Genomic DNA, 144,179 nt, shown 5'->3' on the forward strand with positions numbered 1-144,179 from the left:
GATTGATGATATTATACTATGGTTTAAGATAAATGTGAACATGGTTTACGTTAACACTTTTTAATGTCTCACTTTACATAGTTTACTGTTACACTTATGTGTGTTGTGGGGCTTAGCCCTGCGGTCACATACACACCGGGCTCATTTTTATAAGTATCTTATTTTTAACAATTCATACTTACCTAAAAATTTGATTTCTCTCCAGATGGTTGGACTAATGATTGACAAGCAATAAACGTTTTATGTACAAAAAGTATAGAATTGTAAGTTTTGTACTTTTATCATTTACGCATCTTAAATTTGTATACAAACGAATTTGATGTTGTTTTCTATTCATTAATCAAAAACAAATCAAAACACGATTCAAAAGGTCTAACATTTCAAAAGTTGTCATTTTTTTGCCCATAAAATTTACTATTTTTGAATTGCTCTTATTATGAATAAAAACCCTTATAGCTTTAAAACTTTTAACACTATCAACTAAAATTCTATCTCCTTTATTTGATTATAATAAATTTCATTAAAAAGTGTATTTAACAAGTGTTCAGCTTTCCCTTAGATAGTGAAGTAAAAAGTGTACTATATCACGTCAAAACAGTAATTGTTATTCATGCAAATTGCTTGCAACTTCTGAACTTCTAATTCTAACTACTAATTGACTCGTGCATAGTCTCATTTGATTAAACATTAAAAAAAAATACGTAGGAAGCAATGTCTTAATTGGTTAGATAACAATATTAAATAAGTACAGATGTGCACTTTTTGTGCATAGAACTCTTATAACTCCTAAACTATCAGTTCGATTATCCCGGGATCGATCTCATTTAATTTGATATTAAAAAATATGTTGGTTTAGATTCATTTGTCTGTTTCGAAAAAAATCGTCTTTCCCTTTTAATCACTCCTATTTCCCTGAAAGTAAGGGGAATCATGCAAAGAAGAGTAGGTAATTTTTCAAGTATTATTTATGAAAACAAATTAAGCAGTTTTCAAAAAAAAAATACCTTGGCTTTTAATTTTTCCAAGAAATACTTTTTTTTTGCTATAATTACTGAACTTTAGTATTACATTACACAAGTTAAAACACAGTTTGGTGTCTGTTGTTTTTATAAAATTTCTGATTTCAAAGTTGTAAACAGTTTTCCTTTAAAAGCTGTACCTCTTGAGATACAGCGTACTTAATCTGCAATATCTCAGTTTTACAAATAGAGTTATGTTTGCTGTTATCAATTTTAAAATGTATTATGAGAACACATATCGAATGGATTTCAAATCAGAGAAACACTTCTTTCCCTATAAACTCAAAGTCTTCGGAATTCAGAATCTTAGTGAGGAGATTCAAAGTTGATATGCTAAAACTCTAAAATTAGAATAATAACTTGAAATAATTTCATCACCTTTTCAAACAATTGAAACTCTTAAAAACTCTTGAGCTTGAATGATAAATAAGAATAAATAATAGCAACTGTTGAGGAGAATTTGCACAAAGACTATAGGATTGGAATGAAAAGGAAAAATAGCTTTTGCATTTGTTTGAACAGATTCACCTGATCTACGTTAGAAATCTAATAATGTTTAAAAAAGTCTTGAAAGTTTTTAAATATTATATTTTTCTGTGTGAGTGGCATTTTATTAACCTTCAGAATTATTTATTGCGGCCATAAAAAATTTTATAAATTAACTATAACTTAACTATTTAAATTAAAAATTAAATTTACTAAATTAACTATTTTTTTAATGATGCCTTTCATAATTAATTAGATTAAAAAAGAGCCTGTTTATATTTTTTAAACGAATTTTGGAACTTTCAGTTGTGTGTATGCATCCATTCAACTACCCTTGTATACCTTTTTTTGTGAAAAATTGTTCAGTATTTTTTATTCTTTTCCAGTAAACAAATTATTTTTTCTTGAAAATAGTTTTAAAAAAAATGCTGGCAAATTTTTTTCTTAAAGGAAAACAGTTTTTGCGGAAACAGTACTTCTTTCTTACTTGCTTTAAATTAAACGATAAACTTATATCGCTTTTATGTTCATTTTTAAAAAAATAAACTCGTGCAATTTTTAAAGTTTTCCACGCAATGTTATTTTTTAAAAAAAAAAATATTTGCTAATTGGTTCGTAAGAAAGAGAGTTGAGCATTTTCAACACTGTGATTAAGTATATTTTCTACTTTATCCTTACAAATAATTCAGTTTGTAAGATTTATTTTAGAAATTTAAAGAATCTCCCTGCAGTAATGATGGTTAAAAAAATAGATTTTAGAACGTTTCTTCCTTCTTTTTTTTTAAACAAGAAAAAGAAAAAACTGAAAATAAATAGATAAATAAATTTTAAAAAAAGCACCCTGTCTTAATGCGAAAACTTTCAGGTCTATTTTTTAAATATAAAATTTAAATATATTCTATTTAGAATCATTAGGGTGCCTTGTATCTTGTGTGATTATTCCTCTAATATCAAGAGTTTGGAGGAATTATAACACGTCTTTCTCGAGGAAATTATGAGGTTTATCAGAAAACCATTACCTGGATGTATCTTATATGATCGATCCTTTCCTTAATCACCCAAATCTCGTATATTTCAGCAATAAAGTTGCAATGTATAGAAAATGACGAAATGACGAAACGTTGCTCTTGCTTAATTCTTGAAAACTTTCTCAGTACTTTAAATTTTTTTTATTAGTGAACATAAGTAAATTTTCTATCACTTTAATCACAAATTGCATTTATTTCAACTTAATATAGAAGTATATTGATTTCTCGCTTATGACTATAGGACGTATCTGAACTCCATTTACAAACTTCTTGCAAACTTTTTAAAATTAAACTTTTAACTCTAAACTTTAAAACTTAATTGTAACCGGTGTTGAACGGCCAATCCAATCTGCGAGTTTACGATCACGGAATCATTAAATCCGTACCCTTTTTGTTTAATTTTTTTATAACCGTCGTTGAACTGCCGATCCAATTTTAGAGGTTTACGATTATTAATGTTCAACTCCGTAGCCTTGTCATTTTGAACAGAAGACAAGGGAACTCGTGGATCGAGTATTGGGAGAAATTTTGCCTTCGTAGAGGACTTTTTTTGATGGACCTAATCCGCATTTGCGTTACATGTAGAGGAAAACCACGAGAACGTCCCACAGCTAGCCTGACGGCAAGGCGACTCTAACCTATGATCCGTCTACCACTGAGAATATTTCACGTTAGCACTGTGGTCATTTCAAGCCGGAAGAGGAATTCGTATCGACTGGTATTCGAACCCGGTTCGCCTCATTGGATTTTGAGCCCAACGCAGAAGACCTGGAACAAGCATTTGGGGCAAGTAACCTTTGTGGCGAGCATCTGATTGATTTAACTCGCATGTGCGTTACGTGGACTTTAAAACCAAATAAACATCCCACGGTCAGCTCGGCCCCTTTGATCCATGTACTACTGATATGTTACGTCAGCATTGGGATCGATGCGAGCCGGGAGCGGCATTCGTATTGAGCAGCCATCACTGGGAATCGAACTAGTGACACCTCATTGGAAGGCGATCCATCTACCCCATGAATCACCACCGATACCATTTATAAACTTGGAGGTAAGGTAGGCAACATCTTTAGGGTTGAGAATTGTACGTAGCAAACATTGGTCACAAATGTCATCGTAAGCAGTTAATTCCGAATACGGACAGGCTGTTCATGCGCATTTAAATAAGTTGTTTTATTTATTTAAAATAGCTCGATTTTATATTTTTCAACATCTATTATAAGAAATGGCATTTTGGATAGACCAGAAAATACTTGTAGTAGCATAATTTTGTGATTGGGTCGAAAGTTTTTGGCGGACTCGGCAGATAAGTCGCCAAATCACTAAATATTCATGAAGCAGCTATTTTCACAACAATTAAAGTTGCCTCACATTTCCTTACACTTTTGGCTATCGGTTTTATAATATCCTATAATTTACTCAGTGTCTCAAATTATTATTTTATAAGAAAATTCGTTATTAAATATTCTTTAATCTTTACTTTTGTTCATGTATAAGTAATGAAAAATTAAAGTAATGTCAAAGTAGTTCATTTAAAAAAATGAAGTGGTATTCCGATTTGTAGCGAAAGTTGAATTTTTTCTTTATCACGTTGTTTCCTCTTAATTTGCTTTATCGAATTCGAATTGTTTCTTTATCATGAATCGTTCCATTTAACTGCTTTATCGAATTATTACTTAATTGTCTTATCGAACAACCTGGCGGACACGATAACGGAGTTGTAAAATCACAGTATTACGAGTTTGTGATTTATCAACGAATTTGTTTCCTATCTTTTTTAACATAATTGTAAAAAAGCATAAATTTAAAAATTTAGATAAATAAAATATTGGCCATAGCCGTTTTATAATTGGGATGCTCTCCTAGCGGCGAGTGATGACACTATTGTCGTTATGCAAATCACAATTCGTATAATGAAATTTGCCTTCCTTGCTATACTTCATTGCAAGTTATAAATGATAGATAAATGTAATATAAATATTAAATGTAATATATAATAAATAAAATAAACGTAATATGTGAAAAATAAAATAAATAAAATAAATGTAATATATAATAAATAAAATAAATATAATGTGTAATAAATGAAATAAATGTAATATGTAATATAAATGCTTTTAAAAGTTAAACACGTGAAGCAGAAATTTAATTTGTGCTATCTTTTGTGATATAAATTATAGAATTACTGAGAAAGGTTATAGTTTCGTAGTCTCATTGGACTCCTAGACTTGGCGCTATATTTCAATAAATAAGGAGCACATTCAATCTTGAGAAAGAAACAACTATATGACGCTGCAAAGTGCACCGAATTTGATTGCACCAATAAAAATGGTGCGTCTTACGCTGACATTTACTTAACAAATCGAACGATGAGATAAAGAATTTAAATTTTGTCTCGCTGCATAATAAAATCATCTGCAACAAACAAAATTTATAATTCTTTAATTCGTTTCTTTAAAAGTGAACAGAAAGAGTAGATATTTGTTAAGATTTTTAGATATCATTTTTATTAATTGTTAGTTGATTATTGTTAATTACTGTTATCATTATTAATAAGAAAATAAACATATAATAAACGGATATATATATATATATATATATATATATATGAGACCAATCCAAAAAGTAAGTTTCCCTATTTTTATTAAGAAAAGAACACACACTTTCAGGAACATATTCATTGGCAACAAGTACAGCAATGTTTCAGCTATTTCAACATATCCACCACCTGAATTGAGACACTTGTAAAAATAGGGAAAACTTACTTTCTGGATGCACCTCGTATATATATATATAAGCTAACATAAGCTAACAAATAGATCATATTTACATATTTTTTAATTATTGATTAGTCGTGGTAGGTTGAAATGTTTTCTTAAACGTCTAATTTGATTCATAGTATTGTGTAATTCAGTTTATGGAAGTAGGATGAAAATTACAAATTGGTTTTACAACGATGCTGCAGTAAATTTGCTCTTATGGTACAACGGGCTATGAAAGAAATTCATAGTGCATTACCCAGTTAATGTAAAAGTTTGTGGAAATTCCTAGATTTAATGAATTCGCCCACAAAAGGTTGAAGACCCTTATTTAAAATCTACAACGCCAAACAAAATTATTTAATTCTGCGTAGAAATCTCTTTAAAAAAATGAAGGAAAACTAACGTATTCTTTAGAAAAAAACATATACATGCAAACTCTTCTCCTTTTCGCTTTAATAAACTGCTTTTTTAAAACATTTTGTTGCAGTGATAAAATAAATGAGAGAAATCCATATCCTGAAGAAATGCTATATTTAAAAGAAAACATTTCTAAGAAAGTGAAGATTTCTTTTTTGAACGTCAAATAAAACATTTTCTTTTAACTAGAACTTATCACACAGTAAGGAATGTAAGTGGATAATATATATGAACTTAAATTTTCTTTTTGTTGAATTTTTCCAAACAAATTCATTTTCGTGAAGTTTTCCAAAAACACATTAGTGGTTAGATTCCTTTAGGGGATATAAACTTTTTACTGCACTCAAAGATGCATTTTGAAATGTATTTTGGAGGCAAAGATTCTTTGTATGCACTCCTAGAATATTCTTTGACACTGAATAAAAATGGTTCGTGCTACACTGATTAAAAAGAACATTTTTAGCATATCTCTAACTTGATTTGGTACGGTAAGTCGGAAGCAAGCGAAAATCGCCAGAAATTTAAACCACCGCCAACTGCTGTTTATTAACTTTTATTTTATCTATTTTTTTTTACCACGCATAAAAATTAAATGAAATAAAAATAATAAATTAAATAAAGATTTAAAATAAATGGTTGAAGTTCCTTATGCCCGGTAAATCGTAAATGTCCTCTTTTAAGATCTTTATTTGATAAATTCCCAAAAGGTGTGTTTTTTTTCTGACAATATGAACAAAAGCTACAGTAAAATTAATAAAATTAATTTTATTTTTATCTGAATGCAATTATGAAAATGTGGAGAAAATTTTAAAAAACACAAAGGGTAAACTAGGCAATAAAAATGATGCCAATTACAGTAACGGGACAATAAGTTGTTTTTTTATTCCAAATGCCTGTTTACGAAAATGAACAGAGCTTCAAATGTACCTTTTAACACTAAACATGCCAACACTTAATATATACCTATTTCTGCCATAGTCTGTTAAATGATCGGGCTTTATGTTTCTTGGTTGAATATATGAAATATGGATGTTAGGAAGGAATTAAAAACTAAAAAAACTTTATTATTTATTAAATAAAATTGCATAATGCCAATTTTTATGTATAGCAAGCACAAAGAATAAGAAATTTCAATTCCCCGCTCAACGCATTTTTTCGATTGTACATTTTTCGTTGGACATTCGAAAACAACGACTTCAATGCAATCGATATTTATTTTTCTGCTACAATCGAAATTTAAATGCGAGATTCGAATTTCGAGTGTTGTAACAAAATTGTCAGGAAATTACCGGAATTTTCAAAGTAAAGTGAAAAGATGATGGTTAATAATACATAACTGCGAAATAGAAATCGAAAAACAATTTCGATTTAAGATAAAGTAGATAGAAATAAAGAAAGTGTCTATTTAAATAAGCGATTCTAAGCGTGCGAATCGTAATAATATCGTACTAAAGATATCGGGAATTAAAACAATCGTGTTGAAATGCGCAACAATAACTGTCGAAAAGTCGTTTCAATGCGATTTACAAAGAAATCGGCAGAAATAAATAGTGTTTGAAAGTGATTATTCGAATTTAAAATTTCACGGATCGTAATAAAAAAAAATTTTGAATTTTTAAAAAAAAACATAGCCGTAAAAGCTATTAAAAACCACATAAATTATGATTGGAACGGCACAAATTGATCAATCAAAAAATTATTTTCCATTTTTGTCCATTTTTTCAAATAAATAAGCAATAACGATTTTAAAAAGGAAATAAAGATGTCTTCCATATTTTCCCCTTTTTCGTATAGGATTGTTCAATTAAACGACAGAAAAATGCCCCCCCCCCCCCTAAAAAAGTTTGTAGCGAAAGTGGGCTAACTTGTCATCTTTGTATTATCATGTTGCTAACTTGTCATATTGTATCTTTAATACTAATATTTTGACTGAAACTAGTGGATTATTGGAATAGTCGTAATAATGGATTTATCGTTATATACTGTTTTCGTTACATCGAGTTTTTATTGTATCAAAAATTAAATCCCGAACGCTTATTCCTACCTAAGTGTGACTTTTTTTTAAAAGTGTTTAACCATTTCATTGGAACTGATCATCTGCACACCAAGTTTGTCCTTAAGAATACAACAATTCTAACTTTCAGTTTATTTTAACAATAAGCTTATTCATTGTTTAAGTTTGTTATTCAAGTACAATTTTCTTTTTTCTATACCAACAATACTTTAATTTAATTGTTGCAAGATTAATAACGAAACATTTCATTGTTTTAGTCATTTCCATTTTGATAGTGGTGCGATCAACTTGTCCTTATTAAGCTCTTTTCAAAAAAAGCGTTTTAAATACCCACTGGCATTATGAAGTGGTTTAGAAAGATCTGCAAGTTCTTTTCCAAACTCAATTGCTGTCCAATGCAAAGCGTTGGACAGGGTGAACCTTGTTCACATGCAATTGAATTTTCTGAGCCAGACAGAATAATTATTCTGTATGGCCCAGAGAGATTGATTTAATCTCTCTGGATGTCCGGATAAGTAGCATCAGCATGTTCTGAGGGTTACGCTGTGTCCGGACCTTTTCTTGCAGTAGCTTTTTCTGTGATTTTTGGCTTTAAGACAATTAAAAATCAAAATATTGCTTGCATTTTACACGATTTTTGGCCGAAGGACAATTAAAAATCGAATCACTATCTGCTTTTTATACGGTTTTTGGCAGGACAATTAAAAACCGACCCTATCCGATGTGGCACCACCTTGTCGTGGTGGATAGGCTTTAAACAAAGAGTGCCACAACAGCTATAGTAGCTTGAAAATAAGAAGAGAATACTTATATCACAGTATATTAGACAAAATTGATAAGTTTATATTCTAACTTAATAATACTTCCAAATGAAAATTTATATATAATTTTGCTTCCCTTCTCTGCTTTAGAAGGCACATTACAAAGTAATTCGAACAAAATGGCAATCGGAAATTAGACATATCTGAATTATTTAAATGCAGCAGTGAGCAACACAACTGTTAATCATATCCAAAAAGCGGAGCATGTTGGCATCTTTGCTTACGAGTTTCGATAGACGACAAAGCTTTAATACATGAAAAGGGCCTGACATGAAGAAAAAAAATATTTTTAATAATTATCATTGATGAATTAATATGATTCTTAGAGATGTGTTACACATGCATATAAAGTTTTATAAAAGCAAGTTAAAATACCGAAGAAGTTTTAATTGTGTTTTTTTAATAACGATTAAATTTCGTTCAGTTCGTTTGTAAAATACAATTAATCAAAGGAACGATTAAAACAGGTTTCCTGCGGATTAGGAAAAACTGAGAAGACCTGAAATTGTCAGGGATTTTCGTTTTAACTCCAAAAATCTGTCGCCATTTTTTTTAAGTTGCCATTTTTTTCAAAAACCTGAGAAATTCCTGCATCATACCTGGAAAATAACCAGTCTTAAAATTGTAATTGTAACTGTAAATGGTTGGGAAACTAAAATCTAAAATTAACAGTTAAACTTCTGAAATGCATAGTCTTATTTTAACTTTTTAATGTAAACACTCATTTATTTGGTTATGCTGTCTTTTAGTTCTTAAACAGCGCATTAAGTTAAACTATTTTCTAAAATTTTATTTTTTTTTCTTTAAAATGTTTTGTTACCTGCTTTAAACATGTGTATTCTTTAAATTTAAAGAAATTTAAAGTTAAAAAATCATTTCCTTTTGGCGAAAAAACCCTTACAAATCAAATTCATTAATAATATTAACAGCAAATTAATTCACAGCTTGATTTTGACACAGTTTATGATTTGATTTATCATCCATTCATAGCTCCTTTGAAATAATTAGCATATATAAAGTTTTTTTTTAATGTTAGCATATGTTACACTAAACATTTTGGTAACAAATTCACCACAATACCATACGGTCATGTATGAGGCATACATTAAAATCACTCTTACTTAAACAATATGAGTTTATTTTGAGTGTCTTGATTTCTGACTGAACGATTTTAAATCTGAAAATACTTTTTGGCATTTTCTGGGGAAAATATTGAATGGATCTTTGAGAGAAGGAATAGAGGATTTATTATGAACTATTGATCTGCTCCCCCTGCTTGCTGACGCTCGCCAACCCCCGAAAATTGATACGCAATCTTATAAGGTTTTCTTCGCAAACCAAGCTCGCTTCGCTCGCTACTAACTTACGCACATTGCAAATGCACAAAATTCTAACAATTCAAAACAATCATTCAAATCCATATAACAACTTTTTTTTAAAAAAAAATTACATCTTTTCAGTAAATACTAAGTCATTAAAATAAATTTAAATTCAAATAAATGACATGTAATTCGTTGAACCTATTAGAAATGTGCTATAGTATAAAATCTTAAGATAAAATTTCTAAAACTGATATCTCTTTGAAAAGGTTAAAGTTTTGGCTATCATCAAGTCTATTAAAAATTGAAATAAGTGAATTGCAATGGAAAAACCTGCATAAACAAATAAATTCTAGTAAAACAAATAAATTCGTGATATAAATCAAAAATCGCCAAATAAATTCGTAATATATAAATTCGTGAAAAAAAGCGCTTTCGACAAAATACTAAAATAGAGATCTATCGATAAAGACTACTCACTTCTGCCTAGCTTATGCTCTCTCTGGTTTTTTCAGCTTCCGTTTTTAAAAGCGCTATATGTTGAGCCACCTCAGCTAGATTTGGCATGTGACATTTTTAGCGGCAATCATTGGCCGATTTTCTAGCGTTGCCATTCGGGGAGTTGTAATGATGCTTTTTTGTCGCCGTGTAAGAGACATATGTATATAGATTATAAAGCTAAGCAATACCAAATAAGACTATAAGTATAATAATGTTTAGAGTCCTTGGCCATATTAGACGCACTATAAGATTCTATCTGTAAAATCTTAATCAGGTGATACTATACAGCATTATTGTTTTACACGGTTTGCACTTGCTTCTGTTCGTGTATCAATTAGTAAACGTTATAATGCAATACGTTAAAGAAATAGTATATTAATGCACATCGGATGCATATAGGAAATCTCCTGTATAAAAACCCATTACATGTGCGTTTAAATATAAAAATATTTCGTATAAACTCTTGCAAAACATGTCATTATTGAAACACTACAGTGCGTCAAGTAATTTGGTCTAATTATAATGCTATAATATAATACCTGATATTATAAATATTCTATATTTATATAATATATCGTCTAATTTATCAAATCGTCGAATGTATATTATATATCGTCTCATTTAATCCATTGATACACGAACGTAAACAAGTGCAAACCGCTGTATAGAGTATCACCTAATAAAGCTGTATAGAGTATCACCTGATAATTAAGATTTTACATAGAATCCTTATTGTGCGAGTCTAATAATTTATCCAGTGAGTGTATAATGACAAAAGAGTATTATTGCAAAGAACGCAATACAATTGTACGGAATAAAATACTCCTTTTTTCTTTCTGAGTATTAAAAAAAACATGCAGCATTTTATTGCACAGTTACGTACAATCGAACGAAAATTAAAAATAAATTTCAGCATTATCAACTCAAACATAATGTAAACTAATGAAAAAATTGCTCAGGATATTAAAAACGACACATATGTTATACTAACATAATTATGAAAAGTTGCGCTATCAACTCATCTGTTTTTTGTTATAAATTTAATATTATCTGCATTACATAATAGACACTCTAGTGGTAGAATGTTTATCACTCTCGATAATTAGTTTCAGTTATTAATTTTGCGAACAAAAAGTTAAAAGCGTTATTTTTCTCGCCCTTATTGATGATGCACTCATTAACGATATTCAGTTAACTCAAAAAAAAAAATTCGAACCTGTTCAATCATGCTCCTTTGTTTCCGCCCCAACATTAATGGCAACGGGGAGGGAAATAATGATGCATTAAATCGTCGACTGTAATGTGTAGTATTTCAGAAATTATTAAAAGGAGAATTTTTTTTCCAGCTTTATTAATTGCTTTTCCGTCTTCTCAGATAAATCGCAAGTGGTAGATTTTCACTCTTATAAACATTCTAAACACAGTATTATTAATTTAAAAGTACTAATAATGAAATCAGTAGTTATTACATTTTTTTATTAGAAAATATTTCACTCAAAGAAATTTCCATAAAATTCGGAGTGTCGGACGTTGCTAATTACGACCGCTAATTTATTTTTGAGAAACGTTCTTGCCGGTCATTGCAACGATCTTCTTCAAAAATAGTAGCGATGACCCTTTAGAGACAGAGTGTTCGCCTCCCAATAAGGTGACCCAGGTTCGATAACATCGTCGGCAAGTTAATTTGAATTCTGCTCCTGCCTAGCACCAACCCCAATGCTGACATAAAATATCCTCAATTGTAGACGGATTATGAGTTTGAAATCCTTACCCTTTGGGTTAACCGCGGAATCCCTTTGGGTTCGTAGTTTTCTTCGTCATGTGACTCAAATGCGGGTTAATGTCCCCAAAATATCCCTCACGAAGGTTACTTTGTCCTATTTCTTGACCCAGCAGTTCCCTCATCTTCTGAATTGAGTTCAAGGCGACGGATTTGGGCCGGGATAGCCCGGTTGGTAGGACACTGGGCCCTTTGCCTTAAAGGTCATGGGTTTGGTCCCCGCCGACCGAAGACTCCCCGTGTAGTAAATGGCGACTGATGCACGTTAAATCTGTTAATCTGTTCCCAAAACAAATCATACTTCTGGGGGTACTGATCCATGAGTTTTTTTGTCTTCGGGTTTGGTACAAAATTACGAGGGCACGGAGTTAAACATTTAGTAGGTTAAATTTTGTTTATAACAAATAGTTACAAATTCAACAACTTTAGAAGTAATCCATTGACACGTTAAATGCCACGCTAATTTTACATGGCTTGCCGATCTGGCAAAAATTATTTTTGTGTGTTCTATATTGCATTAATTTCTTCAAACCATTTTAGTAACGATAATAATATTTAAAAAAATGCAATAAAAATTTACTCGAATTATGTGTTTCCAAAAATCTTGGCTTCGCCGGCTACCGATGACCCCCGTGCAGCTCCGAACAAACTCAGTGCCGGTCACCGGTGACCGCCATGGCATTCAACGTGTTAAAAAAATCAAGCCCTTGACAGTAAAATCTAAATTAACATTTTAAATCCTTTATAATCCCTTTTAATTTGTTATTTTTATAACGAAATCGAGTTTTGTTCAGAACAATCAGTCGCAGAACAATCCTAGGGGGGGGAGGGCGGCCACTTCCCGCCAACCCCCAGAAGTTCCTTTCAGATAGCTTTAGTCGCTTATTTCGTATTGATTTAATGTAGTCAAGTTTCGTAAGAATAGTGATATTTTGAAAAAAGTCCAAAAACATACGAAACACATTAATACAGTGAAACCTTTAATTTGTATGCATTTCGGTGCAATTTCTTCGCCAGTCATAAAAAAAAATTTTTATAACCAAAGTACTTATTGCCACAATTTAAATAGTATATATTACCACAATAAATTAAGAAACACTGGCAACAATAAGAGGTAAGATGCTTACAGATCTTTAGACTAGAATCGTATCTACATTTCTTTAGTAAAATATATTAATACCAAAGAAAAAGGTTGGAAAATGAAGAAGTATTAAAACCAAAATTTGATTAAAATGACAAGAACTGAGAAACGTAGCAGTAGATACTTTAAGTAGCATAAAAGTGGGTTATTTTGAGAAAAAAAACGCTTCTTTAATAGATATAAATTATTCAGTACTCGAAATGTTTCTACATGATGTTAAGGTCTGTAAATATCTCTGTTTAGCTTTCAATAATAGCTTATTCATTTGAAAAAGAAACTACAGAACACCAACAACTTCAAATATTGACTTAAAGAAAACGAATTTTCTCAACAGCAATTAAAACATTAGATATTAGGCTTATAACAATATTGCAAAATATGTTACAGCACTTTAGTAAGATATAACTGAGCTACGAAAATTTTGTTCATAACAAATAATAACAAATTCAACAACTTTTGAGACAATTAATCAAAAAAATCAAATCTTTTAACAGTAAAATCTGAATTAAGCATTTAAAATACTTAATAACCTTTTCGTAATATTTTTTATGATAGTAACATCTAGTTTTGCTTATAAGACAATGACAAAATTGTATTCAGGGGTCTATCCAGACATTTTGTAAAGGGTCCGGTTTCCGTGAAATTGTGAAAAAATTACTTACATTCTTTCAACCAGGATCCACTTTTATGAATTTGTGCAAATAGGGTCCGTTATAGCAAAAAAACTTCTTCAAGGAGTTTTTAAATTGTAAAGACGTACAAGATTATGCTCAACACTGTAAAATTATAATTAAAAAAATTAATTTTCAAAAATAAACAGCAATTGCAGCTACTAAATTAGCGATGCAACATACAAATATTTGGTATTTAGTCTTACTGCTGAACGCCGAATATTCATTTCGGGAAGAATCGTCTGCCGAAGACAAAACTTAATTCGTTTACATCCATCTTTCTTGTTTCCTGCCCTGGGAAGGGTTTATTCGATTAAAAAAAGCAATAATGAAGATAAACAAATTTGTGAAGGGTCCGATTAAAAGAAAAATCATTTTGTGAAGGGTCCGTTTTTAAGTTAAAATATTTTGTGAAGGGTTCGTTTTTATGAAAAGATATTTTGTGAAGGGTCCGTTAACGGACCCAAATTTCTTCTAAACAAACCCCTGGTGTTGAATATACTGTTTTGTAACTGGAACATGTGACAGCAATTCGATTGTTTGAATGTAATTTAAATAAAATGCATTTTCTTAACATGTGAAATCTAAAATTCATAATTTAAATAATAGCATATATAGTAATATTACAAATTTTAATAGAAGCAAATACAGCAATATTGCAAATTAAAATACTGCAGTTTAGTAAAATACATACCAACACAAAGCTACGCAAATGTTTTGAACACATGGCAATGAATTAAGCTACTTTCAAAATAACTAGCAGAAAAAATAGAACTTTTTTTATGGTAAAATCTAAATTAAACATTTAAAATATTTTATAACTACCTTTTAGAGGTTTATAATTTTTTTTAATTGCTTAAATAATGAAATTTTATGAATTTTTTTCATAAAACAATGACTAGTTTATATTGAATATACTGTTTTGTTATTATAGAAAAGAACAGAAATTCCCGTATTTTAATGCAATTTAAATAAAAAAAAAAATTTCTTAACAAACAATTAAAAAATCATAAATCAGATAGTAGCAAATAAATCAATATTGCAACTTACAATACGGCTCTTTAATTAAGTACATGCAAACACAAAGTTACTCAAATTTTGTTTAACAAATAGCCACAATTTAAACAATTTAATTATTACTTTCGAAATAATTCATAGAACAGATAGAACTTTTTAAAAGTGAAATGAACTTTTTAATAATAAATAGTGAAATCTAAATTAAGCATTTAAACTATTTTGTAACTCGATTTTAGAAGTTTATTCTTTTTATTTCATTCACTTAAAAATAAAATCAAGTTTTGTTCATAAATCGTATTGAATGTACGGTTTTGTAATTAAAACAAGTAACAGAAATTCCAGTATTTGAAAATAATTTAGATAAAATTTATTTTCTTAACAAACAATTTAAAAATCATAAATTAGTAGCAAATGTACACTAAAATACGGCACTTTAATAAAATACAAACAGGCACAGGACTACAGAAATATCACATCACATCTAGTAACAAATTTAATTGTTGGAGCATTGTTTGTTTATTGAACAAATAAAACCTTTTAACGATGAAATTTTAATGAAATATTTAAAACACTTCACATATCTAATTAAAATGTCATCGTCTAATCGTTTCGCGTTTTAAAAGTTGAACATTTTTATTTAAATGCTTTGATTTTAGAATCACGTTTTGTTTACCAAATAATGACAAAGGAGATATGATTATTCATTATAAGTTAGTTACTTTATTGATTTTGTTTATTTTTTACCAAAAGACAACAATTTATTTTAAAATGTCAAATAACTTATTAATTCGGGAATAAAATATATGTTACCTAATTAAATTACAACGTGAATCAAATTACTCAGTAGAAGAAGTGGGGAATTCTTAGAAAAAAGTTAACTAATGTCTAATAAAATAAAGATGTTCTTTCACAGTTTAGTAGGTTAAAAATTATGAAAACTTTACTTTAATAAAAGTGCTTTTAGAATAATTTTTGAAAAGTATTTCTTAACTTTAAATTTAATATTTTTAATAATAAACATTGACTGCAATTAAACATAGTAAATATTGTTTTTTAAAACTAAGAGTAGGAATTTAAAAAAAAAAATTATTTTCAAGGAACCAAAAAGGGCTAAAAATGATTTCATTTTGTTCATCCATACCTGATTTAACTCGGGATAATCAGGGGAGCGATTAATTTAAAATTTAAGAATTCTAGCTAGTCGGTCAATGACTTGTTGGCGATAAATTCCTTTTGGCTAAAAAATTACTGAAAATTGCATTGTCATGAGATAGATTTTCAATGGAAATTTGAGCATTATAGTTTGTCGGTAAGTGGTAATTACTTTTTTGATGATAAACCCACTAGTGGCTTTTACTTCATTTTACAGCACTTTAAAAATACAATAAAAATGGACGATTTTAATATATTTATAATGTATTTGAATTTTTCAAAAAAAATAAAAGTCATATACTTCTGAATTCGTCACACCATTAAATCCTCTTGCCATAAAGAATTTTACTTTTTAATGAAAATTAATGATTTTAACAATTTTTAAATGAGTATTAATTTATTTTTTTAATTAAAAGTTGACAGATTAACATACTAATTACAGCACATAACAATTATTTAAGAATTATTTAAATGATTGCTAAAATCTCTTAACTTCACTTTACGAGATTTTCTATACCTCAAATTTCAAAACTGAAACCAATCGATTTTGCTATAAGAAGACTTCCCCGCATGCTCAAAATAAAAAGTTCACCGATAGCATGTTTCACTATACAACCGATTCCCAATTTATTTTGGCTATTGAACCCTAAATGATCAACCCTAGTTTGGCGAAACCCCGACTTAATAAAGTAAATTTGTAATTGTGAACATACATTAACCAAAGAAAATATTCATTATTTCGAAATTGTGAAAAATCTAATTTTTACGTTTATATTAATGTCAAGTCTTAAATGTATGCCAGAAAGTGAAATTCAAGAAACAGCATTGTAGTGTGTCTACCACTACAAATTCCAATTCACTAATATATAAGATATGCTAACTCGATTCTATAAATAGGTATCTCTTCATAGATGAAGGTTGACATAGTCGATAACCCCACATGGGTGACCCGGACGTGATGTGAACACGCCTACCTTGACAGACTCCTACTCCCTTAACTCCCACTTCAATATGAACACGTCTATGTAAACTGTAACACCCACTTCGATCTGAACACACCTAATTCGGTGGATGATCCCCATTGAACAGTTGACTTGCTACTTGTGACTGCGACCTTATCCACCTCTTCGCACTGTAGCTACTCAGTCTCGATCACACAAAGCGTACAACATATACACTCGACTGCTAATGGCAACACAGGTGCGACCACGACCGTGAACTCAATACAGCCCTCGCGATCAACACTCAAAAGTACGGTGATCTTAATGCAACTCTTCCAGCTTTTCACAAAACAGCAATGAATCCACTAGTAGGATCCACTCATCGATTTCTATCACAGTTATAATTCTGTTGGGGGAGTACTGTAGTGTGTCTACCACAACAAAAATACGATTCCAATTCACTAGTATATAGGACATGTTAAATCGATTCTAAGGTGGGGTACCTTTTTATAGATGAAGGTTGGCATTGTTGAAGTGATTCTCCCCACATTGGTGACCCGGAAGTTCAAAATGTAGAGAAAACATGAAAAAAATTACAGAACAATGAGAAAAGGGAAAAAGAAAGATTATAATGATAAAAATAATGAAAACCAAAATAAAAAAATGATGAAAAACCAAAATAATAAAAAAATAAATAAGAAACAAAAACAAAAATAATAAAAATAATAAATAAAAAACCAAAACAAAAATAATAAAAAACCAAAACCAAAGACAAGAAAATAAAATAAAAGGAAGAAAAATAAATAAATAAAAATCCGGAAAATAAAAGATATAATATATTCATCAGCTCTCATTTCGTTTTATGTTTCATTCTGTTTTTTCCCTACATTTTATTTTCTGTTTTTACGTGATGCTTTTACTTAATGTGTTCTATTTTATCTGTTGTACATTTTTTTGTAAAACTTATTTTGAATGCCCAAAACACACTATTATATTGATATATTTTGCTTTGACTATATTGATACAATATTAGAAAGCACTCTTTTTTACGGATATAATCGTGTGAGCTGATGAAACATATCTTTTACTTTCCGGATTTTTATAAATTTTTTTCCTCCTTTTATTTTATTTTTTTTCCATCCGGATTTTTATTATTATTATTTCTCTTTTTCACTTTTCTCATTGTTCTGTAATTTTTTCCATGTTTTTTCTACATTTTGAACTTTTGAACTACATTTTAAACATAGAAGGCGTAACCCCTCCAAACATACAATAAAACTACACCACTGCTGTTTTATACCTTCATTTTAAATCCCACGCATTGAGTGGAAAAATTTTAGAGAATAGATTTCAAAACTTGTTACAAGATAAAAATACTGAGATCATCCATAAAAGATGTCAGTCTATTACTATATTTACTAATAGTCTTTGTTTGTTCTTGAAGTTGTAAATAGTTAGAAGCCTTTTTTTATTTACTATTGTTCTGGTTACTCAATGGAGTGGATTAAGAGAGTGTGTTATTTATCACAGCTAAATGACACGAAAGCATTTATCACGAAACGGTGGCTCAGCCAATGTAAACAAATATATACTTTTTTTGAGGAAACGCTTTTTTTCTTAATCTTTTGACTCATAAGAAGAAAAAAAATTTCGATTGTTTTATGGTAAGAATTTTTTAATAAAATGTAGTTGGTATATAAAAAGTATATTTTTAATAAAAAAAGAAAAAATATCTACACAAAAGTAGTATTTGTGTGAAAATGTTTTTCCATGAAAATTCAAATTTATCTCGATAAGGGCAACTGTTTAGGGACATTAAAAAATATCGAAATTTAATTCCAATGCTTCGTTTTCTGTTCCTATGTTGGGAAAGCTACCGTAGTTTTACATCGATTAAAATATCATATTTTTATTTGACACTAAGTTAAATATAGTTACTAAATCAGTTCTTTTTTCTAATGAAATGCTTGAATTCTGTTTTATCTGAAACACGAACAGCAAATTCAACATCTTCGGGGAAATGCTTTGTTTTGAATATTACTTTTTTCCTACCATCGTTAACTTAATTACATTATTAACATAATAACCTGATATTGGCAACTGAGAACAGTGTATTAGTATCATCACGTGGAAAGTGATGCAAACCCTGATACATGCGTCGTTTAATCACCGGGGGGGGGGGTGGCAGGCGTTGAATCGATAGTCGATAGTATTCGGATGCTGTTTTTACGATCCATTTAATAAAATAAATGTCTGATTCAGCCGTATCTGATCCGTGTAACTGACATGATGTTCCAATTTTTAACAGTAAAAAATAATCTTTCATTTAGAAATGCCAGAAGTCTCACAAGGCCCACGCTGTGAAGCGGACCTGAGAGCGAAAACATTGATCATTATATATATATATATATATATATATATATATATATATATATACCGTTTAACGAGGACCAATGCATGCCGCACATCCTCGGTCCCTACGTAGACTGATCCAATTGGTCACCCACCCGCACATGACCGCAGCCAGTGATGCTTGACTTCGGTGATCTGCTGGGAACCGTGTCTTAACGATCAGTCCGTCCACTGCGGGACATATGCCTATATATATATATATATATATATATATATATATATACGAGGGTTGAAAATTAAATAGTGGCAACTTAACCTTGAAAATCACAAAAGGGCGCGCATGCGTAAATAGGGTTTGGGTGCGGTGAGGTGGGGCTGTTGTCGATGTGTAGAGGGGTAGTTGTTGCGTGGCGTTAAAGTGAGGAGTTTCGTTTCCATCGCTCTAAAGCATGTTGCGAAAAGGCTTAATGACGAAAAAAGACGAGATGCTTGAATCCATCGTGCTACTGTCCTATATGGTAAAGTATTTGCTCCAAAGGCTTCCACTAATCCTCGATAGCATTCTGTTGCATTTTTGACACGGGCAACCTCGATTGTAAGCCACGACCGCTGATCACCTTTTGAAAACATGCTTTAGAGCGATGGAAACGAAACTCCTCACTTTAACGCCACGCAACAACTACCCTTCTAAGCTAATCGACTGTTTTTTGCACTCTACACATCGACAACAGCCCCACCTCACCGCACCTCACAGCTCCCATATCTAATTTGCGCATGCCCGTCCTTCTGTGAGTTTAAAGGTTAAGTTGCCACTATTTAATTTACAATATATATATATATATATATATATATATATATATATATATATATATATATATATATATATATATATATATATATATATATATATATATATATATATATATATATATATATATATATATATATATAATTGTTTCTGCGGCGCGCAACTAAAACCGGTTTGCACTTGTTTACGTTAGTGTATCATTTGTTAAAATTAGACGATACATAATATAAATGAGACGATATATTATATAAATATAGAATATTTATTATATCAGGTATTATATTGGTTTATTACAATAATTAGACTAAATGATTAGATGCACTGTTTAATAATGACATGATTTGCACGAGTTTATAGGCAACACCTTTATATTTAATCATGCAAGTAATGGGTTTTTATTCGGGAGATTTTTTATATACTTCCGAATTGGCCTTGAATTCCGAATTATTCCGAATACTTCCGAATACTTCCGAATTATTTTTAACGTCTTGAGTTACAATTTTAACCAACTGATACACGAACGTGAACAAGTGTAAACCGGTTTCAGCCGCGTAAAAATAATAAAGCAAATAACATTACGAATCTATTTTATAACAGTGAATAAACACCCTTTCGGTTAGAAAGGTTTGAAGTTTCACGAGGTTCGCAGCGAAGGTAAAAAGCCGTTTTTGAATAATACACACAAAGTAAATAATTATTGTATCCGCGAATCCTCGAGCAGGTGGTGCTTGCTAAATGACATTGTATAGTGTGCGTGCGTTCCCTTGATCTCCATATCCGGCTCCTTCGTGTAGGGCAGGGAAAGTTGTGCGACTGAGAACCCACCGCGGATATGAAACGATTTGATGCGAGATAAAGACAACCATTCGAATCACTGACAAAGAAAAACATTTTTCCCCCACTTATTCAGATCATTCATGCTTTATTATGAATATAAATTTAATTCAAAAGTGAAACATCTGGACACTAGTTGAGAGACAACTTTATAACTATGACAACCGTTAGTTTCCTTCAATCAGGAGATGTCCTTCTCAAACTGTTGATCATTCAGATTATGCATACATTTTCAATGACAGGACAGCTGATATACATATTTTTTTAATAACTCGCAAGTTAATGCGCACACGCTTCTCCATTTAATCTGTTTGATAACGGATATACAGTTAAACCCCGTTACAGTGAACATGGTTTATAGTGAACTCCCGGATAAGGTGAATGAAATGTTCGCTCCCGTGCCTTGCTATACAAATAGAATATAATTTTTTTGTGGATAGAGTCAGTCAGAAGAAGAAGGGAGATCAAATATTATCAACTTTCTTCTGTCTTCGGCTGATTTTTTGTTTCTTCATTTTTCGGTCATTTTGAAATTTCTACACAAAATACATAGACCGATTTTTAAAATCATCTTTTGAGTGAAATGTATAAATTTTTCTTGTTTGTTTCTTCTATCTCAGTTTCCCATCCCCAGATTTTTTGTAGGCAAGACGAAGGGTCATAAAAAATAAAATTTAACACATTTTTTGTGACTACATAGTGTTTTTTATTCATTTATTTTTTATTTCTTTTCATGGGTCATTTATTTAAATAATATGCAATAAAAGGGAGCAGTTCGGAAAAATGAGTTAAAATTTTTTGCTGCACGTATATAATGAACTCCCGGTTATAGTGAACCGAAATTTCGGTCTCATGAAGGTTCACTATAGAGGGGTTTGAGTGTAATATTTTCTCAACGACTTTGTGCGTATATAAACGTAACATAAGGATTTTTGTTTCTAAACTCAACCGTCTGAGCATACGCATCGACTGCGATTCATGAAATTGAGAAACACGCTCCCTTTTATAAATATTATAAAACTTAAGCTTTGAAAAAAAAAAATTTAAGAAAACGTAACATGTTCCATTTTATCATTCCTTCAGTAGATTTCGGAAAGTATTGAAATATAATCAAGTGTATTGAGTACATTATTCAAATTATGGATCGCAATCAAATCACGTGCTAATGTGTGTTTGAGCTTTATCGCTTACGCGTTCAACATCCACCGTTTTTATATCCAAGAAGCATGACTTGTACTAGGGTTTTGAGGCTGTGCTTACCGTGTGTGCTATGGAACAGAAAACTTTCGATGGACCAAAAGTTATTTGACTTCACATCTCGAGGATTTTTATTTCGAAACAGTATTTGAGTCGCGAAGGTTCAGGGGATAGAGCGTTCGCCTTCCAATGAGACAAACCGGGTTCGAATCTCTGTCGATACGAATTCCGCATCTGGCTTGCACCGACCACAGTGCTGACGGGAAATATCCTCAGTGGTAGACGGATCATGGGTTAGAGTCCCCTTCTCGTCAGGCTAATCGTGGGAGGTTCTCGTGGTCTTCCTCTCCATGTAACGCAAGCGCGGGTTAGCTCCACCACAAATTTCACCCATTTCACTGCACTGCGATAATTCCAGGTTTTAAACAACCGCAGTTTGTGGTGTCAGAAATATCTAATATCATATATTGGAGAATTATTTTTGGTGCAAATGTGTAAAAATAAACGTCTTCCTATGTGTTCGGAATAAGTACAAATCGTTTGATTTAAACCTATTAATCCTCCGTCGTAATCACAACTCTTTAACAAAATCAACAGCATGCAAAGCAACGCTCAACAAAATAGTGACCAAGATGCGTTTATTTGGAATTCGGTTTTTAAAATCTATTTCACCTTTAAAAATAATTGAAAATACAACATCGAACGTCCTTTATAGCAGTATGGTGCCGCCAATTCTATGCCTGATCCCGAAAAAATCGATAGAAAAAACAAATAACGATAATACAGTCAAACCCCGCTATTGCGAACCACCGAAGTTTCGGTTCACTATAGCCGAGAGTAATAATGGTTTTTAATAATGTTTCCAAACTCTCCGCTTTTATGACACATTATTCAAATAAATGACCCATAAAATGAAATACAAAAATGACTGAAAAATAATACGCAGTAACAGAAGTGTGTTAACTTTTATTTTTTTATTGCTTTTCGCCTTGCGTACAAAAAAATTTGTAATCTTTAGCTGTCGGGCAATCCTCAACATCAGCTATGATATCAGCTATCCGATAATTTTTCCTGAATTTTATGTTATTCTGCTTTTTAAACCTGTATCACCAATATATCCAACTTCCTCTCTTTTTTTGGTTCATTATATCGACAAAGAATAACATTATATGTGTGTAGCAAGTCATGGAAGTTTATATATAAAAAACTAGCTTAAATACTCATATCTTGCGCAGTTTTTAACGAATTTTTAAAAAAATTTAAATCAATAATTATGTAATTTTAATTAAATTCCTCCAGAAATTTTGTTTATTTGAATTGAATAGCTTATAAAAAATTAGAACGAAAAAATGTAAGGCGAAAAAAAATTCATTTTTTCATACAAATGCTCATTTCCCCATAAACATTTACTCCAGGATTGCGAAACTTTATGCAGTTATTAAAAATAACAACTAAAGCAATCGATGAAAATTACAAGTTCATTACTTGATTTTCTGGCATAGGGTGTTCAAAAATACTTGTTTTCTTTTGTAATTTATTGTAGGTCTCTCAAACCTTTGAAAGCTAAGTGTGGAAAATCGTAGAAAATGAACATCTGTAAAGTTACCAAATAATCCTTTTTTGAGATTTTGAGAAATTAAAAAAAATTTCAAAAACTATTAGTATCTCTTCCGTTATTGTAGAGTATATATATATATATATATATATATATATATATATATATATATATATATATATATATATATATATATATATGCAGTTATTAAAAATAACAACTAAAGCAATCGATAAAAATTACAAGTTCATTACTTGATTTTCTGGCATAGGGTGTTCAAAAATACTTGTTTTCTTTTGTAATTTATTGTAGGTCTCTCAAACCTTTGAAAGCTAAGTGTGGAAAATCGTAGAAAATGAACATCTGTAAAGTTACCAAATAATCCTTTTTTGAGATTTTGAGAAATTAAAAAAAATTTCAAAAACTATTAGTATCTCTTCCGTTATTGTAGAGTATATATATATATATATATATATATATATATATATATATATATATATATATATATATATATATATATATATAAATAAAAGTTCAAAATGTAGAGAAAACATGCAAAAAAATTACACAACAATGAAAAAAGGGAAAAAGTTAAATAATAATAATAAAAATCCGAAATAAAGGGAATGAAATTCATAAAAATCCGGAAAATAAAAGATATAATTTTCCCATCAACTTCATACATTTTGTTTTATGTTTTATTCTGCTTTTTCTTTACATTTTACTTTCTGTTTTTACGTGATATTTTTACTTCATTTGTTCTATTTCATTCGTTGTAATTTTTTTTTATTGCTCCTCACACTATTGTATTGATATAATTTGCTTTGGCTATATTGATACAATATTAGAAAGCACTGCTTTCTGTGGATATAATCGTGTGAGCTGATGAAAATATTATATCTTTTTTTTTCGGATTTGTATTGATTTTTTCCTTTTCTTCGGATTTTTTCCCTGGATTTTTATTATACTTCTTATTATTATCTTTCTTTATTGTTCTGTAATTTTTTTCCATGTTTACTCGACATTTTGAACTTATTTTACGAGTTCTATGATGCGCAGTAAATAAAACTCATTGTTTTTCTTTATTTGTTATGATATATATATATATACACTGTTCAAAAAAATTAGGGGAGCCATGTGCTCCCCTAATTTTTTTGAACAGTGTATATAGACAAAACAATCCTTTAAGTATATCTTGAGAAATTTAAAAAAAGTAAAAATTTGAAAGTGTCTCTTCTATTGTTGTATGTATGTATATAAAAAATGAAACATGCTGTTAAAATCAGAATAATTAGAAACTGTCACGCATTTTGGCAAAAACAGGAAACCATCTGCTTATTTTATATAAAACATAACTGTGCATAATGATCCAGAGATTGCTTAAGAAATGTCCGGAAATCATCGTATCGCATGAACACACACACACACCTGCTTATAATTGAAAATATTACTTATTTAAGAGAGAGACTTTGTATCATTTTTTTGAATGTAATCATGAATTCAACATCCAATGTCCCTCTTGAGAGTCCGAGACAGCTTATCGCTGGTATGTTTATATTTTCTTCCAAATACTATAAGTTTTGTTTTGATCTATATGAGCGTGTGTATTAACACTTAACATAACATAACCGGTCAAATTACCGTTTTTGCATCTAAAATGCGCTTATCATCTGATCGTTTCTGCACATTTGACTTCATGACTTTTTCTAAAAATTATATACAGTTAATATTCTATTATTATTGTTTATTTTTAGTATTTTGTTTGTATCGAATAATACTAGTCGTATACCGATTTCTACCACAACCGGTCATTTGACCGGGAGAACAATTTATCGCTTTTTAAGGTGATCGGATCAGAAATGACGATGTAATGCGTGTCCAACGTATTGCATTCGATGAGTTGCACATTTCTGCAAAAGACTGTTGCGTAGTGATCTCAATCAAAATAACTGCGAATTCACATTCAAAGAAAGTACCTGAAATTTTAGGTTAACATTTTTGTGTCAGATAAAGTGACAAAAATTAAATGTTTTGGTAAGTAGCCTATATTTTATTTTTCTAGCTTTACTTCTCTTCCAACCAACTGTTAGCTTTTACCCAGAAAAATGTCGAAATAATCAAGACAGCACAAGTTCTTAGAAGAAATAATATTAATTATAAGAATAATTATAATTCTTTTATATTCTTAGAATTGTAAGAATAATTTTAAAAATTATAGAAATACTAATAGTTAGAAGAAATATGTTTGCGGAATATGTACAATGGAAATACCCTATATGTGTAAAAAATGCGCTGAGTAATGAATTAAAAATTCTTATGCCTTATGTTTGTAATACATAAAAATTGGCATTATACAATCTTATTTAATAAATAATAAAGTTTTTTTCGTTTATTTCTTTCCTAACATCCCTATTTCATACATTTAATCAAGAAACATTAAGTCCGGCTATGTTAGAAATAGATATAGATTAAGTGTTGGCATGTTTAGCGTTAATCAATGTGTAATATATATGTTTAGATGCAACCATGTGTATAAGAGCTGCTTTACTGAAGGTCTATGAAGATAGCAGAAATTTGAACATTCTTAGAGAGAACGGTTACGAGAGGGAAAATCTGAACAATCTGACTGACGACGAAAAGATGATTCTTTTGATCCATAAACGAAATTCCGAAAATTAGGTAAGATTTTTTTAATTCCAATTCTAATTTATGCCCTGTTAGAAATTTCTCGGATAAAATGGTTAAATAACAATTTAATGAGTGATTATTTTACCATATTTAATCAAAACAGTCTAATAACCATAAATAAAATGGTAATCAAACTGTTAGAGAAAAACTGTTTATTAACTGCTTTCGTCTTATACGGTTAAACCACCAGAATTTGGTCGCACACACTAGAACCACCTCATGAAGCTACTTAGATCTTTGCAACTGCGTACATATCATAGCCGAGCGGGCTTATCTGTCCATTTCATGACCAGCAGAAGTGGAGTTTGAGTCCTGGTGTTGACTCCACACTATTTCTTCCATTCCCTTCAATACATGAAGAATTTCCAGTGTCCGGCACTCTCCAATGCAGCATTACCTTACGAAAAGCCAAGCCCCTACGTCTAGTTAAATAAGTTTTTTTTTCTTCGCGTTTTTGAAAATGCTTGTTGTAAATGGTTAAAAAACCATAAAAGAAAAAAAATTTTTTTCACCGTAACCTTTAAGGTTAATCGGATAGACAAACAGCTGTCAATTATTTTACCATCATTTTAGAATGAAAATTTTAACAGTGTGAGAAAACTCATTTAGTAACCCTTGCAGCGCACACAACTGGTCCTTTGGTGCAGCAAATATATTCCCGACTTTGGGTCTGCATCAAACGACATGCGATGTCGTTTGATGCAGACCCAAAGTCGGGAGTTGACCAATAATTTTGATCAATAATTCTTGCACGGATCAGATAGAATCAGAGATTTATTGGCCGACATTTATTTAATGGATGGCGACTGGATCACTTTTCACCATGTAGAAAGTGATACAGTAAAATATCTTCAGTGATAAACAGATCACGGGTTGGAATCCTCTTAACTCGGGCGAAGAGGTTTCCCTCTCCATGTAACGCAAATGCGGGTTAGTTCTCTCAAAAAATCCTCCACGAACGCTCATTTATCCCAAGAGTTTCCTTCTCTTCTGCATAGGGTTTGAAACTACAGGGCTACGTAGTGGAACATTGGTAGTTTTAAGCTCAGAATCGGTGTTCCTTAAAATAAAATAATAAAATAAACAAGAAATATGAAATAAATTTTAAAGTCAATTCCTTCTTAGGTCAACGAAGAAAAAAAATTTATTTTAGTTACTTTTTTTTTGTGAATTATTGTAATTCTTTCTCCCGTATGAAACTAAAATTAATTCATTAAATTTATTGAATGAATTCATATTTGAAAAAACTGTATTAACATCAAGTGACATCGTCTATAAGTTTAAAAAAATTTATTTGAATGTGAGTGGATGAATAAAAAGTATTTCATTAACGATTAAAAATCTGAACATGATATATAAATATATATAGGACGAGTGTGAACTAATAGTTGGAATTGGGTATAATATAGCCTACGTCACAGGTTGTGTTGTTCCTACTAAATTTAACCCATGAACGGCATTTTCTGCGAGCCTAACTTCAAGCCACAAATAAACAAACGAAGTGTTCGATCGTTTAAATAGCTGCTCGCCAGATTTTATTGCATTATAAAGAAAAGTTATTGAAACTAAATACAACTAAATAAACAACAACTAAAACAAATAACAACAACTACTAATAACAATAACTAAATAAACAACAACTAAATTCCATTCGTTTAGCATTGCGTCATATGTTGTTCCTACTAAATCGAAGTAGTTGTGTTTTTTTCATATTATACCCAATTGGAAAAAAAGCGAATATAAAATAATTAAATATTCAAATGTGAGCAATAAACTATTATTTCGTTCAAATAGAGCTACAAGTTAGAAATTATCACTGATGTAATCTTTAAAATATGTGAAAAACTGAATCGCTTAGAGTAAAATTTAAAACGATGACTAACGCTTGACCCATCAGAAAATTCCATTTCATTTTTCGATTTCATCAGAAAATTACTTTTCGTTTTTTGCTCATCCCTATTTAATAAATGAATTAATATTTAAAAAAAAACTTTATTAACATCAAATGTCATCGACTAAACGTTTTAAAAAAATGTATTTGAACTTCAAATAGATGGAGAAAAAGTATTTTATTAACGTTTGAAAATTTGAATAATATATAGGGAGAGTATGAACTAATAGAAAGAATTGAAAAATGAGTAGGACTAAAATGCAAATCAGTATCAATATTAGAATTGATATCAATATGTCGGAGCGTTTTGAGATTTATATTGATACTATCTTTCAACATTACCGATGGTATTGGAAAGTTTTTTCTTTTCTTTCTCGATAGTATTTCTCTCTGTCTCTCTTTGTACTTTGATGGAGCGTCTCTTGATACTCTTTAAAGTAAAATAACTCTTTTTTTTACTCAAGAGGACCCCAAAAATAAATTGGGAAAATCCCACACATTTGTTTGATAATATACGAGGATCGTCCGGAGAAAATGTTCCTTATTTTTATTTCAAGTTTACAGAATTCCTCAGAATTCTTTTTGTATTTTCTTTGAAAGAGCCTTTGCTATTTGAAACCATCACTTTTATTTTGCAATACTTGAATTTCTTTTACCGCTTTGAATTTAAATGCACAAAAAAAAAAATATTTTGTCTTTCGTTTCTGGCGAGGTTTCGAAATTCGAGGTAAAAAAACAAACAGTACTTCATTTTACACAAAGAAAGAAAAAAATAAATTTAAGTCAACGACATTTATTTTGATATTCAAAAAATACCTTAAAACAGCACATGTAAGGAACTTTATATTGCAATCTTACACAGCTAATACACCGATAAAAAGTAAATTATCGATCTAATTAGATTATACTTATAGATTAGATTATAATTATTTATGTAATGAACATTCTCTAATTCTTTTAAGAAATTACATAAAAATGGAGACATTTAATGTCTCAAATAAATACTTAAGCTCAGAAAAATGATATCGAACTCTAAGAAATCTCTACAAAAAAAGGAAGTGACTGAAAATACCAAAACCTGTTTTATTTCCGTAAAAAGCAGGGATTAATGAGCCATTATTATAAAACACTTCCAAGTTACATCAGGCAATCGAAATTGACGTTTTCAATACAGTATTCCTCATGAGTGATTCGTTATAACTCAGAAGTGCTTATGTTTATTTATAGCTTAAGTATTAATCAGCGATTGTTAATGAGCTTATTTTGCTTACTTATTTTTTGATATATACATTTAAGGGACCGCCATTACAGAACATCCTATATTATCAAACCGATCTCATTTTTTCAAGTCTGTGATTGTGGAACCTCGCAATCTACGGATTCTTAACCATTCTCCGATTATATAGAGCACTCAAATGAAGCTCCGTGCTCGATGACAATAAGACATGCTTTAACTATTTTTTTAACTGCTACAAGCTGCATTTATCACCTTATTATACCGACCATATCATGTCGTCCATCAAAATACGTATAATTTTCCCTCTAGCTAGAGGACTTCAATTTAATTTTGATCTCTTTACTGGATGAAAATATAACGCTTTAAATATTTCCGGATTTCTAAAATAACACATCTTATTTAAAAAGAAGAAAATAATGAAATACAATAGTTTTAAAAACTATTTTTTTTCAAGTGGACTTTTAAAAAAGAGGTTATTTCTGCTGCACCCATCAAGAAAAACATAGGGAACATACTTTGGATATGAATTTCCTTCACCATCATAAGTCCACGTCTTTCGATAGTGTTTTTTTCATTTCATGTCTGACAAAAAATGAAATTATTCTTTTCTGGTTAATTCGGTGTGTTTGTTTTAAACATTTTTAGTCCATTTTCCTCAGATAAATTTGTTCTCATTTTGCAGGAAAGAGCATTTGGTTCGATTTAAACTATCTGTAAATAATAAATATTCTTGTAAAACAATTTTGATCCGAATTGAATTCATAAATCTGAATATTCAATATGTCTGAAATACTGGTAAATTTTTGATAGTTTGGTACTTTTAAAATTTATTTTTAATGAATTGCTGCATTAATTAATTTTAGTTAACAAAATTACTTTGTTTTTTGGCGTGTGTTAAATTCCAGCACATTTTGAAATTACATTTTTTTTAATCTTTTGATTCTTGAGATTGAAAGTGCAGTTTAAAGTCAACACCTTGTCTTAATATAAACTTCCATAGCAGTAAAAAGTAATTAATAAGCAAACATTTTTTCTCAAAAAATACAAATAATGTTAATTAAAATTCTACCTTTTGATTGAAAAAGCATGTAATTAATATTTACATTCTAATTTATTGGTGAAAAATGAATATTTCAGTATTTTCTATGAAGAAATTTTGTGAAAAGAAATTCGAATGAGTACATAAATTTTCTTAAATTTTATTTTAGCTTAACTTATCTATTTTGATGAAAGATTAAAGATGAATATTTTAATATAAAAATATATAGATTAAATATTTATTTACTTTTTGATGAATGACTACATTTATAAACACCATCTGCTACATTTGCTTTGTCATTTTAAAAATCAAGAAGAAAAAAAAAAGAGAAGTCCCAATTTTTATTAAAATTATAGTTTGCTAATTGAAACTTAATAGTTAAAGTATTCTTTAAATTCTCTATTTTATCTAGTCTTTAAATTTCAATCATGCATTTGTTTCAAAACGGTTGCCATGCATTCAAAGCTATGTATTATAATGAAAAATTGTTTTAGGTAGTTAGAGTTATAAATATTGTTATAATATAATTTGAACGTTAATTTAATTTTGAATAAATATTTATAAAGTTTTTTTAATCATAAATCAAAGTTCGTACAATGTATTTGAATAAAAATTAAAAAAAACTCCGATTTAAATTTAAAAAAGTCCGATTTAAATAAAATAAAAAAAAAGATCTGATATTTTTTTGATTTTTTTCAAAAAAAATCAGAAAAAAATCCCGAACCCTGAATTTTTAGAATAATTAATTCGAAGCGTAGGAAAAAGCGCAGACAATAATAAATATCGTTATCTTTGATTCCATCATTCTGAATAACTAAAATTTTCTTTTGACGTCACTTCTTTGGCGGGACAGAGTGAACATCTGTGGAATGGTGTGAGCGGAAGGAAAAACAGATTTTGTTTTCTCGTCGCGTAGAATGTAGCAAAGTAAGTATTCAGCAACCATTAGAATTAGTGACATCATGAGTTCGAATATTCTATCCTTAGAACAATTAAGTTTTAAAAGTGACAGGGATAACTTATCGCGCTGCTAATTCTCAGTCAACTGAAATGAAGAAGAACCTGGTTTTCTTTTTTATTTCTTTTAATTTTAGTTATAATCTTTGATCTTAATTATAATTAAAGAAAAATCATTCGGCTTTGGTTTATGTCTTGAAAAATACTGTATTTCATTGGTTTCATAATATTAGTTGTGTGGCGTAACTACCACTATAAATATTAAATACTAATACACTAGTATATAAGACATATCAACTTGATTCTATCTAGAGGTACCTTTTGATAGATGAAGGTTGACTTAGTACCCCACATTGGTGACCTCCGGAAACGATAAGAACTTGCCAATATTGATGGATAATTCACGTTAAACAGTTGATTTGCTTAATTTGAACGGCTCAAAGAAAAAAAAAAGATCCGGTGAAGTAAATAAAGTCTCCTGGTAATAAACAATATAGAAAAGAAAGAAAAAAAAATGAGCGAAATGCTATAAACAAAAAATGAAGGGAAAAAAATAAGCGTAATGCCGCAAACAAAAAAATTAAAACCCCCTTCAAACATTTCCGTACACGTTTATATGAAATATGGGTTTGGTTTTTTTATAAATTATATAATTTTATAATGCTTTTTTTTCAAGTTTAATTTTATTTTATTTTACAACTGGCGTTGAACAAGTCGCCGCATTTTTGAGTTTACGGCTATTAATGTTCAATTCCGTAACCTTGCAATTTTGCACCTAACCATAAAGACCCATAACCCAAAGCTCCTAGATCAAGCAATGCAACAAATTACTCTTCGTGGAGAACTTAGTGGAACAAACCTTCATTTTTGTTACATAGAGGGGAAACCGCGAAAATATTCCAGGGTTAGACCAACCGGCAGATCAGGATTGTCTCCCATGATCCTTCTAATATGTATGTATATGTATATGTAGTATCAGTAGCTACAGTCAGTAACCGGGTGGGTAACCACCTTGATCAGCCTGCGTAAGGGCCGAGGGTGCGCGGTATCGGTCCTCGTTAAACTGTTCCACCGTAAAGTGCTCGACTTCGCGAGCACGTCGTCGGGCTACCGAAGAGGGGGTGCCATCCCCTCTGCAGAGGATAAAAATTTTGATGGCATGTTTTCGGATCATCTTCAGTGATGTTTCCCAGACAGTCTCCAACTAACCCATTGTGCAGCTCTAGTGCGACGTTAATAAAGTACCTACTTGCCTACACACACACACACACACACACACACATATATATATATATATATATATATATATATATATATATATATATATTCTAAGCGTTTAAATTACAAAAAATGAACAATGAAAACTTATTTATATCTACATCTTGCTCACCGTACAATAGTTCATTATTCAAGTAATGTTCAATTTCGGAGGGGATTTTGTCCCCCGAACCCTCCCCATAACTACGCTACTGATTCGATCCTGTACCGTGTCATTAGGAGGCGAGCTCTCTTTCCCCTGAGCCACCACGGTTATGTTTTACTTATTAGTGAAATCGGAATTCCTTAGTGATTTGATTAATTTAAAAGACACATCTGCACACCACTCATCTTATCTCATTTCCATTTTTTTTTTCTTCTTTTTTTTTATGTATAAGTTGGATTTTTGGTGTGCTCCATATGACATTCATTCAATTTTTTTTAATGATTTTAACACACAAATTCCACGTATCTCAATGGGGAATTGTTATTTAATTGCATTTGAAAATATTTTCTTACATTTTTATGAACAAAAATTTTTACAATATAATTCATTAATTGGGTTTTGATTTATGGATGATTTAATTATTTTTTATTGTGATGATTTTGATTTAAAGATATTTATCCTGAAGAACTAAATTTAATTAAGACTCATCCAGATGAAAATTGCTCTTATTTCAAACTTCATAACCAAAAAATTTTCATCTAATTTTGCGATAAGAAGAGATTTTAAGTTTAATGTTATTAGTTTAACACATTTTAATTCCAACCTTTACTTTAAGATTTTTAAGAACATTTTGATGGGTCAAATGATTAGATTTAAATTTATTTGCAATAATAAAAAAGATTTTTTTTCAGCTATCGGGAATTTCAAGATTGCATTAGAGAATAATAATTTACCTTTTAATGACTGTAATTTATGATATTTTGATTCAAGATATTTTAAAGATGTTCAAATAATTCGGCCGATATTGAGCCAGCATAAATTGGCCTAAGCGGGGAAATTTAGGATTTTATGTTAATGATACATATAGATGGCAGCACTTTTTTAAATTTTTATTAATTGAATGTTTTTTGTTTCAAGATTTTCAAAAAGAGGTCAGCACTTGATTTTTTCTAGGATTTTCTTAATGATTTGGCAATTTGTATTTTATTTTGATGTGGCTATTCTAACTGTAACTTTATTTATTTTTCTTATATGCGGGCGTCTCTTTATTGAATCTTACTCTGAGTACTTTTAAATCATTATAAAGACTTACTCTGTGTACTTTTAAATTGTGATTGTTTGTCATTTATTTTTCTTTGCATTTACATTTCTAATTGCTTTTTCTTATTTGCTTTTGGGCCTCGGGGCACTGTCAGTTTATGGTTTCACCACTGACAACAGAAAGGCTCCTGTGTGTTATCAGGCAGTGTGTCCCCTGATGAAGTGCATTCCTGCTAAAACACATATCTTAAATTGTTGAAGTTTTCTGCTAGAATTGCATTTCTGACTTTCTAAATTCATTCAGAGTCGTAGTCTCTAAGAATTTGAAAAAGGTCTGGAAGCCAATTAAAATATTAACACCAATCTAGTCTTTTCTTTATCCCCAAATTTAAAATTTTGTTGCATTCGTAAAAATCAAATACTTACATTTGTTATTTTTTTATAACAAAATAATTTTTTTTGAAAAATATTAAAATAATAAAAATTTATATGTATTTGAAGTATATAATGTTTTTATCAATTACAAATTAATGTTATCTGAGAATTGCGGCTACGAGTAATAACGTTCTGTTTCGAATAGTTATTTGGCCGAATACTGAATATTCAGCCAAAATATCAGCCGCATACTTAAACAGAAAAAAATATCGTCTGAATTCTTAAAACAAAACTTTAATAATAAAAAAAAATATTTTCCGGAATTTTTTTTTTCTTCATAAAACGTTAAAAAAGATAATGTTTATCAGAAACGCTTTTAAAAATGCAGCGCTCTACTAAAAACGCCCATAAAAAAGAATTAGAAACAAAGGCAAAACAGAAAAATAAGAATCGCTCTTAATTTTTGAAAGAAAGTTTTAAAGCTAAACATCTCAGTTTTCCAATTACTGTATTTTCAAGAAAAAGTTCATGTTTCAAAGTAAGTTTTAAGTATTATAAAAAAGAACTCTAAATTGCCACGTTATAATAAAATCTTCCAAAAAAAAAACTAAAAAAAAAAAAATTTAAAAGAAAAAGTTAGATAAAAACTAAACTGAAACAAAAATAATTCTTATCTTTTAAATGGAAGATTTAACACTGATAATCACAATGTAACTTTTTCACATAGGCGCAATTTTAGAAAAAAATTGACTTTAAAATGATAAGATATGCTCTTTTAAAAATTCTGTCTTAATAAAAACGCTCATAAAAGAAAAGTTAATTAAAAAAGCTAAATAACTGAATTTTTTTTCATTCTTAATCCTGAAGAATAATTTTAACGTTGAGAAAAACAGTATTCTACTGTTCCTGTTGCATACAGAAAAAAAGTAAGAAAAAGAGAATTAAGTGTATTAGAAACGCGCCACTAAAATGTTACATTATAGTTAATACAGAAAACAAGCAAAAATGAAACAAATAAAAAAAATACTTCTGAATTTTTAAAGCATGAAGTGTTGAAAAAATGACGAAATCGACTTGCCTGAATTATAATTTTCAAGAAAATCAGCATTATAAACTAATTCAGTATTAAGTAATGTAAGTTTCAATTCTTTAAAAATCGCTTCGCCATTTTTTTTTCATTACGTAATTGGCAAGCCTTAGAACGTAACAAATATGCGTAAAAACAAGCTCAAATAATGCAAAAATACGATTTTAGATTATTTTTTGTTAAATCGATTCAACCCCCCCCCCTAAAAAAAGAACAGTTGGCCAACCGAATATTCGACAAAAGGGCACCGAATAATTGTCGAAGAATGTTCGTTACATCCCTCATTCTATATAGATGGGGGTTTTGTTCAGGCAAACTTCTAAATTGGTACGCAACTTTGTCAAAACATTCGATTCAGTGGGGTCCCAAAAATTAGAAGGAAAATTCTGAAATCCCGAACCTCGCAAAAAATAACGCGACTGGATAAAAACAAATGTTTCCCCATTTATCATGATTTTGCTGCTATGAATATGAATGGAACGCGTTTTTCCACTTTATTTAATACTTATTGTCTTATGACTTTGACTTACTACTTCCGTGATTTATGACTTTTGTCATAAGTCACGAAAATTTCACATCACGCTTTTAAGTGATCATACTTTGACGGACTTGATTTTACACCGATTTCATCGTAAATGGGTGTGATTTTTCAGAAATTATTATTATTGATTTTTACAGTCTCTGGCCAAATTATTATACGTACTATAATATTCTATGTGAAATCTTAATTGTCAGGTGTTTATTGTTATTACGTGGCTGAAACAAGTTAACATTGTAATGCAATACATTAAAAATAAATACACATAGGAAGTATATAAAAAATCTTCTGAATGAAAGCCCATTACATGTATATTTAAATATAAAAGTATTGCCTATTAAGTCGTGAAAATCATGTTATTATAAAAAACACTTCAGTGCGTCTAATATTTTGATCTAATTATTATAATATACTAATATAATACCTAATATAATAAATATTCTGAATTTATATAATATATCGTCTAATTTATTCAATCGTGGAATTTATATTATCTATCGTCTCCTTTAACCCGTTGATATACGAACGTAAGCAAGTGCAAACCGGTTTCAGTCCTGTAAAAACAATAAAGCTGTATAGAGTGTCACCTGATAATTAGGATATTACTTATAATGCGTCTAATAATTTGGCCACTGACTGTATATTACTGAATGCTGTATTTATTTTTGTTTATTAAGATTTTAAATGCATAAATCGTGTTTTCTTTTCAAATAATATATTCAATTGTGCTTTTTAGAATCTTCAAGAACTCTCATGTCTTCCATTTTGGAATCGCAGGTCTTCAGCAGTTGGAGAAATTGCTCCTCCATTCCGGCAACGTTAAAAAGGTTATACATTTGCAACCACAAGTTACTTGAGTGCAATTGCTACCTCCCGTCGCATCCAATTAGATGTCCAATTTTCGAAAATAAATTAAATTCAAAACTCCACTTCTGATGGTTTGATTCAATTTATCTAACTAACTAACAAACCAAAACTAATTTTTTTATTTTAATATAAACTTCAAATTTTAAACTTCGAATTGATTATTTTGACTTAAAATTCTGAATGTTTTCGTTATAAACAAATATTTTTTTTGTTTGTAAATATTCTAAATACATATGAATAAAATTACATTTTGTTACCATTTTATTGAATCTATGATTTATTTCATTGTTTATTATGACAAACATGCATTGTCTTCGATTTTTAAAATGTAAATTTCTTTTGTATAATATGTGATTGTGTACTAATCTTTTAACAAAACCCCCTCATATTACGTTGTCAAAATATTTTATTTATTTTTTCTTGAAATGCTCAATTAATTTAAATAAAATTACTGCAACATCAATTGTTACCAAAATGAAATTATTCCCCCACTATTTAAACGGCCAATAAGCCTCTTATTTCAGTTAAATATATTTTTATTCCATTGTTTTTCCTTATTTCCTTTCTTATTAACAGTTTCTCTTATTAACAGTTTCTCTTATCAATTTTTTGAACAAATAACGCAAAAAATCAACATAATTTTTTATTTCATTAATAAATATAAGGAACTAAAACAAAACATAATAGACACGTGCTAAGTTGAAATTTTAATTTTTTAATGTGTCAGAAATATTTAATTGACCATCAGTTTACTATCCCAAATGATTTCGGGCCAATGAAAAAAGTTAAATATTAGTCTTTGTATCTGTTCACCTCTTCATTATCTGAAAAATCATCTGCATTACTTTCACTTTCGCTCAAGAACGCCATTTTTTTATTCCATTTTTTATATTTAAATTCATCAACCATCGTCTATACAATTGTACAAAACACGTCTGTTGCCCTACAAACAGCAAAACAAAAAATGGGCTAACTTCAAATCACAGCAGATTATTATTATTTTTTGTATTGCTTCCGGACGAATAAAAACGTCATAAAACAAAACGTATTGCCGAATTCAGCTATGCCCGAGTTTACTCGGGATAGTAAATATTAGCTATATACATATCCGAGTTAACTCGGAGTTATCAGGGAAGTGGTTAAGAAACCACTTATCACGATGAATGACAATTTCTTCCGGCTGTGAATAGGCTAAAGATTACTAATTTTTTTGTACACAAGACGAAAAGTAATAAAAATTAAAAGTTAACACATTTGTGTTACTACGTATCATTTTTCAGTCATTTATTTTAATTTCATTTTATTGCTCGTTTATTTAAATAATGTGTCATAAAAGAGGAGAGCTTGGAACAATTAGTAAAATTTGTTTGCCGAAAGGATATAGCGAAGTACCGGTTATAGTGAACCGAAATTTCGGTTCCTTGAGGGTTCACTGTAGCGGGGTTTGACTGTATAGAAATAAAATACTGCAAATGCTAATTGAGCAGATTGATGGTTATAGATCACTCGTATGATGAACCTGACATAATTAACTTTATTAAACGACATAGAATAAAATGGGCAGGCCACATCAGAATGAACGAAGACCATATCACAAAAAGAGTTTTCAATGCCAGACCAGTTGGAACACGAAAAAGAGGCAGGCCAAATTTGAGATGGATAGATGGCCTAGAAAAAGACCTTTTGGTCTTAAAAACTAAAAACTGGAAATCTCCAGCAGGAAAAATGTTAGCCTGGAAAAAACTTCTTGAAAAGGCCAAGGCTCACCCTGGGCTGTCGAGCCACTGATAATGATTGTTTCCAAATTATTTTGTCTAACAATTTAAACATATCATGAAACAGACTTAATTTAGACGCTTATTGAAAATTTAACTTTTGCTTATTTAAAAAAAAAACATCATGATTTGATTTGATTTTGATTTGATCATTTACGTCGCACTAGAGCTGCACAATGGGCTATTGGCGACGGTCTGGGAAACATCCCTGAGGATGATCCGAAGACATGCCATCACAATTTTGATCCTCTGCAGAGGGGATGGCACCCCCGCTTCGGTAGCCCAACGACCTGCACGCGAAGTCGAGCACTTTACGGTAGCACAGTTTAACGAGGACCAATACCGCACACCCTCGGTCCCTACGCAGACTGATCCAAGTGGTCACCCACCCGCACACTGACCGCAGCCAGTGATGCTTGACTTCGGTGATCTGCTGGGAACCGCGTCTTAACGATCAGTCCACTGCGGGACAAAAAACATCATGAAACCAGTCGCTCAATGAAGTTAATGAACTCGAAACTCATTAAAATCCGATAAAAGCATTGGAATTTTTCAATTTAAATCACTTTTATAGTCAAATGCTGTTGCTTGAATTCGTTCCTCAGTCTTAAGCTCGAAAGTCAATTTGCATGATTTATTCCAATTAGAGTTTGCTAATTACTTTCTTTAAAAGTAACAAAACAAGTTCGGTAATAGTTAGATTTAGTTAAATGGTTTCTATTCATATATATCAACCTTCATTTCATAGAATAGTTCTTGTTCCACTTGAATATCTTTAGAACTTTAACCAAGTTATGATATCTTAGACTATTTTAAATATAATCTTTATAAATGCAATTTTAAATCTACATCACATATCTGCAAACTGTTTTTGTTGTTTGTAAGATAAGTGTTGAGATCGATGATGGTTCAGTTAAAGTTCGAAACGATGAGTCATTCAATTTCAAGCACTAAACTTATTTTATTAAAATGCTGAGTCTCATACTCGATATTTATTTTACTAAATTACTATGGTTCAAAATACTAAAGGTATCTTAATAAAGATACTTAAAGGGGTACTTAAATAAAGGTATAATCATTCATTTTGTGGATGCTTTACATGCTCATTTAACGTATAATCAATAATTTATCTTCAAAAAATAATTTTACTGTTTAATTTCTTTTTAAATTTAAAAAAAAAATTGAAAAACATATTTTAACATATTTTCAAAAAAATATTTTTTCTTAGTGCTTACTATATTTATTTCAACAATTTTGTGCATTCATTTGTTGATCTATCAATTAGAATATTTTTTATAGACTATTTTCTAAAAAAGTAGAAAAAAAAGGTTAAAAATTCCTGTTAGGTATATATAGCATGCTGTACAAATTGTAATACCTCATAAAATGCTTATTCCATGCACAGTTTAAATAAGTGTATTTATACTTAAGATAAAAAAGCTTACTTCAAAGATTTATCTTAAATAGAAAAAATTTCTCTTAGGGATTTAATTAAAGTTAAAACTCAAAATTATCATCCATGAGAAAAAAGCACTTTAAAGTCTGTCTGTTGAACAAGTTTTCGTTTTAGGGCAATCTAAAACATTCATAACTTTTTTAAACATGGAGAGATGATTCAGTGCACTTGAAATAGTTTGACGTTTTATTATAAGCAATCAAAAAATTTGATATTTTGGTCATTTTTTGGGTACTGTGACCCCATAATTAATTACTTAGTTTCAAACTCGATTACTAGCTTTATTATTTAAATAAATAACTGATTGAGAAATTATGAATATTATATTAAATCAGTGCAACCCAACCTTTTCATCGCCGATGACCAATCAACTTTTGACAATTTTACCGCGAATCGCTGAAAGGAGAGGATGCTGATCGTATGTATTTTGAAAGGTTTCGATTTAATAATTTTAATTTAATTGTATTTAAACATGCCTTAAAACAAAATACAGTTACATGTGCGGTATGGGTGTGGCTTCAGGTGATGGATCTTAGTTTTAAGCTAATCTCAGATTAAGTTTTATTTCAACCCCAGAGAAATACACAAAAATATACAAAATGGAGACAATTTACTGTTCCTTGGGAGGCCCCGTGCCATTTGTTCCACGGCCCGCGGTTTTGGGACCACTGCTATAAATCGTGAACGAACTTGTATTAACTTGTCATAACTTATACTAATTATTGAAAATTATGCTTGATGATAAAAAAAAATATTATTAAAAATGATGAATCAGATAAAAAAAATGTTTCTCATTTATGTTGTTTATAAAGAACTTTTGTTATCGCATTGTATTCTGGATAACGTCCATTATCGACGATTTATAGATAAACCAGAATTCCTGAGTCCTTAAAATTGCGAAAGGTGAAAAGACGAAGTGCAATTTATTATTATTTTTTTTTTATCAAAGTCATGGTCTGAATTTAAACTGAATTCATACAAATCATTTCTATTTAATACCATATTAGAATGAATCATTATTCATTCAATTTTCTAAATTTGGCAGGATATCGATAAAAATATTCTAAAATTAGTCCTGTAAGATAGGAAAGCGGATGTAGATTTTTGTAAACATCCTGAAATTTGGAGTTTTCGTCATTTCGAACTTTTGTTTCAAAAATATTTGCGTGTTTATGAAATGATTCATCATAGTAATTGACCCGTGTAATAATTGCCATCCAATTAAAACCAATAGTTCCAGAAAATACTTGTAATTGTTTCGTAATAATTGAACCGGATAATAATTGTCTTTATAGCAAACCTTACAGTCGCAAAAGAATTTCACAATAATTGTCCTCAGTGTGAAACCAATAATAATAGTTGCGAATAATATTAGTTTTGAATAATAATAATTGCCAACATCAAACCAATGCATCCGAAAATACTTATACTTCAACATAAATAATTGATTCGGATTATTCAGTACCAGTAGTTACAAAAGTACCTGTAAATATTCCATCCTATCAATTGCCGTTAAATAAAGTCGATAGTTTAGAAATATTTGCGAATGATTCATTATTATAATCTACCCGAATAATAATTCTTATACTAAAATTAATAAATATAAAAATATTTTTTAAGTGTTTCACTATAATAGTTGACCCGTATTATAATCGTCACCCTAACAACTGGCCATCATCATTGCATCGTGCGTTCGATGATATGTGTAAATTTTGTATTTTGTGGGCTGCAATTATCTCCGGAGTTTTGAAATGCTCCAGACTAATTGGAAATATCTCCATCATTTACAATTTGCCTCTTACTTTTTAGGCTGATTACTATCTGTCTTTGTGAAAAAGTTCAAGGAATTACTGATAGTAGCGATGGCTCAGGGGATTGAGCGTTTGCCTTCCAATGAGGCGTACCGGATTCGAATCCCTGTCAATACGGATTCTTCATTCGGCTTGCACCGACCACAGTGCTGACATGAAATATCCTCAGTGGTAGACGGATCATGGGTGAGATTCCCCTTGCCGTCGGGCTAACATGTAACGCAAATGCGGGTTAGTTCCATCAAAAAGTCCTCCACGAAGGCAAATTTCTCCCAATACTTAATCCTGGAGTTTTCTTGTCTTCTGGATTGGGTACAAAATGACAAGGCTGCGGAGTTGAACATTAGTAGTCGTAAACCTAAAAATTGGGTCAGCTGTTCAACGACGGTTATAAAATGAAATAAAAAAATACACTTTTTTTCTCATACTATTTTATAAAGTAGTATAATTTAGATATTCAAAGGAGAGTTTTTAAAGTGTAAATTCTGATATTAATTTCTTAAAATTAAACTACCAGGTACAAACGTCGTAATAAATTCGTATATTCTTTTCAGATAATTTTCAATACGGAATTAATTTATGTCATAACTTAATAGATACATTTTTTCAGTTGTCACTGCAATTGTATCAGAAGATATAAATAATGATATTAATTCAAATTAATTTAACTAAATTCATTGCCTTAAAATTAGCGCACGGGAAGGGGATGTCAGAATGAAACGAAATTTTACATACGTTATGACAATGAGGATATAATTAAGTGATTAATAATCAAAACAGAATGACCCCTCATTGCAGGAAAAAATACAAATGAATAAAGGTTTTTTTTTTACTAACCTCTAATTCGAATTCGGAGTTCCACAGTGGATTGATCGTTAAGACACAATTTCCAGCAGATCACCGAAGTCAAGCATCATTAGCTGTGGTCATTATGCGGGTGAGTGACCACCTTGACCACCTAGGTCAGCGTAGGGACCTAGGGTGTGTGGTATGGGTCCTCGTTAAACTGTTCTACAGTGAAATGCTCGACTTCGCGTGCAGGTCGTCGGGCTACCAAAGCAGGGCAGCCATCTCCTCGGCAGAGGATCAAAATTGAAATGGCTTGTCTTCGGATCATCCTCAGAGATGTTTCCCAGACCGTCGCCAATAGCCCATTGTGCAGTTCTAGTGTGAAGTAAATGAACTACAACAGCGGGAATTCGGGATGTGATATGATCAGGCGCAGAGTTTTACAAGTCATTGAGTCATGACCTACGGCATCTCAACCCACAGTTCCTCTAAAATCACCTCCAAATCGATTTAACTCGGGGTATCTGAGTATGTTTAGCGGAGGATAAATCTGGGGATCAAACAGGTCAGGAAAAGTTGGTAATGTGGAAGAGACATTCATGTGACAGGATGTGGCCGAACATTGATTGTGAAAGATGGCTCCCGGGAGTGCAACACATGTGACTGAAGGAAGTCACGAGCGTACTGATGGGCTATTATGCTGCCATGGAGGGGTGATCGTATATCGTATGTGATGGCACTACATTCCATAAAACCAATTGTAAAGGCTGTGTGCTGCTGTACAGTGTAGGCAAGATAGAGGCGTTCAGCACGGGCGCATCCACACACACATCTAGAGCGACACTACACCATCAAGAACGGGGGGTGGGTGACAATCCTGCCTGCGCCGTACTAAACCACATCACTTTTAAGGCTGATGTGATGGTATGGGGTGTCATCACTTACAACACACCATTACTTTTGATATTGATCAGCGATACGTTCGTGACATCCTTCAGTCGCATGTGTCGCAACGCATGGCCTGATTCCCATCATTTTTCTGTAATACAAGGGTCGGCCGCACCCAGCAAGGGTGTTGTTATAGGATTGCCTCCGTCAGATTGGCTTGCATGATCCCCAGATTTGAAACCCGCTGAGGATATCTGGGATCCTTTAGGACAGCAAGTTGGAGAGTCTCCGAGATAAGTCGATTAGGGGGGGTTGGCGCAATTGTGGAACAAGATGCCGAAGGATGTCATAAGGAACTTCCATGCCGACCCTATCGCATCCTGCTTTCAAGCTTGGGGTACTAAAACCTTCATCGTATTCTGTCATTAAATGATCCTTTTTGTTCTCATTTTTAATCTCTTATAACATCATTGTTCAACAACTCTTTATAGAGGTGCACTAATTTAAATGAATGCATTTTAGTGCATTTCATTTCATATGTTTAAGTGCTAAATTTTTTATGATACAATCTAATAAATACATTTTTCAGATACCATTAAAATTATATAAGAAATAATTTATGATATTAAAGCAAAACAATTTACAAATTTTATTAGATTTCTATTAGCCTATTTTAAAAGCGGAATTCACTTACGATGCAATTTAATTCATCGATTTTTTTAGGAACTGTTAAAATTATATATTTAGACACGAATTGTGACGCTCACTTAACTCAGTTTTTACAGTCTTGTTTTCTTTTAGTATATTTGCAACAAAGCATTTCTGACGCAACCTAAAGGGTAGAATTTTTCATGACATTTGCTTCGTGTGACAAAATTTATGATATTAAATCAAAGCAATTAACATATATCAGGGTATTTCTCTGAGCATATTTTAAGTGCGAAATTTATGAATGACAGAACCTTAAATATAAAATTTTTAGGCTTAATTGTTTTAGATTTTAGAGAAAAAAAAATGCTTAAGGCAGCTAAAAATTAGTTTATACCTTATAATCATTTTTGAAAAAAAGTGTTGAATAAACGAATTTAAACAAAGGAAATGTACCCAGGAATGAAACCTGTCTGATAATTATCTTTGAATTTCAAAATTTCCAACTTAAAAAAGAAAAGTTAGACTGACTGATAATTATTAGATATTTTGATTTTTCCGATACAATAGGCCGATAAGAAGGAAAGGAATCTGCCATTACACTTTTCTTATCAGTTTTCCGGGTCACAGATTGTGGTGAAAACAAAAATTGTTTTTTATCTTCTTCTCACATTTGTTTTGGACTGTTAGAGAGTGAGAAAGAGTTTTGTTTTAGTGTTTACTGTTTCGGAACACAAAATGGATAATTCTCTACGAATGCCCTATAGTACTGGTTATGGGGGTAAGACATTTGTTTTTTCTTCTAACATTTACCAGTGATAGTATATTATTTTGATTGTAGCCACAGTCCCTTTCCAAATTATGATACTCACTATAAAATTCCATGTAAAATCTTAATTATCAGGTTCATACTATACAGCTTTATTGATTTTACGTGACTGAAACCGGTTTGCACTTGCTTACGTTCGTGTATCAACGGGTTAAAGGAGACGATAGATAACATAAATTCGACGATATGATACATTAGACGATGTATTATACAAATATAGAATATTTATTACATCAGGTATTATATTAGTATATTATAATAATTAGACCAAATTATTAGATGCACTGGAGTGTTTTAACAATTGCATATTTTGCACGAGTGTACAGGCAATACTCTTATATTTAAACATAAATTAAATGGTTTTTTATAGAGAAGACTTTTTTATATACTTCCCATTTGTATTTATTTTTAACATATTGCATTACAATGTTAATCTATTAATACACCAACGTAAACAAGTTAAAACCGCGTAAAAACAATAAAGCTGTATAGTATCACCTAATAATTAAGATTTTACATAGAATCTTATAGTGCGTCTACTAATTTGACCAGGGACTGTATAATCATAATAGTTATAATGAAGATAATTTGAATTTCTTTCAATTATTTAATCGAAAAATAAATATTTAAGACTGAGAAATAGAATCGTTTTTATCCAGTTTTTATTTGTGTTCATTGCGTTTGGTATTTAAGAATGATAAACTTTTATTTGTACGATATTTTCCCTCGTATTTATTTGAATAAAAATAATTTGCCATCAGAATAAATATTTCTTAAGAAAAAAAAAACGTTCGGTATGAAAAAAAAAATCAGCACCAAAATCTGAGACGGATTAAAAAAAAAAAAAAAAGGGGGGGGGAATGTTTGTATTTGGCTCTGTAGAATTAGGCCGGAACACGGCAGGTATGGTGATCGTTTAGTTTATTGGCACGCTATATATTTGCAGGCTTGTTTGCTCAATTAAGCCTTATAAAACTTTGTAAAAGAAATTAAAATTATAGAATTTATTGAATAAATAATCCCTAGAAACTGAAACGGCAAAGATGTTGCTTGATTAAAAACTTTAATCTGTTTAGTAGGTTTAAATTCAAATTCGACAATGCCAAAATTAAATCCCGCTCTGTCACGTCAGCTCATCTTGATGCCCTGGAATCTTTCTTTATTCATATGAATGCTGATTTCCTTTGTTAATGACGATAGTTCAGCACCACCTCTCCCCAGAGCGTCACCCTGATTTACTCCTCTCTGCCACAGTGGTTTATCTAGTTAGGGTTTTCATTCTTCGTTCTCTCTCGGCTTCTGTGGTTTTTCTAGTTTTGTTTCGAAATTTTATTTTTAGATTTTATTTTTGTCTTCACCATTGCGTTTTATATTGAAAATCACGTTTGTTTCATCTCAGTCACGTCATAATTGACGAATATGACGTGACTCTCTTTTCAAGACATAATTGTCTTGAAAATGGGTGCCTTTTAAAAAATACATAATTTTCAGTTTTTAGTTCATAAAAACAATAATAAAATAATCAGACTAAAAGAAGGATGCAATTTTTTAAATAATTAATTTCTTTGATAAAATAAAAACAAGCAGTTAATTTGATTTAATATTCAATAAACTTAATTTGATAGTATCAGATATGTACTGATCGCTCGTTCTTAAAGGTCACGCCTAATCGATATTTTGTTTTTTACTAGAAGCAATTATAATAAAAGAACAACAACAATTGGAATTAATAAAAATAAGTTAACAAACTAATCAATTTTGGAGAATTTGAATGAGTGTTTCAATAAAATAATTATTCGTAATTTATTCAATTCAGTATAATTTAGTTTTCACAGACATAAATTAATAAAGAAATAAAAATTTGAACAATAACAAAAATCTTTGTTTTGTTAATGGCAAATCCTGAAATTAATTTAAACCAAATCCTTTTTTAGAATGGACGATATTAAAGTGAACATTCCTAATTTGGTATCAGCATCTTTTTTTTTCCTTCTTACTTATTTCTTTTTTGACCGAGTCAAAATGTTTACAAATAGTTTTAAATAATCCAATGTAAACCGGTATAATTTATCTAAAAATTTAAATTATTCAATTTGAAATTTTGTGTTTGTTTTTGTTTAATGTTAAATTTTAAATAATCTAGTTTAAAATTTTATTGTTACAAACAGTAATAATTTCTCGCAAAATTTTAAATAATTCATTTGAAAGTTTTTTTTTCCTTCTATAAACTGTAATAATTGATATTAAGAAGCATTACTGCAATATACCGCTGAAAGCCGGAAATCTTGGTGCTTAAGGCACCACCATTTCTTGACAAATGATAACAACGTATGCAACATTGCTCACAGACCACCTTTACTTCGCTGACAAGCTGCAAACATAGATTCTGAGTAGGCACCCAGCCATCGTCAGGGCTTCACAAAGACAGTTCAGTAATTTAACCACTTAGCCATCTCGGCTCAATCCCTTATTGTAAAATTTTATATAATTTTATTTAAAGTATGATCTTTATAAACCTTAGATATTTATAGGAAAAATTTAAATAACTAACTTGAAAATTTCCTCCCTATAATGCCTAATAGTTTCATGTAAAATTTCATGTTTCGATTACAATTATTGTTATTTAATTGTTATAAATTGTTATTAATTGAAAGGGAGGGGTCAAAAAGGAATACAAATATACTCCAATAATGTTTCTTAAACCAGTAATTTTTTAATTAGTATCAATTTCCAGTAATTCTTTAATTTTGTGTATCTTTGGTTTTTTTGAAAAAGCCTATAATACGGAAAAAGATTTTTAAAAATATTTTTATAATGACTATTTATTTATTTGCAGAGATTGATTTTGTGGTTAGAATTGTTTTGAAAATCCTGAACTTTGCTCGCTTCAGTGTCGACTACGTCTCTGATATCGTTTTTGATTGGTATTACAAGGGGAAACATAAGAAATTACCGCCGATAAAAAATCCACTTATACTTGATCCGGCACATGTTTTAGCGGAAAAAATACGCAGAAGAGAAGTAAGAATATTTATTATTTGTTATGTAAATTTTTTGTTGTTGACAAGGTTGTTCTTCAAAACTCTTTTCGCCAAGGAAAATTTCAAACAATTAGAAGTGTCATATCCCTTAAACGCAGATCAATAAAGGGTTATAAATTTTTTTCTGACCCTCTAATTACAGGCAAAAATATATTTTGGTATTTTTTAGTAGTAGCAAACAGCCTAATAGCCAGTTAAAACCGTAAAAAAATCTGTTAGATTATAGGAATTACATGTGTACGGAAATGTGAAATTCAAAAAAATTAGTTTGGAATTTCTTTTCATTCATATCAAAAAATATGGCAAGAATTGATTTGTAAGTTTTAAAAAATATCAAAGATGAATAACTGTTTCTCTTAGATGTATTTAACTGCAAATAATTGCACATTTGAAGAAAAAAAATATGTTGTTTAGAAGTGAACCTTGTCTGGAAGATTTTATAGCAGAGAAAAACGCCGGTGTATCATGCTGTATTTCATGACCATAAATTATTAAAACGTTAAATATAATATTTTTCACTTATTTTGACCTAAATTAATACAAAATACGGAAAAAAGTATGAAAAATATATTTAATAAAATCTCCACGTCAGTTGGTTAGGGTCGACGCAAATCCCTAATTTCAAATAATATAAAAGAATTCGCGGAATTCGAAAAAGACTCTACATCAAAGAGATGATAATTTTAAACTAGCTGAATACCCATTCTTCGTCTGGTGTTAAAATAAACTAAATAAGTATTAAATCGGTGCTGATCAACACTACCAAACGATTCATAAAATTATAGAAGTATAAAAATGACATAAATGATTGAGCTACAATAATTTGCTGCCCTTTCTTGGTGGATTGACGTCATTATATTGTGCAGAGAATGTGTTTAGAAGTTCATCTCATCAAAATGAAGATTAACTGTAAGCAATATTATTTGGCATAACGCTGTTGCTGGAAATCAATTCTTGAAATTCGAAAATTACCATAATTAATAATTTTATCCAATCCTTATATCTTTTATAAGAGCCTATAATAGGCATCTCGAGCCTCGATGGCTCAGGAAATGGAGCCTTCCAATGAGGCGAGCCGGATTCGAACCACAGTCGATGCGAATTCCTCATCCGGCTTGCACCAACTACTGTGCTGACGTGAAATATACTCAGTAGTAGACGGATCATGCGTTAGAGTCCCCTTACCGTCAGGCTAACCGTTTGAGGTTCTCGTGGTCTTCCTCTCCATGTAACGCAAATGCGGGTTAGCTTCAACAAAAAGTCCTCCACGAAGGCAAATGTCCCCCAATACTCGATCCAGGAGTTCCCTTGTCTTCAGGATTGGGTTCAAAATTACGAGGCTACGGAGTTGAACATTAGTAGTCGTATATCCATAAAATTAGGTCGGCTGTTCAACGACGATTATAAAAATTAGGCATCTTAATGCAAAGATTAGTATATTTAGTAACGAAAAAAAAGCACCAATTGCCAAAATTACCTTTTACCAAAACTGATTGGTGTCAATAATATGACGAATTTTTATGGTTTTCTTGAAATAATAATTGCCTTTTTTCCATTAACTAAGCTTTTCAGAAAAAAAACTCTTTTATTTTTGTTTTAATTTCAATTCATGTCCGATACCAATATTAGTTAAAGTATCATTGATATCAGTAAAGTTTGGAAAATTCTTCAAAATTTTTTATTATCTATTTTTACTTATTACGAATATTCTGGAAGTTGCAACAATATTTTTTCAATCATTTTTGTAGAACTAGTATGGGTTACGTAACATAATTCCAGATTTGAGCAAAATCGGTCGAATCATTCCTGAGAAATTTTCTTTAAAAAAAGCTATTTTTAGAATGCATGTTTCATCACAACACAATCTGTCCTGGAAAATGGTACACCATTTGAGTACACAGTCATTCATTATCTCTGATTTTTTTTAAAAAAAAGAAATCATAAATATTCAAACGAACTGAATTTTTTTTAAAGAAAAAATAATAATAGAAAATATTTTGTGAACAATATAACTAATATATAATCTTTAGGGAGCGATTTTTTTATATATTTCATTTCATTGATAAAAGAGGTTTTTTAAAAAAGAAACAATGAAAAGGGATGTAAATTGCTATAATTAAAAACTGGGAAATTTCGCGCCCTGCTTCCTAACATAAAACAAAAATAATAAAATCTTGTTTTTACCTTGAAGAAAGCTCGCAGGAATGTTTTGGAAACCTTTCAGCTGGCGCCGCACTAAGCATTCGCCATCTCACCAAATGCGATAAAATCGTACATTTAGCGAATAAAATTGCGTTTAAACGAAAGTATTGGCGAATGATTTTTTCCACTGGAAAGAAAAATTAAACTCTATCCTCAAAATGACGTCAAAATGAATTTTTCTAAGCAAATCAGTAATTTTTTATTCGAGAACAGCAACTTTTGGTAGATGTGCTGGAAAAACCATTTAGAATTGTGTCCAAATAATAAAAGCCTGAAACAAACTACCGTAAAATAGTTTTCTACGGGAAAAAAATAAATCGTAAGACATGGTTAAGTATTTGGCGAAAGATTTTCGAAAATGGGCGAATACTTTTGATTGTTGGCTAATGTGCTGGCTAATAATTTGAAATCTTTATCGCGGGCTCTGTTTCGGTGATTATTAGCACATCAGATAATTGGAGTTTTTTTTTTTTTTTTTTTTTTTTTTTTTTTTTTGGACTTCATTCGGGAAGAAAATCTAAATTTAAGTCGAAGATGCCATTTTTTTTGTCCAAATAAATAGTGTAAAGCATGAAAATGAAATAAAAGACACATTTTCTGCAATGAAAAAATAAAATTTCGCCATTAGATGACTATACATATTTTTAAAAAAAATTAATTATAACTAATATAGATGAACTTTCTAAAAAGTTATTGAAAATGTTTTTTTGAAGAATCAACTATAGAAACTGAAAATCAAGAACGTGTGTAGAAAAATGTGCAAGAATTAGGGTGAAATATCTTTCAATCATGAGTTCAAGTATTCGAATATCTGAGTTTAATCAACTCTTAAACTTAGAGTAAAAAATACCAGGCATGCCGCTCAACAGACTACAGAAGTGCAGTTGAAATTTGACGAGATGAAAAGGATATTTTTATTCATGAACTTAACAGTAGTATTTTGTTTTTTCGAAATTCTAATTTATTCAATAGTTATGGCCATTTTAAATATTTTTCTTTACAAATTTTGTCTCTTTTTTTTTCGTTACATTTTGTTTTGATGCGTAAAACTATATGACTTAAAAATTAGAAATTACGATGGGGAGATGTGCAAAGAGTGGGGCGGAAAAAAACTTAGTTCGATAATTATTTCGAGAATGACCAAATGTTTAACTTTTTAGTAAAAAACACAATGCGAGCCTATCTACAACTCTCTGAAATGAACTTTACTACAAATTTAACATTCAATAAAATCTCAATTTAACAATTAACTGGTTGTTTCATCGTCATCCTTGCACATTTTTCAATAATTTCACTTTCATTGGAGATATAACAAAATTTAAGTTAAAGTTTAAAATCTAAAGCAATTGGATAAAACCAGAAAAAAAACGCGTTTTGAATAGGAAATATTTTTAGAATACATAGATTGACTCGAATTGCTCAGATGTTTTTGAAAAAAAATATTATAGTACATTTTTAATTCCTTTCACGGCATTTAATAAGCATTAAAATAATAAAAAAAATATTATAGAACATTGTCGACTTGGATTACCACTACGAGTAAGGGGCTCTAGTGATAACTATCATGAAAATAAACCAAATATAATATCGTTATTTAATTTATTCCAAATGAAACAATAATATCGTTGTAGAATTTATTGTTTCAAAAAGTGAATGAATGAGTATAGAAATGAAATATTCCTCTTTAGATCAAAAGTGTTGATGTAGTGAAAGCTTACATCGAACGTATCAGGCAGGTCCACCCAATCGTTAACGCGATTGTGGATGATCGATTTAGTGAAGCGATAGAAGAGGCCAGATACATCGATGAATCATTGAAAGAGAGTAACAAGACAGAAGATGAACTTGCTAGGGAGACGCCATTTTTGGGCGTTCCAGTCACTATCAAAGAATGCATAGCAGTGAAAGGTATGCTTACTTAAAAGGTTTATACTTTTTTTTAAATACAGTGGGCAAAAACGGACCACACTGAATAACTTTTAATCCAATGATCGGATCTTCTAGGACTGAATCTTAATATTTCGAGGAGGTGACTCCAAACCTTGGCGTAGTTTTATTGTTAGCCTTCCGATCCGTAGTTAAGCCTTCCGATATATATATATATATATATATATATATATATATATATATATATATATATATATATATATATATATATATATATATATATATATATATATATATATATATATACCTGCCTACTTGTACGGTCACTAAAAAAGATTTTACTACGAGATAGTAAATGAACTAGTTAAGTTGGAAATATTTTTTATTGATTGAATAAATTTAAACATTGAAGAGCTAAGTAAGCTAGCAAATAGATCATATTTACATATTTTTTAATTATTGATATGTCGTGGTAGGTTGGTAGGTTAAATTAGTGGCTCAGGGGATAGAACGTTCGCCTTCCAATGAGGTGTGCCGGGTTCGAATGCCAGTGATGGCTAATCGATACAAATTTCGCATCCCCTTTGCACCAACTACGGTGCTGACGTGAAATATCCTCAGCGGTAGACGGATCATGGTTTAGAGTCCCTTAAACGTCAGGATAACCGTGGGAGGTTCTCGTGGTCTTCCTCTCCATGTAACCGAAATGCGCGTTAGTTCCATCAAAAAAGTCCTCCGCGAAGGCAAATTTCTCTCAATACTGGATCCAGGACTTTTCCTGTCTTTTGGATTGGGTTCGAAATGACAAGTCTACGGAGTCGAACGTTAGTAGTCGAAAACCCAAAAGTAGGATCTGCTGTTCAACGACGGTTATAAAATAAAATTATTAACACTAGCGATATTTTGCGCATGCGCAAAAACGTTCTTTCTCTAAATAAACAATTCTTTTTGTTCAACGGAATCGGATTTCTGACCCTCAAAATATAGGCTGTAGCCGCAATCTGGGACATATTGTCGGAAAAGCCGTCCAAAGTTTGGAGAGAGCTTTATAGTGAATTTGGGAACTTTTTAAGCGCATATCCAAGTATTTTGACCTGTACTATCGGGGCCATATTTTCCAGATTACTACACCCTATATTTTTGGGGTCAGAAATCTACCAAAAGAAAGCATGTTTATTCAGAGAAAGTACCTTTTTGTGTCTGATTTTGTAAATTAAAATACCGTCTGTACTAATTAATTATCTTATTTGAGTTTACTCCCTGAAATCATTAAGATTGAGTCCTAGAACGTAAAGACACTATCACTAAATCAAAAATTATTTAGGAAGGACGATATTTTTGTTGTGTACTGTGCATTTATCAAACCTATGTTGTTGATTACCTAAAAAATTTTAATGAAATAAGTACTTAAACGCAAAAATGTTTTTCTAAAAACTATAAAAAAATAGCTTTAAAAAAAAAGATCAAATCCTTTAAATTTTCAACGCCATATTTTATATTTGTACTTTTTTTTTAAAAAAATTATAAATCTGCTTTTTTAAATTTGATAAGAAAAATAAAGTAGTAATTAACATAAGTATGCAATTTATGAAAAAAAATGTAATATAAATATCTTATAAAGATGAATAAGAATTTATGAATCTTCAAGTTTATTAGATGCAAAATTTGCAATAATTTGAAATGAAAATATATTATTTCAGTAGCAAAAATGCTCTCAAAATGAAAAAAATATCAATCAAAATTGGTAAACTAAAAAAGGAAAAGAAAATATTTCAAAAACTCATTATTATTAATTATTATTTTATCATTAGATAAAAAAATAGCAAAAAATTCTAAAAATCTTCCTATGAAATTAAAAAATGGCGAAAAAGGCATTTATCAGCAGCAGCTTTGATAATACTGTGAAATCTTTAGGAAAGACCACCTCTGTGACGCGTCCTCCTCCGTTTGCCACCACTTTTGGGAGGGATGGAATTTTTCCATAAAATTTGTTTTGATGAAAACCTTTGGGAGAGAAAATCAAAAATTTCCCCAGCTACCGGGCAAACCTCTGCACGAAATTCGGAAAATGTCAAATAAAGAAACACAAAAAATATCAAAACAAAAAATATTAACGAAAAAAAATGTAGATTCAAATGTATTCGAAATATTTGTGGGAGACTCTTACTTTGAGAATTTTTTTTTTGACCATACAACCTCATGTTGCAGTCTGAGTGCACTAAAGACTATCAATGCTATTTAGAATTGAAAGTTAAATTAGGAGAAAAAAAGTTAGTTCAGAAAAAACTAAATATCTCAAACAAACAGTCCTAAAGCCGGGATAACCTCGTTGGTAGGGCACGTGGCCCATGCCCAAGCAGTCGTGGTTCGATCCCCGAAGATTCTCCGTGTAGTAAATGGTGATTGACGCACGTTGAATCTGTCGAGTCACAAAGTCGTCCATGTTCTCAAAACAAATCATACCTCTAGGTGTACTGTTCCGGGAGTTTCCTTGTCTTCTGGATGGGTTCAAACAACTTGCAAGGCTACGGAGTTGAACATTAGTAGTCGCAAACCCAAAACCTAGGTTTGCGATGGATATATATATATATATATAAAAACTTCTTGTCATTTTTTAAAGTTAACTCATATTTATGATGTAAAATTAAATGTAAACTTAAACGAAAAACATATTTGTTTATTTATTTAACTAGAGGGCTCCGCCCCCTGCTCGCTGACGCTCGCCAACCCCCGGAGAATTGCTTCGCAAAACCAAGAATGCTTTGATTTCATATATTTCAATATTAAACTGAATATTAACTGTTATCATCGAAAAGAATTAATTTTCTTAAATGCAGAATAAGCAGTGTGTCAATATCAATGTCACTTTTTTTCGTTGACTACAGTTCCTTCTATGTCCTATTTGTTCTCTAAATGAGCCAAAATTGTCAGAAATTAACATCAATGTGCAGATATAATCTTAATATGAAAATTGAGTTGCGACTTTTTAGTAATGTTAGGTCTTTTCTTTTTAGGCATTACTTGTAAATAAACAAATCGAATTAAGATTTAAAACCAGATTAAACTTACGAATTAACGTTTTAGAAAACAAATAATCAGATTAATCAATATATCAATACGAAATAAGTTGAGATGTTGTAAAACTGAAGAATGAAATTCTAACTATTTTGTGATTGGTTGCATCTCTGAAAAAGAAAATTCAGACTTGTAAATCGCTTTTTTAAGCTTGCCGTTTTCAGACATGTGATTGGCTGTTGTAAACGGCGGTTATTCTTCATTATTAACTGCAAAATCGTGCTTTAAAACTAAAATAAATAAAAATTTAAAATTATGTAAAAGATTTGAATGCGCTAAATGTCTTCCCTGAAAGATTCTGAATGAATTGATTCCTTAATCTTAGATTTTCATCACGTAGTTAAAAAGTTTTTCAGGGGACAAAATTAACTGCAAAAACTTTTTTTTAGAATAGAGAGAAATCGTTTTATCGTTCATAATTGGTAAATTTTTGTTTTCACGCATTATTACATCAGTAGGGATCATTTTTATGGACGCTAATTTTACTCATCGATCCGTGTTTTCGTGATGGCAACAGAAGTGTCACTTCCGCTCCAAGAAAATGACTAAAATATAAATTGTTTTCGAAAATTCATGTACCGTCGAACAACATTTTGAAGTCAATGAAGGTGACCCCTAAGAACGACCCACCTCCATGTGCGGCCATTTTACTGTGGGACAGAGTGTGGTCCTTAAGGAGAGGTTTCACAAAAATTCATTGGGTTTTCTAATTGAGTAATGCGATTGGAGTTTTCTTTCTTAAGTAAATGAATGACTTTTAAATAGGAAAATAAGATTTTTTTAATTGTCTAAAGGTAACACTCGTAACCCAGTTTTGTCAAGCGTCATTTTTTAAATTTTTTTATTTATTTTAGCGGCACATTTTTTAAATTTTTTATTTCGTTTTATTTAGGTAGCTCCTATTTTTATGAGCAAGATTTGAATTGTAAAAACATGAAAATTCTGTGAGTCATAAAATACAGTTTAAGTCCATCATAATGTTCAAAACAGCAGGTGGGATGGTCGTTACAGCGTTCAAGCAAAAACACCCTATTTAATGTTATATAAATGATGGGATTAAAAAAAAGCGTAATTGTGAATACTAAATCGACGTAATTGGAGTAATTGTGAATACATTTGAATAACCATCTGGTCAGAAGGGGAATAATCGGGATATTTAAAAATAAAAGAAGATTGTTTTCTTTCGTAAGTAAGATAATTTGGCCACTGGTCACTCACGCAGGTTTTGTTCATAAACTGAAAGGGTCAAAGCAAAACAACAGCACGAATAAATAATACATTTATCACAGAAATGGCTATTCATAAGAAAAGTGAATAATCCCACTAACAAAGTACAGAAATAGACACAACTTTAATTACGGTACTATAAACAAGAAGCTTAATCAGTGTTGAAACACCAAATGATGATTTATTTGTTGGTCAGATACTGAGGAAGGTTTTTGTTTATGGAACTGAAACTATAGTATGTCCGTTTCTATACTTCATTCACGTTGATTTTTGCATTTGTCTTCTGAACACTTTCTTTCTGAAAGTTAAGATTGTGGGAAGGAAATAAGGTGAAATGTTTTCCGTTTAGAACTTTTTTTTACTTACACCAGATATAAATATGTTTCTTCCATGTTGGCTTTTTTGTCGTGTAAAATATTGAGAACTTAAATATTTGGAAAATATACCTTTCTAAAATATTCCTGTATTTTTCAAATTAGCTTTACTTTAGCATTTTTTATTTCAGCATTTCGACTATGACTTGTTGAATTCTCGTAGTGGACTTCTCTTGATATGCTAAACACGTTACATTACAGTATATAAAAGTTTATATTTTAAATAAGAAGGCTTTTTAAAGTTAAAGTGGTAGGTAAACGAAGGAAATATCCACTTTCGTATGCAGAAATATATAGTATCACTTCCTTATAGACCCCCTTTGTGTGGTTGGACATTCATTGTCATTTAATTTATGAAACAATATTTAGAAATCATATCATTTTTGTCAATGTTTTCAAATAAAAAGAATACATTTTCTGGCAAGGTATTCGCAAACATATATATTTATATACCGGATTTAGTATTGTCTAAACAGCCGCTTTGATATATATATTTTTATGAGAAATATAGTGTGGACGTCTGTTTGATATATTTTCAACTCTTTTAGGATATTTAAATGAATGTATTTTGTCGAGTAAGAATAAAAGCCGTTTTCCTTTGTGTAGCGTTAAAACAGAAAAAAATACTTTGTTTATATAACTTCAGTTAAGTGAGGAAAATGTACTATTGTTTTTTAAAAAATATATATAATTTTGAAGGTAACGATCGGGAAGTTCATTATAATTATATCTACTGTACAGTATAAGAAATAACTTTTCATCAAATGATCGGATATTCACGAAAGCCTTTCCTTACGCTAATTCTTCAGTAAAGGCAATATTTTAGGTACGAATTCAGACTCAGAATCTCACTTTTTCTGAATAAACACACATTTATTTCGATGACGTATAAGAATAATTTTTTGTACGACATTATCCTCGGAAAAAGGAATTTCATTGAGGCAAAAAATACAAAATTTCACCGAAATCGGTCGAATAGTTCCTGATAAATGGAATTTGAAAGAATAGTTAAAACTGATTTCTCAGGAAGTATTCTACCGATTTCGGTGAAATTTTTTATTTTGCCATGTAAAATTAGATACTTTAAAATGATGTAAAAAATGGTGCACTTTACGATTCAGAATTTTTTCGATTGTTATTAAATAAAATAATAAATGCTTAATTTGTATGGAATTATCTTCGGATAAATTAATTTTATTGTAAAAATTATACAATTCGTTAAAAAATTTCTCGAGATTTAGTGAAATACACAACAAGTATAATTAGCATTAAGTGGTTAAAACTTAGGACCGCTCTCTTGACAAAACTATAAGGCTTTGATAACTCAGAAATCCGAATCCATCGAAAAAAAGTTATGTTCATTCAACGGAAGTACGTTTTTGTGTCTGATTTCGCAACTTAAAATATCACCCGCAATTATTAATTAGCGCATTTGAGGTCACCCCTTCAAACCATTTAGATTGAGTGAAGATCTGATCAATAGATCGAAAGCTATTCCGGGTAACCCTTTTTTTGCGCACTGTACTTATTTAAGTTACATAAAAAGTAACGCCCTAAGAAAGTGTATCTATCCATAGTTAAAACTTAAAGAAAAATAAAGTCAAGGAGAGGGAACCGATAAAGAGACACAACTTAAACAGAAACAATCCTTCTGTTGGCTGTTTTCACGAACATGGTTTCAAGAGAATTTCTCTGTTGAATTTAGTTAGTGTGAATGAAGTGTATTATGTTTTGATCCATTTTGCATGTTCTTAATGGGATACTCTCAACTGGAGAAGAAGAAGACCGCTGATTTCGTAACTTCAAATATCGTCCTTAGCCTATTTGAGATCACTCCCTCGAACCATTAAGATTGAGTTCTAAAACGTGAAGATCCGATCATTAGATCTAAAGTTATTGAGAATGGTCCGTTTTTTCAACGCACTGTATATTAAAAGCAAAGTAACTATAGATTGATATATTTTATATATAACATATGTAAGTACTTGCTTAGTTTTTTTTTTTACTTGCATAGTTTGCAATTTAATGATAATTTGAAAGACACTTTAGAAAATTTTCTTTTCTTTCTAAAATCTCAGTCTTATTGTCCAGCTCTAAAACAAAACTTTAATATAGGTTGCTTGTATACTGTTGGACTGCCTGCCAGGAAGGGTGTAAGAGCTACTTTTGATGCAGATGTAGTCCATCAAATGAAACAAGCTGGAGCTATACCCATTGCAGTCACCATTACACCAGAACTTTGCCTGTGGTGGGAATCCTACAATACTCTATACGGATATTGTTCCAATCCTTACGATACTACAAGAACTGCCGGAGGAAGTAGCGGTAAGTTCCATTTAAACCATTTCCGTTAACACAAATTTATTTTGGTCACTTCCAATTTTTATTTTTTATTACCCATTGGTAGAATGGGTCTTGGTTCGAACTGGATGGCGTCCACTCACTTTTCAACTGTGTTCAAGAGTAATAGTAAGCAGCGCGCATGCGTCGTCATTGCATGGGTTGCTATGGCGACCGCTGCTGTTTCTTTATATTCCAGTCGATTAGAAAGAATGAGTCAAAAATAAAAACATAACTTAGCGCATGCAAAAATGATAAAGTGTATAAAATTTGCACCACTTTCAAACTTATTTTAACATAGACAAAATGGAAAAGATTTTTTAAAAAAAGTCCCTATTCAAAAAGATAGGGTAAAATGTGTGCTATGTAGACTATATCATAAAACCAACGTGAATAAAACACAAATGGAAGTATAGAAAAGAGCATTCTAATTAATCTTACAATGTACCTGATAGGAAAAAGGTAGCAAATCTTACCTTTAAAGGCGATGAGTAAGATGAATGACTGAAAATAAGTTCTTTGAAATTAATTAATTTGTGAATGAGCTAAACTAGCATTATTGAGGAAGCATCTTTTTAAGCAATATAGAAATTTAATGATACATTTTGATAAAAGATTTTTACAAGCAGTGAGGAAGGATAAAGCTTCTCCCTCAGTTGAAGATAAACAAAGCGAAAGTGAAATCTGAAAAACGAAGAGTAATAAAACATAAAATATAATATTCAATTAATATTCAGACCTTGAAAAGATACAATGCGATGAGAGTCACATGACATGAAAGTTTCAATTCTCAAAAACCACACTTGCTGGTTGTAAAATAAAGCTTCAGAGATCATTTTATCCAACAGTACCAAACTCTATAATTTTAACTTTAGCAATTTGATTGTTTAACGTTATCTTCCGAAAATCAGTTAGCAATTCGCTAAGATTTTAAATAAGTTTCAGTTAAAGTCGTTTTTTCCTTGTAAACAAGCAGAATTTTACGAACTAAAGACCCTATCGCTGATATTAACAGTTGGGGTAATTATCAAATTTCGTGTCAATGTGGTCATGCATATATTAGACAAACTAAACGAACTCTTAAACTTGGACTTAAAAGACACGAAAGATTTTTCCTTAATCAGCATATTTACCGATCTTCCATCGTCCAACATAGTTAAAATTCTTATCACAAGTTTGAGTTTTCTTCTATTAAAATCATTCCACACAGCTCTTCTTCAACCGAATTTGATTTCTGGAAACCATTCTGCATTCCGAAAAATTCTAATAATTTAGATTTTTTAGTATCTCACTATTTCCATATGTGTGGAAATTTACTCAAATTTAATCTTTTGTACCCTGGGCCTCCTGCCGAACCTCCCTCGTTTTTTAGGTTTCATAAGCAACATCATATAGTTGCTTATGAAAGTGAATAAAGTAGAATTTTCATTTCAGTATCTTGTTCAAACTTGTACTTCTGTCTCCATTGGTTAAACTACTTTGCACGTAATGGTTTCTTTACTTTTACTCTATGATTTTGTGTTTAAATGCTGAATAAGGTTCTTATTTATAGAACCAAAACTATAGTATGTCCTTTTCTCTCATTTATGCTTTAGTAACACTGTTTTGTTTTCAGTCTAAAAAGCCTCTTTTTCATTCTAAATGAAGTTAATACGTCAGATCTTAATAATTCATCATACTATGCTTAATTTAATTCGCTGATTCTCTGTTATTAATTTCAAAAATATTTTATGAAATTGAGCTCATAATTTAATTTATTTAAAAAAAAGTTTGAAAAAAATATTTTAAAAAAAGCAAAAACGATGGCAAGTGCTTAGTTTTTTCTACTCATATATTGCAGCCAACAATTTTTTTTTTAAAATTATTTTTCTATAAATTTGTATTGATCTCAATAAATCGTTTAAATATTATGAATAGTACAAAAATTTAAATAAATTAGTATGAATAAAACAAAATAAACATGATCAGTGTTATATCTAGTATGTGATGGTCATAATTATTATAAATAATAAAAGAATAAAAAAAGTGCTAAAGTGATTAATAAAACTGATTCTCCTAAAATATTACTTGTTTATATATTGTATATTATGTGGTTATGTATTGTATATTATAAATATTTTGTTTTATGTATTGTATATTAGGTGGTGAGGGATGTATATTAGGTTCTGCTGGCTCAGTCATCGGTATCGGTAATGACATTGGTGGAAGCATTCGTATACCCGCAGCTTTCAACGGAGTTTTCGGTCACAAGCCCACAAGAGGTACGTAGTTTCGGACTTTATTCAGAAACCATTACTATATATCAGGATATTCGTCATCATAAATTCGGCAAAACTTGCTTTTCCACCACGTCAGTAAATTCCAACTTTTTACTAACACTTACTGTCTTGGGAAAAGTTATGTTTTGCTGAAACCATACTAACGGAGGGGGGAAAGTGTGGAGAGCGGAGAAATCACGTAGCCCTGAGAGGCTATTTAATTTAAAAATACTATAAGTACTCATTTAAGCTACGTCTCTCAAATAAATGAATTGGTTTAAATAATTTTACCCCTTCTTTCTCTTCTGTTATCGAACTTCATTGATCAAAGTTAAAGAATATATTCACAGTATCATATTGTATGAACATGAATTTTGCGAGCTCTCATGAGCATAGGTTTTCGAGTAGTCAGTACATTATTATTACTAGCGTTCAATATGGAATTCAGTGCATACAATGCACCTTAAAAAGAGTATTTAACTGGGGCCGACGATTGGAGAAATCAATTGTAAAAAAGGAATTACAAAGTAAGGTTTGCTGCCTCTGCTTAGGATGTTTGATAATTTATACTCATCAAAGTTACAATATTATATAAAAAAGGACTATATCAACTGTTCAAAGTATATCGTAGTTCATCAGAGTATTATTTCCGAGTTTTTCTCTGTGAGCATATACTAAGTTAACTCAAAAACAATGCTTTTAAAATAAATATCCTTTATAACATTAGAACTACAAAAAGTTTGCGGAATTCTTAGCGGAAGAGTTCACTTTTCATAGCGAGGGAGATTTTAAGCTAATTTCTCTTGCACTGGCCTACCATTCCGATTTTTTTTTTCTTTTACTACGATTGAAAGCTTTTTAAATAAGTAACATTTTTTATTTATTTACTCTTTATAATACGCTGGATTAAGTTTTCTTTCTCCCTTTTCTCTTTCGCTTTTTTTTTCTCTGTCGGTTGCCTGTTTAGGCAGTGGGGCTGCGATTGTTCCTCTTTCGTTTCGACATTCTTTATATTCTTCCCCTAAATAGCAGGAATATACTCTACCGATTTACTTTACTCTCTTTGTACATACAACTCGTGATGGGAGATTTATAGCAAAAACATCGGGCATAATGGTGGTAACATTTCGTCAAGTGTTGAGATAATATAACTTCACTACAAAACTGGCTTTCTTTCATTAAATTTTCTCTAATCTATTCTTTAAAAAAAAGCATGTTATTTTTTTGTTAAGGTTAGATACAATCTAATTCAGAATATTTCTTTCGTGTCCTTTTATTTTCATTTTATAAAATTGCATTTTAAAAACCATGTTTAATCTCAGCATATATATATTTTTATACATATATATTTTTAATGAAGCATTATTTAACAGAATTGTCTAATTATTTATAGGCATCGTGTCCAATACGGGTCATTACCCGACTCCTGCTCCATCGTTGCAAACGTTTTTGATGACCGGACCCATGTGCCGATATGCTTCTGATTTATTACCCATGACTAAAGTTTTGGCTGGTAATAACTCATCTAAGTTGAAATTAGATGAAAAAGTAAGTCAATATCTATCTGAACTGAACATTAAATGACCTTTTGTGGTCAGCCTTACAATTAATTGTGAGTATCAACTAAATATGACAGCAGAAGAGAACAAAACAATAACAAAAATAAAAGAGATAAAGAGATTACGTGAAAAAATTCAAACGATAGGTTTAAACGATTACGATTAACGATTACGTTTAAACGATAATTTTACTAATTACTTTCGTTTCATTAGTTTCTAATTAAAAATAAAAAAAGACTTTGCTTGTTTAAATCAGTATTTCCCAAACTTATGACTTTTGAGTACCCTTTCTAAATTTTTCGTAAGTCTGTGTACCACTAATAAAGAAATGAATATATTTTTTTAAAACTCTGTTTATTTTTATTTCTTGGTTCAAAGTTGTGTTAATGAGTTTATTTGCATCATTGAGAAGGATGATATTGTTTTTGCTGTGATAACAGGATAAATATTATATTTTATAAAAATAATCAAAATAAATAGAATTTATTGTAAAGATTTACTATAAAAAAATAGCACGAAAGTTAAAAATCACAACTGGCTGTTGACACCACTAATTATTAACTGTTAACTCAGCAAAAATAGAAAAATACGTAATCGTAAATTTCCATGGCTAGTTCTGTTTTTAAATAAAAAAATTTGAAATTTTCGTTTGTTGCAAGATATTTCACTTAAGAACGCGTACCCTCACTGCGCTGGGGTACGCGTACCACACTTTGGGAAACACTGGTTTAAACAATTATATCTAAGTGATATTTGTCTTCTAAACTAAATCTAAATCTTAAAAAAAATGAAAAGAAATATATCTATATAACTTATGATTGAATATTAAAAAAATAATTGTGTGAAAATTATTAGTGGAAGAGAGAGGAATAGAGTTCTCATCTCCCAATAAGGTTACCTAGATTCAATGTCAGAGATAGTTGGTGGATACGAACTCACCACGCCGCAGTAAAAAATGGTGGTAGACGGATAAGGGGGTTATAATCTTCTTGCCATCGGGTTACTCATAGGCGTGTTTTCAAAGCTTTCCTCTCCATGTAACTCAAATGTGAGTTAGTTCGAAAGTGTCAAAATGTTAAAAAATGTCTTCCACGAAAGTTTCTTTGTCCTAATACTTGATCCAGGACTTCCCTTGTCTTCTGGATTGGATTCAAAATAACAAGGCTACAGAGTTGAACATTAGTAGCCGCAAACCCTAAATTGGGTAGACTGTTCAACGACGGTAATATAATCATAAAGTTTTATAGAGCGTTCGCCTTCCAAGGAGGTGAGCCGGGTTCGAATCCCGGCGATGGATGATCGATACGAATTACATATCCGATTTGCACCCATCACAGTGCTAACGTGAAATATCCGCGGTGGAAGACGGATCATGGGTTCAAGTCCCCTTACCGTCAGGTTAACGTGGTCTTCCTCACCATGTAACGTAAATAAGGGTTCCTTTCATCAAATAAGTTCCCCACGAAGACAAATTTCTCCTAATACTTGATCCAGAAGTCCCTTTGTCTTCTGGGTTCGGTTCAAAATGACAAGGCTACGAAGTTGAGCATTAGTAGCCGTAAACTCAAAATTAGGACGGCTGTTCAATGACGGTTATAAAAAAAGGAAAAAATATTCATCTAGTATTTTTGTAATAGGTTCAAAAAATTAAGAAAAAATTATGCTATTACATAATGATGAAAAAAGAAAACCAATTCGTTCAAATTGAAGAAATAAAGCTTTCATAAATGTCAAAATTGTCTTTATTATTATTCGAGTTGAATGACGCTAATTTTTTCTTTACATTTTTGTACGCGCCCCGTTATCAGACTATGAAATCTAATAGCTTATTGTTTAAATGTGCATTTGAACTTTCGATTGTTGCCTTTTTTAGTTTCGATGTTAAGTTCTTGAGTTTATACCATAACACATTTTATTTTGATGGAAATAAGTAGTCGCAAACCCTAAATTGGGTCCGCTGTTCAACGAAGGTTACGAAATAAAAAAAATAATAAGATTGATTGATACAATTGATTGATGGATTCAATTTTAATGAATATAGAAAATTAACATTTACTTAAAAAGATAAATATGATTTGCCTGTTTTGCACAGACTCCTATCCACGGATTTCCCCGAATTGGATTTACACATAATAAATATTATATAAATTAACAAACAAGATTTTAGTAAATTTATTAATAATAACATACAATTAACTCAATGATTTTAGAACTTAATTACATTAATTGGGTATCCATTGTTTTTTAATCAAATTTTGAAAGAGTTTGTCAATTTGTTTCTTGGATAAATAAACATTTCTACTTAATCTTTTAATTCTATTCATTTGATTGAAAATGGTATTTAAATAAATGTTTGAAATGTTGAAATAATTAGAATTCCAAGAAATGAGTTTATTTGCATTAAAATGAAAATAATTTCTTTCATCTCATTAATCAACAAAGCAGATATTTTCTTCCTTTTTAAGGGTTAACTCCCAAAAATTAAAATTAATATTATCATCATGATTACGAAGCAAATAAATTTCTCGGGGTAAATATTATATATAGTTTACTTTCTATTTATTGCTTGATATATTTTATTTCGTAAATATTTTTTACTTAATTTGTTCTATTTTCGTTTTAATTTTTTTGAGTGCTTCTCACACTGTATTGATATATTTTGCTTTGGCTATATTGATTCAATATTAGAAAACACTTCTTTTTGCGGATATAATCGTGTGAGCTGATGTAGAGAATATATATTTTCATTATTTTGTTTTCTTTCTTTTTATTATTTTTTCTGAATAATTTTTTTTTTATTATTTTTGAAAACTTTTACTTTAATAATTTTTCTTCTCCTCTTTACATTAATCTTTATTATTTTACATGTTTTCTCTATATTTCTTTAAACTTATTATTTATGTATATGTTAGTAATAGATAGCAGAAAATAGAATAAAAAATTACTGTTCTGGACAATAATCACGTGTGATTTACATTCAAACGACTTGGGATTTTGTTTACTGAAATCTGGTGCAAATCAGGTGAATAAATGCTTAAATATGAAAAAGATAGCAGGAGTCAAATTCTTTTAAGTTTCTCCAAATCAGTTAAATTTCTTTGCCAGTTTTTTTAAAATATAAATAAGAACAAATACTAAATCTCAAAAAAGTGTGTTCTGTATGTTTTTCGCTTTGATAGCTAATTTCATATTTTTTTTTTGTTTTGTAGGTTAATTTTCGAGAAATGAAAATCTATTACATGGAAAATGAAGGAGGAAATCCTTTAGTCTCTGCTGTAAATCCTGAAATAATAAATGCTCAAAAGAAGGTAATTTAAAACGTTTTTAATAATTAGTGCTCGGAAGAAATTAAACTGAAAATATTTTTTATATCAAGTGCTCAAAAGAAGGTAATTTAAAAACTTTTAAATAATAAATGTTCAGAAGAAATTGAAATGAAAATATTTTTAATATCAAGTGTTCAAAAGAAGGTAATTTTTAAAGTTCCTAAAAATAAATTCGCAGAATAAAAATAATTTAAGCTCATTTTAACAATAAATGTTCAAGGTAAGGCTTTCAACGTGTTGAAATTGCCTCATAGAACGAGAGAATTCGGTTAGTCTATCAAAGATTATTTAAGGGTTCTTTTCTTTCGCTCATCGTTTATTAGTTTTAAGAAATACTAATAACGTGATAATGATAATAATGTAAGAATAATTTACTGTCTAACTAGTATCTGTTTTATGAAACAAAGTAGACCTAAAAACAGAGAAAAACAAAGTAAAAGATAAGCTGTTGTGTCGTATGAGTAGAAAAATTCCTTACATTTTTACTTTTTTCGTGTCTAGACGAAAAAGTAAAAGATTTAAAATAATTTTATTGAATGATTTATGAATTTATTTCGAAAGAATCAAACACAAAACAAAGACGAAAACGAATGTAAAATTCTATGCACGAAAATAATTTTAAATTAAGAACTTAGTAACGTTTTTTTCTGCTTTACATTTTTTGTTTGGGTAATAATTGATATAATCCTGTTTAAACCTAATGCAAGGATTCTAAAAAAAAAGTTTTAAGATGTTTTTTTCAGGTGGAATAAAAAAAGTAAATCAATTGAGAACTTTTTATTTCTGAAACAGCTCAAAATGCGTGTTTAAAAGATGTCAAATTCAAAATGCGTGTTTCAGAAAATGGACATAGCATTTGATTCGGTTTTTCAAATTACTCTTGTGAAAATTGTTCTTTATTTTTCAAATAAATCCATAATTTGATGCCCATTTTTTTTAATCACTTAGAATATTTTTACTTTCAACTAGTTTTTTTTTTGTGGAAAGATATTAAATGTTAACAGTTCTTTTTACAAGGTTGTTAAGGGACTTATTGAATTTATAATGGTGGTATTAATTCGATGGAGTCAAAATTTAGATTTATCGTTCTGTGTACTGAATACGAAGATATGATTGAAAAGTGTCTGTATCCAATAACACCGACCCCAGGGCTGTCTCAATTTTCTTAAACACGCATTCAGGGTTGTCTTAAATTTTTTAAACACGCATTCGGACCTGTGACCGATTTCTTAAACACGCGTCTTGAGCTGTGTTCATTTTTTAAACATGCATTTAGTGCTGTGTCCATTTTCTTAAAGAATGTATTTTGAGCTGTGTCCAGAATGTCCACTGACGAAGTAATTATTTTTTTGTCCCACAAAACATAAACCTTAGGAGGAAAATCTCTTTCGTGATGAACTTCTATCATCTAAAACTTTTAGATTGCATTCACTTCTCGCTAGAAATCAGATTTTTTTTTAAATTTTAAGTTAAACTAATTTGAAGTGAATTTAAGCATTCATTTGCTCTTATTAACATGAAAAACGATTGCTGATGTGACAAGAAAGCATTCGCCAGAAATCAGAGTTTTTATTTTAAGTGAAACTATTTTTAGGTCATTTTTAATCTCTTATTTTCCTTTAATAGCCTGGATTGTCATTGATTAGATTTTGAGACATTTTTTTTCCTCCTCAATATATTAATTTAAGACGGACAACCTGCATAATTGTTTTTGGAATTATAAAAATATGCATTTAAGTGGATAATTATGAAGTACTCTGTATACTATAGGAATACTTTAATAACCACATAAGTACCCAGTAAATACCCTAATGATCGAAACTGTAAGCTTAGGTAATAGCAGTTTTATCGATATAACGATTTGGCAACCGAGTCTGCCCACCAAATCATTAAATTTCGTTAAATTTCGTCGCTGTTCGTGAATGAAAGTTTCAGAAATAATCATTGGAATCATTGTAGTGTATCTACCACTACAAAAATGTAATTTCAATTCACTAGTATATTAGACATGTTAACTCGATTCAATGAAGGGGTACCTTTTCATAGATGAAGGTAGACATTGTTGATACCCAAATAGCAAAATATGGTTTATTTCAACTCAGCAAAAACCTTTCAATGTAAACCAAAAAAAGGTTTGTTACTTGGTTTACGCTTAAACCTTCTAACCTTAAAACGAGATCTATGACAATCTGCTCTATTCTACAAACATTATCTTCATCCAAAACCTTGGAAAGCAACCTTCTATATAGAAACGTTAAATCGAGGTTGACTTTGGGTTTTCAAGCGTGAAAAAACCCTTTAATAATGCTAGTCTCAAGGTGAAAACAATCTTCAATCTAGGTAATTATAAGGTTTCTTTTCGTTAGGCTTGTTTACTTAGCGAAAATCCACCTTGTCTTGTAATTTTAATGGACAATCTTGTAATTTTAATGGTGGGGATTTAATTATCGACTATGTCAACTTTCATCTATCAAAAGGTACCTCGTGATAGAATCAAGTTAACATGTCTTATATACTAGTGAATTGGTATTTAATATTTATAGTGGTACTTACGCCACAAATGCAATTTGATCCTATCGGTAGTATGACGTCAGCAGCTAAAATGTCATGATGGACCTAACAATACGTTTTAAAAAAGCTTTAAAAAAATAATTTTTAATCCTTTTAAGATGAAAGGTTTGAAACTGCAATATTTATGCTTTATTGAAAAAAGGTTTTCAGTGCAAACATTTTCGTGACAATTAAAGGAAAATTCCGACACAAGGTTGTCGTAAGGTTTACATGTTTTCTGGGAAAACTTTTGCAAACAGTTCGCCATTGGAAAGCTGAAACAAATGTGGCGTAGCGCATGAAATTTTGAATCATTTACATACAGTGATGGGAAAAATAACTCAAAATTAAATTTACAAAACAAAGAATCATACATTAGAGCATAAACTTAGCTACCTCAAGAAGGAATTTTCCCCCAAAGTGGGTAGAAAGTGGGTAGCACTGGTTCGCACAGCTCCTAATAATGCGTCCTACAATTATGAATTTTATATTACACTATTAATGTTCTGCCTTCATTTCAGGTTATGGAGTACTTCAGGGATACCTACGGAATAGCACCCACTAAAGTTCAAATACCAAACATGCACCACAGCTTCGTAATGTGGTCAAAGGTCATCACTACCTCTGGATTCAAACCGATCACCTACGAAATGACCAACAGGAGAGGACATGCAGACCTCTTTGTGGAGTTCTTCAAATGGCTGATTGGAGTCTCAGACCACATCTTTCCCGCTCTGTTATCCGCTGCTGTCAACAAGATATGGGTACCTAAAGATGAAAAAAAGGCATCCAAATATTACGAGATGATGCAGAACATGGAACAGCATTTTGAGAAATTTCTTGGCGAGGATGGCATCTTCATATACCCTACCGGCTCTGACTTGGCGCCATTTCACGGACAGCCGGTACTTAAACCATTCAACGTTTCATACACGTGCGTTTTTAATTTGTTAGGTTTGCCCGTCACTCAGTGTCCTGTCACTTTGAGCAGCGATGGCATTCCTGTTGGATTGCAGATTGTGAGCGGGCTTCATAACGATCATCTCACTATTGCGGTTGCTGAAGAAATTGAAAAATATTTTGGTGGATGGGTTTGTCCAGCTTCAGAGGCTTTCTCATAAAACATGAGTCACATTTATCGAAATCCTCAGACTTTCTGGTGAAAAATATTTAGTAGGCAATAACATGTTCGAGTGTTTTGATTTGCCACCTAGACGAAATTCAAGAAACTTAAAAAGTAAACAACAATTCAGGCAGAAGTGTGACTTATCACTGTGTTGCCCCTAAACCCTCACATGATGAGGAGCTTCTGAGAATCATTGGAATTCGAATCGCATTGAAACTTCGAACATTCTACTTTTTATAGCAAATAAAGTGATTTGTATATATATCTCCCATACATGTGATACGTTTTGCCATTTTGTTTATTCTCAACAATTGGTCTTTTATGAAACAAGTTGTATTGCTACTTTCAGCAAAAATTTTACTTAATCTAACTGTATCGAAGGTATTCAAAATACTATATAACATTATCAATTGCATTCAACAAGTTATCTAAGTAACTGGTCTTCGCTCTAATACAAGATTCATCAATATTTTTAGCAAGAAGATTAGTTTATACAACATTATCAATTACATTCAACAAATTATATATATCTCTCTCTGACGCCTCTGAGTTCACGCACATGCTTCCTGATGTTTCTATACATTCTAAAACTCATTTTCCAATTTATTTTAACAACTACTTCTAATCACTTTATGTTTGCATATAAATGTTTATAAATCTAAAACTTAGTGCTTTCAGTTGTGTTTCTATCAACTTTTATTTAATATAACTAGTTTTTTTATTATTATTTGTTACAACGTGTGATTTTGTATATAAATATTGTATTGAATTTTGTATGTCACTATATTTTTTATTAAACTATGTTCTCCCAGTCTTCTCTTCGAAACACTCATTGAATTTTATATGTAGTTTTAGGGATAAACACACACACCGTTTTGAAATTTCATAATTTTAGTGAATTTTTATTATTTTACATGATTTGATTATTTTACTTTTTCACCTTTCCAAGTACACTAATTTATTTATTTTTTATCATTCACCTGCATAAATCTGCTACTTTCACCTGCTAGATTTAAAATTAGCTTCACATTGAGACTAGCTTTATTAAAGGATTTTTTTTCACGCTTAAAACCCTAAGTGAACTTAGATTTAAGGTTTTTATATAGAAGATTATTTTCCAAGGTTTTGAATGAGGGTAATGTGCGTAGAATAGAGCAGATTTTCACACATCTCGTTTTAAAATTAGAAGGTTTACACGTAAACCGCGTATAAAACCTCTTTAAACACTTTAAATTCAGGTTTACATTAAAAGGCTTTTGCTCAGTTAAATAAACCTTATTTTGCTATCTGGGATATGTTGCATATGTTTCACTTGACATTGATTTTTTAAAAGGAGAAGTATGACATATTTTACACTTAGTAATTGTAAAAATATTAAGTAAATATTTTTATTACAAAATAATTCATTCTAAGGTAATAACATTATTATATAATAAGGTAACATCATGCGTACTTAATATAATAAAGGAACATCACTTTTAGCAACGTGGTACGTTTTGCTGGGAGTCTTTGTGCTGTGCTGTTGTCAGGGGATTATTTTGAAAGCAACGCAGAGTATTTTGAAGTAAAAATTGTTTATGCCTTTTGTTTAATAAAAATATTATTTTTAAAATTTTAGAAATTAAATTTACTTCTTTGAAACATTTTTTTATTGCCTGTTTATTGAAATGACATACTTTTAATCCTTTCTACAATGCAGATTTATTATCTCGTAGCGCATATAAAACTTGCGTTTGAGTTGAAGTTTCAATTAATTATGGCGAATTCATTACCAAATTTCTTTGGCAATTATTAGTAATAACTTCTTAGTGTGATTAGCGCAAGATGCTGTAGAAATGAAGTAATGGATGGAGAGAAAAAATAAGACAGTAAGTACAAGGGTCGCCAGGTTGTTCTTTTTCACCGGTCAATTAATTGCAAAACAGAAATCATCTTCAGTCCCTTTTTCTCCATCTGGAAAAGGTCACATTGAATAGGTAATTACGTTACGTTGTTTTTTCTCAATTGTATTGTGGAGTTACGACATTTTCTGATAAATTAAAGATTGAGTCGGGGAATCTCAAAAAACTGCAAAAAAAATTGATTTTTGAAATAAAAAACTATTTTTGCAATATGTAGCTACTCATACATAAAAATCTCAATTTCGAATTTTTGTCTATTTCGTTGGTTTTTCAATTTCACGGCACTATAGTGTTGCTAATTTACAATTCCTGGTATTATTATTAGACGCACTATAAGATTCTTTGTAAAATTACAATTATCAGGTGACACTATACAGCTCTATTGTTTTTGTGTGACTGAAACCGGTTTGTACTTGTTTACTCTCCTGTATCAATGGGTTAACATTGTAACGCAGTACGTTGAAAATAAATACATAGGAAGTATAGAAAAAGTATCCTGAATATAAATCTATTACATATATGTTTAAATATAAAAGTATTGCGTATAAACTCTTGCAAATCATGTCATCATTAAAAAACTTCAAGGGATAAATAAAAAAATTAATTAAAATAAAACTGATTTACATTACGCGTTTAAATTTTTATTAACATATTTTGTTTATTCATTTAAAAATTATAGCAAATTAATTTTAATTGAATTGAAGTATTCAGTCATTAAAAGTAGTACTAAGAAGCTTATTTACAATAATTGATTATTATAAAAAGGCTATTAAAAGCAATATCTATTATAAAAAAGGAACATGTTTTTTTTCTTATCTAAAAGAAAAACTTTTTTCAATATTTTTTTCAGAAGGCAAAATCAAATCGGTGCCGAACAAATAGTTTTTTTTAAAAATGGCTTCTGATTACTACAAGCGTTTCTGTTTATTAATAAATAACAATTAAACACACGAACATTGTTAAATAATTTATTATATTTTCAAATAAAAACATTAACAAAGGATAATTATATTGTTTTCTGAAAGTAAACTAAACTTTTAACACACTTTTTAAAATATGACATGTATTTTCATGTTCTGCACAGGTCTGTGAAAATTAAAGACAAAGTGGTTTTTCGAATATAAGTTTGAACAGCAGCGTTGAAAATCGAAAAAAATCATACCATCGGATCATCAATATGTAAGAACGTGGAAAAGTACAACAAAAAAAAACTTAAGAACTTCCTTAAACTTGCAAAACAATTTAATCCTCAGGAACAATAAGGAGCTTTATTGAAATATAGGCTTAAAACACAATTGTACAAATGACCTAAACGTCAATGTTACACCCCATGTAACATTTTTAAACTTACACATTTTGACAAAAAATAGACTAAAAATTACAATTAAAAAAATGGAGTTAGGAGCGAAAAATCGATTGCAGATTTGAAATCACCTAAGATCCATATTTTTTAATGGATCTAAGATCCATTAAAAAATTTCATGCAACAGAAAACAAAAAAATGAAAAGGGGAAGAAAATCAATATATTTATTTGTTTGAGGACAAAGACTTCGTCAAAGAAACAATTAATATCGACAATTAGTTAAAAAAAACATAGTATAAAAAAATCAACAAAAAATTTGTGATTGCCTTATTACGAGCACTAGTTCTGCCCATGGGTCAAATGCTTTTTCTTTCCGGATGGACTCCGTTAAACGCCACAACATTTTCATATCATGAGTTGCAAAAACTGTCTCCATTGATGTTTGTCGTCAGATGGATTTTCATATCCTTGCCTATGTACGTGCTTCAAAATACTTTTCCTTCTTCAGCATTCTTTATTTATATTGATGTCCCCGTCAAGCCAGTCATTATAAGCTAATAATAAAAAGAATTTAAGAAAATACATTAAATATTTATTATGTAAATACATTAAAAATGCCTACTAGTGAAATAAAATTCAAAAGCTCTCTCCTCTCATCTTCGCAATATACCTTTAGGGGCCCACTGAGACAATAGAAATATATAGAAATTAATTGGGCTATAGAAATATTCTTCGGCAGAAATGTTTCGACCATAGTCCCCAACTTAGGGTCCGAGTTTGAAAATTATACCTGGTTATTAAAGGTAGCTAGAGGGTCTTGAAATTTGAACCTTTCTCGAGCAATTTTATTTTTTTATTCTTTTTTTTATTATTCCATAATGCTTTCGTTGCTGGACTTCACACACAGAAAACAACCCATGCATTCTAGAATATCCAATATGTTACAATAGAAGTCGAAAACGAGCAAATGAACTGATTTTCCTTGATTTTTCCAGTTTTTTCCCATTTTGCCAATTAAAAAAAATTTTCCTACATGCAGGAACCTCTTGAATATCGAAAAACACATAAAAAAAATAATATAATTTAAAATAAACAAAAAAAAATAGAAAATTTTTTGAAAATTTGACCGTCCCTGGGATTCGAGCCCAGTACCCCTCTCTCCAGCAGCGAACTTGCTTGTCTGGTGGCCTATCTTCCAATCCACGGAGATTCGTGAAGCCTACCACAGTTTCGCTTCAAAAGCTCTCTCCTGTCATCTTCGCAATATACCTTTAGAGGCCCACTGTGACCCCCCTAACTGGCCTATAAATATTATCTTCAGCAGCCTTGTTTAGACCATAGACCCCTACTTAGGGTCCGAGTTTGAAAATTATAGCTTGATATTAAGAAGAGCTAGGGGCTCTTGAAATTTGAACCTTTCTCGAGCAATTTGTTTTTTTTATTCTTTTTTTTATTATTCCATTATGCTTTCGTTGCTGGACTTCACACACAGAAAACACCCCATGCATTCTAGAATATCCAATATGTTACAATAGAAGTCGAAAAAGAGCAGATGAACTGATTTTCCTTGATTTTTCCAGTTTTTTCCCATTTTCCCAATTAAAAAAAAATTTTCTTACATGCAGTAACCTCTTGAATATCGAAAAACACACAAAAAAAATAATAAAATTTAAAATAAACAAAAAAAATAGAAAATTTTTTGAAAATTTGACCGTCCCTGGGATTCGATCCCAGTACCCCTCTCTCCAGCAGCGAACTTGCTTGTCTGGTGGCCTATCTTCCAATCCACGGAGATTCGTGAAGCCTACCACAGTTTCGCTTCAAAAGCTCTCTCCTGTCATCTTCGCAATATACCTTTAGAGGCCCACTGTGACCCCCCTAACTGGCCTATAAATATTATCTTCAACAGCCTTGTTTGGACCATAGACCCCTACTTAGGGTCCGAGTTTGAAAATTATAGCTTGATATTAAAGGGAGCTAGGGGCTCTTGAAATTTGAACCTATCTCGAGCAATCTTATTTTTTTATTCTTTTTTTTATTATTTCATTATGCTTTCGTTGCTGGACTTCACACAGAAAACACCCCATGCATTCTAGAATATCCAATATGTTACAATAGAAGTCGAAAAAGAGCAAATGAACTGATTTTCCTTGATTTTTCCAGTTTTTTCCCATTTTCCCAAATAAAAAAAATTTTCTTACATGCAGGAACCTCTTGAATATCGAAAAACACATAAAAAAAATAATATAATTTAAAATAAACAAAAAAATAGAAAATTTTTTGAAAATTTGACCGTCCCTGGGATTCGAGCCCAGTACCCCTCTCTCCAGCAGCGAACTTGCTTGTCTGGTGGCCTATCTTCCAATCCACGGAGATTCGTGAAGCCTGCCACAGTTTCGCTTCAAAAGCTCTCTCCTGTCATCTTCGCAATATACCTTTAGAGGCCCAAAGTGACCCCCTAACTGGCCTATAAAAATTATCTTCAGCAGCCTTGTTTGGACCATAGACCCCTACTTAGGGTCCGAGTTTGAAAATTATCGCTTGATATTAAAGGGAGCTAGGGGCTCTTGAAATTTGAACCTTTCTCGAGCAATTTTATTTTTTTATTCTTTTTTTTTATTATTCCATTATGCTTTCGTTGCAGGACTTCACACACAGAAAACACCCCATGCATTCTAGAATATCCAATATGTTACAATAGAAGTCGAAAAAGAGCAGATGAACTGATTTTCCTTGATTTTTCCAGTTTTTCCCATTTTCCCAATAAAAAAAAATTTTCTTACATGCAGGAACCTCTTGAATATCGAAAAACGCATAAAAAAATAATATAATTTAAAATAAACAAAAAAAATAGAAAATTATTTGAAAATTTGACCGTCCCTGGGATTCGAGCCCAGTACCCTTCTCTCCAGCAGCGAACTTGCTTGTCTGGAGGCCTATCTTCCAGTCCACGAAGATTCGTGAAGCCTACCACAGTTTCGCTTCAAAAGCTCTCTCCTGTCATCTTCGCAATATACCTTTAGAGGCCCACTGTGACCCCCCTAACTGGCCTATAAATATTATCTTCAACAGCCTTGTTTGGACCATAGACCCCTACTTAGGGTCCGAGTTTGAAAATTATAGCTTGATATTAAAGGGAGCTAGGGGCTCTTGAAATTTGAACCTATCTCGAGGAATCTTATTTTTTTATTCTTTTTTTTATTATTTCATTATGCTTTCGTTGCTAGACTTCACACAGAAAACACCCCATGCATTCTGGAATATCCAATATGTTACAATAGAAGTCGAAAAAGAGGAAATGAACTGATTTTCCTTGATTTTTCCAGTTTTTTCCCATTTTCCTAATTAAAAAAAATTTTTCTTACATGCAGGAACCTCTTGAATATCGAAAAACACATAAAAAATAATATAATTTAAAATAAAAAAAAAATAGAAAAATTTTTGAAAATTTGACCGTCCCTGGGATTCGAGCCCAGTACCCCTCTCTCCAGCAGCGAACTTGCTTGTCTGGTGGCCTATCTTCCAATCCACGGAGATTCGTGAAGCCTACCACAGTTTCGCTTCAAAAGCTCTCTCTTGTCATCTTCGCAATATACCTTTAGAGGCCCACAGTGACCCCCCTAACTGGCCTATAAAAATTATCTTCAGCAGCCTTGTTTGGACCATAGACCCCTACTTAGGGTCCGATTTTTAAAATTATAGCTTGATATTAAAGGGAGCTAGGGGCTCTTGAAATTTGAACCTTTCTCGAGCAATTTTATTTTTTTATTCTTTTTTTTATTATTCCATTATGCTTTCGTTGCTGGACTTCACACACAGAAAACACCCTATGCATTCTAGAATATCCAATATGTTACAATAGAAGTCGAAAAAGAGCAGATGAACTGATTTTCCTTGATTTTTCCAGTTTTTTCCCATTTTCCCAATTAAAAAAAATTTTCTTACATGCAGGAACCTCTTGAATATCGAAAAACACATAAAAAAATAATATAATTTAAAATAAACAAAAAAAAATAAAAAATTATTTGAAAATTTGACCGTCCATGGGATTCGAGCCCAGTACCCCTCTCTCCAGCAGCGAACTTGCTTGTCTGGTGGCCTATCTTCCAATCCACGGAGATTCGTGAAGCCTACCACAGTTTCGCTTCAAAAGCTCTCTCCTGTCATCTTCGCAATATACCTTTAGAGGCCCACTGTGACCCCCCTAACTGGCCTATAAAAATTATCTTCAGCAGCCTTGTTTGGACCATAGACCCCTACTTAGGGTCCGAGTTTGAAAATTATAGCTTGATATTAAAGGGAGCTAGGGGCTCTTGAAATTTGAACCTTTCTCGAGCAATTTTAATTTTTTATTCTTTTTTTTATTATTCCATTATGCTTTCGTTGCTGGATTTCACACACAGAAAACACCCCATGCTTTCTAGAATATCCAATATGTTACAACAGAAGTCGAAAAAGAGCAAATGAACTGATTTTCCTTGATTTTTCCAGTTTTTTCCTATTTTCCCAATTAAAAAAAATTTCTTACAAGCAGGAACCTCTTGAATATCGAAAAACACATAAAAAAATGATATAATTTAAAATAAACAAAAAAAATAGAAAATTATTTGAAAATTTGACCGTCCCTGGGATTCGAGCCCAGTACCCCTCTCTCCAGCAGCGAACTTGCTTGTCTGGTGGCCTATCTTCCAATCCACGGAGATTCGTGAAGCCTACCACAGTTTCGCTTCAAGAGCTCTCTCCTGTCATCTTCGCAATATACCTTTAGAGGCCCACTGTGGCCCCCCTAACTGGCCTATAAAAATTATATTCAGCAGCCTTGTTTGGACCATAGACCCCTACTTAGGGTCCGAGTTTGAAAATTATAGCTTGATATTAAAGGGAGCTAGGGGCTCTTGAAATTTGAACCTATCTCGAGGAATCTTATTTTTTTATTCTTTTTTTTATTATTCCATTATGCTTTCGTTGCTGGACTTCACACACAGAAAACACCCCATGCATTCTAGAATATCCAATATGTTACAACAGAAGTCGAAAAAGAGCAAATGAACTGATTTTCCTGGATTTTTCCAGTTTTTTCCCATTTTCCCAATTAAAAAAAAATTTCTTACATGCAGGAACCTCTTGAATATCGAAAAACACGTAAAAAAAATAATATAATTTAAAATAATCCAAAAAAATATAAAATTTTTTAAAAATTTGACCTTCCCTGGGATTCGAGCCCAGTATCCCTCTCTCCAGTAGCGAACTTGCTTGTCTGGTGGCCTATCTTCCAATCCACGGAGATTCGTGAAGCCTACCACAGTTTCGCTTCAAAAGCTCTCTCCTCTCATATTCGCAATATACCTTTAGAGGCCCACTGTGACCCCCCTAATTGGCCTATAAAAAATATCTTCAGCAGCCCTGTTTGGATCATAGGCTCCTACTTAGGGTCCGAGTTTTAAAATTATACCTTGATATTAAATTTTACAACTATTCCAAATTAGTTACAAGCTTTGTCATAAGAATACGCTTTAAATTAGAAATATAATAAAGCATTATCTGATACGTGTCTGACCATTATAACTGATTTATTTACGTAGAAGTCTATTATTTTTTATTCTTTACGCCAAGTTGTAGATGTAAATGCTAAAAATGTATCATTTTTCTCAGTAGTTACATCTGTTGACAAATTTTGTAAGAAATTTAGAAACTTGACGGCAATATTAAATATTCTAGTTTTCTAAAGAGAACACGCTTTCCATTTCTATCCCTTCCGTTTTTCTTTAATTGATTTTTCACTTTCCGATTTTCTTTTAATTCCCATTTTCTCTTTCATTTTTCTTTAATTTATTCTTTTGTTTTAGGACATCCAATGCATTCTGAATTATTTTTTTCGCGAAATATTCTTAGAAATTATTCTTTAAATATAGTAGTTATCTGCAAATATCTTAGTCTGTTCAAAAATTTACGATAAAATATTTTATGCATCAAATTAATTATAATTATAACCCCTAGAAACTAAATTTTTAAATTTTTTTCCCAAAGTTTTGTCCTGCTATGTATCATTTAATTTAAAAAATCATTATGAATATATGAGGAATTATTTTTATCAATGTTAATATCATGAAGGTGAAGGTTTAGGAAGGAAAAAAAATGGCAATTGTCTTCAATGCCCCTTGGTAACTACTGATAATTATATGATGTCATATAAACGCTTTCTGAATATATTCCAAAGATTTGTGTAAAGTAACTGCCATAGCAACGCATGCCATGAGGACGCATGCGCTCTCTTTAATATTACTCTTGACACCATCGAATCCTTACCAAGGCCCATTTTTACAATGGGTAAAAATGTGTTTCTCAGGGAAATTATCTCTAATAAATTATCGTATTTAGGGTCACCCCTTTGAACTATTAAGATGGGTACTCTCCGAACTTGGTTCGTGAAAATCTGATACTAAGAAAAAAAGTTATGAGGTCTTTAATATTTCGAATTGCACAACTGCAAAGCGCACAATATCTTGTTCTGAGAAAATAATTATGAAGTTAATATCTAGTTGACACTAATAATAGAAAAATGGAAAAGCGAGATTATGCAATTTTATTTATTGATGATAGCGATATCAGTGATGATCGCTGTTACGTCATTCATTTATCTCAAAATTCGAGGTCGATCTGGATTTGTTTTCATTCTTAGCGCCTCAATCAGATATCACAAAAAAACAAAATTTTTTGTAGTATTAGTAGTATTTGTAGTATTAGTTTTTTTTAAAGGAGCTTAATTAGAACAAGTTGATTGCACCACTATCAAAATGGAAACGACCGAAACAAAGCAATATTTCTTTATTTATCTTGTAACAATTAAATTAGAGTAATGTTGGTATGGAAAGAAGGAAGTTTCGTATTGAAATAACAAATGTAAACAATGAATAAGCTTATTGGTAAAATGAACTGAAAGTTAGAATTGTTTTATTCTTAAGCACAAGCTTGATGTGCAGATGATCAGTTCCAATGAAATGAGAAAACACTTTTAAAAAAAGTCACACTTTGATAGGAAAAAGTCACACTTTGATTTGTTCGGGACATAATTTTTTTAATACAGTAAAAATCGATGTAAAGAAAACAGCATAGAACGATAAATCTATTATTACGACTATTCCAATCATCCACTAGTTTCCGTCAAAATATTAGTATTAAAGATACAAAAATTGTATATTTAGGACAAGTTAGCCCACTTTCGTCACAAACTTTTTTTTTGGGGGGGGGGGGTATTTATCTGTCGTCCCATACGAAAAAGGAGAAAATATTGAAGAAAACACTTTCTCTTTTTTTAAAATCATTATTATTTATATATACGGAAAATTGAAAAAAAAATAGGAAATAATTTTTTGATTAATCAATTTCTGCAGTTTCAATCATAATTTCTGTTGTTTTTAATGTCTTTTATGGTGAGTATAGCTATGTTTTTAGAAATTCCAATTTTTTTTATTACGATGAGTGAAATTTTGAATTTGAATAATCACTTTCTGACAATCTTTATTTGTAAATCTCATCCAGGCTACTTTTTGACAGTTATTGTTACGCATTTCCACACGATTTTTTTTTAAATTCCCGATATTTTCAGTACGATATTATTATGATTCGCACGTTTTGAATCGCTTATTTAAATAGACACTTTTTAGCTTGTTTTGTTTTCTACCTACTTTATCTTAAATCAAAGTTATTTTTCAATTTCTTTTTTTGCAGTTATGTATTGCCAACCATTGTATTTTCACTTGGTTTTGAAAATTCCGATATTTTTCTGACAGTTTTGTATGAACAATCGAAATTCAAATCACGCATTTAAAATTTCGATTGTATCAGAAAAATAATTATGGAAAACATTAAAGTGATTGTTTTCTCTTGAATAACCGGTATAATGCTCGGCAATTTTTAATTTCTATTTTTTCTATCAGCACAAATCTTTCCATGAAAAATCTTAACTTTAATTTTGATTTTGACCAGTTGCAAATAATGAAAGTTTTTGAAACGTTAATCTGTAATTGTTGTTTTTGTTCATTCCCTTTGGACAGAAAAATCACTGATATGGTAATATTAAAGACATAATCTGATGGTATTTTTGGTTGTAATCATTATAAAATTAATAGTTGTAAATATGAAATATTTATTCATTCCATTTTATTTTTCTATTTACTCCTATACATATGCGAACTTGTAAGCTCAAAACAAATAAGAACACTTAGAACTCTAGTCGAAGAATTTTTTTTTTTTTTTGAATGACAAGCACTGAATTTTTGTTCTTCACCTTGAAAGTTGCGCAATATTTCAATTGAAGTTGCAAAGGAACTTTTAACACTTTAAAAAAAATTTTTAATACAATTATATGATATACTATAATAGTATTATTATAAATAATGGATTCATTAAACTTGTTTCTCAAGGCTTTTATTTTTTGATAAGTTTAAAAATCTAAAACTTATAGAGAATATCAATTGAATTTTCTTTAAAATGTGATAGTTATAAAAAGTATAACTTTTATTTTATTAAATCGCAGTACAATAAGTATAATTATTGAAGTTTTGAACAGTTTCAGAACTAAGTGTCCAGATTTTGCTAAATAATATGAAGGTTGGAAAGCTCGTTTAATTTTTTTTATCAAAATATCTTGCAAAACCTTTGGAGAAAAAAAAAATTTTGTTTCTAGAAATGATTTTTTTTTTTTTAAAATGTGCTCACTTATGAAATTTTTCAAAAGATGAATAATAATTAACGAGAGCTAAAGATAAATGATTTTAACATAAAAAGGTTGTACAAACGTAAGTAACTTTAATTATGAGAATTTTTTTAGTAAATGACAGTTGAACATCAAAGCGTGCCAAACTGAAGGGCGGCATCTATCAATTTGTCTCAAAATTAATATGTTAACAAATATAACAAAAACAAACTGAGTTTTGAAATTTTCGATTGTGAAATGCGTTAACAAATGCTTTGTTTAGAATAACTTGACGCGATTTCATAAATAATAAAAGGAAATTAAAATTTTAAAAAAAACTGCGTTGCTTTTGTATTATGAGGAGAAATAATTTTCTTTGTTGTTATCCGAAGCATATATGGCAGTACTTTTACTTTCGTTACTTGTACCGCCGGAACAAGTAAAAAGTAGGTACTTTTACTTGTACTTCGTTACTTTTTAAATTTGGTACTTTTACTTGTACTTTCGTTACTTTTTTAGGGAAAAAGTACAAGTATTTGTAACGGAAATGTCGAATGAAATCGTTACTTTTTTCTGAAGCTCGGTAAGCTTTCTAAAAAGAAAAAAAGGAAGAAAAAAACTAAATTTAAAAAAATGCTTATGTTTTTTTAATTTATAAAATTAATGTGCAATATATATGCATTCACAGCTAACTTCGTGTTTAAATACCTTGACCTCCCGTGGAGCGCTTATTCAGCGTGGCTAAGCACGTTCTGAGAAATTCTCGCAGCAGACTCAGTGACACCACTTTCGAAATGCAATTATTTTGCAAAATGAATAAAAATATTAATTAGCAAGTTATTTTCATTCATTTTCAAGTTTTATGCATTTATTTAATACATTTTAAATAAAAAATTTTGGATTTTGTTATTACATTTTTCAATTTTCTTTTTGAAGTCACTAATAATACATTTTTGTCTCAATACATTTTTTACTAAATACATTTTTACCTAGTGCATTTTTTACTAAAATTATGTTCATGCCCGACCTTGTCAAACAACGCCCAGTCAAATCTCTAAGAACTTCAGAACTATTTGTGCTATTGAAAACTATAATAATTATTATTTTAACTCTTGAAAACTCAAAGGTATTAATTTAGCAGCTGATACTAAATTTCGTTTGCAAATTTTTATTATTCCGTTAGGCAGAAATGTTCGGAAAATGATTTTCTCGCATGACTTCAGCATAAGCCATTGTTACAAATAAAACAGTAAACTGTTCTTCTTCAACTTATACTGCACATTCAAAAATTTTTTACTAGCTCAAAGATCACAAAGCTATCTGAAACCCCGTGTTTGCTTTGTTTATGTTTGCGCTTTAAAAACGCGTTTCTATAGAGTAAAACAATTTTAAATCAATGATAATTTAAAGAAATAAAAATAATAAACTAAAAATTAAAATCAATAGATAAAATTTCTTTTTCGTGCAAATCCATGAAAAGTTTGATATTAAAATCATATTTGATTTTTAAATTACATTATACGATTATATTATAAAATTCTATTATAATATTCTTCCGAATTTAAAAATAAATTAATGTTCATAACTTTCAAAATTATAAATAATTAAATAAATAACAACAATTTTGCAAAAACATTAAAGAACATAAGAATATTATTCAATAAAATTTTAGTTTACTTTGAATTTTCGATTTCCTAGAAACATACTTTTAAATCGTTACTTTTTTTGTTTAGTACTTGTACTTTTACTTGTACTTTTTACTCGTTACTTTTTAAAATAAGAACTTTTTACTTTTTACTCGTTACTTTTTTTAAAAATACTTGTACTTTTACTCGTTACTTTTTAAGAGTAACGTTGCCATATATGTTAATGACTGAAAAAGAGACAAAAGTCGTATGAGGAGGCACGCACACATCACACCCCGTAAATCCCTATAATATTAACCTATAAATTTCAAACTCTGCCCAAAATTAGAGTTTAATGTATCGAGCAACTGTACCGAAGAATTTTTTTATAGACCGATTAGTGGGCCCACAATGGGCCAAAATAACTATTGTTTACTAACCGGGAGGAGGTGTTTTAAGCCTAATATTCGCACGGTTGGCATGTGAAGCGTGGCGCAGTTGGTAAAGCTGCGTTGCACGTTAGATTAGTAGTCCCGGAGGCCCTTGGTACGATACCCTGCGAGGGTCGATGTTCAATCTTTTTTAATTTTTTTTCGTATTATTTTTTTAATATATTTTTCAGTATTTTAAAGTGAATAATGTGTTCTGTATATAAAAATATCTATTTTTCTTTGGGAAATAGCGAATAATAGCTAATAAACGGATAAATTTCGGTATAATTTTTATTTATTTATTTATTTTATTTTATACTATTTTTTTAACTTCTTTTTCAATATTTTAAAGCGAATAAAGTGTTCTATATATCAAAGGAATTATTTTTCTTTGTTCAAGAAGCGATTAATGACTGAAAAAGGGACAAAAGTCGTATCAGGAGGCACCACACATCACACCCCGTAAATCCCTATAATATTAACCTATACATTTCAAACTCCGCCCAAAATTAGAGTTTAATGTATCGAGCAACTGTACCTAAGAATTTTTTTATAGACCGATTAGTGGGCCAACAATGGGCCAAAATAATTATTGTTATCTAACCGGGAGGAGGTGTTTTAAGCCTAATATTCGCACGGTTGGCATGTGAAGCGTGGCGTAGTTGGTAAAGCTGTGTTGCACGTTAGATTAGTAGTCCTGGAGGCCCTGGGTACGATACCCTGCGAGAGTCGATGTTCAAACTTTTTTAATTTTTTTTAGTATTATTTTTTTAATATATTTTTCAGTATTTTAAAGTGAATAATGTGTTCTGTATATAAAAATATCTATTTTTTCTTTGGGAAATAGCGAATAATAGCTAATAAACGGATAAATTTCGGTATAATTTTTATTTATTCATTTATTTTATTTTATACTATTTTTTTAACTTCTTTTTCAATATTTTAAAGCGAATAAAGTGTTCTATATATGAAAGGAATTATTTTTCTTTGTTCAAGAGCGATTAATGACCGAAAAAGGGACAAAATTCGCATCAGGAGGCACGCACACATCACACCCCGTAAATCCCTATAACATTAACCTATAAATTTCATACTCCGCCCAAAATTAGAGTTTAATGTATCGAGCAACTGTACCGAAGAATTTTTTTATAGACCGATTAGTGGGCCCACAATGGGCCAAAATAAGTATTGTTCACTGACCGGGAGGTGTTTTAAGCCTAATATTCGCACGGTTGGCATGTGAAGCGCGGCGCAGTTGGTAAAGCTGTCTTGCACATTAGATTAGTTGTCCCGGAGGCCCTGGGTACGATACCCTGCGAGGGTCGATGTTCAAACTTTTTCAATTTTTTTTAGTATTATTTTTTTAATATATTTTTCAATATTTTAAAGTGAATATTGTTTTCTGTATATAAAAATATCTATTTTTTCTTTGGGAAATAACGAATAATAGCTAATAAACGGATAAATTTCGGTATAATTTTTATTTATTCATTTATTTTATTTTATACTATTTTTTTAACTTCTTTTTCAATATTTTAAAGCGAATAAAGTGTTCTATATATGAAAGGAATTATTTTTCTTTGTTCAAGAGCGATTAATGACTGAAAAAGGGACAAAATTCGTATCAGGAGGCACGCACACATCACACCCCGTAAATCCCTATAATATTAACCTATAAATTTCAAACTCCGCCCAAAATTAGAGTTTAATGTATCGAGCAACTGTTCCGAAGAATTTTTTTATAGACCGATTAGTGGGCCCACAATGGGCCAAAATAAGTATTGTTTACTAACCGGGAGGAGGTGTTTTAAGCCTAATATTCGCATGGTTGGCATGTGAAGCGTGGCGCTATTGGTAAGGCTGTGCGGCACGTTAGATTAGTAGTCCCGGAGGCCCTGGGTACGATACCCTGCGATGGTCGATGTTCAAACTTTTTCAATTTTTTTTAGTATTATTTTTTTAATATATTTTTCAATATTTTAAAGTGAATAATGTGTTCTGTATATAAAAATATCTATTTTTTCTTTGGGAAATAGCGAATAATAGCTAATAAACGGATAAATTTCGGTATAATTTTTATTTATTCATTTATTTTATTTTATACTATTTTTTTAACTTCTTTTTCAATATTTTAAAGCGAATAAAGTGTTCTATATATGAAAGGAATTATTTTTCTTTGTTCAAGAGCGATTAATGACTGAAAAAGGGACAAAATTCGTATCAGGAGGCACGCACACATCACACCCCGTAAATCCCTATAATATTAAGCTATAAATTTCAAACTCCGCCCAAAATTAGAGTTTAATGTATCGAGCAACTGTTCCGAAGAATTTTTTTATAGACCGATTAGTGGGCCCACAATGGGCCAAAATAAGTATTGTTTACTAACCGGGAGGAGGTGTTTTAAGCCTAATATTCGCATGGTTGGCATGTGAAGCGTGGCGCTGTTGGTAAAGCTGTGCGGCACGTTAGATTAGTAGTCCCGGAGGCCCTGGGTACGATACCCTGCGATGGTCGATGTTCAAACTTTTTCAATTTTTTTTAGTATTATTTTTTTAATATATTTTTCAATATTTTAAAGTGAATAATGTGTTCTGTATATAAAAATATCTATTTTTTCTTTGGGAAATAGCGAATAATAGCTAATAAACGGATAAATTTCGGTATAATTTTTATTTATTCATTTATTTTATTTTATACTATTTTTTTAACTTCTTTTTCAATATTTTAAAGCGAATAAAGTGTTCTATATATGAAAGGAATTATTTTTCTTTGTTCAAGAGCGATTAATGACTGAAAAAGGGACAAAAGTCGTATCAGGAGGCACCACACATCACACCCCGTAAATCCCTATAATATTGACCTATAAATTTCAAACTCCGCCCAAAATTAGAGTTTAATGTATCGAGCAACTGTACCGAAGAATTTTTTTATAGACCGATTAGTGGGCCCACAATGGGCCAAAATAAGTATTGTTTACTGACCGGGAGGAGGTGTTTTAAGCCTAATATTCGCACGGTTGGCATGTGAAGCGCGGCGCAGTTGGTAAAGCTGTGTTGCACATTAGATTAGTTGTCCTGGAGGCCCTGGGTACGATACCTTGCGAGAGTCGATGTTCAAACTTTTTTAATTTTTTTTAGTATTATTTTTTTAATATATTTTTCAGTATTTTAAAGTGAATAATGTGTTCTGTAGATAAAAATATCTATTTTTTCTTCGGGAAATAGCGAATAATAGCTACTAAACGGATAAATTTCGGTATAATTTTTATTTATTCATTTATTTTATTTTATACTATTCTTTTAACTTCTTTTTCAATATTTTAAAGTGAATAAAGTGCTCTATATATGAAAGGAATTATTTTTCTTTGTTCAAGAGCGATTAATGACTGAAAAAGGGACAAAAGTCGTATCAGGAGGCACCACACATCACACCCCGTAAATCCCTATAATATTAACCTATAAATTTCAAACTCCGCCCAAAATTAGAGTTTAATGTATCGAGCAACTGTACCGAAGAATTTTTTTATAGACCGATTAGTGGGCCCACAATGGGCCAAAATATGTATTGTTTACTAACCGGGAGGAGGTGTTTTAAGCCTAATATTCGCATGGTTGGCATGTGAAGCGTGGCGCTGTTGGTAAAGCTGTGCTGCACGTTAGATTAGTAGTCCCGGAGGCCCTGGGTACGATACCCTGCGATGGTCAATGTTCAAACTCTTTTATTTTTTTTTAGTATTATTTTTTAATATATTTTTCAGCATTTTAAAGTGAATAATGTGTTCTGTATATAAAAATATCTATTTTTTCTTTGGGAAATAGCGAATAATAGCTAATAAACGGATAAATTTAGGTATAATTTTTATTTATTTATTTATTTTATTTTATACTATTTTTTTAACTTCTTTTTCAATATTTTAAAGCGAATGAAGTGCTCTATACATGAAAGGAATTATTTTTCTTTGTTCAAGAGCGATTAATGACTGAAAAAGGGACAAAAGTCGTATGAGGAGGCACGCACACATCACACCCCGTAAATCCCTATAATATTAACCCATAAATTTCAAACTCCGCCCAAAATTAGAGCTTAATGTATCGAGCAACTATACCGAAGAATTTTTTTAAAGACCGATTAGTGGGCCCACAATGGGCCAAAATAAGTATTGTTTACTACCCGGGAGGAGGTGTTTTAAGCCTAATATTCGCACGGTTGGCATGTGTAGCGTGGCGCAGTTGGTAAAGCTGTGTTGCACGTTAGATTAGTAGTCCCGGAGACCCTGGGTACGATACCCTGCGAGGGTCGTTGTTCAAACTTTTTTAATTTTTTTTAGTATTATTTTTTTAATATATCTTTCAGTATTTTAAAGTGAATAATGTGTTCTGTATATAAAAATATCTATTTTTTCTTTGGGAAATAGCGAATAATAGCTAATAAACGGATAAATTTCGGTATAACATTTATTTATTCATTTATTTTATTTTATTCTATTTTTTAACTTCTTTTTCAATATTTTAAAGCGAATAAAGTGTTCTATATATGAAAGGAATTATGTTTCTTTGTTCAAGAGCGATTAATGACTGAAAAAGGGACAAAAGTCGTATCAGGAGGCACGCACACATCACACCCCGTAAATCCCTATAACATTAACCTATAAATTTCATACTCCGCCCAAAATTAGAGTTTAATGTATCGAGCAACTGTACGGAAGAATTTTTTTATAGACCGATTAGTGGGAAAACAATGGGCCAAAATAAGTATTGTTCACTGACCGGGAGGAGGTGTTTTAAGCCTAATATTCGCACGGTTGGCATGTGAAGCGCGGCGCAGTTGGTAAAGCTGTGTTGCACATTAGATTAGTTGTCCCGGAGGCCCTGGGTACGATACCCTGCGAGGGTCGATGTTCAAACTTTTTCAATTTTTTTTAGTATTATTTTTTTAATATATTTTTCAATATTTTAAAGTGAATAATGTGTTCTGTATATAAAAATATCTATTTTTTCTTTGGGAAATAGCGAATAATAGCTAATAAACGGATAAATTTCGGTATAATTTTTATTTATTCATTTATTTTATTTTATACTATTTTTTTAACTTCTTTTTCAATATTTTAAAGCGAATAAAGTGTTCTATATATGAAAGGAATTATTTTTCTTTGTTCAAGAGCGATTAATGACTGAAAAAGGGACAAAAGTCGTATCAGGAGGCACCACACATCACACCCCGTAAATCCCTATAATATTAACCTATAAATTTCAAACTCCGCCCAAAATTAGAGTTTAATGTATCGAGCAACTGTACCGAAGAATTTTTTTATAGACCGATTAGTGGGCCCACAATGGGCCAAAATAAGTATTGTTTACTGACCGGGAGGAGGTGTTTTAAGCCTAATATTCGCACGGTTGGCATGTGAAGCGCGGCGCAGTTGGTAAAGCTGTGTTGCACATTAGATTACTTGTCCTGGAGGCCCTGGGTACGATACCCTGCGAGAGTCGATGTTCAAACTTTTTTAATTTTTTTTAGTATTATTTTTTTAATATATTTTTCAGTATTTTAAAGTGAATAATGTGTTCTGTATATAAAAATATCTATTTTTTCTTTGGGAAATAGCGAATAATAGCTACTAAACGGATAAATTTCGGTATAATTTTTATTTATTCATTTATTTTATTTTATACTATTTTTTTAACTTCTTTTTCAATATTTTAAAGTGAATAAAGTGCTCTATATATGAAAGGAATTATTTTTCTTTGTTCAAGAGCGATTAATGACTGAAAATGGGACAAAAGTCGTATCAGGAGGCACCACACATCACACCCCGTAAATCCCTATAATATTAACCTATAAATTTCAAACTCCGCCCAAAATTAGAGTTTACTGTATCGAGCAACTGTACCGAAGAATTTTTTTATAGACCGATTAGTGGGCCCACAATGGGCCAAAATAAGTATTGTTTACTGACCGGGAGGAGGTGTTTTAAGCCTAATATTCGCACGGTTGGCATGTGAAGCGCGGCGCAGTTGGTAAAGCTGTGCTGCACATTAGATTAGTTGTCCTGGAGGCCCTGGGTACGATACCCTGCGAGAGTCGATGTTCAAACTTTTTTAATTTTTTTTAGTATTATTTTTTTAATATATTTTTCAGTATTTTAAAGTGAATAATGTGTTCTGTATATAAAAATATCTATTTTTTCTTTGGGAAATAGCGAATAATAGCTAATAAACGGATAAATTTCGGTATAATTTTTATTTATTCATTTATTTTATTTTATACTATTTTTTTAACTTCTTTTTCAATATTTTAAAGCGAATAAAGTGTTCTATATATGAAAGGAATTATTTTTCTTTGTTCAAGAGCGATTAATGACCGAAAAAGGGACAAAATTCGTATCAGGAGGCACGCACACATCACACCCCGTAAATCCCTATAATATTAACCTATAAATTTCAAACTCCGCCCAAAATTAGAGTTTAATGTATCGAGCAACTGTACCGAAGAATTTTTTTATAGACCGATTAGTGGGCCCACAATGGGCCAAAATATGTATTGTTTACTAACCGGGAGGAGGTGTTTTAAGCCTAATGTTCGCATGGTTGGCATGTGAAGCGTGGCGCTGTTGGTAAAGCTGTGCTGCACGTTAGATTAGTAGTCCCGGAGGCCCTGGGTACGATATCCTGCGATGGTCAATGTTCAAACTCTTTTATTTTTTTTTAGTATTATTTTTTAATATATTTTTCAGCATTTTAAAGTGAATAATGTGTTCTGTATATAAAAATATCTATTTTTTCTTTGGGAAATAGCGAATAATAGCTAATAAACGGATAAATTTAGGTATAATTTTTATTTATTTATTTATTTTATTTTATACTATTTTTTTAACTTCTTTTTCAATGTTTTAAAGCGAATGAAGTGCTCTATACATGAAAGGAATTATTTTTCTTTGTTCAAGAGCGATTAATGACTGAAAAAGGGACAAAAGTCGTATGAGGAGGCACGCACACATCACACCCCGTAAATCCCTATAATATTAACCCATAAATTTCAAACTCCGCCCAAAATTAGAGTTTAATGTATCGAGCAACTGTACCGAAGAATTTTTTTAAAGACCGATTAGTGGGCCCACAATGGGCCAAAATAAGTATTGTTTACTACCCGGGAGGAGGTGTTTTAAGCCTAAAATTCGCACGGTTGGCATGTGTAGCGTGGCGCAGTTGGTAAAGCTGTGTTGCACGTTAGATTAGTAGTCCCGGAGACCCAGGGTACGATACCCTGCGAGGGTCGTTGTTCAAACTTTTTTAATTTTTTATAGTATTATTTTTTTAATATATCTTTCAGTATTTTAAAGTGAATAATGTGTTCTGTATATAAAAATATCTATTTTTTCTTTGGGAAATAGCGAATAATAGCTAATAAACGGATAAATTTCGGTATAACATTTATTTATTCATTTATTTTATTTTATTCTATTTTTTAACTTCTTTTTCAATATTTTAAAGCGAATAAAGTGTTCTATATATGAAAGGAATTATGTTTCTTTGTTCAAGAGCGATTAATGACTGAAAAAGGGACAAAAGTCGTATCAGGAGGCACGCACACATCACACCCCGTAAATCCCTATAACATTAACCTATAAATTTCATACTCCGCCCAAAATTAGAGTTTAATGTATCGAGCAACTGTACCGAAGAATTTTTTTATAGACCGATTAGTGGGAAAACAATGGGCCAAAATAAGTATTGTTCACTGACCGGGAGGAGGTGTTTTAAGCCTAATATTCGCACGGTTGGCATGTGAAGCGCGGCGCAGTTGGTAAAGCTGTGTTGCACATTAGATTAGTTGTCCCGGAGGTCCTGGGTACGATACCCTGCGAGGGTCGATGTTCAAACTTTTTCAATTTTTTTTAGTATTATTTTTTTAATATATTTTTCAATATTTTAAAGTGAATAATGTGTTCTGTATATAAAAATATCTATTTTTTCTTTGGGAAATAGCGAATAATAGCTAATAAACGGATAAATTTCGGTATAATTTTTATTTATTCATTTATTTTATTTTATACTATTTTTTTAACTTCTTTTTCAATATTTTAAAGCGAATAAAGTGTTCTATATATGAAAGGAATTATTTTTCTTTGTTCAAGAGCGATTAATGACTGAAAAAGGGACAAAATTCGTATCAGGAGGCACGCACACATCACACCCCGTAAATCCCTATAATATTAACCTATAAATTTCAAACTCCGCCCAAAATTAGAGTTTAATGTATCGAGCAACTGTTCCGAAGAATTTTTTTATAGACCGATTAGTGGGCCCACAATGGGCCAAAATAAGTATTGTTTACTAACCGGGAGGAGGTGTTTTAAGCCTAATATTCGCATGGTTGGCATGTGAAGCGTGGCGCTGTTGCTAAAGCTGTGCGGCACGTTAGATTAGTAGTCCCGGAGGCCCTGGGTACGATACCCTGCGATGGTCGATGTTCAAACTCTTTTAATTTTTTTTAGTATTATTTTTTAATATATTTTTCAGCATTTTAAAGTGAATAATGTGTTCTGTATATAAAAATATCTATTTTTTCTTTGGGAAATAGCGAATAATAGCTAATAAACGGATAAATTTCGGTATAACTTTTATTTATTCATTTATTTTATTTTATTCTATTTTTTAACTTCTTTTTCAATATTTTAAAGCGAATAAAGTGTTCTATATATGAAAGGAATTATGTTTCTTTGTTCAAGAGCGATTAATGACTGAAAAAGGGACAAAATTCGTATCAGGAGGCACGCACACATCACACCCCGCAAATCCCTATAATATTAACCTATAAATTTCAAACTCCGCCCATAGTTAGAGTTTAATGTATCGAGCAACTGTACCGAAGAATTTTTTTATAGACCGATTAGTGGGCCCACAATGGGCCAAAATAAGTATTGTTTACTAACCGGGAGGAGGTGTTTTAAGCCTAATATTCGCACGGTTGGCATGTGAAGCGTAGTGCTGTTGGTAAAGCTGTGCTGCACGTTAGATTAGTAGTCCCGGAGGCCCAGGGTACGATACCCTACGATGGTCGATGTTCAAACTTTTTTAATTTTTTTTAGTATTATTTTTTTAATATATTTTTCAGTATTTTAAAGTGATTAATGTGTTCTGTATATAAAAATATCTATTTTTTCTTTGGAAAATAGCGAATAATAGCTAATAAACGGATAAATTTCGGTATAATTTTTATTTATTTATTTATTTTATTTCATACTATTTTTTTAACTTCTTTTTCAATATTTTAAAGCGAATGAAGTGCTCTATATATGAAAGGAATTATTTTTCTTTGTTCAAGAGCGATAAATGACTGAAAAAGGGACAAAAGTCGTATGAGGAGGCACGCACACATCACACCCCGTAAATCCCTATAATATTAACCTATAAATTTCAAACTCCGCCCAAAATTAGAGTTTAATGTATCGAGCAACTGTACCGAAGAATTTTTTTATAGACCGATTAGTGGGCCACAATGGGCCAAAATAATTATTGTTTACTAACCGGGAGGAGGTGTTCTAAGCCTAATATTCGCACGGTTGGCATGTGAAGCGTGGCGCAGTTGGTAAAGCTGTGTTGCACGTTAGATTAGTAGTCCGGGAGGCCCTGGGTACGCTACCCTGCGAAGGTCGATGTTCAAACTTTTTAAATTTTTTTTAGTATTATTTTTTTAATATATTTTTCAGTATTTTAAAGTGAATAATGTGTTCTGTATATAAAAATATCTATTTTTTTTTGGGAAATAGCGAATAATAGCTAATAAACGGATAAATTTCGGTATAATTTTTTTTATTTATTTATTTTATTTTATACTATTTTTTTAACTTCTTTTTCAATATTTTAAAGCGAATAAAGTGTTCTATATATGAAAGGAATTATTTTTCTTTGTTCAAGAGCGATTAATGACTGAAAAAGGGACAAAAGTCGTATCAGGAGGCACCACACATCACACCCCGTAAATCCCTATAATATTAACCTATAAATTTCAAACTCCGCCCAAAATTAGAGTTTAATGTATCGAGCAACTGTACCGAAGAATGTTTTTATAGACCGATTAGTGGGTCCACAGTGGGCCAAAATAAGTATTGTTTACTAACCGGGAGGAGGTGTTTTAAGCCTAATATTCGCACGGTTGGCATGTGAAGCGTAGTGCTGTTGGTAAAGCTGTGCTGCACGTTAGATTAGTAGTCCCGGAGGCCCAGGGTACGATACCCTACGATGCTCGATGTTCAAACTTTTTTAATTTTTTTTAGTATTATTTTTTTAATATATTTTTCAGTATTTTAAAGTGATTAATGTGTTCTGTATATAAAAATATCTATTTTTTCTTTGGAAAATAGCGAATAATAGCTAATAAACGGATAAATTTCGGTATAATTTTTATTTATTTATTTATTTTATTTCATACTATTTTTTTAACTTCTTTTTCAATATTTTAAAGCGAATGAAGTGCTCTATATATGAAAGGAATTATTTTTCTTTGTTCAAGAGCGATAAATGACTGAAAAAGGGACAAAAGTCGTATGAGGAGGCACGCACACATCACACCCCGTAAATCCCTATAATATTAACCTATAAATTTCAAACTCCGCCCAAAATTAGAGTTTAATGTATCGAGCAACTGTACCGAAGAATTTTTTTATAGACCGATTGGTGGGCCACAATGGGCCAAAATAATTATTGTTTACTAACCGGGAGGAGGTGTTCTAAGCCTAATATTCGCACGGTTGGCATGTGAAGCGTGGCGCAGTTGGTAAAGCTGTGTTGCACGTTAGATTAGTAGTCCCGGAGGCCCTGGGAACGCTACCCTGCGAGGGTCGATGTTCAAACTTTTTAAATTTTTTTTAGTATTATTTTTTTAATATATTTTTCAGTATTTTAAAGTGAATAATGTGTTCTGTATATAAAAATATCTATTTTTTCTTTGGGAAATAGCGAATAATAGCTAATAAACGGATAAATTTCGGTATAATTTTTTTTATTTATTTATTTTATTTTATACTATTTTTTTAACTTCTTTTTCAATATTTTAAAGCGAATAAAGTGTTCTATATATGAAAGGAATTATTTTTCTTTGTTCAAGAGCGATTAATGACTGAAAAAGGGACAAAAGTCGTATCAGGAGGCACCACACATCACACCCCGTAAATCCCTATAATATTAACCTATAAATTTCAAACTCCGCCCAAAATTAGAGTTTAATGTATCGAGCAACTGTACCGAAGAATTTTTTTATAGACCGATTAGTGGGAAAACAATGGGCCAAAATAAGTATTGTTCACTGACCGGGAGGAGGTGTTTTAAGCCTAATATTCGCACGGTTGGCATGTGAAGCGCGGCGCAGTTGGTAAAGCTGTGTTGCACATTAGATTAGTTGTCCCGGAGGTCCTGGGTACGATACCCTGCGAGGGTCGATGTTCAAACTTTTTCAATTTTTTTTAGTATTATTTTTTTAATATATTTTTCAATATTTTAAAGTGAATAATGTGTTCTGTATATAAAAATATCTATTTTTTCTTTGGGAAATAGCGAATAATAGCTAATAAACGGATAAATTTCGGTATAATTTTTATTTATTCATTTATTTTATTTTATACTATTTTTTTAACTTCTTTTTCAATATTTTAAAGCGAATAAAGTGTTCTATATATGAAAGGAATTATTTTTCTTTGTTCAAGAGCGATTAATGACTGAAAAAGGGACAAAATTCGTATCAGGAGGCACGCACACATCACACCCCGTAAATCCCTATAATATTAACCTATAAATTTCAAACTCCGCCCAAAATTAGAGTTTAATGTATCGAGCAACTGTTCCGAAGAATTTTTTTATAGACCGATTAGTGGGCCCACAATGGGCCAAAATAAGTATTGTTTACTAACCGGGAGGAGGTGTTTTAAGCCTAATATTCGCATGGTTGGCATGTGAAGCGTGGCGCTGTTGCTAAAGCTGTGCGGCACGTTAGATTAGTAGTCCCGGAGGCCCTGGGTACGATACCCTGCGATGGTCGATGTTCAAACTCTTTTAATTTTTTTTAGTATTATTTTTTAATATATTTTTCAGCATTTTAAAGTGAATAATGTGTTCTGTATATAAAAATATCTATTTTTTCTTTGGGAAATAGCGAATAATAGCTAATAAACGGATAAATTTCGGTATAACTTTTATTTATTCATTTATTTTATTTTATTCTATTTTTTAACTTCTTTTTCAATATTTTAAAGCGAATAAAGTGTTCTATATATGAAAGGAATTATGTTTCTTTGTTCAAGAGCGATTAATGACTGAAAAAGGGACAAAATTCGTATCAGGAGGCACGCACACATCACACCCCGCAAATCCCTATAATATTAACCTATAAATTTCAAACTCCGCCCATAGTTAGAGTTTAATGTATCGAGCAACTGTACCGAAGAATTTTTTTATAGACCGATTAGTGGGCCCACAATGGGCCAAAATAAGTATTGTTTACTAACCGGGAGGAGGTGTTTTAAGCCTAATATTCGCACGGTTGGCATGTGAAGCGTAGTGCTGTTGGTAAAGCTGTGCTGCACGTTAGATTAGTAGTCCCGGAGGCCCAGGGTACGATACCCTACGATGGTCGATGTTCAAACTTTTTTAATTTTTTTTAGTATTATTTTTTTAATATATTTTTCAGTATTTTAAAGTGATTAATGTGTTCTGTATATAAAAATATCTATTTTTTCTTTGGAAAATAGCGAATAATAGCTAATAAACGGATAAATTTCGGTATAATTTTTATTTATTTATTTATTTTATTTCATACTATTTTTTTAACTTCTTTTTCAATATTTTAAAGCGAATGAAGTGCTCTATATATGAAAGGAATTATTTTTCTTTGTTCAAGAGCGATAAATGACTGAAAAAGGGACAAAAGTCGTATGAGGAGGCACGCACACATCACACCCCGTAAATCCCTATAATATTAACCTATAAATTTCAAACTCCGCCCAAAATTAGAGTTTAATGTATCGAGCAACTGTACCGAAGAATTTTTTTATAGACCGATTAGTGGGCCACAATGGGCCAAAATAATTATTGTTTACTAACCGGGAGGAGGTGTTCTAAGCCTAATATTCGCACGGTTGGCATGTGAAGCGTGGCGCAGTTGGTAAAGCTGTGTTGCACGTTAGATTAGTAGTCCGGGAGGCCCTGGGTACGCTACCCTGCGAAGGTCGATGTTCAAACTTTTTAAATTTTTTTTAGTATTATTTTTTTAATATATTTTTCAGTATTTTAAAGTGAATAATGTGTTCTGTATATAAAAATATCTATTTTTTTTTTGGGAAATAGCGAATAATAGCTAATAAACGGATAAATTTCGGTATAATTTTTTTTATTTATTTATTTTATTTTATACTATTTTTTTAACTTCTTTTTCAATATTTTAAAGCGAATAAAGTGTTCTATATATGAAAGGAATTATTTTTCTTTGTTCAAGAGCGATTAATGACTGAAAAAGGGACAAAAGTCGTATCAGGAGGCACCACACATCACACCCCGTAAATCCCTATAATATTAACCTATAAATTTCAAACTCCGCCCAAAATTAGAGTTTAATGTATCGAGCAACTGTACCGAAGAATGTTTTTATAGACCGATTAGTGGGTCCACAGTGGGCCAAAATAAGTATTGTTTACTAACCGGGAGGAGGTGTTTTAAGCCTAATATTCGCACGGTTGGCATGTGAAGCGTAGTGCTGTTGGTAAAGCTGTGCTGCACGTTAGATTAGTAGTCCCGGAGGCCCAGGGTACGATACCCTACGATGCTCGATGTTCAAACTTTTTTAATTTTTTTTAGTATTATTTTTTTAATATATTTTTCAGTATTTTAAAGTGATTAATGTGTTCTGTATATAAAAATATCTATTTTTTCTTTGGAAAATAGCGAATAATAGCTAATAAACGGATAAATTTCGGTATAATTTTTATTTATTTATTTATTTTATTTCATACTATTTTTTTAACTTCTTTTTCAATATTTTAAAGCGAATGAAGTGCTCTATATATGAAAGGAATTATTTTTCTTTGTTCAAGAGCGATAAATGACTGAAAAAGGGACAAAAGTCGTATGAGGAGGCACGCACACATCACACCCCGTAAATCCCTATAATATTAACCTATAAATTTCAAACTCCGCCCAAAATTAGAGTTTAATGTATCGAGCAACTGTACCGAAGAATTTTTTTATAGACCGATTGGTGGGCCACAATGGGCCAAAATAATTATTGTTTACTAACCGGGAGGAGGTGTTCTAAGCCTAATATTCGCACGGTTGGCATGTGAAGCGTGGCGCAGTTGGTAAAGCTGTGTTGCACGTTAGATTAGTAGTCCCGGAGGCCCTGGGAACGCTACCCTGCGAGGGTCGATGTTCAAACTTTTTAAATTTTTTTTAGTATTATTTTTTTAATATATTTTTCAGTATTTTAAAGTGAATAATGTGTTCTGTATATAAAAATATCTATTTTTTCTTTGGGAAATAGCGAATAATAGCTAATAAACGGATAAATTTCGGTATAATTTTTTTTATTTATTTATTTTATTTTATACTATTTTTTTAACTTCTTTTTCAATATTTTAAAGCGAATAAAGTGTTCTATATATGAAAGGAATTATTTTTCTTTGTTCAAGAGCGATTAATGACTGAAAAAGGGACAAAAGTCGTATCAGGAGGCACCACACATCACACCCCGTAAATCCCTATAATATTAACCTATAAATTTCAAACTCCGCCCAAAATTAGAGTTTAATGTATCGAGCAACTGTACCGAAGAATTTTTTTATAGACCGATTAGTGGGCCACTATGGGCCAAAATAATTATTGTTTACTAACCGGGATTAGGTGTTTTAAGCCTAATATTCGCACGGTTGGCATGTGAAGCGTGGCGCAGTTGGTAAAGCTATGTTGCACATTAGATTAGTAGTCCCGGAGGCTCGGGGTACGATACCCTGCGAGGGTCGATGTTCAAACTTTTTAAATTTTTTTTAGTAATATTTTTTTAATATATTTTTCAGTATTTTAAAGTGAAAAATGTGTTCTGTATATAAAAATATCTATTTTTTCTTTGGGAAATAGCGAATAATAGCTAATAAACGGATAAATTTCAGTATAATTTTTATTTATTTATTTATTTTATTTTATACTATTTTTTTAACTTCTTTTTCAATATTTTAAAGCGAATAAAGTATTCTATATATGAAAGGATTTATTTTTCTTTGTTCAAGAGCGATTAATGACTGAAAAAGGGACAAAAGTCGTATCAGGAGGCACCACACATCACACCCCGTAAATCCCTATAATATTAACCTATAAATTTCAAACTCCGCCCAAAATTAGAGTTTAATGTATCGAGCAACTGTACCGAAGAATGTTTTTATAGACCGATTAGTGGGTCCACAGTGGGCCAAAATAAGTATTGTTTACTAACCGGGAGGAGGTGTTTTAAGCGAAATATTCGCACGGTTGGCATGTGAAGCGTGGCGCAGATGGTAAAGCTGTGTTGCACATTAGATTAGTTGTCCCGGAGGCCCTGGGTACGATACCCTGCGAGGGTCGATGTTCAAACTTTTTCAATTTTTTTTAGTATTATTTTTTTAATATATTTTTCAGTATTTTAAAGTGAATAATGTGTTCTGTATATAAAAATATCTATTTTTTCTTTGGGATATAGCGAATAATAGCTAATAAACGGATAAATTTCGGTATAACTTTTATTTATTCATTTATTTTATTTTATTCTATTTTTTAACTTCTTTTTCAATATTTTAAAGCGAATTCTATATATGAAAGGAATTATGTTTCTTTGTTCAAGAGCAATTAATGACTGAAAAAGGGACAAAATTCGTATCAGGAGGCACGCACACATCACACCCCGGAAATCCCTATAATATTAACGTATAAATTTCAAACTCCGCCCAAAATTAGAGTTTAATGTATCGAGCAACTGTACCGAAGAATTTTTTTATAGACCGATTAGTGGGCCCACAATGGGCCAAAATAAGTATTGTTTACTAACCGGGAGGAGGTGTTTTAAGCCTAATATTCGCACGGTTGGCATGTGAAGCGTGGCGCTGTTGATAAAGCTGTGCTGCACGTTAGATTAGTAGTCCCGGAGGCCCAGGGTACGATACCCTACGATGGTCGATGTTCAAACTTTTTTAATTATTTTTAGTATTATTTTTTTAATATATTTTTCAGTGTTTTAAAGTGATTAATGTGCTCTGTATATAAAAATATCTATTTTTTATTTGGGAAATAGCGAATAATAGCTAATAAACGGATAAATTTCGGTATAATTTTTATTTATTTATTTATTTTATTTTATACTATTTTTTTAACTTCTTTTTCAATATTTTAAAGCGAATGAAGTGCTCTATATATGAAAGGAATTATTTTTCTTTGTTCAAGAGCGATTAATGACTGAAAAAGGGACAAAAGTCGTATGAGGAGGCACGCACACATCACACCCCGTAAATCCCTATAATATTAACCTATAAATTTCAAACTCCGCCCAAAATTAGAGTTTAATGTATCGAGCAACTGTTCCGAAGAATTTTTTTATAGACCGATTAGTGGGCCCACAATGGGCCAAAATAAGTATTGTTTACTAACCGGGAGGAGGTGTTTTAAGCCTAATATTCGCATGGTTGGCATGTGAAGCGTGGCGCTGTTGGTAAAGCTGTGCGGCACGTTAGATTAGTAGTCCCGGAATCCCTGGGTGCGATGGTCGATGTTCAAACTCTTTTAATTTTTTTTAGTATTATTTTTTAATATATTTTTCAGCATTTTAAAGTGAATAATGTGTTCTGTATATAAAAATATCTATTTTTTCTTTGGGAAATAGCGAATAATAGCTAATAAACGAATAAATTTCGGTATAACTTTTATTTATTCATTTATTTTATTTTATTCTATTTTTTAACTTCTTTTTCAATATTTTAAAGCGAATAAAGTGTTCTATATATGAAAGGAATTATGTTTCTTTGTTCAAGAGCGATTAATGACTGAAAAAGGGACAAAATTCGTATCAGGAGGCACGCACACATCACACCCCGCAAATCCCTATAATATTAACCTATAAATTTCAAACTCCGCCCATAGTTAGAGTTTAATGTATCGAGCAACTGTACCGAAGAATTTTTTTATAGACCGATTAGTGGGCCCACAATGGGCCAAAATAAGTATTGTTTACTAACCGGGAGGAGGTGTTTTAAGCCTAATATTCGCACGGTTGGCATGTGAAGCGTAGTGCTGTTGGTAAAGCTGTGCTGCACGTTAGATTAGTAGTCCCGGAGGCCCAGGGTACGATACCCTACGATGGTCGATGTTCAAACTTTTTTAATTTTTTTTAGTATTATTTTTTTAATATATTTTTCAGTATTTTAAAGTGATTAATGTGCTCTGTATATAAAAATATCTATTTTTTCTTTGGAAAATAGCGAATAATAGCTAATAAACGGATAAATTTCGGTATAATTTTTATTTATTTATTTATTTTATTTCATACTATTTTTTTAACTTCTTTTTCAATATTTTAAAGCGAATGAAGTGCTCTATATATGAAAGAAATTATTTTTCTTTGTTCAAGAGCGATAAATGACTGAAAAAGGGACAAAAGTCGTATGAGGAGGCACGCACACATCACACCCCGTAAATCCCTATAATATTAACCTATAAATTTCAAACTCCGCCCAAAATTAGAGTTTAATGTATCGAGCAACTGTACCGAAGAATTTTTTTATAGACCGATTAGTGGGCCACAATGGGCCAAAATAATTATTGTTTACTAACCGGGAGGAGGTGTTCTAAGCCTAATATTCGCACGGTTGGCATGTGAAGCGTGGCGCAGTTGGTAAAGCTGTGTTGCACGTTAGATTAGTAGTCCCGGAGGCCCTGGGTACGCTACCCTGCGAGGGTCGATGTTCAAACTTTTTAAATTTTTTTTAGTATTATTTTTTTAATATATTTTTCAGTATTTTAAAGTGAATAATGTGTTCTGTATATAAAAATATCTATTTTTTCTTTGGGAAATAGCGAATAATAGCTAATAATCGGATAAATTTCGGTATAATTTTTATTTATTTATTTATTTTATTTTATACTATTTTTTTAACTTCTTTTTCAATATTTTAAAGCGAATAAAGTGTTCTATATATGAAAGGAATTATGTTTCTTTGTTCAAGAGCAATTAATGACTGAAAAAGGGACAAAATTCGTATCAGGAGGCACGCACACATCACACCCCGGAAATCCCTATAATATTAACGTATAAATTTCGAACTCCGCCCAAAATTAGAGTTTAATGTATCGAGCAACTGTACCGAAGAATTTTTTTATAGACCGATTAGTGGGCCCACAATGGGCCAAAATAAGTATTGTTTACTAACCGGGAGGAGGTGTTTTAAGCCTAATATTCGCACGGTTGGCATGTGAAGCGTGGCGCTGTTGGTAAAGCTGTGCTGCACGTTAGATTAGTAGTCCCGGAGGCCCAGGGTACGATACCCTACGATGGTCGATGTTCAAACTTTTTTAATTATTTTTGGTATTATTTTTTTAATATATTTTTCAGTGTTTTAAAGTGATTAATGTGCTCTGTATATAAAAATATCTATTTTTTCTTTGGGAAATAGCGAATAATAGCTAATAAACGGATAAATTTCGGTATAATTTTTATTTATTTATTTATTTTATTTTATACTATTTTTTTAACTTCTTTTTCAATATTTTAATGCGAATGAAGTGCTCTATATATGAAAGGAATTATTTTTCTTTGTTCAAGAGCGATTAATGACTGAAAAAGGGACAAAAGTCGTATGAGGAGGCACGCACACATCACACCCCGTAAATCCCTATAATATTAACCTATAAATTTCAAACTCCGCCCAAAATTAGAGTTTAATGTATCGAGCAACTGTACCGAAGAATGTTTTTATAGACCGATTAGTGGGTCCACAGTGGGCCAAAATAAGTATTGTTTACTAACCGGGAGGAGGTGTTTTAAGCGAAATATTCGCACGGTTGGCATGTGAAGCGTGGCGCAGTTGGTAAAGCTGTGTTGCTCATTAGATTAGTTGTCCCGGAGGCCCTGGGTACGATACCCTGCGAGGGTCGATGTTCAAACTTTTTCAATTTTTTTTAGTATTATTTTTTTAATATATTTTTCAGTATTTTAAAGTGAATAATGTGTTCTGTATATAAAAATATCTATTTTTTCTTTGGGAAATAGCGAATAATAGCTAATAAACGGATAAATTTCGGTATAACTTTTATTTATTCATTTATTTTATTTTATTCTATTTTTTAACTTCTTTTTCAATATTTTAAAGCGAATTCTATATATGAAAGGAATTATGTTTCTTTGTTCAAGAGCAATTAATGACTGAAAAAGGGACAAAATTCGTATCAGGAGGCACGCACACATCACACCCCGGAAATCCCTATAATATTAACGTATAAATTTCAAACTCCGCCCAAAATTAGAGTTTAATGTATCGAGCAACTGTACCGAAGAATTTTTTTATAGACCGATTAGTGGGCCCACAATGGGCCAAAATAAGTATTGTTTACTAACCGGGAGGAGGTGTTTTAAGCCTAATATTCGCACGGTTGGCATGTGAAGCGTGGCGCTGTTGGTAAAGCTGTGCTGCACGTTAGATTAGTAGTCCCGGAGGCCCAGGGTACGATACCCTACGATGGTCGATGTTCAAACTTTTTTAATTATTTTTAGTATTATTTTTTTAATATATTTTTCAGTGTTTTAAAGTGATTAATGTGCTCTGTATATAAAAATATCTATTTTTTCTTTGGGAAATAGCGAATAATAGCTAATAAACGGATAAATTTCGGTATAATTTTTATTTATTTATTTATTTTATTTTATACTATTTTTTTAACTTCTTTTTCAATATTTTAAAGCGAATGAAGTGCTCTATATATGAAAGGAATTATTTTTCTTCGTTCAAGAGCGATTAATGACTGAAAAAGGGACAAAAGTCGTATGAGGAGGCACGCACACATCACACCCCGTAAATCCCTATAATATTAACCTATAAATTTCAAACTCCGCCCAAAATTAGAATTTAATGTATCGAGTAACTGTACCGAAGAATTTTTTTATAGACCGATTAGTGGGCCACAATGGGCCAAAATAATTATTGTTTACTAACCGGGAGGAGATGTTCTAAGCCTAATATTCGCACGGTTGGCATGTGAAGCGTGGCGCAGTTGGTAAAGCTGTGTTGCACGTTAGATTAGTAGTCCCGGAGGCCCTGGGTACGATACCCTGCGAGGGTCGATGTTCAAACTTTTTAAATTTTTTTTAGTATTACTTTTTTAATATATTTTTCAGTATTTTAAAGTGAATAATGTGTTCTGTATATTAAAATATCTATTTTTTCTTTGGGAAATAGCGATTAATAGCTAATAAACGGATAAATTTCGGTATAATTTTTATTTATTTATTTATTTTATTTTATACTATTTTTTTAACTTCATTTTCAATATTTTAAAGCGAATAAAGTGTTCTATATATGAAAGGAATTATTTTTTTTTGTTCAAGAGCGATTAATGACTGAAAAAGGGACAAAATTCGTATCAGGAGGCACGCACACATCACACCCCGTAAATCCCTATAATATTAACCTATAATTTTCAAACTCCGCCCAAAATTAGAGTTTAATGTATTGAGCAACTGTAACGAAGAATTTTTTTATAGACCGATTAGTGGGTCCACAGTGGGCCAAAATAAGTATTGTTTACTAACCGGGAGGAGGTGTTTTAAGCGAAATATTCGCACGGTTGGCATGTGAAGCGTGGCGCAGTTGGTAAAGCTGTGTTGCACATTAGATTAGTTGTCCCGGAAGCCCTGGGTACGATACCCTGCGAGGGTCGATGTTCAAACTTTTTTAATTCTTTTTAGTATTATTTTTTTAATATATTTTTCAGTATTTTAAAGTGAATAATGTGTGCTGTATATAAAAATATCTATTTTTTCTTTGGGAAATAGCGAATAATAGCTAATAAACGGATAAATTTCGGTATAACTTTTATTTATTCATTTATTTTATTTTATTCTATTTTTTAACTTCTTTTTCAATATTTTAAAGCGAATAAAGTGTTCTATATGTGAAAGGAATTATGTTTCTTAGTTCAAGAGCGATTAATGACAGAAAAAGGGACAAAATTCGTATCAGGAGGCACGCACACATCACACCCCGTAAATCCCTATAATATTAACCTATAAATTTCAAACTCCGCCCAAAGTTAGAGTTTAATGTATCGAGCAACTGTACCGAAGAATTTTTTTATAGACCGATTAGTGGGCCCACAATGGGCCAAAATAAGTATTGTTTACTGACCGGGAGGAAGTGTTTTAAGCCTAATATTCGCACGGTTGGCATGTGAAGCGTGGCGCAGATGGTAAAGCTGTGTTGCACATTAGATTAGTTGTCCCGGAGGCCCTGGGTACGATACCCTGCGAGGGTCGATGTTCAAAATTTTTTAATTTTTTTTAGGATTATTTTTTTAACGTATTTTTCAGTATTTTAAAGTGAATAATGTGTTCTATATATAAAAATATCTGTTTTTTCTTTGGGAAATAGCGAATAATAGCTAATAAACGGATAAATTTCGGTATAATTTTTATTTATTCATTTATTTTATTTTATACTATTTTTTAACTTCTCTTTCAATATTTTAAAGCGAATAAAGTGTTCTATATATATGAAAGGAATTATTTTTCTTTGTTCAAGAGCGATTAATGACTGAAAAAGGGACAAAATTCGTATCAGGAGGCACGAACACTTCACACCCCGTAAATCCCTATAATATTACCCTATAAATTTCAAACTCCGCCCAAAATTAGAGTTTAATGTATCGAGCAACTGCACCGAAGAATTTTTTTATAGAGCGATTAGTGGGCCCACAATGGGCCAAAATAAGTATTGTTTACTAACCGGGAGGAGTTGTTTTAAGCCTAATATTCGCATGGTTGGCATGTGAAGCGTGGCGCTGTTGGTAAAGCTGTGCTGCACGTTAGATTAGTAGTCCCGGAGGCCCTGGGTACGATACCCTGCGATGGTCGATGTTCAAACTCTTTTAATTTTTTTTAGTATTATTTTTTAATATATTTTTCAGCATTTTAAAGTGAATAATGTGTTCTGTATATAAAAATATCTATTTTTTCTTTGGGAAATAGCGAATAATAGCTAATAAACGGATAAATGTCGGTATAATTTTTATTTATTTATTTATTTTATTTTATACTATTTTTTTAACTTCTTTTTCAATATTTTAAAGCGAATGAAGTGCTCTATATATGAAAGGAATTATTTTTCTTTGTTCAAGAGCGATTAATGATTGAAAAAGGGAAAAAATTCGTATCTGGAGGCACGCACACATCACACCCCGTAAATCCCTATAATACTAACCTATAAATTTAAAACTCCGCCCAAAAATAGAGTTTAATGTCTCGAGCAACTGAACCGAAGAATTTTTTTATAGACCGATTAGTGGGCCCACAATGGGCCAAAATAAGTATTGTTTACTATCCGGGAGGAGGTGTTTTAAGCCTAATATTCGCACGGATGGCGTGTGAAGCGTGGCGCAGTTGGTAAAGCTGTGTTGCACGTTAGATTAGTAGTCCTGGAGGCCCTGGGTACGATACCCTGCGACGGTCGATGTTCAAACTTTTTTAATTTTTTTTAGTATTATTTTTTTAATATATTTTTCAGTATTTTAAAGTGAAAAATGTGTTCTGTATATAAAAATATCTATTTTTTCTTTGGGAAATAGTGAATAATAGCTAATGAACGGATAAATTTCGGTGTAATTTTTGTTTATTTATTTATTTTATTTTATGCTATTTTTTTTAACTTCTTTTTCAATATTTTAAAGCGAATAAAGTGTTCTATATATATGAAAGGAATTATTTTTCTTTGTTCAAGAGCGATTAATGACTGAAAAAGAGACAAAAGTCGTATGAGGAGGCACGCACACATCACACCCCGTAAATCCCTATAATATTAACCTATAAATTTCAAACTCCGCCCAAAATTAGAGTTTAATGTATCGAGCAACTGTACCGAAGAATGTTTTTATAGACCGATTAGTGGGTCCACAGTGGGCCAAAATAAGTATTGTTTACTAACCGGGAGGAGGTGTTTTAAGCGAAATATTCGCACGGTTGGCATGTGAAGCGTGGCGCAGTTGGTAAAGCTGTGTTGCTCATTAGATTAGTTGTCCCGGAGGCCCTGGGTACGATACCCTGCGAGGGTCGATGTTCAAACTTTTTCAATTTTTTTTAGTATTATTTTTTTAATATATTTTTCAGTATTTTAAAGTGAATAATGTGTTCTGTATATAAAAATATCTATTTTTTCTTTGGGAAATAGCGAATAATAGCTAATAAACGGATAAATTTCGGTATAACTTTTATTTATTCATTTATTTTATTTTATTCTATTTTTTAACTTCTTTTTCAATATTTTAAAGCGAATTCTATATATGAAAGGAATTATGTTTCTTTGTTCAAGAGCAATTAATGACTGAAAAAGGGACAAAATTCGTATCAGGAGGCACGCACACATCACACCCCGGAAATCCCTATAATATTAACGTATAAATTTCAAACTCCGCCCAAAATTAGAGTTTAATGTATCGAGCAACTGTACCGAAGAATTTTTTTATAGACCGATTAGTGGGCCCACAATGGGCCAAAATAAGTATTGTTTACTAACCGGGAGGAGGTGTTTTAAGCCTAATATTCGCACGGTTGGCATGTGAAGCGTGGCGCTGTTGGTAAAGCTGTGCTGCACGTTAGATTAGTAGTCCCGGAGGCCCAGGGTACGATACCCTACGATGGTCGATGTTCAAACTTTTTTAATTATTTTTAGTATTATTTTTTTAATATATTTTTCAGTGTTTTAAAGTGATTAATGTGCTCTGTATATAAAAATATCTATTTTTTCTTTGGGAAATAGCGAATAATAGCTAATAAACGGATAAATTTCGGTATAATTTTTATTTATTTATTTATTTTATTTTATACTATTTTTTTAACTTCTTTTTCAATATTTTAAAGCGAATGAAGTGCTCTATATATGAAAGGAATTATTTTTCTTCGTTCAAGAGCGATTAATGACTGAAAAAGGGACAAAAGTCGTATGAGGAGGCACGCACACATCACACCCCGTAAATCCCTATAATATTAACCTATAAATTTCAAACTCCGCCCAAAATTAGAATTTAATGTATCGAGTAACTGTACCGAAGAATTTTTTTATAGACCGATTAGTGGGCCACAATGGGCCAAAATAATTATTGTTTACTAACCGGGAGGAGATGTTCTAAGCCTAATATTCGCACGGTTGGCATGTGAAGCGTGGCGCAGTTGGTAAAGCTGTGTTGCACGTTAGATTAGTAGTCCCGGAGGCCCTGGGTACGATACCCTGCGAGGGTCGATGTTCAAACTTTTTAAATTTTTTTTAGTATTACTTTTTTAATATATTTTTCAGTATTTTAAAGTGAATAATGTGTTCTGTATATTAAAATATCTATTTTTTCTTTGGGAAATAGCGATTAATAGCTAATAAACGGATAAATTTCGGTATAATTTTTATTTATTTATTTATTTTATTTTATACTATTTTTTTAACTTCATTTTCAATATTTTAAAGCGAATAAAGTGTTCTATATATGAAAGGAATTATTTTTTTTTGTTCAAGAGCGATTAATGACTGAAAAAGGGACAAAATTCGTATCAGGAGGCACGCACACATCACACCCCGTAAATCCCTATAATATTAACCTATAATTTTCAAACTCCGCCCAAAATTAGAGTTTAATGTATTGAGCAACTGTAACGAAGAATTTTTTTATAGACCGATTAGTGGGTCCACAGTGGGCCAAAATAAGTATTGTTTACTAACCGGGAGGAGGTGTTTTAAGCGAAATATTCGCACGGTTGGCATGTGAAGCGTGGCGCAGTTGGTAAAGCTGTGTTGCACATTAGATTAGTTGTCCCGGAAGCCCTGGGTACGATACCCTGCGAGGGTCGATGTTCAAACTTTTTTAATTCTTTTTAGTATTATTTTTTTAATATATTTTTCAGTATTTTAAAGTGAATAATGTGTGCTGTATATAAAAATATCTATTTTTTCTTTGGGAAATAGCGAATAATAGCTAATAAACGGATAAATTTCGGTATAACTTTTATTTATTCATTTATTTTATTTTATTCTATTTTTTAACTTCTTTTTCAATATTTTAAAGCGAATAAAGTGTTCTATATGTGAAAGGAATTATGTTTCTTAGTTCAAGAGCGATTAATGACAGAAAAAGGGACAAAATTCGTATCAGGAGGCACGCACACATCACACCCCGTAAATCCCTATAATATTAACCTATAAATTTCAAACTCCGCCCAAAGTTAGAGTTTAATGTATCGAGCAACTGTACCGAAGAATTTTTTTATAGACCGATTAGTGGGCCCACAATGGGCCAAAATAAGTATTGTTTACTGACCGGGAGGAAGTGTTTTAAGCCTAATATTCGCACGGTTGGCATGTGAAGCGTGGCGCAGATGGTAAAGCTGTGTTGCACATTAGATTAGTTGTCCCGGAGGCCCTGGGTACGATACCCTGCGAGGGTCGATGTTCAAAATTTTTTAATTTTTTTTAGGATTATTTTTTTAACGTATTTTTCAGTATTTTAAAGTGAATAATGTGTTCTATATATAAAAATATCTGTTTTTTCTTTGGGAAATAGCGAATAATAGCTAATAAACGGATAAATTTCGGTATAATTTTTGTTTATTCATTTATTTTATTTTATACTATTTTTTAACTTCTCTTTCAATATTTTAAAGCGAATAAAGTGTTCTATATATATGAAAGGAATTATTTTTCTTTGTTCAAGAGCGATTAATGACTGAAAAAGGGACAAAATTCGTATCAGGAGGCACGAACACTTCACACCCCGTAAATCCCTATAATATTACCCTATAAATTTCAAACTCCGCCCAAAATTAGAGTTTAATGTATCGAGCAACTGCACCGAAGAATTTTTTTATAGAGCGATTAGTGGGCCCACAATGGGCCAAAATAAGTATTGTTTACTAACCGGGAGGAGTTGTTTTAAGCCTAATATTCGCATGGTTGGCATGTGAAGCGTGGCGCTGTTGGTAAAGCTGTGCTGCACGTTAGATTAGTAGTCCCGGAGGCCCTGGGTACGATACCCTGCGATGGTCGATGTTCAAACTCTTTTAATTTTTTTTAGTATTATTTTTTAATATATTTTTCAGCATTTTAAAGTGAATAATGTGTTCTGTATATAAAAATATCTATTTTTTCTTTGGGAAATAGCGAATAATAGCTAATAAACGGATAAATGTCGGTATAATTTTTATTTATTTATTTATTTTATTTTATACTATTTTTTTAACTTCTTTTTCAATATTTTAAAGCGAATGAAGTGCTCTATATATGAAAGGAATTATTTTTCTTTGATCAAGAGCGATTAATGATTGAAAAAGGGAAAAAATTCGTATCTGGAGGCACGCACACATCACACCCCGTAAATCCCTATAATACTAACCTATAAATTTAAAACTCCGCCCAAAAATAGAGTTTAATGTCTCGAGCAACTGAACCGAAGAATTTTTTTATAGACCGATTAGTGGGCCCACAATGGGCCAAAATAAGTATTGTTTACTATCCGGGAGGAGGTGTTTTAAGCCTAATATTCGCACGGATGGCGTGTGAAGCGTGGCGCAGTTGGTAAAGCTGTGTTGCACGTTAGATTAGTAGTCCTGGAGGCCCTGGGTACGATACCCTGCGACGGTCGATGTTCAAACTTTTTTAATTTTTTTTAGTATTATTTTTTTAATATATTTTTCAGTATTTTAAAGTGAAAAATGTGTTCTGTATATAAAAATATCTATTTTTTCTTTGGGAAATAGTGAATAATAGCTAATGAACGGATAAATTTCGGTGTAATTTTTGTTTATTTATTTATTTTATTTTATGCTATTTTTTTTAACTTCTTTTTCAATATTTTAAAGCGAATAAAGTGTTCTATATATATGAAAGGAATTATTTTTCTTTGTTCAAGAGCGATTAATGACTGAAAAAGAGACAAAAGTCGTATGAGGAGGCACGCACACATCACACCCTGTAAATTCCTATAATATTAACCTATAAATTTCAATCTCCGCCCAAAATTAGAGTTTAATGTATCGAGCAACTGTACCGAAGAATTTTTTTATTGACCGATTAGTGGGCCCACAATGGGCCAAAATAAGTATTGTTTACTAACCGGGAGGAGGTGTTTTAAGCCTAATATTCGCACGGTTGGCATGTGAAGCGTGGCGCTGTTGGTAAAGCTGTGCTGCACGATAGATTAGTAGTCCCGGAGGCCCTGGGTACGATACCCTGCGAGGGTCGATGTTCAATCTTTTTAAATTTTTTTTATTATTATCTTTTTAATATATTTTTCAGTATTTTAAAGTGAATAATGTGTTCTGTATATAAAAATATCCATTTTTTCTGTGGGAAATAGCGAATAATAACTAATAAACGGATAAATTTCGGTATAATTTTTATTTATTTATTTATTTTATTTTATACTATTTTTTTAACTTTTTTTTCAATATTTTAAAGCGAATAAAGTGTTCTATATATGAAAGGATTTATTTTTCTTTGTTCAAGGGCGATTAATGACTGAAAAAGGGACAAAAGTCGTATCAGGAGGCACCACACATCACACCCCGTATATCCCTATAATATTAACCTATAAATTTCAAACTCCGCCCAAAATTAGAGTTTAATGTATCGAGCAACTGTACCGAAGAATTTTTTTATAGACCGATTAGTGGGCCCACAATGGGCCAAAATAACTATTGTTTACTAACCGGGAGGAGGTGTTTTAAGCCTAATATTCGCACGGTTGGCATGTGAAGCGTGGCGCAGTTGGTAAAGCTGCGTTGCACGTTAGATTAGTAGTCCCGGAGGCCCTGGGTACGATACCCTGCGAGGGTCGATGTTCAATCTTTTTTAATTTTTTTTCGTATTATTTTTTTAATATATTTTTCAGTATTTTAAAGTGAAAAATGTGTTCTGTATATAAAAATATCTATTTTTTCTTTGGGAAATAGCGAATAATAGCTAATAAACGGGTAAATTTCGGTATAATTTTTATTATTTTTTTTATTTTATTTTATACTATTTTTTTAACTTCTTTTTCAATGTTTTAAAGCGAATAAAGTGTTCTATATATGAAAGGATTTATTTTTCTTTGTTCAAGGGCGATTAATGACTGAAAAAGGGACAAAAGTCGTATCAGGAGGCACCACACATCACACCCCGTAAATCCCTATAATATTAACCTATAAATTTCAAACTCCGCCCAAAATTAGAGTTTAATGTATCGAGCAACTGTACCGAAGAATTTTTTTATAGACCGATTAGTGGGCCCACAATGGGCCAAAATAAATATTGTTTACTAACCGGGAGGAGGTGTTTTAAGCCTAATATTCGCACGGTTGGCATGTGAAGTGTGGCGCAGATGGTAAAGCAGTGTTGCACGATAGATTAGTAGTCCCGGAGGCCCTGGGTACGATACCCTGCGCGGGTCGATGTTCAAACTTTTTTAATTTTTTTCAGTATTATTTTTTTAATATATTTTTCAGTATTTTAAAGTGAATAATGAGTTCTGTATACAAAAATATCTATTTTTTCTTTGGGAAATGGTGAATAATAGCTAATAAACGGATAAATTTCGGTGTAATTTTTATTTATTTATTTATTTTATTTTATACTATTTTTTTAACTTCTTTTTCAATATTTTAAAGCGAATAAAGTGTTCTATATATATGAAAGGAATTATTTTTCTTTGTTCAAGAGCGATTAATGACTGAAAAAGAGACAAAAGTCGTATGAGGAGGCACGCACACATCACACCCCGTAAATCCCTATAATATTAACCTATAAATTTCAAACTCCGCCCAAAATTAGAGTTTAATGTATCGAGCAACTGTACCGAAGAATTTTTTTATAGACCGATTAGTGGGCCCACAATGGGCCAAAATAACTATTGTTTACTAACCGGGAGGAGGTGTTTTAAGCCTAATATTCGCACGGTTGGCATGTGAAGCGTGGCGCAGTTGGTAAAGCTGTGTTGCACGTTAGATTAGTAGTCCCGGAGGCCCTGGGAACGAAACCCTGCGAGGGTCGATGTTCAAACTTTTTTAATTTTTTTTCGTATTATTTTTTTAATATATTTTTCAGTATTTTAAAGTGAAAAATGTGTTCTGTATATAAAAATATCTATTTTTTCTTTGGGAAATAGCGAATAATAGCTAATAAACGGGTAAATTTCGATATAATTTTTATTTTTTTATTTATTTTATTTTATACTATTTTTTTAACTTCTTTTTCAATGTTTTAAAGCGAATAAAGTGTTCTATATATGAAAGGAATTATTTTTCTTTGTTCAAGAGCGATTAATGACTGAAAAAGAGACAAAAGTCGTATGAGGAGGCACGCACACATCACACCCCGTAAATCCCTATAATATTAACCTATAAATTTCAAACTCCGCCAAAAATTAGAGTTTAATGTATCGAGCAACTGTACCGAAGAATTTTTTTATAGACTGATTAGTGGGCCCACAATGGGCCAAAATAACTATTGTTTACTAACCGGGAGGAGGTGTTTTAAGCCTAATATTCGCACGGTTGGCATGTGAAGCGTGGCGCAGTTGGTAAAGCTGCGTTGCACGTTAGATTAGTAGTCCCGGAGGCCCTGGGAACGAAACCCTGCGAGGGTCGATGTTCAAACTTTTTTAATTTTTTTTCGTATTATTTTTTTAATATATTTTTCAGTATTTTAAAGTGAAAAATGTGTTCTGTATATAAAAATATCTATTTTTTCTTTGGGAAATAGCGAATAATAGCTAATAAACGGGTAAATTTCGGTATAATTTTTATTTTTTTATTTATTTTATTTTATACTATTTTTTTAACTTCTTTTTCAATGTTTTAAAGCGAATAAAGTGTTCTATATATGAAAGGAATTATTTTTCTTTGTTCAAGAAGCGATTAATGACTGAAAAAGGGACAAATGTCGTATCAGGAGGCACCACACATCACACCCCGTAAATCCCTATAATATTAACCTATAAATTTCAATCTCCGCCCAAAATTAGAGTTTAATGTATCGAGCAACTGTACCTAAGAATTTTTTTATAGACCGATTAGTGGGCCCACAATGGGCCAAAATAATTATTGTTATCTAACCGGGAGGAGGTGTTTTAAGCCTAATATTCGCACGGTTGGCATGTGAAGCGTGGCGTAGTTGGTAAAGCTGTGTTGCACGTTAGATTAGTAGTCCCGGAGGCCCTGGGTACGATACCCTGCGAGGGTCGATGTTCAAACCTTCTTAGTTTTTTTTAGTATTATTTTTTTAATATATTGTTCAGTATTTTGAAGTGAAAAATGTGTTCTGTATATAAAAATATCTATTTTTTCGTTGGGAAATAGCGAATAATAGCTAATAAACGGATAAATTTCGGTATAATTTTTATTTATTTATTTATTTTATTTTATACTATTTTTTTAACTTCTTTTTCAATATTTTAAAGCGAATGATGTGCTCTGTATATGAAAGGAATTATTTTTCTTTGTTCAAGAGCGATTAATGTCTGAAAATGAGACAAAAGTCGTATGAGGAGGCACGCACACATCACACCCCGTAAATCCCTATAATATTAACCTATAAATTTCAAACTCCGCCCACAATTAGAGTTTAATGTATCGAGCAACTGTACCGAAGAATTTTTTTATAGACCGATTAGTGGGCCCACAATGGGCCAAAATAACTATTGTTTACTAACCGGGAGGAGGTGTTTTAAGCCTAATATTCGCACGGTTGGCATGTGAAGCGTGGTGCAGTTGGTAAAGCTGCGTTGCACGTTAGATTAGTAGTCCCGGATTCCCTGGGTACGATACCCTGCGAGGGTCGAAGTTCAAACTTTTTTAATTTTTTTTCGTATTATTTTTTTAATATATTTTTCAGTATTTTAAAGTGAATAATGTGTTCTGTATATAAAAATATCTATTTTTTCTTTCGGAAATAGCGAATAATAGCTAATAAACGGGTAAATTTCGGTATAATTTTTATTTTTTTATTTATTTTATTTTATACTATTTTTTTAACTTCTTTTTCAATGTTTTAAAGCGAATAAAGTGTTCTATACATGAAAGGAATTATTTTTCTTTGTTCAAGAGCGATTAATGTCTGAAAAAGAGACAAAAGTCGTATGAGGAGGCACGCACACATCACACCCCGTAAATCCCTATAATATTAACCTATAAATTTCAAACTCCGCCCAAAATTAGAGTTTAATGTATCGAGCAACTGTACCGAAGAATTTTTTTATAGACCGATTAGTGGGCCCACAATGGGCCAAAATAACTATTGTTTACTAACCGGGAGGAGGTGTTTTAAGCCTAATATTCGCACGGTTGGCATGTGAAGCGTGGCGCAGTTGGTAAAGCTGCGTTGCACGTTAGATTAGTAGTCACGGATTCCCTGGGTACGATACCCTGCGAGGGTCGAAGTTCAAACTTTTTTAATTTTTTTTCGTATTATTTTTTTAATATATTTTTCAGTATTTTAAAGTGAATAATGTGTTCTGTATATAAAAATATCTATTTTTTCTTTCGGAAATAGCGAATAATAGCTAATAAACGGATAAATTTCGGTATAATTTTTATTTATTGATTTATTTTATTTTATACTATTTTTTTAACTTCTTTTTCAATATTTTAAAGCGAATAAAGTGTTCTATATATGAAAGGATTTATTTTTCTTTGTTCAAGGGCGATTAATGACTGAAAAAGGGACAAAAGTCGTATCAGGAGGCACCACACATCACACCCCGTAAATCCCTATAATATTAACCTATAAATTTCAAACTCCGCCCAAAATTAGAGTTTAATGTATCGAGCAACTGTACCGAAGAATTTTTTTATAGACCGATTAGTGGGCCCACAATGGGCCAAAATAACTATTGTTTACTAACCGGGAGGAGGTGTTTTAAGCCTAATATTCGCACGGTTGGCATGTGAAGCGTGGCGCAGTTGGTAAAGCTGCGTTGCACGTTAGATTAGTAGTCCCGGAGGGCCTGGGGACGATACCCTGCGAGGGTCGATGTTCAATCTTTTTTAATTTTTTTTCGTATTATTTTTTTAATATATTTTTCAGTATTTTAAAGTGAAAAATGTGTTCTGTATATAAAAATATCTATTTTTTCTTTGGGAAATAGCGAACGGGTAAATTTTGGTATAATTTTTATTTTTTTATTTATTTTATTTTATACTATTTTTTTAACTTCTTTTTCAATGTTTTAAAGCGAATAAAGTGTTCTATATATGAAAGGAATTATTTTTCTTTGTTCAAGAGCGATTAATGACTGAGAAAGGGACATACGTCGTATCAGGAGGCACGCACACATCACACCCCGTAAATCCCTATAATATTAACCTATAAATTTCAAACTCCGCCGAAAATTAGAGTTTAATGTATCGAGCAACTGTACCGAAGAATTTTTTTATAGACCGATTAGTGGGCCCACAATGGGCCAAAATAACTATTGTTTACTAACCGGGAGGAGGTGTTTTAAGCCTAATATTCGCACGGTTGGCATGTGAAGCGTGGCGCAGTTGGTAAAGCTGCGTTGCACGTTAGATTAGTAGTCCCGGAGGCCCTGGGTACGATACCCTGCGAGGGTCGATGTTCAATCTTTTTTAATTTTTTTTCGTATTATTTTTTTAATATATTTTTCAGTATTTTAAAGTGAAAAATGTGTTCTGTATATAAAAATATCTATTTTTTCTTTGGGAAATAGCGAATAATAGCTAATAAACGGGTAAATTTCGGTATAATTTTTATTTTTTTATTTATTTTATTTTATACTATTTTTTTAACTTCTTTTTCAATGTTTTAAAGCGAATAAAGTGTTCTATATATGAAAGGAATTATTTTTCTTTGTTCAAGAGCGATTAATGACTGAGAAAGGGACAAACGTCGTATCAGGAGGCACGCACACATCACACCCCGTAAATCCCTATAATATTAACCTATAAATTTCAAACTCCGCCCAAAATTAGAGTTTAATGTTTCGAGCAACTGTACCGAAGAATTTTTTCATAGACCGATTAGTGGGCCCACAATGGGCCAAAATAAGTATTGTTTACTATCCGGGAGGAGGTGTTTTAAGCCTAATATTCGCACGGTTGGCATGTGAAGCGTGGCGCAGTTTGTAAAGCTGTGTTGCACGTTAGATTAGTCGTCCCGGAGGCCCTGGGTACGATACCCTGCGAGGGTCGATGTTCAAACTTTTTTAATTTTTTTTAGTATTATTTTTTTAATATATATTTTTCAGTATTTTAAAGTGAAAAATGTGTTCTGTATATTAAAATATCTATTTTTTCTGTGGGAAATAGCGAATAATAACTAATAAACGGATAAATTTCGGTATAATTTTTATTTATTTATTTATTTTATTTTATACTACTTTTTTAACTTCTTTTTCAATATTTTAAAGCAAATAAAGTGTTCTATATATGAAAGGACTTATTTTTCTTTGTTCAAGAGCGATTAATGACTGAAAAGGGGACAAAAGTCGTATCAGGAGGCACCACACATCACACCCCGTAAATCCCTATAATATTAACCTATAAATTTCAAACTCCGCCCAAAATTAGAGTTTAATGTATCGAGCAACTGTACCGAAGAATTTTTTTAAAGACCGATTAGTGGGCCCACAATGGGCCAAAATAAGTATTGTTTACTACCCGGGAGGAGGTGTTTTAAGCCTAATATTCGCACGGTTGGCATGTGAAGCGTGGAGCAGTTGATAAAGCTGTGTTGCACGTTAGATTAGTAGTCCCGGAGGCCCTGGGTACGATACCCTGCGAGGGTCGTTGTTCAAACTTTTTTAATTTTTTTTAGTATTATTTTTTTAATATATTTTTCAGTATTTTAAAGTGAATAATGTGTTCTGTATATAAAAATATCTATTTTTTCTTTGTGAAATAGCGAATAATAGCTAATAAACGGATAAATTTCTGTATAATTTTTATTTATTTATTTATTTTATTTTATACTATTTTTTTAACTTCTTTTTCGATATTTTAAAGCGAATGAAGTGCTCTATATATGAAGGGAATTATTTTTCTTTGTTCAAGAGCGATTAATGACTGAAAAAGGGACAAAAGTCGTATGAGGAGGCACGCAAGCATCACACCCCGTAAATCCCTATAATATTATCCTATAAATTTCAAACTCCGCCCAAAATTAGAGTTTAATGTATCGAGCAACTGTACCGAAGAATTTTTTTAAAGACCGATTAGTGGGCCCACAATGGGCCAAAATAAGTATTGTTTACTACCCGGGAGGAGGTGTTTTAAGCCTAATATTCGCACGGTTGGCATGTGAAGCGTGGAGCAGTTGATAAAGCTGTGTTGCACGTTAGATTAGTAGTCCCGGAGGCCCTGGGTACGATACCCTGCGAGGGTCGTTGTTCAAACTTTTTTAATTTTTTTTAGTATTATTTTTTTAATATATTTTTCAGTATTTTAAAGTGAATAATGTGTTCTGTATATAAAAATATCTATTTTTTCTTTGTGAAATAGCGAATAATAGCTAATAAACGGATAAATTTCTGTATAATTTTTATTTATTTATTTATTTTATTTTATACTATTTTTTTAACTTCTTTTTCGATATTTTAAAGCGAATGAAGTGCTCTATATATGAAGGGAATTATTTTTCTTTGTTCAAGAGCGATTAATGACTGAATTAGGGACAAAAGTCGTATGAGGAGGCACGCAAGCATCACACCCCGTAAATCCCTATAATATTATCCTATAAATTTCAAACTCCGCCCAAAATTAGAGTTTAATGTATCGAGCAACTGTACCGAAGAATTTTTTTAAAGACCGATTAGTGGGCCCACAATGGGCCAAAATAAGTATTGTTTACTTCCCGGGAGGAGGTGTTTTAAGCCTAATATTCGCACGGTTGGCATGTGAAGCGTGGCGCAGCTGGTAAAGTTGTGTTGCACGTTAGATTAGTAGTCCCGGAGGCCCTGGGTACGATACCCTGCGAGGGTCGTTGTTCAAACTTTCTTAATTTTTTTTAGTATTATTTTTTTAATATATTTTTCAGTATTTTAAAGTGAATAATGTGTTCTGTATATAAAAATATCTATTTTTTCTTTGGGAAATAGCGAATAATAGCTAATAAACGGATAAATTTCGGTATAATTTTTATTTATTTATTTATTTTATTTTATACTATTTTTTTAACTTCTTTTTCAATATTTTAAAGCGAATAAAGTGTTCTATATATGAAAGGAATTATTTTTCTTTGTTCAAGAGCGATTAATGACTGAAAAAGGGACAAAAGTCGTATCAGGAGGCAACACACATCACACCCCGTAAATCCCTATAATATTAACCTATAAATTTCAAACTCCGCCCAAAATTAGAGTTTAATGTATCGAGCAACTGTACCGAAGAATTTTTTTATAGACCGATTAGTGGGCCCCCAATGGGCCAAAATAAGTATTGTTTACTGACCGGGAGGAGGTGTTTTAAGCCTAATATTCGCACGGTTGGCATGTGTAGCGTGGCGCAGTTGGTAAAGCTGTGTTGCACGTTAGATTAGTAGTCCCGGAGACCCAGGGTACGATACCCTGCGAGGGTCGTTGTTCAAACTTTTTAAATTTTTTTTTAGTATTATTTTTTTAATATATCTTTCAGTATTTTAAAGTGAATAATGTGTTCTGTATATAAAAATATCTATTTTTTCTTTGGGAAATAGCGAATAATAGCTAATAAACGGATAAATTTCGGTATAACATTTATTTATTCATTTATTTTATTTTATTCTATTTTTTAACTTCTTTTTCAATATTTTAAAGCGAATAAAGTGTTCTATATATGAAAGGAATTATGTTTCTTTGTTCAAGAGCGATTAATGACTGAAAAAGGGACAAAATTCGTATCAGGAGGCACGCACACATCACACCCCGTAAATCCCTATAATATTAACCTATAAATTTCAAACTCCGGCCAAAGTTAGAGTTTAATGTATTGAGCAACTGTACCGAAGAATTTTTTTATAGACCGATTAGTGGGCCCACAATGGGCCAAAAAGAGTATTGTTTACTAACCGGGAGGAGGTGTTTTAAGCCTAATATTCGCACGGTTGGCATGTGAAGCGAGGCGCTGTTGGTAAAGCTGTGCTGCACGTTAGATTAGTAGTCCCGGAGGCCTAGGGTACGATACCCTGCGATGGGCGATGTTCAAACTTTTTAAATTTTTTTTAGTATTATTTTTTTAATATATTTTTCAGTATTTTAAAGTGAATAATGTGTTCTGTATATAAAAATATCTATTTTTTCTTTGGGAAATAGCGAATAATAGCTAATAAACGGATAAATTTCGGTATAATTTTTATTTATTTATTTATTTTATTTTATACTATTTTTTTAACTTCTTTTTCAATATTTTAAAGCGAATAAAGTGTTCTATATATGAAAGGAATTATTTTTCTTTGTTCAAGAGCGATTAATGACTGAAAAAGGGACAAAAGTCGTATGAGGAGGCACCACACATCACACCCCGTAAATCCCTATAATATTAACCTATAAATTTCAAACTCCGCCCAAAATTAGAGTTTAATGTATCGAGCAACTGTACCGAAGAATTTTTTTATAGACCGATTAGTGGGCCCACAATGGGCCAAAATAAGTATTGTTTACTAACCGGGAGGAGGTGTTTTAAGCCTAATATTCGCATGGTTGGCATGTGAAGCGTGGCGCTGTTGGTAAAGCTGTGCTGCACGTTAGATTAGTAGTCCCGGAGGCCCTGGGTACGATACCCTGCGATGGTCAATGTTCAAGCTCTTTTATTTTTTTTTAGTATTATTTTTTAATATATTTTTCAGCATTTTAAAGTGAATAATGTGTTCTGTATATAAAAATATCTATTTTTTCTTTGGGAAATAGCGAATAATAGCTAATAAACGGATAAATTTCGGTATAATTTTTATTTATTTATTTATTTTATTTTATACTATTTTTTTAACTTCTTTTTCAATATTTTAAAGCGAATGATGTGCTCTATACATGAAAGGAATTATTTTTCTTTGTTCAAGAGCGATTAATGACTGAAAAAGGGACAAAAGTCGTATGAGGAGGCACGCACACATCAAACCCCGTAAATCCCTATAATATTAACCCATAAATTTCAAACTCCGCCCAAAATTAGAGTTTAATGTATCGAGCAACTGTACCGAAGAATTTTTTTAAAGACCGATTAGTGGGCCCACAATGGGCCAAAATAAGTATTGTTTACTACCCGGGAGGAGGTGTTTTAAGCCTAATATTCGCACGGTTGGCATGTGTAGCGTGGCGCAGTTGGTAAAGCTGTGTTGCACGTTAGATTAGTAGTCCCGGAGACCCAGGGTACGATACCCTGCGAGGGTCGTTGTTCAAACTTTTTTAATTTTTTTTAGTATTATTTTTTTAATATATTTTTCAGTATTTTAAAGTGAATAATGTGTTCTGTATATAAAAATATCTATTTTTTCTTTGGGAAATAGCGAATAATAGCTAATAAACGGATAAATTTCGGTATAATTTTTATTTATTTATTTATTTTATTTTATACTATTTTTTTAACTTCTTTTTCAATATTTTAAAGCGAATAAAGTGTTCTATATATGAAAGGAATTATTTTTCTTTGTTCAAGAGCGATTAATGACTGAAAAAGGGACAAAAGTCGTATCAGGAGCATATATGGCAGTACTTTTACTTTCGTTACTTGTACCGCCGGTACAAGTAAAAAGTACGTACTTTTACTTGTACTTCGTTACTTTTTAAATTTTGTACTTTTACTTGTACTTTCGTTACTTTTTTAGGGAAAAAGTACAAGTATTTGTAACGGAAATGTCGAATGAAATCGTTACTTTTTTCTAAAACTCGGTAAGCTTTCTAAAAAAAAATGCTTTCGAAATGCAATTATTTTGCAAAATGAATAAAAATATTAATTAGCAAGTTATTTTCATTCATTTTCGAGTTTTATGCATTTGTTTAATAAATTTTAAATAAAAAATGTTGGATTTTGTTTTTATGTTTTTCAATTTTCTTTTTGAACTCACTAATAATACATTTTTGTCTTAATACATTTTTTACTTAAGACATTTTTACCTAGTACACTTTTTACTAAAATTATGTCTATGCCCGGCCTTGTCAAACAACGCCCAGTCAAATCTCTAAGAACTTCAGAACTATTTGTGCTATTGAAAACTATTATAAATACTATTTTAACTCTTGAAAACTCGAAGGTATTAATTTAGCAGCTGATACTAAAATTCGTTTACAAATTTTAATTATTCCGTTAGGCAGAAATGTTCGGAAGATGATTTTCTCGCATGACTTCAGCATTAGCCATTGTTACAAATAAAACTGTGTTCTGTTTCAACTTATACTGCATATTCAATTATTTTTTACTAGCTCAAAGATCACAAAGCTATCTGAAACCCCGTGTTTGCTTTATGTTTGTGCTTTTAAAACGCGTTTCTACAGAGTAAAACAATTTTAAATCAATGGTAATAAATCAATGGTAATTTAAATAAATAAAAATAATACACTAAAAATTAAAATCAATAGATAAAATTTCTTTTCCGTTTCAAAACCATAAAACGTTTGATATTAAAATTATATTTGATTTTAAAATTATATTATACGTTTATATTATAAAATTATATTATAAAATTATATTATAATATTCTTCCGAATTTAAAAATAAATTAATGTCCATAACTTTTAAAATTAAAAATAATTAAAAAAATAACAACAATTTTGCAAAAACATTAAAGAACATAAGAATATTATTCAATAAAATTTTAGGTTATTTTGAATTTTCGATTTCCTAGAAATGTACTTTTAAATCGTTACATTTTTTGTTTAGTACTTGTACTTTTACTTGTACTTTTACTCGTTACTTTTTAAAATAAGAACTTTTTACTTTTTACTCGTTACTTTTTTTAAAAATACTTGTACTTTTACTCGTTACTTTTTAAAAGTAACGTTGCCATATATGATCCGAAGTGATAGTAGTTTAGAAGAAAGGTGATACTCCATACGTTTTAGATTTGACAAAATTTTCATCTTCTTAGTCTACTTGAAAAATGTAGATTTTAAATTTATTTTATCTCATTTTAATCTTATTTTATCTATTTTTTTTTATCTAAAATTTTGTCTCAATTTGTTTTTTGTTTGTAAGTAATGGAAATTTCAATTGGCGTTAATATGACAAAAAATGTATGTAGCTGACAGAAAACGCTTTAACCGCTTCTCTGATTATCACGAGTTAACTCGGGTATGTACAGATAGCAACTATTCATCATCCCGAGAAAACTCGGGCGTAGCAGAATTTATCAGTTCGTTTTGTTTTATCACGTTTTTACTCGGCTGGAAGCAAGCAAAATATAATCTGCTGTGTTTGGAAATTTGTCAAATTTTGTTTGGGAGTTTTGCTGTTGGATTGTGGGACTGTGTATACTTTGTACGATTGCATATACGATGGTTACTGAATTTATATAGAAAAAAAAAGAATAAACAAAAATGGCGTATCACTTCACTAGTGAAATTGTCACTTTGTGCTGTCCCCTGTTTTAAAAACTAGCATACAAAGACCAATATTCAATTTTTTTCATTTGCCCGAGATAACTCGGGATAGTAAACTGATGGTAAATTAAATGATTTTTACACATAAAAAAATTTAATAATTCAACTTAAAACTTGTGCATTATGTTTTGCTTTAGTTCCTTGTATTTATAAATAAAATTTTTAAAAAATATGTTAATTTTATGCAAAGTTGGTAAGGTAAGCTGTTAAACTTGTATTGTTATCCAACTCAGGGATCTGAATGATATTTGAGCACACTAGTCAGTCAAAATGGGTTATTATTTTCATGAAATATAAATTCCATTTATTGATAAAATGATAAATTCTCCTTGTAGCGGTCAAGGAATAATCAAAACTTTTGCTATCAAGCATACATAAATGCAGTCAAACCCCGTTAGAGTGAACACGGTTTATAGCAAACTCCCGTATATTGTGAATGAAATATTCGTTCGTCTTACTACCCGCGTATAATGTTATTCTTTGTGGATTTAGTGAACCGAAAAAGGAGAGGAAGTTGGATCGTATGAACTTGCCTCTGATTTCAACTGATTTATTTTCTTCATTTTTTTGGTAATAATTTTGAAATTTATACTTTAAAATAAATTCATATACCAATTCTTAAGACCATCGATAGCATGGAATGTAGGAATAAACATTTTTTCTTTGTTTGCTTCATTATTGAATGGGTTCAGCATTCCAAGAAGCCGCCATCTTCCAGTATCTGGACAAATGCTTCTAGTCAAAGCCGATGAATTTGCTAAGCGATTGAGTGAGACTACTTTTATGTGGCTGATTAGACCGGTTTAAGAAGCGGAAAAACATAAATTAAGGAAAAATTATCTGAGAGTCGGGAATTGTTTCCATATCTGATGTTGAGGATTGCTCATCAGCTAAAGATTACTTTTTTTTTTTTTTGTACGCAAGACGAAAAGTAATAAAAAATAAAAGTTAACACAATTTTGTTACTGCGTATTATTTTTCATTCATTTTTGTATTTCATTTCGATCTGAAAACTTTCGATCGATCACAACGAACTTTTTCACATATTGGTAATGCCTATAAAGTTGGAATGCGATAAAGTTATTAAATTTAATTAACAAATATTTTAGGCAATTTTTGATATCGCATATCTTCATATCAGAGAATTTTCCACGCTTCTTCACATGTCCTGGGTTTCCTTTGGTTTTATAGAATTGAAATGAGTGGAGAAAAATGGATATGGACCAGTCCACTTTTAAGCACCTCAACCCTCCTTGAAGTAGAATCGTCCCAGAGTAGTAGTCTTTGCCTTCAAACATGAATAATAGTAATATTCTATGAAAATAAATTTAAAAAATATTACATATTTATTTTTAAATTATTAATGAACAACAAAATATTCTGAAATAATGTAACTAATTGTTCCTAAGTTGCTTATGTATGTAAACTTTACAACTAGTTCCTAATATTTGGAATGTGATACAAGCTTTTCAAGTAGTTTCTAATAATTGGAATGTGATAAATAGTTTACTAGTAGTTTCTAGAATATAAAAGGTTCTATTGATTAAAAAAAATGCATTCCTTCAAAATATATAAAAATTTGATTAATGGAGAAAAAAACATCAGAAATTGTTCTATTTTCGGGCGATTGCTGATTTTAAAAGATTTTTCTCATGAATTAAAATATTTTCCATTGTAAAGATAATTATTAATAAGACAAAAAATAATTAGAATTTCCCAATAATCCCATTTCCGTTTTGTTAACATATCTAAAGATACAGAGAATATATTTGATATTTTTAAACAAAAACTATTGAGATCATTAAGTATTTTAGAATATTCATAATTGATATTATGATAAATGGGTCTAAATTTTGTGATTTTTAACATTAAATTCCTAAGTTCTGAGTTTTCTACAATACTTAAATTACTAGTAATAATATGTTCATGATGTTTATCAACAAAATCAAAATATTTCTCTTCCTCACAGTGACATTCATAATCGGATATATTAATCATCCTTAAATTTTTGCTGTTATGATTATAATTAAATATAGTTCTACCAAGAGATTTGTTATATATTTAAAGCTTTTAATTATGTTGAAATCTTTTAATGGGAACAAATTTTTAAATTTTCAAAAATATTTGATCGTATGATTGAAATTTGATCGTATCGAAAATAGAGTTTTGAAAGTTAATAACGAAATATAAATTATCTATTTTTTTTTTGCTTCTTATTTGGGGAAAGTTTACTCATTTTAAATTTTACAAGATCGAAACAAAGAATTTTGAAGTGTAAATTAATAAAAGAAAAGTTTATAATAAGATCTTGAAGCTTATAAACATCATTATTCTTAAAGGAGAAAACAAAATCTTTAATTGGTTTAATTGGTTACTATTAATATTTAATTTGACAATATTAAGAGAGTTTCTATTTCTTCTTGATCCCCGTTTACCTCGATTTGAATGCATATCTTTAATATAAAAAAGTGAATAATTTGAGGAGTTATTAAAGTTAATCTGTGTATGTTGGAAGGTATTGTTTAGCCCACGCGGCAAAATTGTTTTGTATAAAGGCATGTAGTAATTTTCTTTTTGTAGTCTTAAATCAAAATCTTCTACTACATCTAAATTTTACGGAACATAAAAATTTTTCACTGTTAAAATTATGTTCTGTAAAATGTTTCAATTCCAGGTCGTTAATAATTGTAGAAATTGTAAAAAAGAATATCATTAAATAAGGATAAGAACATTTCAGTTTGACTAAAATGTAAAATTTTTACATTCGGTTACATTTTTTACGGTTTCATTCAACTAAAAACAATACAGCTGTACAGTATGACCTGATAATTATATTTTTACATAGAATTTAATAGTGCGTCTAATTATATGGCCGTGGACTGTAGACAGTGTAGTAGTAAGTACTTACTAAACTGATGTTTGTGAAAATTGCAACACCATGAAGAACTTACGCGAGTGAGCTGAAATTTTCAGGAAATGCAAAGTAGAGCATGATATGCAAATAATTAGAATTTCAGACCCGTAGCGCATGCGTATGCTGACTCAGCGCCCTCTGTACGGCGGATGGATCCGAATAAATAGACGGCTGTAGCCAAGCGAGTATGGTAATCGGTGGTTATCTGCTAGTGGTAAACGTTAGCATAGTCATTACTTATGCCTATTCGACGAAAGCGAGCGAGATTTCAACAACGTACGGAGTTTAAACGGGGGAGAATCATCGGCCTTCGTGAAGCTGGATTATCTTATCGTGCAGTAGCCGCTCGTGTGTAGCGTAACAGCAACACAGTTATGCGTGTTTGAAAGCAGTGGATGGACGAGTGTCGGACAACTCGGAAATCCAGGAGTGGACCCCGAAATGTCACGTCAGCTCGCGATAATAGACACCTGTTCGGCGTTGCGCTAACGGACCGTACGGCTCCTTCTAGACAACTGGTAGCATGGTGGTCAATAGCTACAGGTGTTTCATTGTGCGCTTTATCAATTCGTAGACGTTTGCTTCAGCGTGGACTGCGCGCAAGGACTCCTTTATACAGGATCCCCCTCACGCTGAACCTTCGCCGCCTGCGGCTGCAATGGACCAACCAGTATAGGGACAGGCGTGCTGATTGGCAGCGTGTCGTGTTTTCTGACGAATCTCGCTTCAATTTGGGGTATCATGATGGCCGCATTCATGTCAGACGCTATGCCGGTTAACGCCATCTTCCGGAGTGCGTTATCGAACGCCACAGTGGACAAACACCCGGAGTTATGGTCTGGGGTGCTATAGCATATCATGGAAGATCTCAATTGTTACGAATTGTGGGTAATCTGAACAGCAACCGGAAATTCAGTAAAGTTCTACAGCCCCAAGCAGTTCCCATCCTTCAAGCTTTGCCGGGTGCTGTATTTAAACAGGACAATGCCCGCCCTCATATTGCTAGGACTGCTCAATCCTTCCTTGCATCGTGACAGGTACAACTTCTTCCTTGGCCGGCGTATTCCCTGGATTTGTCACCGATTGAACATGTGTGGGATTTCGTTGGTCGGCGACTCGCTCGTAATCCTCGTCCTGTTGCTTCTACAGACGAACTTTGGATACGCATACAAACAGTATGGAATTCTCTTCCTCAGACACACATTCAAAGTTTGCTTGACTCCATGCCACGTCGCGTGGCAGCACTTATTGCGGAGTGTGGTGGCTACACAAAATACTGATTTCGATCTCTTGTTATTGTTTGTTTGCTTTTGAAGTTTAATTATTTATTTGTACCGCTACCACTCAACTGTGTATTAAATTTCATTCAATTATGACGAATCCTTCATGGTGTTGCAATTTTCACAAACAGGAGTTTAATTAACGTATTTAAAGTTAACCCGTTTAAGTATGTGAATATTCGATCATAAGAACATGAATTATTTTAGAAAAATATGATATTTTTTTGATTTTACATGAACATATTATGAACACTTTAAGACGAATTTTTCACTACCGTTAGAATATTTTTGCAAAAAAAAAAAAAGAAAAAAAATATAACATGACAGTAAAAGTTACTGAAAATTTGAAATCGCAGGGCCATATTAAAATTTATTGGAAAGTAATTTTGTCACATCATCTGAGGATGCGAAAATTTTTTATTTTTGGAGCTTTTTACATGGTTTTTGTTTCTTTTTTTAAGAGTAATTTGAATACACAATAATTAAACAATCTACAGTAGCTATTTAAAACATTGAGCATTGTTGCTAAACAAATAATGAGTATTTTTCTTGGTCATAACAATTGTTTAGACGAGTAGTTAAACAATATGTCCTGAAAAGCCTTTTCGATATACTTTGATGCAATAATGGTTATTGTTAAAACTTCTTTAATCTTTTAAAAAGTGTGCGTATAATAAGTATTTGAATTTTTCGGTGATTTAAAGTACTAAAATCGATCACCTCTCATAAGATGGAGATTATCTTGAGAATTATTCGAAGAATTCGTAAAAAACTGTAAGTATTCATCTTTTCACATTAATTACCGTTATTCTCTTAAAGTTGAATATTCAAATTTTGAATATTCAGTCTCAAAGTTTGAAGTACTGAAAATGAGCCCACTACTCATGAATGAGCTATTAACCAGCTCGCAACGCCATAAAACTTTAATCTTATTTAATTCCACGAAAAAAAGTCCCCAATTGGAAATTTTAAAATCCGCTATTTCAACACTAATTTCCATAAAGAATTTGTGATTTTTCACTTAAAAAATAATACTTTTTATAATATTTCATTAAAAAATACTGAAGTTACAGAAAAATGATTTTTTAAATATTTTAACTTAATTTTGAAACATAAATTTTTTTAAACTTTTACTTGCACTCTACCACATGACAATAAAGTTCACCCATGTACCACCATTTTAAGTAAAACGACTACACGTCGTCATTTTGGACTAAGGGTCTAAAACTATATTTTAAAGGCAAGTTGGTGTTTGCGGATTAATACGAATTTTAATTATCATTTACCTTTATCTTTCAATTATAACTCTGTCATCATTTGCTGACCTAGGCCGGTCCCGTAGTGGACTGATCGTTAGGACACAGTTCCCAGCTGATCACCGAAGTTGAGCATCACTGGCTGCAATCAGTGTGAGGGTGGGTGACCACTTAGATCAGTCTGCGTAGGGACCGAGGGTGTGCGGTATGGGTCCTTGTTAAACTGTTATATCGTGAAGTGCTCAACTTCGCGTCCAGGTCGTCGGGCTACAGAAGTGGAGGCGCCATCCCCTCTGCAGAGAATCAAAATCGTGATGGCATGTCTTCGGATCATCTTTAGGGATGTTTCCTACACCGTCGCCAAGAGCCCATTGGGCAGCTCTAGCGTGACGTAAATGAATTACAACAACTGTCATGATTTTCTCACCTAGGCCGAAAGCAAAAACTATTCTATCAGTCTATTTAATCACGCGTGTGTGTTTTATTTATTATATCATTGACAACTAACATTTTTTGCATGACTATAACTAATTATAAGTAAAAGATTTTATTTATTTATTAAAGTAGCTTTTCGACATCATAATAATTGTTTATCAACGATGTTCTTGCTTCTTACGATTCATCGAATAAGGAGCTACCTTTGTGAACTAGACGTAAAATATCATTTATGCATAATATCGTACATTTACAGTATGTACGATTTGCTGACAGCTGGTACAGTGTAGTTTGTAGTCTGTCTATTGAAAAAACTCCCCTCACCGCAACGTCTAAGGACTAAATCTAAAGTCTAAGAAATATCACATTTCTAAGAGAAGAGCTTCTCTCCCCCACGATTTCCTTCCTCTCTCAGACCCGAACTAAAATCTGTCTCAAATCTTGATCCAACACCCATATTTGATATAGTTAAGCCTAGTAACCATAGTTACCGCCACTGCTCCAAAAGAGTGGCGAGGGGAGTTCTTTCCATTGACACACTTCACCATGTATGTTTTTTTTAAGTGGAGTAGAAAAAAGACAACACTTTACTTAACTTAAAAATTTGTTTTATTTATTGGAACGCAATTTTTATTGAAGGTCAAAAAAACAAGACAGTGAGAAAAAATGCTTGCTGGAGAGCGACTATACAAACGGTGGTGACTGTTATGGAGAATTCAGTGTTGGAGAGGATATAAAATCTTCGCTTGAATTGACAGAAAATGGAAGGAAGGGTTTTATAGAGGATTTCCATATTGGAAAAGAAAATGAAACTTTCCTGGAACTCCCCCAATCTTTTTACTACAATGATGGCCAAATCAAACCATCCCATTGTGGTGAATTGGATGCTTTGACGGATAAGGGTGGAGAAAGGATTCAATGCCATGACATTGATTCTATTAGAGGAATGCACTATTTTGGGACTAATGAGAGAAATGGATGGCGTGACCTTGATATGCAAGAGGCTTGCCTGCCAGAGAGTGTAGGAGGCATACATGAAAGAGCCTCAAAGAAAGATCCCAAAGGAGTATCTGAGAACTCCGTTGGTTCAAATGACCTTTTAAAGTGTCAGGAAAATGAAAAGTTTAAAAAAAGATTCAGAAAGTTTTCTATGAGCGAACAAAGCTCACCGTGTTTCAAAGAGGGAAGCAAAACAGTTGAATTTTATGTCAACAAAAAGAGACTCATTGGAAATGTGTTGAAAATCCAAATACAGCAAAGAAATGTTATCACGAATTGCGATGGCCCAACTATTGGTTGGAAAATAAGAAAGCGCAAAGGCCAGTCCATTGCTCATGGAACGCCCAGTAAAAAGCTTTGCGGCCCCATTTGGTGCCCAAACAGATTCACAGAGTGCTGGGACGATCTGATATTTGGCATTGATCCAAAAAAAGGAATTAAGGGAAATAAAGGGGTGGCCGTGAATGAAGTTAATCACCAGAAACATAAGGCAGTCGTTTTTAAATATAGGAGAGAAACACCTGTAAATGTATTTGAAATGGGCGACACCGCAGCTACCTATAGTGAGATCACCACAATTGTCGAGAATTGTAACCCAACTGTATGTTCTTTGGAACGGTGTCTCAAACAATCGATGACATTGATAAAAGCACAAGAAAACGCGACTCACATTCCCATTCGATATGTGAATGAAAGCACCTCTATTTTTGCAAACATACCCAAGACGAACTTAGAACTTTTCAGGGTGTCATTTCGAAAAACTTTAGTCGTTGACATGGCTGACACAAGTTTCGTAATGTGGTATTTTGAGTTTCTCAAGGATAGTTGTTGCGTACTAACGTGTGGAAACAGCATGCAAAAACCATGCCATACAAACTTCGAACTTTTCAGTATGTTATTTCGAAAAACTTTGTTCGTTGACATGACTGAGGGAAGTCTTGTAATGTGGTGTTTAAAATTTCTCAAAGATTGTGATTGCATGCAGACATGCCAAGACATGAGTATTGTTAGAAGTGAAGCGTTAAATGAAATAACTTTGACGTATACACCACAAGGAAGACATGCGTTTGCAAAGAGAGCAAATGTCTCTTATCGCATTTCAGCCTTTACCAACCGTTTCGGAGATGCTCGTTTAAATCCTTTTCTGAATATTTCTAAGAGCTCCGAATGCCATCCATTATTTGAAATCTTTTACAAAAACGCTCCACTTCAAAACATGCAGTTTCAAATTAAGCGAGTATGGAATGGATATTTTAGTGTGTTTTGCGTGAATTCCAACTGGCACACGACAAACGAAGTCATTCTTAAACTCGGTGCTAGTAAATCTCCTACATTTGCTGATGGAAGTTTCAATCGTGATGTAAGTTTCCATCGTGACGAAATTACTCAAACCAGGAAGAAAAACACGTTTTTACAAAGTGGAAGAGAAAATGTAAGCAAGATGATCGGTGTTAGATTTAGACACAAAAAAAGCGACAATGTTCACTCAAAGCAGAAACAAAATCATAAAAGTGAACTCTGCTGTGATTTAGATGAGAAGTATTTATCACATAAATCGGTTACTTATAATCGTGACATCAGAAAGTGTACGAATTGTAAGATCCTCGACAAGAAACCAAATTTGAAAATTAAGAAGGAAAAAAAGAATGGTTTTGATTTAAATTATGAAGGACATAATGAAAATGTTGGCGAAATCGATCATTCTTTAAATGTAACATCCGAAGATACTAGCTCTCAAAATAGAGGCTACCTAGACCATTACATCAAAAGAGAAACTGGAAAAAGGGACATAGGTTGTCCTGAAACTTCTTATTTGCCTTCGGATGCTTCAAAGCAAGTCAAAAAGTCTAAAAAAAAGGGTTTTTTAAAAAAGATTTTTAAACGGAGTTCTTCTGCAATAAAAGAGAAAAATGATATTCAATTGGATGAACAGATGAAAACTCCCAAATGTTGCGATGAAGTCATTCGTGAGGTTGGCAAGCCCAAAAAGATTAAGAAGGCGAAAAAGAAAGAAGTTAGTCCAATGGATGGACGAAATGCAACGACGGGCTGTTGCGATGATAAATTGAACGGCACATTTGAACCCAAAAAGGCTAAGAAGGTCTGGAAATTTAAAGTTCCTAAATGGCTGAAAGGAAAAAAACATGCGAAAAAACTTCCATAAGGAGAAGTTTTATTTGAAGATAGTTGAGTCGAAAGAAGTCTTAATTGAACATAGAAAGAAAGAAAAATCTAAAATTCTGATTCCGAAAAAAATTATTATTTAGACAGTTCTTATCAGAAAGAATATTTTTTGGACCTTCCAATATTTTACATCTATAATATCAAGAAAAAAATTTTATAAATCAAATTCAAACATTTCTGTTAGAAGTCGTAGATAGCTTAACAATAGAAATAAAACATTTTCAATCTCCCCTCATTTTGTTATGTGTCATTTTATAACATCAATTATTAAGTTTTTGTGATGTGCCCTCTAAAGCATTGGAAAAGGGAAACAAAATTACATATAAATTTGCATTTAGAAGTATTATTAAGTTAGAATATAAACTTATCAATTTTATCTAATATACTTTGAAATAAGTATTCTCTTCTTATTTTCAAGCTACTGAAGCTGTTGTGGCACTCTTTGTTTAAAACCTATCCACCGCGACAAGGTGGTGTCACATAGGATAGGATCGGTTATTAGTTGTCCTGCCAAAAACCGTATAAAAAGCAGATAGTAATTCGATTTTTAATTGTCCTTCGACCATAAATCGTGTGAAATGCAAGCAATATTTTGATTTTTAATTGTCTTAAAGCCAAAAATCACAGAAAAGGCAACTGCAGGAAAAGGTCCGAACACAGCGTGACCCTCAGAACATGCTGATGCTACTTATCCGGACATCCAGAGAGATTAAATCAATCTCTCTGGATGAGAGATTCAATCAATGAGAGTTTAAATCAATCTTTCACGTTTCGAATCCCGATATCTTCAGTACGATATTAATTATGATTCGCACGTTTCGAATCGCTTATTTAAATATACACTTTTTAGCTTGTTTTGTTTCTACCTACTTTATCTTAAATCCAAATTATTTTTCGATTTTTCTTTCGCAGTCATGCATTGATAACCATTGTATTTTCAATTTGAAATTTCAGGTAATTTTCTGACAATTTTGTATGAACACTCGAAATTCAAATCGCGCATTTAAAATTTCGATTGTATCAGAAAAATAAATATCGAAAGCATAAAAGTGATAGTTTTCTCTTGAATAACCGGTATACTGCTCGGCAATTCTTAAATGATTTAATTTCTACTTTTTCTATAACCGCAAATTGTTTCACGAAAAAACTTGACATTATTCTTGATTTTGACCACTTTAAAATAATGAAAATTGTTGAAACGTTAAGATGTAATTGTTGTTGCATTTCCTTATTTGGACAAAAAAATCACTGATATTGTAATAATACTAATCACAGAATCTGCTGGTACTTTTGGTTGCAATCATCATAAAATTAATAATAGTTGTAAATGTGTGAAATATTTATTTATCCCATTTAATTTTTGTTTTTTTACTCCTATACATGTACAAACTTGTGAGCTCAAAGCAAATAAGAACACCTAGAACTCCTGTCTAAGAAATTTCTTTTCTACCGCAGGCACCGAACTTCATCTTGCTCAATGTTTCGTTTGAAGTTCCAAAGGAACTTTCAATACCTTAATTTTTAATTTTATTTTATATACAGTTAAATGATATACTATAATAGTATTATTATAAATAATAGATTCATTAAACTTGCTTCTCAAGGCTTTTATTTTTTGATAAGTTAAAAACATCAAAACTGATAGTGGATATCAATTGAATTTTCTTTAAAATAAGATAGTTACAAAAAGTAAAAATTGTATATTATAAAATCGCAGTACAATAATGTGGGAAGTATAGTTATCGTCAATGTCAACTTTTATTTATGAAAAGGTACCCCACCGCAGAATCAAGTTAACGTTACTTATTTACTAGTGAATTGGAATTTTAATTTTGTAGTGGTAGATACTCTACACACGTAATTAGTTCTTTATTGCACTTTTCGAAGTACTTGTTTTACACATTTAAATTCACAATTAACATTAGTACTTAAAAGCTATTGAGATCCTGTTTTTAAAATTTTTTACGATTTTACATATTTTAAATTTACTGACTTTAACCTATGATAAATCTCATATTAAATATTAAGCGAATTTACATATTTTCTAACAAAACACTTACAATTATATTTTTCTACGTATTTCAACGGATTACAAACAAATTTAGTAAACCTGTTGTAAGACACTAAGATCAACAGAATGTATAATGAAACTAATGACATTGTCTTAATATCTATTGAATATTATTTATTCAACTCAACACCTGAAAAAAATTATTTGCATTTTTTCTAAAAATTAACATAAGAGAACAGATGACGTACTTTTAATTAGAATTTCAAGAAATAAGGATTTGACGCATAATATCCAAATTAAAATAGTAAAATGCACCGGAAAGTTTAAAAAACAATGTTTTGATAAGTTAAAAGTTCAACTATAAAGTGAAATCGCAAGAAATCACTTACATTTAATATTTTTTGAATACTATATTTTTATTCCTTAAAAATGAAATATCTTCAATTTATTAAGATTTGACCTTCAAACAATACTATATCAGTATAAATCATTAAAAGTTATGTTTTACACAAATCTAAGACTTTACCGCTAAGGCTCAGGCTGCTTGATTTAATTTAGCGTAAATTTAACATACTTTTAGGACATTAAGGAATAGTTAAGTTAATTTAAACTCCAAAACGCATGTGGCATTTTAACAAAATGGCCATTGGAACTATGACCCAGAAATCTAAAATTTGTTTCGTAAAATTTCAAAAAGGAGTTTGTCTTGATGCGTCAAACTTTCGAAAACAAGAAAAATGTGCTATCTGTCATAGCATTTTTCATAAAAAGAATATTTCCAACATTTGTTTGCATTCATAACGTTTAAAATTTTCAAAAGTTATATTTAGCTGCCAAAAAAGTCAATTTTCAAATCTTTACGTTTGAACTAATAACGCAAAGCAAAAAAAAACATAGTACATTTAAAAAGTAATTAGTTTTGAGTGAATGTGAACTAAATTTTATGAACTGTTCTACCGTAAATTGCTCGACTGCAACAGGTTGAAAGATATTTTTCCAAACTTGTGGATAATTTTAGTATTTTGTTAACAATCCCGCTACAAGTATTGAACGTTCTTTTAGCAAAATAAAAGCTATGTCGTTGTAGTTCATTTACGTCGCACTAGAGCTGCACAATGGGCTATTGGCGGTGGTCTGGGAAACATCCCTGAGGATGATCCGAAGACATGCCATCACAATTTTGATCCTCTGCAAAGGGGATGGCATAGCCCGACGACCTGCGCGCGAAGTCGAGCACTTTACGGTAGCACAGTTTAACGAGGATCCATACCGCCCACCCTCGGTCCCTACGCAGGCTGATCCAAGTGGTCACCCACCCACACACTGACCGCAGCCAGTGATGCTTGACATCGGTGATCTGCTGGGAACCATGTCTTAACGATCAGTTCACTGTGGGACTTAAAAAGGGTAGAAAAAACTTTGAATTGTATAGTATAAAAGTGTTTATATCATTTTGAACTAAATAATTCTAGATAGCCAACTTCACAATTTTGAACAAAATATCGTATATCTTTTGAAAAATAGAATTTTAAATTAAGTTTTTATTTTTTAATTTTTTATCTCAATGATATTATTTGAACATTATTCGAACTCACTATCATTTGAATATTTCTCTTACCGACTCAGTGCTCGATTTCGCGTGCAGGTCGTCGGGCTACCGAAGCGGGGGTGCCATCCCCTTTGCAGAGGATCAAAATTGTGATGGCATGTCTTCGGATCATCCTCAGGGATGTTTCCCAGACCGTCGCCAATAGCCCATTGTACAGCTCCAGTGCGACGTAAATGAACTACAACAAGAACTACTACAACTCTTACCGACTCCCTTTTTCTCAATTTTCGATTCTACTATCTTCCTATCACTCTAACCGGATATCATTTCAAAAGTTTTCAAGCTCTTTTGAATAATTCTCCAACCGACTATTTTTTTATGGACTATGGATTATAAGCTATTAAACTATAAAGCTATAAAACCATTCGCGTCTGCTAAAGCAAGAAAAAATGTATTTTAATGTTCATGCTTATATATTTCTGTGTCATATAAGATTACATTGATTAAAACAATTTATTTTAATAGATATTTATTTATATTAGAATACCTGAGTTGATATTCTCATTCATTAAACAGGTAACCATTTTTTTTATTCCTGAAATCTTTCATTGTTACTTATTTTCATCATTTGTTTCCTAAAGCAGCATTCAGGGTTGATTTAGATTTTATAATTTTCTGGTTCTAATATTGTAATTAAAACAATTTCAAACACCAGAGAGGCAATTCAAAGGGTCTTTCTTTCAAGAGAACTTTTACAAATTTGAATTGAGAGCGCTGTTTTCAGTAACGCCCGGGGTTTGAAAATGTCTTCCGCCGGCACCTGTAACTAGTCATTCAGCTAATAGATTACGAATTAAAAACAAGTATATTTTTATATTTCTTTTATTTATGGCAAACAATTTAGCATAGCTTAAAATAAAGTTAAAACAAATATAAAAAGTAAAGTGTAAGTTGCTGCAGTAGTTGCATACGTTTTCTGTCATTCTGCATTTTTTGGATGAACAAATAATACAAATTCTGCGTTCGTTCGCCCTTACTTTTTGTCGTGTCTTCTGTGGGCTTTTCAATACTCAAAATATCTTCGATTGTTATGATGGCGGAACTTAACATTCAACAGTTAGACGACGTTTACAGAGGAATCTCGAAAAAGTTACAAGTATACAGTCATGCTTAGCAACTGAAAATAACTCATTTTACTAGAAAGAAGATATTGTAAATGAGGACGGTTGTGTGACATTTCGAATTCGCAAAACTAATAGAGGAGTCTATCAGACGAATGTTTAGTTATCTAGGGTTAAATAAGCGACTGTGTTCCCATAACTTTTTTATCATAATCACAAAATTTCACGCATTGTAATACAAATAGGAATTTCTGAAAACATAGCTATACTAGCTGTAAAAGCTACTAAAAACCATATAAATTATGATTGAAACTGCACAAATTGATCAGTCAAAAAATTATTTCCTATTTTTGTTCAATTTTTTAAGTAAATAAATAAATAATAATGATTTTTTAAAAAGTAATAAAGATGTCTTCCATATTTTCCCCTTTTTCGAATAGGATTGCTCACATAAACGACAGAAAAATGCCCCACCCTAAAAAATGTTTGTAACGAAAGTGGGCTAACTTGTCATAACTATACAATTTTTGCATCTTTAATACTAATATTTTGACGGAAACTAGTAGATGAATGGAATAGTCGTAATAATGGATTTATCGTTATATGCTATTTTCCTTACATCTATTTTAACTGTATTAAAAAAAAATTATGTTCCGAACGCTTATTCCTATCATAGTGTGACTTTTTCTAAAGTGTTTTCCCATTTCATTGGAACTGATCATCTGCACATCAAGCTTGTGCTAAAGATTAAAACAATTAAAAATTTCAGTTCATTTTAACAATTAGCTTGCTCATTGTTTACGTTTGTTATTTAAATACAAAACTAACTTCCTTTTTTCCATTCCAACAATACTCTAATACAATTGTTACAAGATTAATAAAGAAACATTGCTTTGTTTCAGTCATTTCCATTTTGATAGTGGTGCGATCAACTTGTCCTTATTAAGCTCTTTTCAAAAAAAGCGTTTTAAATACACCACTGGCATTATGAAGTGGTTTAGAAAGATCTGCAAGTTCTTTTCCAAACTCAATTGCTGTCCAATGCACAGCGTTGAACAGGGTGAACCTTGTTCACATGCAATTGAATTTTCTGAGCCAGACAGAATAATTATTCTGTATGGCCCAGAGAGATTGATTTAATCTCTCTGGATGTCCGGATAAGTAGCATCAGCATGTTCTGAGGGTTACGCTGTGTCCGGACCTTTTCTTGCAGTAGCTTTTTCTGTGATTTTTGGCTTTAAGACAATTAAAAATCAAAATATTGCTTGCATTTTACACGATTTTTGGCCGAAGGACAATTAAAAATCGAATCACTATCTGCTTTTTATACGGTTTTTGGCAGGACAATTAAAAACCGACCCTATCCGATGTGGCACCACCTTGTCGCGGTGGATAGGCTTTAAACAAAGAGTGCCACAACAGCTTCAGTAGTCTGAAAATAAGAAGTGAATACTTATATCACAGTATATTGGACACAATTGATAAGTTTATATTGTAACTTAATAATACTTCTAATTGTAAGTTTATATATTAACCACTGTTTAAGCTCATTGAGGATATTGAATGATTTAAAATAGCTTTACTCTTAAAAAAATATTTTAGTCACCATACTATTTATAATTGATATCATTGATCCAAAATGTTTTAATTCATGTAACTAAATAGTTTTAAAAAATTACATTGAAATATAAGGATAAAATTTAAAGCGAGAAATTCTTGAACACTAAGAAATAGGATTTGATTAAATAAACCCTCGCTATTTCAATGAAAAACTTCGGTTTGATTCAATTTAAAAAGCAAGGTCTGTTATCAAACATTTTAAAAAATTTTATCCATGTCAATTTTTGATTATTGTAAACCCGAGAAACTAATATATTTCATAAGGATTGAAAAAGGTAATAACTAAGTCCCGGATTTTGATGTCATTTGCATTTTTTGCATTTTTGGACATTTTTTGTCTTTTGGAGCACTTTTTTATATTTATAGGACATTTTTCTTTAAATTTTGGGGCGTATTTTGCATTTTAATGCATTTTTTAAAGTTTTTTGTTAGTTTTTTCCAGTTTTTATTATTTTTTATCAATTTTCATTATTACACTGGCTTCCAAACAATGAAGAAAATCTATAGAATATTAACAGGTGAAGCAAAATCTTTTCAAATTGAAGAAGAATTGTCAGTAAGTGAGACCATCTTTTTCAAGTACGCACCTATAACATCAGTAGACGTTGAAAGAAGCTTCTGCAGGAATGAAAATTTACTTTCAGACAAGAGACTCTCGTTTACATTTCAAATTATCAAAAAACACTTAATAATCCAATGTAATTCTGATATTTAGTAATATTATGAGATGGAAGTTGTTATATCCATTATAGTTTCTATACAAAATAAAAATATTTTGGTGTCAATATATTTTCCTTTTTTTTTGTTATTTTAGGATATAAAACAAATTTTTCAAACTTTAATGAACGCAGAACAAGTATTGCATTGCTTATATTTTTTAAATGACTCATAATAATTTTAAAGAGCAAAACATTTTTAATTCAATATTTTTACTTTATTTAAGGCATTTTTTGCGCAATTTTTGGATTTTTAAGTACATTTTTTGTCCTTTTTAAGGGCATTTTTTGCACTTTTTAAGGGCATTAGTTGAGATTTTTTAGGTCATCAAAATCCGGGCTCTAGTAATAACGAATCTAAAAAGGTTCTTCTTTTGAATGTTCTTCTCTTCTGAAGAGAGTCTTCTGAATAAAATGTGATCTGATGATCAGATATTGACGTTCTCAATCTCAATGGCACCAGGGGGTGACCTCAAATGTTCTAATTAATTAGAGAAAACGATATTTTAAACTACGAAATCAGAACAAAAAAACGTACTTTCTTTTCGACTGATTTGGATTTCTGACCACCAAATTATAAGGGGTAGCCACAATCTGGGAAATAGGGTCCCCGTAGTTCTGTCGAGAGAGCGATCCAAAGTTAGATGATAATTTTACTTTTTGCATATTTCGCTATAACTCGAGAACTTTTTAATCAAATTAAAAAAAAATTGCAGACTATTGTAAAATTCCATAGATAATCCATAGATAATTCTAGGCAAAAAATAACTTTCAGTAAATATTTATTTTTCGTTATTATTTTATTAAATAGCGGTAGAAACAATTTTAAATTGTTGAGTACACAATTTTTTGCATCATTTTAAAGAACATAATTTTACATGGGAGAATACAAAAATTTGAGCGAAATCGATCGAATAGTTCCTGTGAAATACAATTTCAAATATCTGAATCTTTTTTGGAAATTTAACTTCTGAGGAAGTATTCGACCGATTTCGCTCAAATTCACTGAAGATTCTTTTCAATTCAAAATTTATTCAATCATGATTAATAAAATGATAAATATTTACTGAAAGTTATTTTTGCACAGAATTATCTTTTTTATAAACGTATGCAAAAAAATTTCGATTCACTTACTTGTGCGCAAAATTTTTTACTTGCGTGCAAAAGTTTTCGATTCACATAAAAAGATTTCGAGATATAGCGAAATACACAAAACGTAAAGTTAACATTAAGGGTTTACAAACTTGGGACTGCTCTCCTGACCTAACCATATTTCCATATTCCCAGATTGCTGTATATACCATATTTCCCAGATTGCTGTATACATATAGATAGATATTTTAGGATATATTTTGTAAATATACCCAGATAATTTCTGGATCATAAATCCGAATCCGTTGTTTAAAAGGTATATTTATTCAAAAAAAGTACGTTTTTTGTGTTTGATTTCGTAACTTCAAATATCGTCTGCACTAATTAATTAGCGTATTTTAGGTCACTTCGGATACCGTAAGATTGAGTCCTAAAACGTGAAGATTCGATTGTTAAATCAAAAGCTATTCAGAGTGGTAAAAGCTTTTAGAGGTGTGAGAGACCTTAATAAATTACAAACCGAAAATAATGTTTTCGTATATCCCTTGGCAAAAAAATGTAGCAATAGATTAGTAACTAGCAGGAGATTTAGTTCGGTTACTAAATGCACCAATTACAAAAAATTTCGTTTATTATTTATGGAAATATGGACATTTTTATAAAAAATAAAAATAATTTTTGTCTTACGTTTTTTTGCATAGTTTTAAAAATATTCAGTAAAATTAAACAAAATTTTTAGAGTAATTTAAAACTAGTTACAAAACTTTTGCTTCAAAATTTGAAAAAAAATTAATACTGCGTATGCGCAGGAAAGGTTTTAGAAAAAAATCTTAATTTTATAGTGAACTGTATTTGTAAACATTCGATTTGAATATTTTAAACATTTGAAAAGCATCAAGCAATTTTCTAAATAGTTTTCGTACTTTTTAAAAGAAGCTCAAAATAATAAGGGATTTTTTACAAATATTATTCTGTATCATAAGACAGAATTTAATAACAATCTATAATACCTCACAATAAACGCTCATACACCAAAATGTGATTAAAAAGTTATTTTTAGGGGTCCCAATAATGCTGGTGTCACTTTTAATAAATCTTGTTCAATAGTTCAAAATGAAATATGTGGAAAAACCCTTATTATTTTAAGCATTCTTTTTTAAAAGTATGAAAACTATTCAGAAAATTGCTTGATGTTTTTTAAATATTTGAAATATTCAAATTGGATTTTATTTTCTTAATTGCCAAATGCAAAATAAAAAAAGTTTTTTTTTTAATTTCTCTTGCGCATGCACAAAATATAAAAGAACTACTTTAATTTCTCATATTTTTCGTAGTTTTAAATGAATTTTTCTCAAATTTCGAAACAAGAATTTTATAATTCATTTTAAATTGCTCTAAAATTATTATTTAATTTTATTGAATATTTTTCAAGTTATAGCAAAATAAATAAGACCATAGAGTTGTCCATTTTCCACTTCTCCATAAATGTTCATTTCTCCATAAATATTTAAGCTTCATATTTAAGCTCCATAAATATTCACAAACTTTTATGTAAATATTGTAAATGATTTTGGATTAGTAAAAACTTTTAAATTGGCGAGAGACAGAATCGTTCCAAGCAATATGTAGCATTGACGCCAACAAATAAGAAAAGCGTCAGTTTGCTCTTAATTCGAATACAGGTCGAAATGCGTGATTATAAACTCCCCTTTTCAATGTTTAACCCATATTTTATAACTAAAAAAGAAATCTCCTACTTTCTTTTCCTTACTTTTTAAAATCATATAATTATAATTTTAAATTATAAAGTTCTGGAATTTGGTGTTGAGATGACCGGGCATATTACAGATGTAACTTTTTAAGCGATCTTTTCAGATTCAGTAGACTAAACGATAAAATGGTTTTTAAAAATCTAAATTCGCACAATGAAATTTTTATACAAATATTATCACTTTTTTGGATCCAAAACAACCTTATAAAAACTATTGTTAGCTTATTCAATCTTTTCAAAAAAGACTGTTTTTAAAAAATGTACTCTGTGATTTAGAAAAACGGACAATAGCCCATCACGAATTTATTTGGATTTATTGGCTTATTCTTTAGAACGAGAACAACTTTCATAAGAGAAGTTTGAAAAACAAAATCAATTTCTAAGTCTTAAACACTTATTTCGGTCTGTGTTCATTTTCTTCAACAAGTATTTTGAACTATGTCTATTTTCATATACATACTGTTTGAGCTCTGCCCATTTTCTTGAACCCACTTTTTGAGCTGTTTCCATTTTCTTGAATCCACTTTTTGAGCTGTTTCCATTTTCGAAAAAAAAACACAATTAGTGCTGCGTCCATTTTCTGGAACAGGCATTTTGAGCTGTTTCCTGAATAAAAAGCTGATCTAAGATAAATATTTGCCTTACTTTTGAAATCTAATCGTTAAATACGCGAAAACCTTAAAAGTTCGAGTCTTACTATCATAATAACTCAGAAAAGAATAAAAAAAGAAACTGGATTTTATGTTAGTTTATTTGCTTCCATTTGTATGACGTTCTTTGCATGAGATTTTTCTATTATTATTTATTAATAATTTTGTAGAATTTTTGCTTTGGAAAAAGGCTTTGTAATCCTGTTTTTCTTATCATGACAACCAACAAAAATACGAAAACAAACCTTAACATTTGCTTATTTTCAGCCTTTCTGCCATTTTGATGTTTGTTCTTTCTGTTTTTGCTCATTGTTTTTGTTTCTCTGTATTAGAAATTTAAAAAAAAAATCTAAGCTTATTCCAAAATGGCATAGTGTCAAAACTAAAGAGTTAAGAATCCCTTTGAAAATGACTCTGAAATATACTGTCAAATACAATTGCAGGAACCTTTCCCTTAATAAAACTGCAGATTTTCTTTTTAACAATTTTTTTCCTTTATTATTATTTTTTTCTATTATTAATTTTCCTTTATTATTATTTTTGTCCTTTATTAATTTTCCTTTATTAACAATTCTAAGTTATCAGCATTGAAGGGTATGGCCAGCGTTGAATAGCGATTACGAATTGAGAAAAGTTATAAAAATAGTGTGTCAATCTACTAAATGGCAATATTTTATTTTACGATAAAGCCTACTACTTT

General features: G+C 31.2%; 1 protein-coding gene and 1 long non-coding RNA gene across 2 annotated transcripts; both read left to right on the forward strand.

Annotated features, from left to right (window-relative positions):
* Positions 1-25,197: 25,197 nt before the first annotated feature.
* LOC122272337 (uncharacterized) lies at positions 25,198-37,222 on the forward strand. The gene is made up of 3 exons (XR_006226941.3): positions 25,198-25,361; positions 26,334-26,494; positions 36,828-37,222. It is a non-coding gene; the product is annotated as an uncharacterized LOC122272337 (long non-coding RNA).
* Positions 37,223-44,943: 7,721 nt separating this feature from the next.
* Positions 44,944-70,933, forward strand: LOC107443312 (fatty-acid amide hydrolase 2-A). Its single transcript, XM_016057135.4, has 8 exons — positions 44,944-45,106; positions 47,991-48,175; positions 52,086-52,305; positions 59,076-59,285; positions 61,442-61,561; positions 62,952-63,106; positions 66,327-66,425; positions 69,515-70,933. The coding sequence occupies exons 1-8, from the start codon at positions 45,064-45,066 to the stop codon at positions 70,112-70,114; spliced, it is 1,632 nt and encodes a 543-aa protein (XP_015912621.2). The 5' UTR covers positions 44,944-45,063; the 3' UTR covers positions 70,115-70,933.
* The last annotated feature ends 73,246 nt before the right edge of the window (positions 70,934-144,179 follow it).

This window comes from Parasteatoda tepidariorum, chromosome 4 (assembly GCF_982258835.1).
Source record: "Parasteatoda tepidariorum strain Cologne lab strain chromosome 4, Ptep-v5.0, whole genome shotgun sequence".
Taxonomy (NCBI): Eukaryota; Metazoa; Arthropoda; class Arachnida; order Araneae; family Theridiidae; genus Parasteatoda; species Parasteatoda tepidariorum.

What these genes read in the sequence shown, in the direction of transcription:
- LOC107443312 (XM_016057135.4), top strand. Translation starts at nt 45,064, where the DNA reads ATGGATAATTCTCTACGAATGCCCTATAGTACTGGTTATGGGG. An exon ending in AACTGCCGGAGGAAGTAGCG is followed by an intron (nt 59,286 to 61,441) that starts GTAAGTTCCATT and finishes ATTGTATATTAG; the next exon opens with GTGGTGAGGGATGTATATTA. An exon ending in CGGTCACAAGCCCACAAGAG is followed by an intron (nt 61,562 to 62,951) that starts GTACGTAGTTTC and finishes AATTATTTATAG; the next exon opens with GCATCGTGTCCAATACGGGT.